Source organism: Anomaloglossus baeobatrachus, chromosome 5 (assembly GCF_048569485.1).
Source record: "Anomaloglossus baeobatrachus isolate aAnoBae1 chromosome 5, aAnoBae1.hap1, whole genome shotgun sequence".
Taxonomy (NCBI): domain Eukaryota; kingdom Metazoa; phylum Chordata; class Amphibia; order Anura; family Aromobatidae; genus Anomaloglossus; species Anomaloglossus baeobatrachus.
In genome coordinates this window covers 597,205,793-597,313,377 of record NC_134357.1, presented here as the reverse complement: position 1 = coordinate 597,313,377, position 107,585 = coordinate 597,205,793, and the positions used below count along the sequence as shown (strand labels likewise).

At 48.3% G+C, this 107,585-nt stretch overlaps 1 protein-coding gene across 5 annotated transcripts; it reads left to right on the top strand.

Moving 5' to 3' along the window:
• Positions 1-32,154: 32,154 nt before the first annotated feature.
• Positions 32,155-104,339, top strand: LOC142310502 (uncharacterized). Of its 5 annotated transcripts, none has more exons than XM_075348032.1 (12): positions 32,155-32,268; positions 39,647-39,724; positions 92,935-92,967; positions 93,115-93,198; positions 93,460-93,557; positions 93,764-93,837; positions 97,026-97,085; positions 97,744-97,896; positions 99,060-99,248; positions 102,402-102,491; positions 103,857-103,916; positions 103,991-104,339. In XM_075348032.1, the coding sequence occupies exons 1-12, from the start codon at positions 32,224-32,226 to the stop codon at positions 104,020-104,022; spliced, it is 996 nt and encodes a 331-aa protein (XP_075204147.1). In that variant the 5' UTR covers positions 32,155-32,223; the 3' UTR covers positions 104,023-104,339. The 5 variants fall into 5 exon arrangements, with proteins under 5 accessions (XP_075204147.1, XP_075204145.1, XP_075204144.1 ...); XM_075348030.1 differs by lacking the exon at positions 32,155-32,268 and adding an exon at positions 34,942-35,074 and having other exon boundaries at positions 99,063-99,248; XM_075348029.1 differs by lacking the exon at positions 32,155-32,268 and adding an exon at positions 34,942-35,074.
• Positions 104,340-107,585: the final 3,246 nt, after the last annotated feature.

Below are 107,585 nucleotides of genomic sequence, written 5' to 3'. Positions count from 1 at the left end.
AACTTCCCAACAGTCATGAATAGCAACATCAACACAGAGTCCGGTCTTATAGTGCAGGTGCAAATAAATCGGGTAGATCTCATTTCCCGGTCAATTTTCATATTTTATCCAAAAGTGCACCATGGTATCTTCATTCGTGACTCCGAAATAGTAGTCATATTGTGGAGGTCGCCTGAGCTATAGCTTGTTTGTTCAAATGTAATAAGAATATCTGTGTATATATATATATATATATATATATATATATAATATATATTGTCAAGGGAGGAATTTTGGGTCAAGACTGCTAATGGAGTCTTCATTTAGGATCCAGAGACGGTGCCCCATTAATGCTGTATACCAGTGCCGATATATATCAATGTATATAAGACAAAGAACACAGACATGCTCTCTTTTCAGCCAGCATCACCAACTGGCTCGTATATTACGATAGATCCAATTATACAGTAAGTAAGCATAAATAACCTTGAAACTAACGAAGGAGTGTGTTCACTCCCCAATTTCTCTCATCCCTCCTGCCCTCCCGTACATTCCTTTTGTGTGAACATTACTGATAAGAGTTTATAGCTTCACATTCTGGTTTCATCATCTTTAGTTAACTCCTTCATGATTATACAACTTTGAATTATACTACGGGTCTGTGCAATTGCTACACAGACAGACAGATAATTTTGCATCTACATCTACATTTTGATTTAGTTATATACACAGATATTCTTATTACGTTTGAACAAACAAGCTATAGCTCAGTGCCACCTCCACAGTCCCCCCTTTAATAAAATATCTGTGAATATTATTAACCTTAAATTTAAAAATTTTCCCCATTTAGATATATTGTATTATTTGGGACTTATTTGTGACCTACCGCCCTTGGGACTTTAATTATATCTATATCTATATATGCGGGCTTTCTATGGGATTGTTGTTTAATTTAACACTACAGGCTTTAGCTCCCCCCTTTAATACTTATTTTTATTTATTAAACATAACTCTATGATTTATAGGGGCTATTAGAATTGGCGTTATTACTCTCATTAGGGCACATTATCCTGATGAAGAAAAATTGAATCTAAACCTTATTTAAAAATTAACACATAATTAAAAAAAAAACACAAAAGGAAATTTGGAAATTGTCCATGGTTCTTCTTTCCGGATATGAAACAAAAAAAGGATGCTTAGTCAGTGCTAGTCCACTTAGGGCCACTTTGTGAACCTGGATAATCTGCTCTTGATAATACAAAAATAACAAAACATGATGAGGCTTCATGTATACAGTTTGTGGTGCAGACTTGGAAAAACCTTCTGGGATAATGGGTTGAATAGCGGCCGCTTTCTGCTTCGGTTATGTCGCGTCCATTGGTTTTTGAGATATGATATCAACTCGCGTGTCACTGCCAGTGCTCAGCAGACTAGGCCGGAAAGACATCAGCCTGATAGGATAGGCTCCTCTAAAACTTTTCCTGAAATGAAAAAATCCATATCTAGCATTTTATATTAAGGAAAATCACTGAAATTAGTAGGAAACAAAAACATTTGTAAATGGTTAGATTACATTAACCAAACCACATTTTTGGGTCTATGAAATGGCTGAATTAAGTATTTTCGACTACTCAATTCGTACCTTCAACAGTCCCCCCTTTACTTATTTCTGCCATTTCCAAATACTAAGGGTACTGTGTTCCCTTAGGAAAAGAGGAAGAAAGATCTGTTGGGAAATCCTGCCTGACTGAACGTTGAGGCATGGGTGGGGAGGGGAATGGGATTTCTTCACCGGTTTGAGACCAAGGACCCCTAGACGAGTCCTCACCCTTTGTAGTTGGACTTTCCCATGTCTCAAGGTTCTCTAAGTCCTCTCTTCTAACTATTTCGGCAATGATGGTTTGGGACTGTACAGGTTTTTTGTAAAGGATAAATATAAACAGGACGCTCAGTGCAGCTTCGGTGGATCGACCCTTCTGCAATGCGGGGCGTGAATCTATGTTGTCCTGCCGTTGAGCTTTATCGAAATTTCTGTGTCCTTTTAGGATTAATCAGTCTCCTGACCGAAAACCATATACTACTAACTCTGATTTAGGATCTGGAATTAGAAAATACACTTGTTTATTTCTCTAATTAGTCAATCATATGAAAATTATACGTGGTTTGCGCTAGACCAAAGAAAAACATTTTACATTGGAACCTATTTATTACAAAAGAGAAACACAACACACACTAAAGAGAAACAAAACACGCATTGATTTACAACTTATCAGTTTGGGTTTTTTTTTTTTTTTACATACCACTTGCATTATGTGGATTTTCAGCAATAACGTCGTTTTCTGCACTGGAAAGCTTCTGACCAGACCTGGAAAGAAATCTACACAACACGCACAGACTTGCATACAACGTGCTCATGATAAACATCTATAATTAGTTTGCAGTCTCTAAGAATGGGTAGAGCAGGTGCAGGGTGTTTCTACGGACTCTTTACAGTTTTTCCTCATTGTTTTAAGAACATGTTTCACAAGACCGGGTGAGTTTGTCTACCTGGGTACTGAACCCTGGCGTCACCAAAGCGCACACTGATATCCAACTTTCACAGATGTTAGTCCATGTTACTTGGGCCATCATTAAGAAGAGATTTCATGGCAGAGAAAACTTACCGCCCTTCATCCACAGACCTTCCTCAGTCAGCCGGCTCCCTGCGTCTCGCACTCCACTTCTTATTGGTTCACTTTTTCCTGTAGGGATTTAAGAACACAAGGAGTGACAGAAATCACTGACGTGACCGGTGTCACCGAGGCATGGTCTTTATGCATGGTAAAGGACTCCTCAACTCTAGGCCCGTTCACTGCTTCTTGGTCAGCTTCACCTGTGCGGGGATCTCCATCCGATTCCATCAGCTCAGATCTAGACTTTCTTTTCGGCGTACCTAGCTTATTTGACAACAGGAAAGATCTACATCCTACATACACATTTTGACTATCTTACCTGCCTCTGCTCCACCCATCTAGAGAGGCACTTACGTCACTTCCTTCCGTACCGATAGGAGGGGAGGGAGTGGCCTAAATTTAGACTACCTCATGTTGTGTAAACTGTAACATATCCAGTGCAGAATCGACCACCATCTGATTTCATCTATAAAAACAAAAACTAAAAGAAATATAGATTAGATCATTCCTATAACAGACATATATTCTTATATTCATAATAATCCAATAAACATGACATAACTGTTGCAAAAAAAAGACCAACTTTAAAGCCTGCTTTAAAGCCTATCCAATATATCTGCTGCTGGAAAAATGCAATAGATATCTACTTCCTCCCTTTTTATATACTACTGTGGCAAAATATATAGGTCTATAACAGTAAACAATATGATTAACTAATAAATAAATATAACTTATACTCTACTGAGAAATTTTGAAACCTTACAACAGGGTTCATAGATATTCTGTATCTACAAAAAAAAAGGAAAATAATCAATATTGGCATTTTGTATGCAAAAATAATAGAAAACAAAAACATAACCATAAAAACAAAAAAAAAACTAATTTGTATATTTTAAAAAATATACTTTTCCCTGCAAAATTAATTCAATTATTTAAATAGCAGCAGAATACTATTGATAATCTCCTATGAAATTTTGAACTTTAAGGATTAAACAAAATCCACTCCACCAGCCGGAAAAAGCACTTGTTAGTACATAAGACAGAAACTGCTTTGTAAATCTGCTAAAACTACTTTTTTTTTTTTTTTTACAACTTGTTCTACTTCCTTATTTTTTTTTTTTTTTTTTTCCTCTGCTCTCTAGAACTTGTGATTAACAGCAGCTTACTGATAATACTCCCACACATCCCTGCGCTGACTTATGTCCCCCTGTCTCCTTCAGGATGCGCGATATTAGAACAGCTGGTGGACAAAACAGATACAAGAAAAAAAAAAAAAAAAACATGGGCAGAACTTTCACTATAAAAATATATAAAATATATTTCTGTACCGTATCAGCCAGCAAAAACAAAAATACTACAGAAACATATATTATAGAAACCTTAAAATTGATGGAGTGGAATGGAGAACATCATTAAAGCGGGTAGCTTGGGATTGGAAATCACTGCAACAAAAACAAGCAGTCCGGGGCTCCCCCCTGTGTCATTAGGGAAGGTTGGGGCAGACTCCTGGGTGCAGCCGGACTGTGGGCAGTATCTTGGGAAATCTCCTGGGACTGATTTAAAGGGATACTATGATACTCTGGGAAAAGGCACACCAGGCTTCAGGTAGATCATTACTGAATCTACAGGGAACACCTGTATTGTAAATTTATGTGTTGCAAGTTTTGGTTACGGTTTTGAGGGTACCTGGCCAAACACTGAGATTTGTGGGTGTGACACTTTCTTTGATAGTGACCGGGCTGACCCCAACGCCAACAATTCTGTTGCTGGCTCTGCTAGTTTTGTTGATTGGGAGCTACGTATATGGGGTTTGGGCCCTGTCGGGGCATGGGCTGTGGTGGGGGCTGCACCGGCGCGGTTGTATACACAAGGGCCAAAAACTGTCTCCTGCTTTTACTTTGGTGAGATTAACAAGGTCCTTCCGGGCAGCTGAGTATAACTGATGGACCTGTAGCATCTTCCTATAAAATCGCATAGGGTTAGTGCTGGGATCTGGCAGGCAGGAGATTAATGCCGCTGACTGGGTGGGGTTGAAAGGGACATATTTAAATGAGGGCTGTTCCTCGTCAGATTCGGGGTAAGGCTCACTATGTGTCCTAAGGGAAAAAGAGGGATCCAAGGGGAGGGGATTGGTAATTGGGGAGTGTGACGGCAGACTGGCCGGTGAGGGGAGAGACGGCATTGCAGGTATGGGAGGGAAAAGGGGTATGGGTGTGGAAAGGGTTAAGGGATGCTGTCTAGTGACTGCAGCATCTGTGAATATCTCCGGGACGGGGAATAGAATGGGGATCGGGTTGTGGGGCAGCAACAAAACAACCTGCCGGAGGACCCTCAGATCTGTCCTCAGACTCGGGTAACATATAGTAAAACACAACATCCCCTTGCTCATCTTCATCTTCAACCTTAATATATCTTTCTGATAGCAATGCCTGCGATATTCTGCCAAACAATTCTGCATCATTCAACAATCTCCTATCTTTTAACTTGCCCTTTTTTGCTTTCAATGCTGTTGCCCATAGTGACGGTTGTAACCGACCTCCTTTTGGTAATTCTAACATTTTAAACATCTCCAAGGCACGACATACAGCTTTCTTCCCTTCTCTCTCTGCAACCAGCTCTAACACATTCTGTGAACCTTCAGGCCTCTCAGCTTTCTGTCTCCTCTGTCTGAACAGTTTTGCTATCTTGGTGGTGTCTGGATTACACTAATATAACTATGCGGTGAACGTTAGAGTCCGGCCGGCACCTAAGGCTACACCTCTATACTAGCTGGCAACTCCTCAGCTATATAGTAATAAGGGTATCCCGTGATATGGAGGAGGGGTACAAAATGTATTCCTTCCGGACTTGATCAGCTGCACCAAAATTAATGTCCTAATCCCTATCTTCAGCCACGGGAACCCCCTAATAAGGGTATCTCGTGATATGGAGGAGGGGTACAAAAGGTATTCCCTCCGGACTTGGTCAACTGTATCAAAATTAATGTCCTAATCCCTATCTTCAGCCACGGGAACCCCCCCGCGTCTTTAATTACAGACCGGGTCAGTCTAACTAGCTATATCCAGCCACCACCATCTTTCCTGCCCTAACAACCGTCCTCTGGATCCCTTGTGACACTCGATCCACACCTCAGGGCTGGGATCGTGCTCTGAGCTCCAGCGGGCAACACCCCTGAGTCACAATCAGGTACCTTTTAACACCGATATGGACACACAGCCCGTCACTCCCTCCTCTCCAAAACCAACCACAACGGTAGTGAATACACAGTATGTAACACTTACCCGTGGGGTCGGAGGTGATCAGCCTGTTTGGAGGAGAGGGAGATCTCAGTCCGCGACGTCCAAACCATCGGTATCTCCAGGTCGGTATGCGTCCTTGAAGGAGCCCCACGTTGGGCGCCAAACTGTCAAGGGAGGAATTTTGGGTCAAGACTGCTAATGGAGTCTTCATTTAGGATCCAGAGACGGTGCCCCATTAATGCTGTATACCAGTGCCGATATATATCAATGTATATAAGACAAAGAACACAGACATGCTCTCTTTTCAGCCAGCATCACCAACTGGCTCGTATATTACGATAGATCCAATTATACAGTAAGTAAGCGTAAATAACCTTGAAACTAACGAAGGAGTGTGTTCACTCCCCAATTTCTCTCATCCCTCCTGCCCTCCCATACATTCCTTTTGTGTGAACATTACTGATAAGAGTTTATAGCTTCACATTCTGGCTTTATCATCTTTAGTTAACTCCTTCATGATTATACAACTTTGAATTATACTACGGGTCTGTGCAATTGCTACACAGACAGACAGATAATTTTGCATCTACATCTACATTTTGATTTAGTTATATACACAGATATTCTTATTACGTTTGAACAAACAAGCTATAGCTCAGTGCCACCTCCACAATATTATAATCAAAATGTAGATGTAGTTGCATAATTATCTGTCTGTCTATGTAGCCATCGCATAGACCCATGGTATAATTCAAAGCTGTATAAGTCATGAAGGAGTTAACCAAAGATAATGAAGCCAGAATGTGAAACTGCAAAAGTGTTATCAGTAATGTTCACACAGAAAGAATGTACAAGAAACAAACTGCGCTGTGAGAAATTAAAGAGTAAAAGTACTCCCTGTTCAGCTTCAAGGTTAGAAACGCAAACTGTATAATTGGGTGTCTTCCAATACACGAGTTCAGTTCATGATGCTGGCTCAATGAGAACATGTCTCATGTATTCATTGTCTGATACATTGATATATCGGCACTGATATACAGCTAATACGGCACCGTCTCTGCTATCACAAACGAAGACTCCATTAGCAGTCTTCACCCAAATTCCTCCCTTGACAATATCATAAGGGGGGGGAAGATCAACCCAACGAATCCTCAGATGGAATATTGTTACTAGAATATATATAGACAACATGCAATTAAAAAGCAGCATAATTACAGGTGAATATTAAAACAAAGTCATCCACAGGATGATGCACAGGAAACCAGGGCTGTGGAGTCGGAGTCGGAGTCGTGGAGTCGGAGTCGGAGTCGGAGCTCATTTTGGTGGAGTCGGAGTCGGAGTTGGAGTCGGTATAAAATGCACCGACTCCGACTCCTAAAATATATAATAAATTGGGGACAGGAGTGCAATCCAGAATGTGCTGAATATTTTACTAAATAATAACATTTAGTATAATGCTTATATTTAAGTGAAAAATTTATTGTAGTATAATGTGAACATCAGACATTTAATTGTTTTTATGATACAATAATCAAGATATTTGGATAGAACATAAAATATTTATTGGATACAACTTTAGAACACAAAAAACTAATAAATTGTAAATATGTAATATTATATATATATACACAGTGTATATACACACACAAGATATATATGTAATCTACTGTATATTACATAGTGTATTACATATTTACAATTTATTACAGTTTTTTGTGTTCTAAAGTTGTATCCAATAAATATATTTTATGTTCTATCCAAATATCTTGATTATTGTATCATAAAAATTATTAAATGTCTAATGTTCACATACACATATTCATGTACTACAATAAATTTTTCACCTAACTATAAGCAATATATGTAGGAGTCGGAGTCGGAGCCGGAGTCGGAGTCGGAGCCGGAGTCGGTGCAAGAGAATTTGAGGAGTCAGAGTCGGAGTCGAAGGTTTGGCTTACCGACTCCACAGCCCTGCAGGAAACCCTGTTGTCAAGCTGAAACTATCATGTATTGAGAAATGGAGCGAAGCTCAATTGCTCATTTAGGACTGCAGGGGTATGATGGTGCACATGCCGCTCCCATGGCGGTGCCACGCCTCTGCATGAAAAAACGGTCCTTAAATGTGAATGCGTTGTGATGGAGGATGAAGTCCAACAGATCTAAGATAAATTCACATAGAGATCTATCCCAGACACTGCCCAATAGAAAGTGCCTCGAGGCCTCAAAACCCTGCTCATGCGAGAGACAGGTATACAGGGACTCGACGTCCGCTGTAACCAGCCACATATCTGCCTCCACATGAATACCATCCAGTTTCCTCAATAGATCGTTTGTATCCCGTAAATACGATGGTAGATTCTGCACCAGTGGTTTTAAGTAAAAATCCACAAAGGTGTAGATCAGCTCACAAAGGCCACCAATCCCTGAGACGATGGAACGTCCCGGGGGATTGGTGGCATCTTTGTGAACCTTCGGTAAAAGAAGGTAGGTAGTTTGGGACTTTTCACCAGGAGTCCATCCCTGACTTTAGGAGTAATAATCCCCTCAAGTAGTTTCCTCCAGTAGGGACATTAATTCCAATCTGTAACCCAAAATGGGATTGGCGGTGAGCCTTATGTATGTCTCCTTATTATTCAGCTGTGTGAACGCTTCGCGTTCATATTTACAGACAGGCCATAGTACAACGTTTTCTTCGGCGCTCCATTGGGAGACCCAGACGATTGGGTGTATAGCTACTGCCTCCGGAGGCCACACAAAGCATTACACTAAAAAGTGTAAGGCCCCTCCCCCTCTGGCTATACACCCCCCGTGGGATCACGGGCTGATCAGTTTTCAAGCTTTGTGCGAAGGAGGTCAGACATCCACGCATAGCTCCACTGTTTTTAGTCAGCAGCAGCTGCTGACTATGTCGGTTGGAAGAAAAGTGGGCCCATATAGGGCCCCCAGCATGCTCCCTTCTCATCCCACTTTTGTCGGGTGTTTGTTAAGGTTGAGGTACCCATTGCGGGTACGGAGGCTGGAGCCCACATGCTGTTTTCCTTCCCCATCCCCCCTCAGGGCTCTGGGCGAAGTGGGATCTTACAGGTCTCCAGGCACTGAGACCGGGCTCCATCCACAGACCCAGAGAACCTGCTGGATATGGAGCTGAGTATCGTCAGGGACAGGCCCTGCTACATTAAGGTACTCTGTGTCCCCGGGCAAGCGCGCACACACACACCAGCATTGCTGGGAGTGTTAGTGCGCCGGGGGCAACAGCGCAGAGCGCTCGTGCTATTATTCACTACAGCTTTGCTGAGTGAATTTATGTATTGGGAACTGCCGCGCCGGGCCGCTGCTGGGTGTTTTTTACATTGTGGCGCGGCTGGGACTTGTGGTGCGCCGGGGACTTCCGCGCTGGCCGTGCACATGGACGGCCACGCTTATTACTCGAGTCCCCGGCTTTGCGGCCTAGTTTTCGCTTCGTTCCCGCCCCCAGCCCTGCCAGTCAGGGGAGAGGCGGGACGCTGTACAGACAGTCAGCGCCGAGGGCTGGAGTCTGCTTTGCATTCTCCAGCCCCCTTCACTGGACACAGTGGGACGCCAGTTTCCCGCTCTTGTCTGGGGCACGCCCACGGCCCGCCCCTCTTCACAGGACGCCGGCAGCCATTCCTGCACGCAGTCCGAGCTGGGGAACGGAGACATGCTCTGGGCAACCAACACAGGGCTCTGGCGACCACACACCCGCGTTATAGGCGGGCGGTAAGCAGCACCTGAAGTGCTGACCCCACTAAATACCGAAGTGTTCATTTGTACTTATGCTTGTATGCTATACACTGCACTGTAGGTCGCTATTTTTGGCTATATGCCCTCCTAGATGGCGAAATAACAGCAGCAACAAAGCAAGGGTGCTAAGGCACAGGTTTTCTAGGCTGCTTGTATTGCATGTGCTGAAGTGTTCATTTGTACTTATGCTTGTATGCTATACATTGCACTGTACGGTCGCTACTCTTGGCTATATTCTCCTAGAGGGCTGGGCAACAGCAGCAAAAAAGCAAGGGTGCCAAGGCACAGGCTTTCTATGCTGCTTGTATTGCATGTGCTGAAGTACTCATTTGTACTTATGCTTGTATGCTATACATTGCACTGTACGGTCGCTACTCTTGGCTATACATTGCATAGATGGCTAGAATACAGCAGCAAAAAAGCAACACAGGCTTTCTATGCTGCTTTTACTGCATGTGATACTGTTCCACCGGCAGGTTCCACTGACCCCCATTGTGTGCAATGCTCCCCTGTAGCACTTGGTCAGCCGGGGTCTCTGCTAGAGGTGGCCAAAGGAACCACCTGTGAACCCTGTCCAGGGACAGGGACGGAGTGCAGTTTCGGCTGATAGATTGTCATGGGATAGAGACTTTGCAGTCCAGACAGGCCATGGGCAATCTTGATTAATGCTCCCTGGCCACCCTCATTTGGAACATAATCAGTGCTTCGGGGGGGTCCCAGGCATTCCAGGGTGAAGGCTCTGACACGGACGACAGTCCCAGATAGCCTAAGCTAGCTCGCTGGGTGCGGCACTCGGCTTCATCACTGGTCATGGTCCCAGCAGGAGGACTCTCTGTATGATGAGGCAGACGTAGCTGATCAGGGCTTTGGTCCTGACACCGCTCTCACTCCGGATACACCGGATGGTGACGCCATAGTGAATGATCTTATAGCGTCCATCAATGGCATGTTGGATATTTCTCCCCCAGCTCCCCCAGTGGAGGAGTCAGCTTCCCAGCAGGAGAAATCCCTTTTCAGTATCTCATGCGTAGATTGAGTACTTTCTTCAGCGCTCTATTGGGAGACCCAGACGATTGGGGTATAGCTACTGCCCTCTGGAGGCCACACAAAGCACTACATTAAAAGTGCAAGGCCCCTCCCCCTCTGGCTATACCCCCCCGTGGTATCACGGGTTCTCCAGTTTTAGCTTTGTGTGCGAAGGAGGTCAGACATTCCATGCATAGCTCCACAGATTTTAGTCAGCAGTAGCTGCTGACTATTTCGGATGGAAGAAAAGAGGACACATATAGTGTCCCCAGCATGCTCCCTTCTCACCCCTGGATGGTGTTGTAAGGTTGAGGTACCTATTGCTGGTACAGGGCTGGAGCCTGACATGCTGTTTTCCTTCCACATCCCCTTGTAGGGCTCTGTGGAAGTGGGATCCTGCCGGCCTCTCAGCTCTGATGCCGGGCTCCATCCACAGACCCATTAGAACCTGATGGATTCGGAGCAGGAGTACGATCAGGGACAGGGCCCTGCATCTTACAGGTACTCTGTGTCCCCGGCAGGCACAGACACACTCCGGGCTGGCTGGGTGTTATAGTGCGCCGGGGACCGCAACGTGGAGTTGGTGTCCCTACAGATTACTGGGGGATTGTTTGTGTTTGGGAACGCAGCGCCGACCCCCTCTGGACCGGGCGGCGCTGCTGTGACTTGTGGTGCGCCGGGGATCCGCCGTCCGCGCTTTTACGGCGGCGGCGGTTATAACTTTAGTCCCCGGCTTTTTGGGCCTAGGACGCCGGCAGCTCCGTTTCGTTCCCGCCCCCACCCTGTCATTCAGGGTAGGGGAGAGACGCTGTTCGCAAGCAGCGACGAGGGCTGGAGCCTGATTTACATGCTCCAGCCCTCACACTATGCACAGAGGGAAGCAGGCTTCCCGCTCTTGGCCAGGAACGCCCAGGGCCCGCCCCCCTTCCTCTCTCGAGACGCCGGCAGCCATTACATGCATGCCTGGCTGGAGGAAGGACGCAAGGCTCTGGGAGACCTGGACTAGGGGCTATCTGGCGACCACACACCCGCTTTTTAAGCGGGCGGTAAGCGATTTTTCTGTGCTGGTCCCTCTAGTGCCTCACTGTGTATCAGTGTACTGGATACAGTTATATAGATATTGTATTTCTTGCACTGTGAGGTGCGCTTCTGGCTGCATATCCCAGATCGCTCTGTGGAAGCAGCAACATGTCATCCTCAAAACGCAAGGCGGCCAAGGCAAAAAGGGCTGTGTATACTGCGTGTGCTGCATGTGGGGCTAATCTACCAGCAGGCTCCGATGACCCCCATTGTGTGCAATGCTCCGACCCGGTGCTGCTTCGCCAGCTGGAGTCAGGAGAGGTGGCGACCCAGGCTGAGACGCTTGTAAGTTCTGCCCCGGTGACAGGGACGGACTTTGCAGTTTTTGCAGATAATATGTCTGTATCTATGGCAAAAATCCTTGAGACCTTGCAATCTATGCATGGGGCTCAGTCTCTGGGCACGGCGAGGCCTCTGTCCTCAGGTCCCCCTTACTTGGAATGTATCCAGCCCACAGGGGGGTCCCCGGCTTCACAGGCCGAGGATTATGACTCAGATGATGGCCCCAGCCACCCTAAGCGAGCTCGCTGGGAAAGACCCTCGACGTCTTCACACTGCTCAGGGTCTCAGCGCAATCAGTCTCCCTGTGATGTGTCTGATGAGAGTGATCAGGAATCCATTCCTGGAACCCCTCTCAACCTGGATACCCCGGATGGGGATGCCATGGTAGACGACCTTATCTCAGCCATCAATAGGCTGTTGGATATTTCTCCCCCAGCCCCTTCAGCAGAAGAGGCGGCTGCGGAGCAGGAAAAGTTTCGTTTCCTTTATCCCAAGCGTAAATTGAGTGCTTTGTTAGATCACTCTGACTTCAGAGAATCAATCCAGAAGCACGACGCTCACCCAGAAAGGCGTTTCTCTAAACGATCTAAAGATACGCGTTTCCCTTTCCCCCCTGAGGTGGTCAAGCGCTGGACACAGTGTCCAAAGGTAGACCCCCCGATTTCCAAACTTGCAGCTAGATCCATAGTTGCAGTGGAGGATGGCGCTTCACTTAAAGATGCCAATGACAGACAGATGGACCTTTGGTTAAAATCTGTCTATGAAGCTATAGGCGCGTCGTTTGCTCCGGCATTCGCAGCCGTTTGGGCACTCCAGGCTATTTCAGCTGGCTTAGCAAAAGTGGATGCTATCATGCATCCAGCAGTGCCGCAAGTGGCGCACCTTACCACGCAGATGTCGGCGTTTGCGTCTTACGCTATCAATGCGGTCCTAGAATCTACCAGTCGCACCTCAATGGCGTCCGCCAATTCGGTAGTTTTGCGCAGAGCCTTGTGGTTAAAGGACTGGAAAGCAGATGCTGGTTCCAAAAAATGTTTAACCAGTTTGCCTTTGTCTAGAGAGAGACTGTTTGGCGAGCCATTGGCTGACATCATTAAACAGTCCAAGGGTAAAGACTCCTCTTTACCACAACCCAGAACACCCAAACCTCAGCAGAAAAAGTGGCAGCAGAGGTTTCAGTCCTTTCGAGGTTCGGGCAAGACACCATTTACCTCGTCCAAAGGGACTCAGAGGACGCAAAGAAACTCAGATTCGTGGCGGACTCACACACGCCCCAAGAAAGCAAATGGAGGTACCGCTTCCAAAGCGGCTACCTCATGACTTCCAGCCCCCCCCCTCCGCATCGCCGGTCGGGGGCAGGCTCTCCCGCTTTTCCGGCATTTGGATGTCACAGGTCAAAGACCGGTGGGTGACGGACATTTTGTCTCGCGGGTACAGAATCGAGTTCAATTCTCGTCCTCCAGCTCGGTTCTTCAGAACCTCCCCACGGCCAGACCGAGCAGATGCTCTGCTGCAGGCGGTGGATTCCCTAAAAGCGGAAGGAGTGGTTATCCCAGTCCCTCCTCAGGAACAAGGGCAAGGGTTTTACTCCAATCTCTTTGTGGTTCCAAAAAAGGACGGCTCGTTCCGTCCTGTTCTGGACCTAAAACGGCTCAACAAACATGTGCACGCCAGGAGGTTCCGGATGGAAACCCTCCGCTCTGTCATTGCCTCAATGTCCAGAGGAGACTTCCTTGCCTCAATAGACATCAAGGATGCTTATCTCCACGTGCCAATTGCTACAGAACATCAACGTTTTCTACGTTTTGTGATAGGAGACGACCATTTTCAGTTCGTAGCTCTTCCATTTGGTCTGGCGACAGCCCCACGGGTCTTCACCAAGGTCATGGCGGCGGTGGTAGCAGTCTTGCACTCTCAGGGACACTCGGTGATTCCTTACCTAGACGACTTATTGGTCAAAGCTCCCTCTCAGGAGGCATGCCAACTCAGTCTGAATGCTACGCTGGAGACTCTACAGTCTTTCGGATGGATCATCAACTTTCCAAAGTCGATCCTATCACCGACTCAGTCACTAACGTATCTTGGCATGGAGTTTCATACTCTAGCAGCGATAGTGAAGCTTCCGCTGGACAAGCAGCGGTCACTACAGACAGGGGTGCAATCTCTCCTGCAGGGCCAGTTGCATCCCTTGCGGCGCCTCATGCATTTCCTAGGGAAGATGGTGGCAGCCATGGAAGCAGTTCCCTTTGCGCAGTTTCATCTGCGCCCACTTCAATGGGACATTCTCCGCCAATGGGACGGGAAGTCAACGTCCCTGGACAGGAAAGTCTCGCTTTCCCAGACGGCCAAAGACTCTCTACAATGGTGGCTCCTTCCCACATCATTGTCTCAGGGAAGATCCTTCCTGCCCCCATCCTGGGCAGTAGTCACGACAGATGCGAGTCTGTCAGGGTGGGGAGCAGTATTTCTCCACCACAGGGCTCAGGGGACGTGGACTCCGCAGGAGTCCACCCTTCAGATCAATGTTCTGGAGATCAGAGCAGTGTATCTGGCTCTACTGGCCTTCCAACAGTGGCTGGAAGGAAAGCAGATCCGAATCCAATCGGACAACTCCACAGCGGTGGCATACATCAACCACCAAGGAGGGACGCGCAGTCGGCAAGCCTTCCAAGAAGTCCGGCGCATTCTAATGTGGGTGGAGGACAGAGCATCCACCATATCCGCGGTTCACATCCCAGGCGTAGAAAACTGGGAAGCAGACTTCCTCAGTCGCCAGGGCATGGACGCAGGGGAATGGTCCCTTCACCCGGACGTGTTTCAGGAAATCTGTCGCCGCTGGGGAGTGCCGGACGTCGACCTAATGGCATCCCGGCACAACAACAAGGTCCCGGCATTCATGGCGAGGTCGCGCGATCAAAGAGCTCTGGCGGCAGACGCCTTGGTTCAAGATTGGTCGCAGTTTCAGCTCCCATACGTGTTTCCGCCTCTGGCGCTCTTGCCCAGAGTGCTACGCAAGATCAGATCCGAGTGCAGCCGCGTCATACTCGTCGCTCCAGACTGGCCGAGGAGGTCGTGGTATCCGGATCTGTGGCATCTCACGATCGGTCGACCGTGGTCACTGCCAGACCGACCAGACTTACTGTCCCAAGGGCCGTTTTTCCATCAGAATTCTGCGGCCCTGAACCTGACTGTGTGGCCATTGAGTCCTGGATCCTAGCTTCTGCTGGATTATCTCAGGGAGTCATTGCCACAATGAGACAAGCTAGAAAGTCGAATTCGGCTAAGATCTACCACAGAACGTGGAAGATTTTCTTGTCCTGGTGCTCTGCTCAGGGAGTGTCTCCCTGGCCATTTGCATTGCCCAAGTTTCTTTCCTTCCTGCAATCGGGGTTAGAAAAGGGCTTGTCGCTCAGTTCCCTTAAAGGGCAAGTTTCGGCACTATCCGTGTTTTTTCAGAAGCGTCTAGCACGTCTTCCTAAGGTGCGCACGTTCCTGCAGGGGGTCTGTCATATTGTGCCCCCGTACAAGCGACCGTTAGATCCATGGGATCTGAACAGGGTACTAGTTGCTCTCCAGAAGCCGCCCTTCGAGCCTCTGAAGGAAGTTTCCTTTTCTCGGCTGTCGCAGAAAGTGGCGTTTCTTGTTGCAATCACATCGCTTCGGCGAGTGTCTGAGCTGGCAGCTCTGTCATCTAAGGCTCCCTTCCTGGTGTTTCACCAGGACAAGGTTGTGCTGCGCCCCATTCCGGAGTTTCTCCCTAAGGTCGTATCCTCTTTTCATCTTAATCAGGATATTTCCTTGCCTTCTTTTTGCCCTCATCCGGTTCACCGGTATGAAAAGGCCTTACGTTTGCTAGATCTGGTGAGAGCACTCAGAATCTACATTTCCCGCACGGCGCCCATACGCCGTGCCGATGCACTTTTCGTCCTTGTCGCTGGTCCGCGCAAGGGGTTGCAGGCTTCTAAAGCCACCCTGGCTCGATGGATCAAAGAACCAATTCTAGAGGCCTACCGTTCTGCGGGGCTTCCGGTTCCTTCGGGGCTAAAAGCCCACTCCACCAGAGCCGTGGGTGCGTCCTGGGCATTACGTCACCAGGCTTCGGCTCAACAGGTGTGCCAGGCAGCTACCTGGTCCAGTCTGCACACTTTCACCAAGCATTATCAGGTGCATACCTATGCTTCGGCGGATGCCAGCTTAGGTAGAAGAGTCCTGCAGGCGGCAGTGACACCCCCGTAGGGGAGGGCTGTTTTGCAGCTCTAACATGAGGTATTTATTTACCCACCCAGGGACAGCTTTTGGACGTCCCAATCGTCTGGGTCTCCCAATAGAGCGCTGAAGAAGAAGGGAATTTTGTTACTTACCGTAAATTCCTTTTCTTCTAGCTCTTATTGGGAGACCCAGCACCCGCCCTGTTGTCCTTCGGGATGTTTTTTTGTTGTTTGCGGGTACACATGTTGTTCATGTTGAACGGTTTTTCAGTTCTCCGATGTTATTCGGAGTTAATTTGTTTAAACCAGTTATTGGCTTCCTCCTTCTTGCTTTGGCACTAAAACTGGAGAACCCGTGATACCACGGGGGGGTATAGCCAGAGGGGGAGGGGCCTTGCACTTTTAATGTAGTGCTTTGTGTGGCCTCCAGAGGGCAGTAGCTATACCCCAATCGTCTGGGTCTCCCAATAAGAGCTAGAAGAAAAGGAATTTACGGTAAGTAACAAAATTCCCTTCTTTCTGGCCACGCTGACTTCAGAGAAGCAGTTCAGAAACACCACGCTTACCAGATAAACGTTTTCTCCAAACGTATTAAGGATACACGTTATCCCTTCCCCCTGACGTGGTAAAGCGCTGGACCCAGGGTCCAAAGGTGGATCCCCCAATCTCCAGGCTTGCGACTAGATCCATAGTTGCAGTGGAGATGGGACTTCACTTAAAGATGCCATTGACAGACAGATGGACCTCTGGTTGAAATCTGTCTGTGAAGCTATCAGCGTGTCGGTTGCTCCGGCATTCGCAGCCGTATGGGCACTCTAAGCTATTTCAGCTGGTCTTGCGCAGCTGGTCTTGAGCACATGTACATCTGTGCCGCAGGTGGTGTCCTTAACCTCGCAATGTCTACATTGCGACTTACCCTAGTAATGCTGTCCTGGAGGGACAGTCGAGGTTTCGGTCCTTCCCAGGCTCGGGCAGGTCCCAATTGTCCTCGTCCAAAAGGGCTCAAAAGGCTCAGAGGGGCTCAGATTCCGGCCGGGCTCAATCACGCCCAAGGAAGGCAGCCGGAGGAACCGCTACCAAGGCGGTCTCCTCATGACTTTCAGCTCTCTCTCTCCGCATCCGCGGTTGGTGGCAGACTCTCCCGCTTGGCGACATTTAGCTGCCACAGGTCAAAGACCGGTGAGTGAGAGACATTGTGTCTCACGTGTACAGGATAGAGCTCTGTTCTCGTCCTCCGGCTCGATTCTTCAGAACTTCCCCCCCCCCCACCGAGCCGATGCTCTTCTGCAGGCAGAAGGAGTGGTAATCCCTGTTCCTCTTCAGGAACAAGACACGTTTTTTTCCTCCAATCTGATTGGGGTGCCAAAAAAGGGTGGCTCTTTCCGTTCCGTTCTGGACCTAAAACTGCTCACCAAGCACGTGAAGGCCAGGCGGTTCCGGATGTAACCCTCCGCTCCGTCATTGCCTCAATGTCTCAAGGAGATTTCCTAGCATCAATAGACATCAGGATGCCTATCTCCACGTGCCGATTGCTCCAGAGCACCAGCGTTTGCTGCGTTTCGTTATTGAAGACGAGCATCTTCAGTTCGTAGCCCTGCCCTTCGGTCTGGCGACAGCCCTACGGGTTTTCACCAAGTTCAGGGCAGCAGTGGGAGCAGTCCTGCACTCTCAGGGTCACTCTGTGATCCTTACTGGGACGATCCACTTGTCAAGGCACCCTCTCAAGAGGCATGCCAACACAGCCTGAACGTGGCGCTGGAGACTCTCCAGAGTTTCGGGTGGATCATAAACTTTTCAAGGTTAAATCGGGCACCGACCCAATCGCTGACATATCTGGGCATGGAGTTTCACACTCCCTCAGCGATAGTGAAGCTTCCGCTGGACAAGCAGCGTTTACTACAGACGGGGGTGCAGTCTCTCCTTCAAGGCCAGTCACACCCCTTAAGACGCCTCATGCAGAGGCAGTCACTTTCGCGCAGTTTCATCTGCGTCCACTTCAATGGGACATGCTTTGCCAATGGGTTGGGGAGTCGACGTCCCTAGACAGGAACGTCTCCCTTCTCAGACGGTCAAGGACTCTCTTCAGAGGAGTCCATCCTTCAGATCAATGTTCTGGAAATCTGGGCAGTGTATCTTGCCCTGCAAGCCTTCCAGCAGTGGCTGGAAGGAAAACAGATCCGAATTCAGTCGGACAATTCCACAGCGGTGGCATACATCACCCACCAAGGCGGAACACGCATCGCCAAGCCTACCAGGCAATCCGGCGGATTCTGATGTGGGTGGGAGACAGAGCATCCACCATATCCGCAGTTCACATCCCGGGCGTAGAAAATTGGGAAGCAGACTTCCTCAGTCGCCAGGGCATGGACGCAGGGGAATGGCCTCTGCACCCAGAATGGTGTCAGGAAATCTGTAGCCGCTGGGGGATGCCGGACGTCGACCTAATGGCGTCTCGGCACAACAACAAGGTCCCGATTTTCATGGCGCGGTCTCACGAGCAAAGAGCTCTGGCGGCAGGCGCCCTAGTTCAGGATTGGTCGCAGTTCCAGCTACCCTATGTGTTTCCACCTCTGGCACTGTTGCCCAGAGTGCTACGCAAGCTCAGCTCCGATTGCCGCCGCGCCATCCTCGTCGTCCCAGACTGGCCGAGGAGGTCGTGGTTCCCGGATTTGTGGCATCTCACGGTCGGCCAACCGTGGGCACTCTCAGACCGGCCAGACTTACTGTCCCAAGGGCCGTTTTTTCCACTGAATTCTACGGCCCTGAACCTGACTGTGTGGCCATCGAGTCCGAGATCCTAGCGTCTTCAGGATTATCTCAAGACGTCATTGCCACCATGAGACGGGCTAGGAAGCCGACGTCTGCCAAGATCTACCACAAGACGTGGAAGTTATTCTTATCTTGGTGCTCTGCTTAGGGAGTGTCTCCCTGGCCATTTGCATTGTCTCCTTTTTCCTCCCTTCCTGCATCTGGATTGGGAAAAGGTTTGTCGCTCGGCTCCCTTAAAGGACAAGTCGCAGCGCTGACGGTATTCTTTCAGAAGCGCCTAGTACGACTTCCTCAGGTACGCACGTTCCTGCAGGGGGGTTATCACATTGTCCCTCCGTACAAGAGGCCGTTAGACCCATGGGATCTGAACAGGGTATTAATTGCTCTCCAGGAGCCGCCCTTCGAGCCTCTGAGGGATGTTTCACTTTCTCGACTTTCACAGAGAGTGGCCTTTCTGGTAGCGGTCACGTCTCTTCGGAGAGTGTCCGAACTAGCAGCGCGGTCATCCAAAGCTCCCTTCCTGGTGTTCACCAAGATAAGGTAGTGCTGCGCCCGATCCCAGAGTTTCTCCCTAAGGTGGTATCCCCTTCTTATCACAATCAGGATATCTCCTTACCTTCCTTTTATCCATTTCATCGATATGTAATGGCTTTGCATTATTGGATCTGGTGTAGAGCACCCAGAATCTACATTCCCGCACGGCGCCCCTGCGCCGCTCGGATGCACTCTTTGTCCTTGTCACTGGTCAGCGCAAGGGGTCGCAGGCTGCAAAATCCACCCTGGCTCGATGGATCAAGGAACCAATCCTTGAAGCCTACCGTTCTACTGGGCTTCCGGTTCCATCAGGGCTGAAGGCCCATTCTACCAGAGCCGTGGGTGCGTCCTGGGCATTACGGCACCAGGCTACGGCTCAGCAGGTGTGCCAGGCGGCTACCTGGTCGAGTCTGCACACCTTCACCAAGCATTTTCAGGTGCATGCCTACGCTTAGGCGGATGCCAGCCTAAGTAGATGAGTCCTGCAGGCGGAGGTTGCCTCCATGTAGGGAAGGGCTGTTTTTACAGTCCAAACTTGAGGTATTCATTTACCCACCCAGGGACTGCTTTTGGACGTCCCAATCGTCTGGGTCTCCCAATGGAGCGCCGAAGAAGAAGGGAATTTTGTTACTTACCGTAAATTCCTTTTCTTCTAGCTCCAATTGGGAGACCCAGCACCCGCCCCTGTTTCCTTCGGGATTTTTGGTTTGTTCGGGTACACATGTTGTTCATGTTGAATGGTTTCAGTTCTCCGATGTTCCTTCGGATTGAATTTGTTTAACCAGTTATTGGCTTTCCTCCTTCTTGCTTTTGCACTAAAACTGATCAGCCCGTGATCCCACGGGGGGTGTATAGCCAGAAGGGGAGGGGCCTTACACTTTTTAGTGTAATGCTTTGTGTGGCCTCCGGAGGCAGTAGCTATACACCCAATCGTCTGGGTCTCCCAATTGGAGCTAGAAGAAAAGGAATTTACGGTAAGTAACAAAATTCCCTTCTTCTCCTTTATCCGCATTCTTTATTACAACATTAGTCATGTTACGGAGTTCTTGAATAGCGGTACGTTGCTGTCTAGTCAGGTTGTCACCAGAGCTATATTTAGGAATTTTCTCAAGTTCCTTGGTGACTAACCTGACAAAAATCTCAATTTGCGGACAGATGGACAAAGGAGGAAACGTTGATCTCGGAAGATTTTTTCTTGGGAATACAGTAGACACACCGCCATCACCTGCCCTCTCCAACTCTTCTAGGATAGCAATCGCTTCCTGTTCTCTCTCAGTAAGTGTTTCCTCACGCTTATTAACCTTATGATGTAATTTGTGCAACATCAATTTTCGAGCAAAAAGGTGGAGGTCCTTCACTGTGGTAAATAGATCAAAGGTGCCCGTAGGCTCAAATGATAACCCCAATTGAAGGACCTGCACCTGAGCTTCGGTCAAAGAACGGGTGGACAGGTTGATTACCTCCAGTTGACTCTTTTTATTTCTTTGTTGTTCTTGGGGTATCACGGGTGAGATTCCCTTCCTTTTCCCCTGAGCTGCTCCCTGGGTCTGTCTAGGATCCCCATAAGATTTTTTGTTATTCAGGGAAGTATGGTTCTCATCCTTCTCCTCCACTTCCGTACTTTCCCCCGAGGTACGGGATGACATGGATACAGATCTTGGTCTATTATGATTGGGTTGATTAAAACGACCTTTTCTCCATCTATAGACCTGTTTGTTAGCACGGTCATTCATGTCCCTTTGGAGCCTCTTAGTTTTTATGGTCCTAATTTAATTTTCCCATTTCACAAATTCGCTGTCTACTTCCGTATTAAATTTGGTTAGTTGTTCTTCCGGTAATTCCTTTTTAAGTTTCTCCTGAATAGATTAAATTTCTGTCTCCATTTCCCCTGCATTAACCTCATTCAACTTGATTAATAATTCCATATATTGTTCTGTGTCAGTGACCAAAGTCTGCAAGAATGGCTGATGGCACCAGGAGCAGAGCTATGCAACTGGCCAATGCTAAGGCAAGAGCCGAAGAGGGGGAGAACGGTGTTGTGCGCAGCGATGAGGAGGTTGTCCACGAGTCCTCCAGGAGCCCAACGCCCGATAACAGCTCTGCAGAGGACATCGCACAAATTGGCAATTATGGACAAGATGAGGAGGAGCTCACCCAAGGGTCCTCAGGGAGCCAGATTCCAGTCCTCCACTCTGCAGCGGGTCGCTTATCACCAGGCTCTGCAGAGTGCCGCAGATCACCACTTGCCAATCCACCGAGCCTGACAGGCTCAGATGCCCTTCTACAAATGGCTATGGCCCTACTCTAGGCTGGAGACCGGGAGGGCTACAAGGACCTCATGGCAGAGCGCAAGGCAGAGCGTGAGGCTGCTGAGCGAGAATAATAATAATCTTTATTTATATAGCGCCAACATATTCCACAGCGCTTTACAATTCAGGAGGCTCATATACATATCATATACATAAACATATACAAACAAGTAACAATTATAGAAGATACAATATTTAAAGAGAACGCAAGGCAGAGCGTGACCACAAGCTGCAGCTATTTCAGCTCCAGCCCTCATCATCCACCCGGGATAGTCGAGACACCAAGCTTCCAAAGGTCCAGGTTGAGGACTTCCCAGTGCTGGAGAAGGATGGAGACTTGGACTCTTTTCTGACTGCCTTTGAACGGACTTGCCTGCAGCACCATCTGGACAAGGACCAGTGGGCCAAGTACCTGACCCCCCGTTTAAGGGGTAAGGCCCTGGATATCCTTGGGGACTTGCCTGCTGAGGCAGATCAGGGCTATGACGCCCTCAAGCGGGCCCTGATCCAACAGTACAATTTTACTCCGGAATCCTACCGCAAGAAGTTCCGGAGACTGCAGAAGGGACCAAAGGACACCTGGGCTGACCACCTGCCGACCATCAGACCCAAGGCCTGCAGCTTACCACCGGACCGGAGATCCTGGATTTGTTCATCACGGAGCAACTCTTGTGGAACTGCCCTGAGGATCTCCGCCAGTTCATCCGAGACCAGAAGCCAAAGGGGTCCACTGCTACATCTGCCCTGGCGGATGGCTACACCAACAATCGGGCCCCTGAGGCCAAGGGAGCGGCCGCCAGCAGCACCTGGAGAGGGGGTAAGATGAATACTGCGACTGCCCCACATGCCCCTAGACTGCAGGGGGTGTCCCCCTCGACTCCCCTTGTGGAGGTGGCACTGAGCTATAGCTTGTTTGTTCAAACGTAATAAGAATATCTGTGTATATAACTAAATCAAAATGTAGATGTAGATGCAAAATTATCTGTCTGTGTAGCAATTGCACAGACCTATAGTATAATTCAAAGTTGTATAATCATGAAGGAGTTAACTAAAGATGATGAAACCAGAATGTGAAGCTATAAACTCTTATCAGTAATGTTCACACAAAAGGAATGTACGGGAGGGCAGGAGGGATGAGAGAAATTGGGGAGTGAACGCACTCATTCGTTAGTTTCAAGGTTATTTATGCTTACTTACTGTATAATTGGATCTATTGTAATATACGAGTCAGTTGGTGATGCTGGCTGAAAAGAGAGCATGTCTGTGTTCTTTGTCTTATATACATTGATATATATCGGCACTGGTATACAGCATTAATGGGGCACCGTCTCTGGATCCTAAATGAAGACTCCATTAGCAGTCTTGACCCAAAATTCCTCCCTTGACAGTTTGGCGCACCAACGTGGAGCTCCTTCAAGGACACATTACCGACCTGGAGATACCGATGGTTTGGACGTCGCGGACTGAGATCTCCCTCTCCTCCAAACAGGCTGATCACCTCCGACCCCACGGGTAAGTGTTACATACTGTGTATTCACTACCGTTGTGGTTGGTTTTGGAGAGGAGGGAGTGACGGGCTGTGTGTCCATATCGGTGTTAAAAGGTACCTGATTGTGACTCAGGGGTAGTGCCCGCTGGAGCTCAGAGCATGATCCCAGCCCTGAGGTGTGGATCGAGTGTCACATGGGATCCAGAGGACGGTTGTTAGGGCAGGAAAGATGGTGGTGTCTGGATATAGCTAGTTAGACTGACCCGGTCTGTAATTAAAGACGTGGGGGGGTTCCCGAGACCGAAGATAGTGAGTTAGGACGTTTAAATATTGATACAGCTGACCAAGTCCGGAGGCCAGGACTTGTTTGTATGTGCATATGCATTCTTGTACGACCTCCTCCGTGACACGGAAGATTTTCACGTGACCGAAGATAGTGAGTTAGGACAATAAAAAATATTGGTGCAGCTGATCAAGTCCGGAGGGAATACATTTTGTACCCCTCCTCCGTGACGCGGGATACCCTTATTACTATATAGCTGAGGAGTTGCCAGCTAGTATAGAGGTGTAGCCTTAGGTGCCGGCCGGACTCTAACGTACACCGCATAGTCATATTAGTGTAATCCAGACACCACCAACATAGCAAAAATGTTCAGACAGAGGAGACCGAAAGTTGAGAGGCCTGAAGGTTCACAGAATGTGTTAGAGCTGGTTGCAGAGAGAGAAGGGAAGAAAGCTGTACGCCGTGCCTTGGAGATGTTTAAAATGTTAGAATTACCAAAAGGAGGTCGGCTACAACCGTCACTATGGGCAACAGCATTGAAAGCAAAAAAGGGCAAGTTAAAAGACAGGAGATTGTTGAATGATGCAGAATTGTTTGGCAGAATATCGCAGGCATTGCTATCAGAAAGATATATTGAGGTCAAAGAAGAGGATGAGCGAGGAGATGTTGTGTTTTACTATATGTTACCCGAGTCTGAGGACAGATCTGAGGGTCCTCCGATAGGTTGTTTTGTTGCTGCCCCACAACCTGATCCCCATTCTATTCCCCGTTTCGGAGATATTCACAGATGCTGCAGTCACTAGACAGCATCCCTTAACCCTTTCCATACCCATACCCATTTTCCCTCCCATACCTACAATGCCATCTCTCCCCTCACCGGCCAGTCTGCAGTCACACTCCCCAATTACCAATCCCCTCCCCTTGGATCCCCCTTTTTCCCTTAGGACACATAGTGAGCCTTACCCCGAACCTGACGAGGAACAGCCCTCATTTAAATATGTCCCTTTCAACCCCACCCAGTCAGCGGCATTAATCCCCTGCTTGCCAGATCCCAGCATTAACCCTATGCGATTTTATAGGAAGATGCTACAGGTCCATCAGTTATACTCAGCTGCGCGGAAGGACCTAGATAATCTCACCAAAGTAAAAGCAGGAGACAGTTTTTGGCCCTTAATGGAGCCCCATCTCACAATGCCCCCAGGCACTGATGACACCATTTTCCAAAGTGGACAACAGTATTGTGTTGCTTTAAAAAGATGGGCTCAAGATCAATTGGTATATACAAATGTGCCGGTGCAGCCCCCGCCACAGCCCATGCCCCAACAAAGTCCAAACCCCGTATACGTAGCTCCCAATCAACAAAGCCAGCAACAGAATTGTTGGCAATGTGGTCAGCCCGGTCACTATCAAAGAAAGTGTCACACCCCCAAATCTCAGTGTTTGGCCAGGTACCCTCAAAACCGTAACCAAAACTTGCAACACATAAATTTACAATAAAGGTGTTCCCTGTAGATTCAGTAATGATCTACCTGAAGCCAGGTGTGCCTTTTCCCAGAATATCACAGTATCCCTTTAAATCAGTCCCAGGAGATTTCCCAAGATACTGCCCACAGTCCGGCTGCACCCAGGAGTCTGCCCCAACCTTCCCTAATGACACAGGGGGAGCCCCGGACTGCTTGCTTTTGTTGCAGTGATTTCCAGTCCCAAGCTATCAATTTTAATGATGCTCTCGCACTTCTGCAGGGATGTGTGGGAGGGTATACAGTACGCTGCTAGTTATTATAAGTTGTTAAAAAAAAAAAAAAGTAGTTTCAGCAGATTTACAAAGCGGTTTCTGTCTTATGTACTAACAAGTGCTTTTTCCGGCTGGTGGAGTGGATTTTGTTTAATCCTTAGAGTTCAAAATTTCATAGGAGATTATCAATAGTATTCTGCTGCTATTTAAATAATTAAATTAATTTTGCAGGGAAAAGTATATTTTTTTTAAAATATACAAATTAGGTTTTTTTGTTTTTATGGTTATGTTTTTGTTTTCTATTATTTTTGCATACAGACTGCCAATATTGATTATTTTCCTTTTTCTTTTGTAGATACAGAATATCTATGAACCCTGTTGTAAGGTTCCAAAATTTCCCAGTAGAGTATAAGTTATATTTATTTGTTGGTTAATCATATTGTTTACTGTTATAGATCTATATATTGTCAAAGTAGTATATATAAAAAGGGAGGAAGTAGATATCTATTATATTTTTCTAGCAGGAGACATATTGGATAGGCTTTAAAGCAGGCTTTAAAGCTGGCCTTTCTTTTGCAACAGTTATGTCATGTTTATTGGATTATTATGAATGTAGGAATATATGTCTGTTATAGGAATGATCTAATCTATATTTCTTTTAGTTTTTGTTTTTATAGATGAAACCAGATGATGGTCGATTCTGCACTGGATATGCTACAATTTGCACAACATGAGGTAGTCTAAATTTAGGCCACTCTCTCCCCTCCTATCGGTACAGGAGGAAGTGACGTAAGTGCCTCTTTAGATGGGTGGAGCAGAGGTAGGTAAGATAGTCAAAATGTGTATGTAGGATGTAGATCTTTCCTGTTGTCAAATAAGCTAGGTACGCCAAAAAGAAAGTCTAGATCTGAGCTGATGGAATCGGATGGAGATCCCCGTACAGGTGCAGCGGACCAAGAAGCAGTGAACGGGCCTAGAGTTGAGGAGTCCTTTACCATGCATAAAGACCATGCCTCGGTGACACCGGTCACGTCAGTGACTTCTGTCACTCCTTGTGTTCTTAAATCCCTACAGGATCAAGTGAACCAATAAGGAGTGGAGTGCGAGACGCAGGGAGCCGGCTGACTGAGGAAGGTCTGTGGATAAAGGGCGGTAAGCTTTCTCTGCCATGAGATCTGTTCTTAATGATGGCCCAAGTAACATGGACTAATATCTGTGAAAGTTGGATATCAGTGTGCGCTTTGGTGACGCCAGGGTTCAGTACCCAGGTAGGCAAACTCACCCGGTCTTGTGGAGCACGTTTTTAAAACAATGAGGGAAAACTGTAAAGAGTCCGTAGAAACACCCTGCACCTGCTCTACCCATTCTTAGAGACTGCAAACTGATTATAGATGTTTATCATGAGCACGTTGTATGCAAGTCTGTGCGTGTTGTGTAGATTTCTCTCCAGGTCTGGTCAGAGGCTTTCCAGTGCAGAACACGACGTCATTGCTGAAAAGCACATGATGGTGGTATGTAAAAAACAAACTGATAAGTTGTAAATCAATGCGTGTTGTATTTCTCTTTAGTGTGTGTTGTGTTTCTCTTTAGTAATAAACAGGTTCCAATGAAAAATGTTTTTCTTTGGTCTAGCGCAAATTATGTATAATTTTCATTTGATTGACTAATTAGAGAAATAAATAAGTCTATTTTCTAATTCCAGATCTTAAATCAGAGTTAGTAGTATATGGTTTTCGGTCAGGAGACTGATTAAGAAATTTCGATAAAGCTCAACGGCAGGACAACATAGATTCACGCCCCACATTGCAGAAGGGTCGATCCACCGAAGCTGCACTGAGCGTCCTGCTTATATTTATCCTTTACAATAAACCTGTACAGTCCCAAACCATCATTGCCGAAACAGTTAGAAGAGAGGACTTAGAGAACCTTGAGACATGGGAAAGTCCAACTACAAAGGGTGAGGACTCGCCTAGGGGTCCTTGGTCTCAAACCGGTGAAGAAATCCCATTTCCCTCTCCACCCATGCCTCAAAGTTCAGTCAGGCAGGATTTCCCAACAGATATTTCTTCCTCTTTTCCTAAGGGAACACAGTACCCTTAGTATTTGGAAATGGCAGAAGTAAGTCAAGGGGGGGACTGTTGAAGGTACGAATTGAGTAGTCGAAAATACTTAATTCAGCCATTTCATAGACCCAAAAAATGTGGTTTGGTTAATGTAATCTAACCATTTACAAATGTTTTTGTTTCCTACTAATTTCAGTGATTTTCCTTAATACAAAATGCTAGATATGGATTCTCTCATCTCAGGAAAAGTTTTAGAAGAGCCTATCCCATCAGGCTGATGTCTCCCCGGCCTAGTCTGCTGAGCACTGGCAGTGACACGCGAGTTGACGTCACATCTCAAAAACCAATGGACGCGACACAACCGAAGCAGAAAGCGGCCGCTATTCTACCCATTATCCTAGAAGGTTTTTCCAAGTCTGCACCACAAACTGTTCACATGAAGTCTCATCATGTTTTGTTGTTTTTTTTATCAAGAGCAGATTATCCAGGTTCACAAAGTGGCCCTAAGTGGACTAGCACTGACTAAGCATCCTCCTTTTTGTTTCATGTCCGGAAAGAAGAACCATGGACAATTTCCAAATGTTCTTGTGTTTTTTTGTTTTTTTTTTAATTATGTGCTAGTTTTTAAATAAGGTCTAAATTAAATTTTTCTTAATCAGGATAATGTGCCCTAATGAGAGTAATAACGCCAATTCTAATAGCCCCTATAAATCATAGAGTTATGTTTAATAAATAAAAATAAGTATTTAAGGGGGGAGCTAAAGCCTGTAGTGTTAAATTAAACAACAATCCCATAGAAAGCCCGCATATATAGATATAGATATAATTAAAGTCCCAAGGGCAGTAGGTCACAAATAAGTCCCAAATAATAAAATATATCTAAATGGGGAAAATTTTTAAATTTAAGGTTAATAATATTCACAGATATTTTATTAAAGGGGGGACTGTGGAGGTGGCACTGAGCTATAGCTTGTTTGTTCAAACGTAATAAGAATATCTGTGTATATAACTAAATCAAAATGTAGATGTAGATGCATAATTATCTGTCTGTCTGTGTAGCAATTGCACAGACCTATAGTATAATTCAAAGTTGTATAATCATGAAGGAGTTAACTAAAGATGATGAAACCAGAATGTGAAGCTATAAACTCTTATCAGTAATGTTCACACAAAAGGAATGTACGGGAGGGCAGGAGGGATGAGAGAAATTGGGGAGTGAACGCACTCATTCGTTAGTTTCAAGGTTATTTATGCTTACTTACTGTATAATTGGATCTATTGTAATATACGAGTCAGTTGGTGATGCTGGCTGAAAAGAGAGCATGTCTGTGTTCTTTGTCTTATATACATTGATATATATCGGCACTGGTATACAGCATTAATGGGGCACCGTCTCTGGATCCTAAATGAAGACTCCATTAGCAGTCTTGACCCAAAATTCCTCCCTTGACACCCTCTCCAGGCCAGTGGCAGAACCAAGACGGTGCCACCAGTGCAACCAAACTGGACACTTCAAGGCCATATGCCCTCAGCGCCCAAAGGCCCTGGCCCTGTCCCCATCCCAAAAACCGCCCACGGTGATGTGGGTGGGGGTGGTGGTAGGTCCCTGGACAACTTACAACCCGTCACAGTCGGCCGGTCTATAACCATGGAACTGCGAGACACCTCCGCTGAGATGACTCTGGTACGGCCTGAGATGGTGTCCACCCAAGACATGGTACCCGGAGAAACCCTTGCTGTCTCCGGGATTGGAGGCATTGAAACGGCGCTGCCCATCGCCAAGGTTTATTTGGATTGGGGCGCAGGACGAGGGGTGAGGGAGGTGGGAATAACTGATAGGATTCCCGCCAAAGTGTTACTTGGGACAGATTTGGGGCGGATAACCTCCCAGTTTGAGGCCCCCGAATCCCCAAGGGCTGATCTTTCAGCCAGTACTGACGTACCCCCTGGCGATGTGGATGTGTTATCTGTACCTGTTGTAAGGGAGGAGGGAGTGAGCTCTGGGTCTTCTGCTTACACTGACACCATAGACAGACGCAGCTGCAGCTGTGACAGGGGAGGGGCTTGGAGAAAGGTGTGACCATGCCTTTACAGGTGATCAGCCAGTGAGCTGGGATCTGTTGCCCTCTGCAGGGATAAGCAGAGAGCAGTATACTGCAGGGAGAGAACCAGTGTGTGAGGTGGGGGCTACCACAGCAAATGTGGGGCCCCCGGAGATTTCACAGCGGGGTTCTGTTGCTGCAGGGGGGGAATAGGCAGGTGAGATTGGGGGTGGCCAAGGAGCGGAAGTGCTCTCAGGTAAGATCTCGGTGCAGGGTTCCCCCACACCCGGGGTGTCAGGAAGCCAGGTAGGTCTGCCTGAACCGGCGACTTGGTCAGGAACGGAGGAGAAGCAGGCACGCCCCACGGTCGCAGCGGCTGTGGCCGCTGTCACCCGCAGTGGGAGTGCTGGAACCCAAGGGGCCTCCCGGAGGTCCGATAGCACTTCCCCTACTGACCGAGTGTCATCCGAGTCAGGCGGAGGCCAGGACCCGGGGTACTGACCGAAGATGTGACAGTCTCGTCGATTCTGGCCACATCAGGGGTTTCAGGCAGCGTTAGAAGCTGACGACAGCCTGAAAGCTCTTAAGGAGCAGGCGGCACAGCCTCCCTCGGACCCGGAGCGAGTGGTCTGGGACCAAGGACGGCTGTACTGGGTCACGGTCCAGCAGGGTTCACCAGAGGCGTGGCCCAGGGACCGACAGTTGGTGGTGCCCTATCCGTTCCGGATGGAGTTGTTGCGGATCGCACATGAGATTCCGATGGCCGGACACCTAGGCATCGCTAAGACCAAGGCCAGGTTAACCCAGCATTTCTACTGGCCAAAAATGGGGTCCAATGTTGCTTTCTACTGCCGTTCATGTGACACCTGTCAGAGAGTGGGGAAGACGGGGCCACGCCCCAAAGCCCCACTGGTATCTTTGCCCATCATCGATGAGCCTTCCAGGAGGGTGGCTGTGGATCTGGTCGGCCCGCTGGCCATCCCCAGCAGCTCCGGGAAACGCTTCATACTGACGGTAGTAGATTATGCCACCCGGTACCCAGAAGCAGTGGCCTTGTCGTCCATTCGGGCTGACAAGGTGGCCACCGCATTGCTGGAGATTTTCTCCCGAGTGGGTTTTCCCCAGGAAATGCTCACTGACCGGGGGACCCAATTCATGTCCCAGCTGATGGAGGCCCTCTGTAAGCAAGTCCAGGTGCAACATCTGGTGGCCAGCCCGTACCATCCACAGACTAATGGCCTGTGCGAGCGGTTCAATGGCACCTTAAAGCAGATGCTTAAGATGTTGGTTGACTCCCACGAGCATAACTCGGAGCGGTATCTCCCAGACCTGTTATTTGCTTATCAGGAGGTTCCACAGGCCTCAATGGGGTTCTAACCTTTTGAGTTTCTGTACGGGCGACGTGTGCGGGGCCCCCTGGCTCTGGTGTAAGAGGTTTGGGAAGGGGACTTAGCCACCCCCTAGAATGTCAGTCATTGAGTATATCTTGTGCTTCTGGGACAAAATGCAGCTGGTGCATGACAATATGGCGCAAGCCCAGATCGACCTGAAGCGTTGGTACGACCAGAATGCTTGTGAGAGGACCTTCCACTTGGGTCAAAAGGTGTGGGTACTGGTCCCCGTACCACAGGACAAGCTTCAGGCAGCCTGGTAAGGCCCATACCTCATGTACCAGCAGCTCAACCCTGTAACGTACCTGGTCACCCTGGACCCTGCCCGTGGAACGCGGAAGGCTTTCCATGTGAACATGATCAAGGCACATCATGAGCGGGAGGCATGTGCACTCCCCGTGTGCAACCTGCCCGAAGAGGGAGAGGTGGAAACCCTCTTGGATATGCTCGCCCAGGTTAGGGCAGGTGGATCCACCGAGGATGTGGAGGTTGGCACCCAGCTCCTGGAGGACCAACAGTTCCAGCTGTGGGCCACCCTACACCCCTTACGGGAGTTGTTCATCAAGCCGAAGTCAGCTGTCCATCATATGGACACTGGGGATCGCCCCCCGATCCGGTGTTCAGCATATCGGGTCTCCCTGGAGGTGCAGCAGCACATGCGCTAGGAGAATGAAGCTGGGGGTGATCTAGGCATCCAACAGCGCTTGGGCTTCGCCCATAGTCCTCATGCCAAAGAAGGACTGAACCATTCCGTTCTGCGTGGACTACAGGGGGCTCAACGCTGTTATGGTCGCTGATGCGTACCAAATGCCACACATCGATGACCTGCTTGATCAGTTGGCCTTAGCTAAATACCTGACCTTCATGGATGTGAGCCGGAGATATTGGCAGATCCTCCTGACCTGCAAGGCACTGGAGCGCTGTGACTCTACCACCCCGTTTAGGCTGTACGAGTCCACAGAGCCTTTCAGAATGAAGAATGCCCCTGCCACATTTCAGCGGATGATCAACATCCTGAAGGGTACGCGGCCGCGTACCTGGATGACATTGCCATCTTTAGTCCCAGCTGGGAGGATCACCTGGAGAATCTGGCACAGGTGCTCAGGCGGATCCACCAGGCAGGCATGACCATTAAGCCAGAAAAGTATCAGTTGGGCATGAGCGAGGTCCAGTACCTGGGACACCGGGAAGCCAGAGCCTGGGAAAGTGGATGCCACCCCTAGGACCTAGAAGCAGGTGATGTTCTTCTTGGGGACCGCTGGGAACTATAGGCGAATACTCGTTACACACTGCGGTAGCCTGGCGAAGCCTCTGACAGACCTCACCAAGAAGAAGCTGTCCTTCCACAGTCGACCGGACAATGGACTGTGAGGCAGCTTCCAGGCTGCATCACTGGCTGCAGAAGGTGAGGGGTTAATCAAGTAGAGGATCGTCCCTGTCTATGGAGGATGAGGGGTTAATTAGGTAGGGGATCGTCCCTGGCTGCAGAAGGTGAGGGGTTAATCAGGTAGGTGATTGTCCCTGGCTATGGAGGATGAGGGGTTAATTAGGTAGGGGATCGTCCCTGGCTGCAGAAGGCGAGGGGTTAATCAGGTAGGTGATTGTCCCTGGCTATGGAGGATGAGGGGTTAATTAGGTAGGGGATCGTCCCTGGCTGCAGAAGGCGAGGGGTTAATCAGGTAGGGGATTGTCCCTGGCTGCAGAAGGCGAGGGGTTAATCAGGTAGGGGATCGTCCCTGGCTATGGAGGATGAGGGGTTAATTAGGTAGGGGATCGTCCCTGGCTGCAGAAGGCGAGGGGTTAATCAGGTAGGGGATTGTCTCTGGCTGCAGAAGGCGAGGGGTTAATCAGGTAGGGGATCGTCCCTGGCTATGGAGGATGAGGGGTTAATCAGGTAGGGGATCGTCCCTGGCTGCAGAAGGTGAGGGGTTAATCAGGCAGAGGATCGTCCCTGGCTATGGAGGATAAGGGGTTAATCAGGTAGGGGATCGTCCCTGGCTGCAGAAGGCGAGGGGTTAATCAGGTAGGAAATCGTCCCTGGCTGCAGAAGGTGAGGGGTTAATCAGGTAGGGGATCGTTCCTGGCTGCAGAACGTGAGGGGTTAATGAGGTAGGGGATCGTCCCTGGCTGCAGAAGGCGAGGGGTTAATCAGGTAGGGGATCGTCCCTGGCTGCAGAAGGTGAGGGGTTAATCAGGTAGGAAATCGTCCCTGGCTGCAGAAGGCGAGGGGTAAATCAGGTAGGGGATCGTCCCTGGCTGCAGAAGATGAAGGGTTAATGAGGTAGGTGATTGTCCCTGGCTATGGAGGATGAGGGGTTAATCAGGTAGAGGATCGTCCCTGGCTATAGAGGATGAGGGGTTAATCAGGTAGGGTATTGTGCCTGGCTGCAGAAGATGAAGGGTTAATCAGGTGGGGGATTGTCCCTGACTATGGAGGATGAGGGGTTAATCAGGTAGGGTATCATCCCTGGCTGCCAGAGGTGAGGGGTTAATCAGGTAGGGGATCGTCCCTTGCTGTGGAGGACAAGGGGTTAATTAGGTAGGGGATCGCCCCTGGCTATGGAGGATGAGGGGTTAATCAGGTAGGGGATGGTCCCTGGCTGCAGAAGACGAGGGGTTAATTAGGTAGGGGATCGTCCCTGGCTGCAGAAGGCGAGAGGTTAATCAGGTAGGGGATCGTCCCTGGCTGCAGAAGGTGAGGGGTTAATCAGGTAGAGGATCGTCCCTGGCTATGGAGGATGAGGGGTTAATCAGGTAGGGGATCGTCCCTGGCTGCAGAAGGCGAGGGGTTAATCAGGTAGGAAATCGTCCTTGGCTGCAGAAGGTGAGGGGTTAATCAGGTAGGGGATCGTCCCTGGCTGCAGAAGGTGAGGGGTTAATCAGGTAGGGGATCGTCCCTGGCTATGGAGGATGAGGGGTTAATCAGGTAGGGGATCGTCCCTGGCTGCAGAAGGCGAGGGGTTAATCAGGTAGGGGATCGTCCCTGGCTGCAGAAGGTGAGGGGTTAATCAGGTAGGAAATCGTCCCTGGCTGCAGAAGGCGAGGGGTTAATCAGGTAGGAGATCGTCCCTGGCTGCAGAAGGTGAGGGGTTAATCAGGTAGGAAATCGTCCCTGGCTGCAGAAGGCGAGGGGTTAATCAGGTAGGGAATCGTCCCTGGCTGCAGAAGATGAAGGGTTAATGAGGTAGGTGATTGTCCCTGGCTATGGAGGATGAGGGGTTAATCAGGTAGGTGATTAACCCCTCATCCTCCATAGCCAGGGACAATCAGGTAGGGGATCGTCCGTGGCTATGGAGGATGAGGGGTTAATCAGGTAGGGGATTGTCCCTGGCTATGGAGGATGAGGGGTTAATCAGGTAGGTGATCGTCCCTGGCTATAGAGGATGAGGGGTTAATCAGGTAGGGGATTGTCCCTGGCTATGGAGGATGGAGGGTTAATCAGGTAGGGGATGGTCCCTGGCTGCAGAAGGCGAGGGGTTAATCAGGTAGGGGATGGTCCTGGCTGCAGAAGGCGAGGGGTTAATCAGGTAGGGGATGGTCCCTGGCTGCAGAAGGCGAGGGGTTAATCAGGTAGGGGATGGTCCCTGTCTGCCGGAGGATGAGGGGTTAATCAGGTAGGGGATGGTCCCTGGCTGCAGAAGGTGAGGGGTTAATCAGGTAGGGGATGGTCCCTGTCTGCAGAAGGCGAGGGGTTAATCAGGTAGGGGATGGTCCCTGTCTGCCGGAGGATGAGGGGTTAATCAGGTAGGGGATGGTCCCTGGCTGCAGAAGGCGAGGGGTTAATCAGGTAGGGGATGGTCCCTGTCTGCAGAAGGCGAGGGGTTAATCAGGTAGGGGATGGTCCCTGGCTGCAGAAGGCGAGGGGTTAATCAGGTAGAGGATCGTCCCTGGCTATGGAGGATGAGGGGTTAATCAGGTAGGGGATCGTCCCTGGCTGCAGAAGGCGAGGGGTTAATCAGGTAGGGGATGGTCCCTGGCTGCAGAAGGCGAGGGGTTAATCAGGTAGGGGATCGTCCCTGTCTGCCGGAGGATCAGGGGTTAATCAGGTAGGGATCAGGTGTGTCGGTGACAGGGAAGTGGAGGAGGAAGTGCGGGGAGTTCCAGCCATGGCTCTCCTTCCTCCGCACTCCGCAGAAGACGCTCACTCCATGGAGCTCGTTCACAAGAATTTGATTTTTGAGGGATTTTTGAAGAAAAGGAAAGACACCATGGTGAGAGTCCGAAGGTCTGCCCTGTATCTGCTGTCCACCTGCCCTGTATCTGCTGTACACCTGCCGTGTATCTGCTGTCCACCGTCCCTGTATCTGCTGTGCACCTGCCCTGTATCTGCTGTCCACCTGCCCTGTATCTGCTGTGCACCTGCCCTGTATCTGCTGTCCACCTGTCCTGTATCTGCTGTCCACCTGCCCTGTATCTGCTGTCCACCTGCCGTGTATCTGCTGTCCACCTGCCCTGTATCTGCTGTCCACCTGCCGTGTATCTGCTGTCCACCTGCCCTGTATCTGCTGTCCACCTGCCCTGTATCTGCTGTCCACCTGCCCTGTATCTGCTGTGCACCTGCCCTGTACCTGCTGTCCACCTGCCCTGTATCTGCTGTCCACCTGCCGTGTATCTGCTGTCCACCTGCCCTGTATCTGCTGTCCACCTGCCCTGTATCTGCTGTGCACCTGCCCTGTATCTGCTGTCCACCTGTCCTGTATCTGCTGTCCACCTGCCGTGTATCTGCTGTCCACCTGCCCTGTATCTGCTGTCCACCTGCCGTGTATCTGCTGTCCACCTGCCCTGTATCTGCTGTCCACCTGCCCTGTATCTGCTGTCCACCTGCCCTGTATCTGCTGTGCACCTGGCCTGTACCTGCTGTCCACCTGCCCTGTATCTGCTGTCCACCTGCCCTGTATCTGCTGTCCACCTGCCGTGTATCTGCTGTCCACCTGCCCTGTATCTGCTGTCCACCTGCCGTGTATCTGCTGTCCACCTGCCCTGTATCTGCTGTCCACCTGCCGTGTATCTGCTGTCCACCTGCCCTGTACCTGCTGTCCACCTGCCCTGTACCTGCTGTCCACCTGCCGTGTATCTGCTGTCCACCTGCCGTGTATCTGCTGTCCACCTGCCGTGTATCTGCTGTGCACCTGCCGTGTATCTGCTGTCCACCTGCCATGTATCTGCTGTCCACCTGCCGTGTATCTGCTGTCCACCTGCCGTGTATCTGCTGTCCACCTGCCCTGTACCTGCTTTGCACCTGCCCTGTATCTGCTGTCCACCTGCCATGTATCTGCTGTCCACCTGCCCTGTATCTGCTGTCTACCTGCCGTGTATCTGCTGTCCACCTGCCCTGTATCTGCTGTCCACCTGCCCTGTATCTGCTGTCCACCTGCCGTGTATCTGCTGTCCACCGTCCCTGTATCTGCTGTCCACCGTCCCTGTATCTGCTGTCCACCTGCCGTGTATCTGCTGTCCACCTGCCCTGTACCTGCTGTGCACCTGCCGTGTATCTGCTGTCCACCTGCCCTGTATCTGCTGGGCACCTGCCGTGTATCTGCTGTCCACCTGCCCTGTATCTGCTGTCCACCTGCCCTGTACCTGCTGTGCACCTGCCGTGTATCTGCTGTCCACCTGCCCTGTACCTGCTGTGCACCTGCTGTGTATCTGCTGTCCACCTGCCCTGTATCTGCTGTCCACCTGCCCTGTATCTGCTGTCCACCTGCCCTGTATCTGCTGTGCACTTGCCCTGTATCTGCTGTGCACTTGCCCTGTATCTACTGTGCACCTGCCCTGTATCTGCTGTGCACCTGCCCTGTATCTGCTGTGCACCTGCCCTGTATCTGCTGTGCACCTGCCCTGTATCTGCTGTGCACCTGCCCTGTATCTGCTGTGCACCTTCCCTGTGTCTGCTGTCCACCTGCCCTGTACCTGCTGTCCACCTGCCCTGTACCTGCTGTCCACCTGCCCTGTACCTGCTGTCCACCTGCCCTGTATGTGCTGTGCACCTGCCCTGTATCTGCTGTCCACCTGCCCTGTATCTGCTGTCCACCTGCCCTGTATCTGCTGTCCACCTGCCCTGTATCTGCTGTCCACCTGCCCTGTATCTGCTGTCCACCTGCCCTGTATCTGCTGTCCACCTGCCCTGTATCTGCTGCATACCTGCCCTGTATCTGCTGTCCACCTGCCCTGTATCTGCTGTCCACCTGCCCTGTATCTGCGGTACGCCTGCCCTGTATCTGCTGTACGCCTGCCCTGTATCTGCTGTCCACCTGCCCTGTATCTGCTGTACGCCTGCCCTGTATCTGCTGTACGCCTGCCCTGTATTTGCTGTATGCCTGCCCCGTATCTGCGGTATACCTGCCCTATATTACCTTTACACCTGCCCTGTGGTGACGGAGGGGGGAGGTCTATGGTGACAGAGGCAGGGCCGTGGTGACGGAGTTAGAGCTGTGGTGACGGAGTTAGAGCTGTGATGACGGAGGCAGATCTGTGGTGACGGAGGCAGATCTGTGGTGACGGTGACAGAGCTGTGGTGACGGAGGCAGAGCTGTGGTGACGGAGGCAGAGCTGTGGTGACGGAGGCAGAGCTGTGGTGACGGAGGCAGAGCTGTGCTGACGGAGTTAGAGCTCTGGTGACAGAGTTAGAGCTGTGGTGACGGAGTTAGAGCTGTGGTGACGGAGGCAGGACTGTGGTGACAGAGTTAGAGCTGTGGTGACGGAGGCAGAGCTGTGGTGACGGAGGCAGAGCTGTGGTGACGGAAGCAGAGCTGTGGTGACGGAGGCAGAGCTGTGGTGATGGAGTTAGAGCTGTGGTGACGGAGGCAGGACCGTGGTGATGGAGTTAGAGCTGTGGTGACTGAGTTAGAGCTGTGGTGACGGAGGCAGAGCTGTGGTGACGGAGGCAGAGCTGTGGTGACGGAGGCAGAGCTGTGGTGATAAAGTTAGAGCTGTGGTGACGGAGTTAGAGCTGTGGTGACGGAGGCAGAGCTGTGGTGACGGAGGCAGAGCTGTGGTGATAAAGTTAGAGCTGTGGTGACGGAGTTAGAGCTGTGGTGACGGAGGCAGAGCTGTGATGACGGAGGCAGAGCTGTGGTGACGGAGGCAGGGCTGTGGTGACGGAGGCAGGGCTGTGGTGACGGAGGCAGGGCTGTGGTGACGGAGGCAGGGCTGTGGTGACGGAGGCAGAGCTGTGGTTGGTGACGGAGGCAGAGCTGTAGTGACGGAGGTAGAGCTGTGGTGATGGAGTTAGAGCTGTGGTGACGGAGGCAGAGCTGTGGTTGGTGACGGAGGCAGAGCTGTGGTGACGGAGGCAGAGCTGTGGTTGGTGACGGAGGCAGAGCTGTGGTGACGGAGGCAGAGCTGTGGTTGGTGACGGAGGCAGAGCTGTAGTGACGGAGGTAGAGCTGTGGTGATGGAGTTAGAGCTGTGGTGACGGAGGCAGAGCTGTGGTTGGTGACGGAGGCAGAGCTGTGGTGACGGAGGCAGAGCTGTGGTGACGGAGGCAGAGCTGTGGTTGGTGACGGAGGCAGAGCTGTGGTGACGGAGGCAGAGCTGTGGTGACGGAAGCAGAGCTGTGGTGACGGAGGCAGAGCTGTGGTGACGGAGTTAGAGCTGTGGTGACAGAGGCAGAGCTGTGGTGACGGAGGTAGAGTTGTGGTGACGGAGTTAGAGCTGTGGTGACGGAGGCAGAGCTGTGGTGACTGAGGCAGAGCTGTGGTGACGGAGGCAGAGTTGTGGTGACGGAGTTAGAGCTGTGGTGACGGAGGCAGAGCTGTGGTGAAGGAGGCAGAGCTTTGGTGACGGAGGCAGGGCTTTGGTGACGGAGTTAGAGCTGTGGTGATGGAGGCAGAGCTGTGGTGACGGAGGCAGAGCTGTGGTGACGGAAGCAGAGCTGTGGTGATGGAGTTAGAGCTGTGGTAACGGAGTTAGAGCTGTGGTGACGAAGGCAGAGCTGTGGTGAAGGAGGCAGAGCTGTAGTGAAGGAGGCAGAGCTGTAGTGATGGAGGCAGGGCTGTGGTGACGGAGGCAGAGCTGTGGTGACGGAGGCAGAGCTGTGGTGACGGAGGCAGGGCTGTGGTGACGGAGGCAGGGCTGTGGTGACGGAGGTAGAGCTGTGGTGACGGAGTTAGAGCTGTGGTGACGGAGTTAGAGCTGTGGTGACGGAGGCAGAGCTGTGGTGACGGAGGCAGAGCTGTGGTGACGGAGGCAGAGCTGTGGTGACGGAGGCAGAGCTGTAGTGACGGAGGCAGGGCTGTGGTGACGGAGGCAGAGCTGTGGTGACGGAGGCAGAGCTGTGGTGACGGAGGCAGAGCTGTGGTGACGGAGGCAGGGCTGTGGTGACGGAGGCAGGGCTGTGGTGACGGAGGCAGGGCTGTGGTGACGGAGGTAGAGCTGTGGTGACGGAGTTAGAGCTGTGGTGACGGAGTTAGAGCTGTGGTGACGGAGGCAGAGCTGTGGTGACGGAGGCAGAGCTGTGGTGACGGAGGCAGAGCTGTGGTGACGGAGTTAGAGCTGTGGTGACGGAGTTAGAGCTGTGGTGACGGAGGCAGAGCTGTGGTGACGGAGTTAGAGCTGTGGTGACGGAGGCAGAGCTGTGGTGACGGAGGCAGAGCTGTGGTGACGGAGGCAGAGCTGTGGTGACGGAGGCAGAGCTGCGGTGACGGAGGCAGAGCTGTGGTGACGGAGGCAGAGCTGCGGTGACAGAGGCAGAGCTGTGGTGACGGAGGGTGGTGGCCGGTGTGGGTTGATGTTTTATACCATCACTTTCTCAGTCTTGTATAAATCCTGCTTTTTATCAACAGAAATTTAATTGGGCAAAATACTGGTTCAAACTTCAGAACACGACGCTGTATTTCTACACGAGGAGAGACCCCCAACCCGTGAGTACCCCCCCAACAAAATATCACACGTGTAATACAGACACTCCCCCCCCCCCCCCGAGAAAATATCACACGTGTAATACAGACACTCCCCCCCCCCCGAGAAAATATCACACGTGTAATACAGACACTCCCCCCCGAGAAAATATCACACGTGTAATACAGACACTCCCCCCCCCCGAGAAAATATAACACGTGTAATACAGACACTCCCCCCGAGAAAATATCACACGTGTAATACAGACATTCCCCCGTGTAATATCACACGTGTAATACAGACACCCCCCCCGACAAAATATCACACGTGTAATACAGACACCCCCCCGAGAAAATATCACACGTGTAATACAGACATTCCCCCCGAGAAAATATCACACGTGTAATACAGACATTCCCCCGTGTAATATCACACGTGTAATACAGACACCCCCCCCGACAAAATATCACACGTGTAATACAGACACCCCCCCGAGAAAATATCACACGTGTAATACAGACATTCCCCCGTGTAATATCACACGTGTAATACAGACACCCCCCCGACAAAATATCACACGTTTAATACAGACACCCCCCCAAGAAAATATCACACGTGTAATACAGACACTCCCCCCCGAGAAAATATCACACGTGTAATACAGACACTCCCCCCCGACAAAATATCACACGTGTAATACAGACACCCCCCCGAGAAAATATCACACGTGTAATACAGACAACCCCCCCAAGAAAATATCACACGTGTAATACAGACACTCCCCCGTGTACTATCACACGTGTAATACAGACACTCCCCCGAGAAAATATCACACGTGTAATACAGACAACCCCCCCAAGAAAATATCACACGTGTAATACAGACACTCCCCCGTGTAATATCACACGTGTAATACAGACACTCCCCCGTGTAATATCACACGTGTAATACAGACACTCCCCCGTGTAATATCACACGTGTAATAGACACTCCCCCGTGTAATATCACACGTGTAATACAGACACTCCCCCGTGTAATATCACACGTGTAATACAGACACTCCCCCGTGTAATATCACACGTGTAATACAGACACTCCCCTCGTGTAATATCACACGTGTAATACAGACACTCCCCCGTGTAATATCACACGTGTAATACAGACACTCCCCCGTGTACTATCACACGTGTAATACAGACACTCCCCCGTGTACTATCACACGTGTAATACAGACACTCCCCCGTGTACTATCACACGTGTAATACAGGCACTCCCCCGTGTAATATCACACGTGTAATACAGACACTCCCCCGTGTAATATCACACGTGTAATACAGACACTCCCCCGTGTAATATCACACGTGTAATACAGACACTCCCCCGTGTAATATCACACGTGTAATACAGACACTCCCCCGTGTAATATTACACGTGTAATGAAGACACTCCCCCGTGTAATATCACACGTGTAATACAGACACTCCCCCGTGTAATATCACCCGTGTAATACAGTAACTCCCCTGTGTAATATCACACATGTAATACAGACACTCCCCGTGTAATATCACACGTGTAATACAGACACTCCCCCCGTGTAATATCACACGTGTACTACAGACACTCCCCCGTGTAATATCACACGTGTAATACAGACACTCCCCCGTGTAATATCCTACGTGTAATACAGACACTCCCCCCGTGTAATATCACACGTGTAATACAGACACCCCCCCGAGTAATATCCCACGTGTAATACAGACACTCCCCCCGTGTAACTTCACACGTGTAATACAGACACTCCCCCCGTGTAACTTCACACGTGTAATACAGACACTCCCCCGTGTAATATCACACGTGTAATACAGACACTCCCCCGTGTAATATCACACGTGTAATACAGACACTCCCCCCGTGTAATATCACACGTGTAATACAGACACTCCCCCGTGTAATATCACACGTGTAACACAGACACTCCCCGTGTAATATCACACGTGTAATACAGACTCTCCCCCGTGTAATATCACACGTGTAATACAGACACTCCCCCCGTGTAATATCACACGTGTAATACAGACACTCCCCCCGTGTAATATCACACGTGTAATACAGACACTCCCCCCCGTGTAATATCACACGTGTAATACAGACACTCCCCCCGTGTAATATCACACGTGTAATACAGACACTCCCCCCGTGTAATATCACACGTGTAATACAGACACTCCCCCGTGGAATATCACACGTGTAATACAGACACTCCCCCCGTGTAATATCACACGTGTAATACAGACACTCCCCCCCGAGAAAATATAACACGTGTAATACAGACACTCCCCCCGAGAAAATATCACACGTGTAATACAGACACCCCCCCGACAAAATATCACACGTGTAATACAGACACTCCCCCCAAGAAAATATCACACGTTTAATACAGACACCCCCCCAAGAAAATATCACACGTGTAATACAGACACTCCCCCCCCGAGAAAATATCACACGTGTAATACAGACACTCCCCCCCGACAAAATATCACACGTGTAATACAGACACCCCCCCGAGAAAATATCACACGTGTAATACAGACAACCCCCCCAAGAAAATATCACACGTGTAATACAGACACTCCCCCGTGTACTATCACACGTGTAATACAGACACTCCCCCGTGTAATATCACACGTGTAATACAGACACTCCCCCGTGTAATATCACACGTGTAATACAGACACTCCCCCGTGTAATATCACACGTGTAATAGACACTCCCCCGTGTACTATCACACGTGTAATACAGACACTCCCCCGTGTAATATCACACGTGTAATACAGACACTCCCCCGTGTACTATCACACGTGTAATACAGACACTCCCCCGTGTACTATCACACGTGTAATACAGACACTCCCCCGTGTACTATCACATGTGTAATACAGACACTCCCCCGTGTAATATCACACGTGTAATACAGACACTCCCCCGTGTAATATCACACGTGTAATACAGACACTCCCCCGTGTAATATCACACGTGTAATACAGACACTCCCCCGTGTAATATCACCCGTGTAATACAGTAACTCCCCTGTGTAATATCACACATGTAATACAGACACTCCCCGTGTAATATCACACGTGTAATACAGACACTCCCCCCGTGTAATATCACACGTGTACTACAGACACTCCCCCGTGTAATATCACACGTGTAATACAGACACTCCCCCGTGTAATATCCTACGTGTAATACAGACACTCCCCCCGTGTAATATCACACGTGTAATACAGACACCCCCCCGAGTAATATCCCACGTGTAATACAGACACTCCCCCCGTGTAACTTCACACGTGTAATACAGACACTCCCCCCGTGTAACTTCACACGTGTAATACAGACACTCCCCCGTGTAATATCACACGTGTAATACAGACACTCCCCCGTGTAATATCACACGTGTAATACAGACACTCCCCCCGTGTAATATCACACGTGTAATACAGACACTCCCCCGTGTAATATCACACGTGTAACACAGACACTCCCCGTGTAATATCACACGTGTAATACAGACACTCCCCCCGTGTAATATCACACGTGTAATACAGACACTCCCCCCGTGTAATATCACACGTGTAATACAGACACTCCCCCCGTGTAATATCACACGTGTAATACAGACACTCCCCCCGTGTAATATCACACGTGTAATACAGACACTCCCCCCGTGTAATATCACACGTGTAATACAGACACTCCCCCGTGGAATATCACACGTGTAATACAGACACTCCCCCCGTGTAATATCACACATGTAATACAGACACTCCCCCGTGTAATATCACACGTGTAATACAGACACTCCCCCCGTGTAATATCACACGTGTAATACAGACACTCCCCCCGTGTAATATCACACGTGTAATACAGACACTCCCCCGTGTAATATCTCACTTGTGATACAGACGCTCCCCCGTGTAATATCACACGTGTAATACAGACACTCCCCCGTGTAATATCACATGTGTAATACAGACACTGCCCCGTGTAATATCACCCGTGTAATACAGACACTCCCCCATGTAATATCACCCGTGTAATAAAGACACTCCCCCGTGTAATATCACACGTGTAATACAGACACTCCCCCGTGTAATATCTCACTTGTAATACAGACGCTCCCCCGTGTAATATCACACGTGTAATACAGACACTCCCCCGTGTAATATCACACGTGTAATACAGACACTCCCCCGTGTAATATCACCCGTGTAATAAAGACACTCCCCCGTGTAATATCACACGTGTAATAAAGACACTCCCCGTGTAATATCACACGTGTAATACAGACGCTCCCCCGTGTAATATCACAAGTGTAATATGGATGCTCCCCCGTGTAATATCACACGTGTAATACAGACACTCCCCCGTGTAATATCACACGTGTAACACACACTTCCCCGTGTAATATCACACGTGTAATACAGACACTCCCCCGTGTAATATCACACGTGTAATACAGACATTCCCCCGTGTAACATCACACGTGAAATACAGACATTCCCCCGTGTAATATCACACGTTTAATACAGACACTCCCCCCGTGTAATATCACGCGTGTAATACAGACACTCCCCCCGTGTAATATCACACGTGTAATACAGACACTCCCCCCATGTAATATCACACGTGTAATACAGACACTCCCCCCGTGTAATATCACACATGTAATACAGACACTCCCCCCGTGTAATATCACACGTGTAATACAGACACTCCCCCCGTGTAATATCACACGTGTAATACAGACACTTCCCCCGTGTAATATCACACGTGTAATACAGACACTCCCCCGTGTAATATCACACGTGTAATACAGACACTCCCCGTGTAATGTGACATGTGTAATACAGACACTCCCCTGTGTAATATCACACGTGTAATACAGACACTCCCCCCCCGTGTAATATCACACGTGTAATACAGACACTCCCCTGTGTAATATCACACGTGTAATACAGACACTCCCCCGTGTAATATCACACGTGTAATACAGACGTTTCCCCGTGTAATATCACACGTGTAATACAGACACTCCCCCGTGTAATACCACACGTGTAATACAGACACTCCCCTGTGTAATATCACACTTGTAATACAGACACTTCCCCCCGTGTAATATCACATGTGTAATACAGACACTTCCCCCGTGTAATATCACACGTGTAATACAGACGCTCCCCTGTGTAATATCCCCCGTGTAATACAGACACTTCCCCCCGTGTAATATCACACGTGTAATACAGACACTCCCCCGTGTAATATCACACGTGTAATACAGACACTCCCCCGTGTAATATCACACGTGTAATACAGATACTCCCCCGTGTAATATCACATGTGTAATACAGACACTTCCCCCGTGTAATATCACACGTGTAATACAGACACTCCCCCGTGTATTATCACACGTGTAAAATAGAGACTTCCCCCGTGTAATATCACACATGTAATACAGACACTCCCCCGTGTAATATCACACGTGTAATACAGACACTCCCCCGTGTAATATCACAGTGTAATACAGACACTCCCCCGTGTAACATTACACATGTAATACAGACACTCTCCCCGTGTAATATCACACGTGTAATACAGACACTCCCCCGTGTAATATCACACGTGTAATACAGACACTCCCCCCGTGTAATATCACACGTGTAATACAGACGCTCCCCTGTGTAATATCCCCGTGTAATACAGACGCTCCCCCGTGTAATATCACACGTGTAATACAGACACTCCCCCGTGTAATATCGCATGTGTAATACAGTCACTCCCCCATGTAATATCACACGTGTAATAGACACTCTCCCCGTGTAATACCACACGTGTAATACAGACAGTCCCCTGTGTAATATCACACGTGTAATACAGACACTCCCCCGTGTAATATCACACGTGTAATACAGACACTCCCCCGTGTAATATCACACGTGTAATACAGACACTCCCCCGTGTAATATCACACGTGTAATACAGACACTCCCCCGTGAAATATCACACGTGTAATACAGACACTCCCCCCGTGTAATATCACACGTGTAATACAGACAGTCCCCCCGTGTAATATCAAACATGTAATACAGACACTCCCCCGTGTAATATCACACGTGTCATATAGACACTCCCCCGTGTAATATCACCCGTGTAATACAGACACTCCCCCGTGTAACATTACACGTGTAATACAGACACTCTTCCCGTGTAATATCACACGTGTAATAGACACTCCCCCGTGTAATATCACACGTGTAATACAGACACTCCCCCGTGTAATATCACACGTGTAATATAGACACTCCCCCGTGCAATATCACACGTGTAATACAGACATTCCCCCGTGCAATATCACACGTGTAATACAGACACTCCCCCGTGTATTATCACACGTGTAATACAGACACTCCCTCGTGTAATATCACACGTGTAATACAGACACTCCCCCCGTGTAATATCACATGTATAATACAGACACTCCACCGTGTAATATCACACGTGTAATACAGACACTCCCCCGTGTAATATCACACGTGTAATACAGACGCTCCCGTGTGTAATATCCCCCGTGTAATACAGACACTCCCCCCGTGTAATATCACATGTATAATACAGACACTCCACCGTGTAATATCACACGTGTAATGCAGACACTCCCCCGTGTAATATCACACGGGTAATACAGACACTCCCCGTTTAATATCACACGTGTAATACAGACACTCCCCCGTGTAATATTACACGTGTAATATAGACACTCCCCCGTGTAATATCACACGTGTAATACAGACACTCCCCCGTGTAATATCACACGTGTAATACAGACACTCCCCCGTGTAATATCACACGTGTAATATAGACACTCCCCCCGTGTAATATCACACGTGTAATACAGACACTCCCCCGTGTAATATCACACGGGTAATACAGACACTCCCCGGTGTAATATCACACGTGTAATATAGACACTCCCCGGTGTAATATCACACGTGTAATACAGACACTCCCCCGTGTAATATCACATGTGTAATACAGACACTCCCCGTGTAATATCACACGTGTAATACAGACACTCCCCCCGTGTAATATCACACGTGTAATACAGACACTCCCCCCGTGTAATATCACACGTGTAATACAGACACTCCTCCCGTGCAATATCACACGTGTAATACAGACACTCCCCCCGTGTAATATCACACGTGTAATACAGACACTCCCCCCGTGTAATATCACACGTGTAATACAGACACTCCCCCCGTGTAATATCACACGTGTAATACAGACACTCCCCCCGTGTAATATCACACGTGTAATACAGACACTCCCCCCGTGTAATATCACACGTGTAATACAGACACTCCCCCCGTGTAATATCACACGTGTAATACAGACACTCCCCCCGTGTAATATCACACTTATAATACAGACACTCCCCCGTGTAATATCACACGTGTAATACAGACACTCCCCCCGTGTAATATCACACGTGTAATACAGACACTCCCCCCGTGTAATATCACACGTGTAATACAGACACTCCCCCCGTGTAATATCACACGTGTAATACAGACACTCCCCCAGGGTAATATCACACGTGTAATACAGACACTCCCCCCGTGTAATATCACACGTGTAATACAGACACTCCCCGTGTAATGTCACACGTGTAATACAGACACTCTCCCCGTGTAATACCACACGTGTAATACAGACACTCCCCTGTGTAATATCACACGTGTAATACAGACACTCCCCCCCGTGTAATATAACACGTGTAATACAGATGCTCTCCTGTGTAATATCCCCCGTGTAATACAGACGCTGCCCCGTGTAATATCACACGTATAATACAGACACTCCCCCGTGAAATATCACATGTGTAATACAGACACTCCCCCCGTGTAATATCACACATGTAATACAGACACTCCCCCGTGTAATATCACACGTGTAATACAGACACTCCCCCCGTGTAATATCACACGTGTAATACAGACACTCCCCCCGTGTAATATCACACGTGTAATACAGACACGCCCCCGTGTAATATCTCACTTGTGATACAGACGCTCCCCCGTGTAATATCACACGTGTAATACAGACACTCCCCCGTGTAATATCACATGTGTAATACAGACACTGCCCCGTGTAATATCACCCGTGTAATACAGACACTCCCCCATGTAATATCACCCGTGTAATAAAGACACTCCCCCGTGTAATATCACACGTGTAATACAGACACTCCCCCGTGTAATATCTCACTTGTAATACAGACGCTCCCCCGTGTAATATCACACGTGTAATACAGACACTCCCCCGTGTAATATCACACGTGTAATACAGACACTCCCCCGTGTAATATCACCCGTGTAATAAAGACACTCCCCCGTGTAATATCACACGTGTAATAAAGACACTCCCCGTGTAATATCACACGTGTAATACAGACGCTCCCCCGTGTAATATCACACGTGTAATATGGATGCTCCCCCGTGTAATATCACACGTGTAATACAGACACTCCCCCGTGTAATATCACACGTGTAACACACACTTCCCCGTGTAATATCACACGTGTAATACAGACACTCCCCCGTGTAATATCACACGTGTAATACAGACATTCCCCCGTGTAATATCACACGTGAAATACAGACATTCCCCCGTGTAATATCACACGTTTAATACAGACACTCCCCCCGTGTAATATCACGCGTGTAATACAGACACTCCCCCCGTGTAATATCACACGTGTAATACAGACACTCCCCCCGTGTAATATCACACGTGTAATACAGACACTCCCCCGGTGTAATATCACACGTGTAATACAGACACCCCCCCCCGTGTAATATCACACGTGTAATACAGACACTCCCCGTGTAATATCACACGTGTAACACAGACACTCCTCTGTGTAATATCACACGTGTAATACAGACACTCCCCTGTGTAATATCACACGTGTAATACAGACATTCCCCCGTGTAATATCACACGTATAATACAGACTCTCCCCCGTGTAATATCACACGTGTAATACAGACATTCTCCCCGTGTAATATCACACGTTTAATACAGACACTCCCCCCGTGTAATATCACACATGTAATACAGACACTCCCCCGTGTATATCACATGTCTAATACAGACACTCCCCCCGTGTAATATCACACGTGTAATACAGACACTCCCCGTGTAATATCACACGTGTAATACAGACACTCCCCTGTGTAATATCACACGTGTAATACAGACACTCCCCGTGTAATATCACACGTGTAATACAGACACTCCCCCCGTGTAATATCACACGTTTAATACAGACACTCCCCCCGTGTAATATCACACGTGTAATACAGACACTCCCCCCGTGTAATATCACACGTGTAATACAGACACTCCCCCCGTGTAATATCACACGTGTAATACAGACACTCCCCCCGTGTAATATCACACGTGTAATACAGACACTCCCCCCGTGTAATATCACACGTGTAATACAGACACTCCCCCCGTGTAATATCACACGTGTAATACAGACACTCCCCCCGTGTAATATCACACGTGTAATACAGACACTCCCCGTGTAATATCACACGTGTAATACAGACACTCCCCCGTGTAATATCACACATGTAATACAGACACTCCCCGTGTAATGTCACACGTGTAATACAGACACTTCCCTGTGTAATATCACACGTGTAATACAGACACTCCCCTGTGTAATATCACACGTGTAATACAGACACTCCCCCCCGTGTAATATAACACGTGTAATACAGACGCTCCCCTGTGTAATATCCCCCGTGTAATACAGACGCTGCCCCGTGTAATATCACACGTATAATACAGACACTCCCCGTGTAATATCACACGTGTAATACAGACGCTCCCCCCGTGTAATATCACACGTGTAATACAGTCACTCCCCGTGTAATATCACACGTGTAATACAGACACTGCCCCCGTGTAATATCACACGTGTAATACAGACACTCCCCGTGTAATATCACACGTGTAATACAGACACTCCCCCCGTGTAATATCACATGTTTAATACAGACACTCCCCTCGTGTAATATCACACGTGTAATACAGACACTCCCCCGTGTAATATCACACGTGTAATACAGACGCTCCCCCGTGTAATATCACCCGTGTAATACAGACACTCCCCCCGTGTAATATCACACGTGTAATACAGACACTCCCCCCATGTAATATCACACGTGTAATAAAGACACTCCCCCGTGTAATGTCACACGCGTAATACAGACACTCCCCCGTGTAATATCACACATGTAATACAGACACTCCCCGTGTAATGTCACACGTGTAATACAGACACTTCCCTGTGTAATATCACACGTGTAATACAGACACTCTCCCCGTGTAATACCACACGTGTAATACAGACACTCCCCTGTGTAATATCACACGTGTAATACAGACACTCCCCCCCGTGTAATATAACACGTGTAATACAGACGCTCCCCTGTGTAATATCCCCCGTGTAATACAGACGCTGCCCCGTGTAATATCACACGTATAATACAGACACTCCCCGTTTAATATCACACGTGTAATACAGACGCTCCCCCCGTGTAATATCACACGTGTAATACAGTCACTCCCCGTGTAATATCACACGTGTAATACAGACACTGCCCCGTGTAATATCACACGTGTAATCCAGACACTCCCCCGTGTAATATCAGCCGTGAAATACAGACACTCCCCCGTGTAATATCACACGTGTAATACAGACACTCCCCCGTGTAATATCACATGTGTAATACAGACACTCCCCCGTGTAATATCACACGTGTAATACAGACACTCCCCCGTGTAATATCACACGTGTAATACAGACACTCCCCCGTGTAATATCACACGTGTAATACAGACACTCCCCCGTGTAATATCACACGTGTAATACAGACACTCCCCCGTGTAATATCACACGTGTAATACAGACACCCCCCCCGTGTAATATCACACGTGTAATACAGACACTCCCCCGTGTAATATCACCCGTGTAATACAGACACTCCCCCCGTGTAATATCATAGGTTTAATACAGAAAGTCCCCTTGTGTAATATCACACGTGTAATACAGACACTTCCCCCGTGTAATATCACACGTGTAATACAGACACTCCCCCGTGTAATATCACACGTGTAATACAGACACTCCCCGTGTAATGTCACATGTGTAATACAGACACTCCCCTGTGTAATATCACACGTGTAATACAGACACTCCCCCCCCCGTGTAATATCACACGTGTAATACAGACACTCCCCTGTGTAATATCACACGTGTAATACAGACACTCCCCCGTGTAATATCACACGTGTAATACAGACGTTTCCCCGTGTAATATCACACGTGTAATACAGACACTCCCCTGTGTAATATCACACTTGTAATACAGACACTTCCCCCCGTGTAATATCAAACGTGTAATACAGACGCTCCCCTGTGTAATATCCCCCGTGTAATACAGACACTTCCCCCGTGTAATATCACACGTGTAATACAGACACTCCCCCGTGTAATATCACACGTGTAATACAGACACTCCCCCGTGTAATATCACACGTGTAATACAGATACTCCCCCGTGTAATATCACATGTGTAATACAGACACTTCCCCCGTGTAATATCACACGTGTAATACAGACACTCCCCCGTGTATTATCACACGTGTAAAATAGAGACTTCCCCCGTGTAATTTCACACATGTAATACAGACACTCCCCCGTGTAATATCACACGTGTAATACAGACACTCCCTCGTGTAATATCACAGTGTAATACAGACACTCCCCCGTGTAACATTACACGTGTAATACAGACACTCTCCCCGTGTAATATCACACGTGTAATACAGACACTCCCCCGTGTAATATCACACGTGTAATACAGACACTCCCCCCGTGTAATATCACACGTGTAATACAGACACTCCCCTGTGTAATATCCCCGTGTAATACAGACGCTCCCCCGTGTAATATCACACGTGTAATACAGACACTCCCCCGTGTAATATCGCATGTGTAATACAGTCACTCCCCCGTGTAATATCACACGTGTAATAGACACTCTCCCCGTGTAATACCACACGTGTAATACAGACAGTCCCCTGTGTAATATCACACGTGTAATACAGACACTCCCCTGTGTAATATCACACGTGTAATACAGACGCTCCCCTGTGTAATATCCCCCGTGTAATACAGACGCTCCCCCCGTGTAATATCACATGTATAATACAGACACTCCCCCGTGTAATATCACACGTGTAATACAGACACTCCCCCCGTGTAATATCACACGTGTAATACAGACACTCCCCCCGTGTAATATCACACATGTAATACAGACACTCCCCCGTGTAATATCACACGTGTAATAAAGACACTCCCCCGTGTAATGTCACACGTGTAATACAGACACTCCCCCGTGTAATATCACACATGTAATACAGACACTCCCCGTGTAATGTCACACGTGTAATACAGACACTTCCCTGTGTAATATCACACGTGTAATACAGACACTCTCCCCGTGTAATACCACACGTGTAATACAGACACTCCCCTGTGTAATATCACACGTGTAATACAGACACTCCCCCCCGTGTAATATAACACGTGTAATACAGACGCTCCCCTGTGTAATATCCCCCGTGTAATACAGACGCTGCCCCGTGTAATATCACACGTATAATACAGACACTCCCCGTGTAATATCACACGTGTAATACAGACGCTCCCCCCGTGTAATATCACACGTGTAATACAGTCACTCCCCGTGTAATATCACACGTGTAATACAGACACTGCCCCGTGTAATATCACACGTGTAATCCAGACACTCCCCCGTGTAATATCAGCCGTGAAATACAGACACTCCCCCGTGTAATATCACACGTGTAATACAGACACTCCCCCGTGTAATATCACACGTGTAATACAGACACTCCCCCGTGTAATATCACACGTGTAATACAGACACTCCCCCGTGTAATATCACACGTGTAATACAGACACTCCCCCGTGTAATATCACACGTGTAATACAGACACTCCCCCGTGTAATATCACACGTGTAATACAGACACTCCCCCGTGTAATATCACACGTGTAATACAGACACTCCCCCGTGTAATATCACACGTGTAATACAGACACTTCCCCCGTGTAATATCACACGTGTAATACAGACACTCCCCCGTGTAATATCACACGTGTAATACAGACACTCCCCGTGTAATGTCACATGTGTAATACAGACACTCCCCTGTGTAATATCACACGTGTAATACAGACACTCCCCCCCCCCCGTGTAATATCACACGTGTAATACAGACACTCCCCTGTGTAATATCACACGTGTAATACAGACACTCCCCCGTGTAATATCACACGTGTAATACAGACGTTTCCCCTTGTAATATCACACGTGTAATACAGACACTCCCCCGTGTAATACCACACGTGTAATACAGACACTCCCCTGTGTAATATCACACTTGTAATACAGACACTTCCCCCCGTGTAATATCAAACGTGTAATACAGACGCTCCCCTGTGTAATATCCCCCGTGTAATACAGACACTTCCCCCGTGTAATATCACACGTGTAATACAGACACTCCCCCGTGTAATATCACACGTGTAATACAGACACTCCCCCGTGTAATATCACACGTGTAATACAGATACTCCCCCGTGTAATATCACATGTGTAATACAGACACTTCCCCCGTGTAATATCACACATGTAATACAGACACTCCCCCGTGTAATATCACACGTGTAATACAGACACTCCCCCGTGTAATATCACAGTGTAATACAGACACTCCCCCGTGTAATATCACACGTGTAATACAGACACTCCCCCGTGTAACATTACACGTGTAATACAGACACTCTCCCCGTGTAATATCACACGTGTAATACAGACACTCCCCCGTGTAATATCACACGTGTAATACAGACACTCCCCCCGTGTAATATCACACGTGTAATACAGACGCTCCCCTGTGTAATATCCCCGTGTAATACAGACGCTCCCCCGTGTAATATCACACGTGTAATACAGACACTCCCCCGTGTAATATCGCATGTGTAATACAGTCACTCCCCCGTGTAATATCACACGTGTAATAGACACTCTCCCCGTGTAATACCACACGTGTAATACAGACGCTCCCCTGTGTAATATCCCCCGTGTAATACAGACGCTCCCCCCGTGTAATATCACATGTTTAATACAGACACTCCCCCGTGTAATATCACACGTGTAATACAGACACTCCCCCGTGTAATATCACACGTGTAATACAGACACTCCCCCGTGTAATATCACACATGTAATACAGACACTCCCCCGTGTAATATCACACGTGTAATACAGACACTCCCCCGTGTAATATCACACGTGTAATACAGACACTCCCCCGTGAAATATCACACGTGTAATACAGACACTCCCCCGTGTAATATCACACGTGTAATACAGACACTCCCCCCGTGTAATATCAAACATGTAATACAGACACTCCCCCGTGTAATATCACACGTGTCATATAGACACTCCCCCGTGTAATATCACCCGTGAAATACAGACACTGCCCCGTGTAACATTACACGTGTAATACAGACACTCTTCCCGTGTAATATCACACGTGTAATAGACACTCCCCCGTGTAATATCACACGTGTAATACAGACACTCCCCCGTGTAATATCACACGTGTAATATAGACACTCCCCCGTGCAATATCACACGTGTAATACAGACATTCCCCCGTGCAATATCACACGTGTAATACAGACACTCCCCCGTGTATTATCACACGTGTAATACAGACACTCCCTCGTGTAATATCAAACGTGTAATACAGACAATCCCCCCGTGTAATATCACATGTATAATACAGACACTCCACCGTGTAATATCACACGTGTAATACAGACACTCCCCCGTGTAATATCACACGTGTAATACAGACGCTCCCGTGTGTAATATCCCCCGTGTAATACAGACACTCCCCCCGTGTAATATCACATGTATAATACAGACACTCCACCGTGTAATATCACACGTGTAATGCAGACACTCCCCCGTGTAATATCACACGGGTAATACAGACACTCCCCGTTTAATATCACACGTGTAATACAGACACTCCCCCGTGTAATATTACACGTGTAATATAGACACTCCCCCGTGTAATATCACACGTGTAATACAGACACTCCCCCGTGTAATATCACACGTGTAATACAGACACTCCCCCGTGTAATATCACACGTGTAATATAGACACTCCCCCCGTGTAATATCACACGGGTAATACAGACACTCCCCGGTGTAATATCACACGTGTAATATAGACACTCCCCGGTGTAATATCACACGTGTAATACAGACACTCCCCCGTGTAATATCACATGTGTAATACAGACACACACCGTGTAATATCACACGTGTAATACAGACACTCCCCCCGTGTAATATCACACGTGTAATACAGACACTCCCCCCGTGTAATATCACACGTGTAATACAGACACTCCCCGTGTAATGTCACACGTGTAATACAGACACTCCCCCGTGTAATATCACACGTGTAATACAGACACTCTCCCCGTGTAATACCACACGTGTAATACAGACACTTCCCTGTGTAATATCACACGTGTAATACAGACACTCCCCCCCGTGTAATATCACACGTGTAATACAGACACTCCCCGTGTAATATCACACGTGTAATACAGACACTTCCCCCGTGTAATATCACACGTGTAATACAGACACTCCCCCGTGTAATATCACACGTGTAATACAGACACTCCCCCCCCGTGTAATATCACACGTGTAATACAGACACTCCCCCGTGTAATATCACACGTGTAATACAGACACTCCCCCGTGTAATATCACACGTGTAATACAGACACTCCCCCGTGTAATATCACACGTGTAATACAGACACTCCCCCGTGTAATATCAAACGTGTAATACAGACACTCCCCTCATGTAATATCACACGTGTAATACAGACACTCCCCCGTGTAATATCACACGGGTAATACAGACACTCCCCGGTGTAGTATCACACGTGTAATATAGACACTCCCCGGTGTAATATCACACGTGTAATATAGACACTCCCTGGTGTAATATCACATGTGTAATACAGACACTCCCCCGTGTAATATCACACGTGTAATACAGACACTCCCCGTGTAATGTCACACGTGTAATACAGACACTTCCCTGTGTAATATCACACGTGTAATACAGACACTCTCCCCGTGTAATACCACACGTGTAATACAGACACTCCCCTGTGTAATATCACACGTGTAATACAGACACTCCCCTCCCGTGTAATATAACACGTGTAATACAGACACTTCCCCCGTGTAATATCACACGTGTAATACAGACACTCCCCCGTGTAATATCACACGTGTAATACAGAAACTCCCCGTGTAATGTCACATGTGTAATACAGACACTCCCCTGTGTAATATCACACGTGTAATACAGACACTCCCCCCCCGTGTAATATCACACGTGTAATCCAGACACTCCCCCGTGTAATATCAGCCGTGAAATACAGACGCTCCCCCCGTGTAATATCACACGTGTAATACAGACACTCCCCCGTGTAATATCACACGTGTAATACAGACACTCCCCCGTGTAATATCACACGTGTAATACAGACACTCCCCCGTGTAATATCACATGTGTAATACAGACACTCCCCGTGTAATATCACACGTGTAATACAGACACTCCCCCCGTGTAATATCACACGTGTAATACAGACACTCCCCCCGTGTAATATCACACGTGTAATACAGACACTCCCCCCGTGTAATATCACACGTGTAATACAGACACTCCCCCCGTGTAATATCACACGTGTAATACAGACACTCCCCGTGTAATGTCACACGTGTAATACAGACACTTCCCTGTGTAATATCACACGTGTAATACAGACACTCCCCCGTGTAATATCACACGTGTAATACAGACACTCCCCCCGTGTATTATCACACGTGTAATACAGACACTCCCCTGTGTAATACCACACGTGTAATACAGACACTCCCCCGTGTAATATCACACGTGTAATACAGACACTCCCCCGTGTAATATCTCACGTATAATACAGACACTCCCCCGTGTAATATCTCACGTGTAATACAGACATCCCCCCGTGTAATATCACACGTGTAATCCAGACACTCCCCCGTGTAATATCAGCCGTGAAATACAGACACTCCCCCGTGTAATATCACACGTGTAATACAGACACTCCCCCGTGTAATATCACACGTGTAATACAGACACTCCCCCGTGTAATATCACACGTGTAATACAGACACTCCCCCGTGTAATATCACACGTGTAATACAGACACTCCCCCGTGTAATATCACACGTGTAATACAGACACTCCCCTCGTGTAATATCACACGTGTAATACAGACACTCCCCCGTGTAATATCACAGGGGTAATATAGACACTCCCCGGTGTAATATCACACGTGTAATATAGACACTCCCCGGTGTAATATCACATGTGTAATACAGACACTCCCCCGTGTAATATCACACGTGTAATACAGACACTCCCCGTGTAATGTCACACGTGTAATACAGACACTTCCCTGTGTAATATCACACGTGTAATACAGACACTCTCCCCGTGTAATACCACACGTGTAATACAGACACTCCCCTGTGTAATATCACACGTGTAATACAGACACTCCCCTCCCGTGTAATATAACACGTGTAATACAGACGCTCCCGTGTAATATCCCCCGTGTAATACAGACGCTGCCCCGTGTAATATCACACGTATAATACAGACACTCCCCGTGTAATATCACACGTGTAATACAGACGCTCCCCCCGTGTAATATCACACGTGTAATACAGTCACTCCCCGTGTAATATCACACGTGTAATACAGACACTGCCCCGTGTAATATCACACGTGTAATCCAGACACTCCCCCGTGTAATATCAGCCGTGAAATACAGACACTCCCCCGTGTAATATCACACGTGTAATACAGACACTCCCCCGTGTAATATCACACGTGTAATACAGACTCTCCCCCGTGTAATATCACACGTGTAATACAGACACTCCCCCGTGTAATATCACACGTGTAATACAGACACTCCCCCGTGTAATATCACACGTGTAATACAGACACTCCCCCGTGTAATATCACACGTGTAATACAGACACTCCCCCGTGTAATATCACACGTGTAATACAGACACTCCCCGTGTAATATCACCCGTGTAATACAGACACTCCCCTTGTGTAATATCACGCGTGTAATACAGACACTTCCCCCGTGTAATATCACACGTGTAATACAGACACTCCCCCGTGTAATATCACACGTGTAATACAGACACTCCCCCGTGTAATATCACCCGTGTAATACAGACACTCCCCCCGTGTAATATCATACGTTTAATACAGAAAGTCCCCTTGTGTAATATCACACGTGTAATACAGACACTTCCCCCGTGTAATATCACACGTGTAATACAGACACTCCCCCGTGTAATATCACACGTGTAATACAGACACTCCCCGTGTAATGTCACATGTGTAATACAGACACTCCCCTGTGTAATATCACACGTGTAATACAGACACTCCCCCCCGTGTAATATCACACGTGTAATACAGACACTCCCCCGTGTAATATCACACATGTAATACAGACACTCCCCTGTGTAATATCACACGTGTAATACAGACACTCCCCCGTGTAATATCACACGTGTAATACAGACGTTTCCCCGTGTAATATCACACGTGTAATACAGACACTCCCCCGTGTAATACCACACGTGTAATACAGACACTCCCCTGTGTAATATCACACTTGTAATACAGACACTTCCCCCCGTGTAATATCAAACGTGTAATACAGACGCTCCCCTGTGTAATATCACACTTGTAATACAGACACTTCCCCCCGTGTAATATCAAACGTGTAATACAGACGCTCCCCTGTGTAATATCCCCCGTGTAATACAGACACTCCCCCGTGTAATATCACACGTGTAATACAGACACTTCCCCCGTGTAATATCACACGTGTAATACAGACACTCCCCCGTGTATTATCACACGTGTAATACAGACACTTCCCCCGTGTAATATCACACGTGTAATACAGACACTCCCCCGTGTATTATCACACGTGTAATACAGACACTTCCCCCGTGTAATATCACACGTGTAATACAGACACTCCCCCGTGTATTATCACACGTGTAATACAGACACTTCCCCCGTGTAATATCACACGTGTAATACAGACACTCCCCCCTGTATTATCACACGTGTAATACAGACACTCCCCCGTGTATTATCACACGTGTAATACAGACAGTCCCCCCGTGTAATATCACACATGTAATATAGACACTCCCCCGTGTAATATCACACGTGTCATATAGACACTCCCCCGTGTAATATCACAGTGTAATATAGACACTCCCCCGTGTAATATCACACGTGTCATATAGACACTCCCCCGTGTAATACCACACGTGTAATACAGACACTCCCCTGTGTAATATCACACGTGTAATACAGACACTTCCCCCGTGTAATATCACACGTGTAATACAGACACTCCCCCGTGTATTATCACACGTGTAATACAGACACTCCCCCCGTGTAATATCACACATGTAATATAGACACTCCCCCGTGTAATATCACACGTGTCATATAGACACTCCCCCGTGTAATATCACAGTGTAATACAGACACTCACCCCGTGTAATATCACACGTGTAATACAGACACTCCCCCGTGTAACATTACACGTGTAATACAGACACTCTCCCCGTGTAATATCACACGTGTAATACAGACACTCCCCCGTGTAATATCACACGTGTAATACAGACACTCCCCCCGTGTAATATCACACGTGTAATACAGACACTCCCCCCGTGTAATATGACACGTGTAATACAGACACTCCCCCGTGTAATATCACACGGGTAATACAGACACTCCCCGGTGTAATATCACACGTGTAATATAGACACTCCCCGGTGTAATATCACACGTGTAATACAGACACTCCCCCGTGTAATATCACATGTATAATACAGACATTCCCCCGTGTAATATCACACGTTTAATACAGACACTCCCCGTGTAATGTCACACGTGTAATACAGACACTCTCCCCGTGTAATACCACACGTGTAATACAGACACTCCCCTGTGTAATATCACACGTGTAATACAGACACTCACCCCCGTGTAATATAACACGTGTAATACAGACGCTCCCCTGTGTAATATCCCCCGTGTAATACAGACGCTGCCCCGTGTAATATCACACGAATAATACAGACACTCCCCGTGTAATATCACACGTGTAATACAGACGCTCCCCCCGTGTAATATCACACGTGTAATACAGTCACTCCCCGTGTAATATCACACGTGTAATACAGACACTGCCCCGTGTAATATCACACGTGTAATCCAGACACTCCCCCGTGTAATATCAGCCGTGAAATACAGACACTCCCCCGTGTAATATCACACGTGTAATACAGACACTCCCCTGTGTAATATCACACGTGTAATACAGACACTCCCCCGTGTAATATCACACGTGTAATACAGACACTCCCCCGTGTAATATCACACGTGTAATACAGACACTCCCCCGTGTAATATCACACGTGTAATACAGACACTCCCCTCGTGTAATATCACACGTGTAATACAGACACTCCCCCGTGTAATATCACACGGGTAATACAGACACTCCCCGGTGAAATATCACATGTGTAATATAGACACTCCCCGGTGTAATATCACACGTGTAATACAGACACTCCCCCGTGTAATATCACACGTGTAATACAGACACTCCCCCGTGTAATATCACATGTGTAATACAGACACTCCCCGTGTAATGTCACACGTGTAATACAGACACTTCCCTGTGTAATATCACACGGGTAATACAGACACTCCCCGGTGTAATATCACACGTGTAATATAGACACTCCCCGGTGTAATATCACACGTGTAATACAGACACTCCCCCCCCGTGTAATATAACACGTGTAATACAGACGCTCCCCTGTGTAATATCCCCCGTGTAATACAGACGCTGCCCCGTGTAATATCACACGTATAATACAGACACTCTCAGTGTAATATCACACGTGTAATACAGACGCTCCCCCCGTGTAATATCACACGTGTAATACAGTCACTCCCCATGTAATATCACACGTGTAATACAGACACTGCCCCGTGTAATATCACACATATAATACAGACACTCCCCCGTGTAATATCACACGTGTAATACAGACGCTCCCGTGTGGAATATCCCCCGTGTAATACAGACACTTCCCCCGTGTAATATCACATGTATAATACAGACACTCCACCGTGTAATATCACACGTGTAATGCAGACACTCCCCCGTGTAATATCACACGGGTAATACAGACACTCCCCGTTTAATATCACACGTGTAATACAGACACTCCCCCGTGTAATATTACACGTGTAATATAGACACTCCCCCGTGTAATATCACACGTGTAATACAGACACTCCCCCGTGTAATATCACACGTGTAATACAGACACTCCCCCGTGTAATATCACACGTGTAATATAGACACTCCCCCCGTGTAATATCACACGTGTAATACAGACACTCCCCCGTGTAATATCACACGGGTAATACAGACACTCCCCGGTGTAATATCACACGTGTAATATAGACACTCCCCGGTGTAATATCACACGTGTAATACAGACACTCCCCCGTGTAATATCACATGTGTAATACAGACACTCCCCGTGTAATATCACACGTGTAATACAGACACTCCCCCCGTGTAATATCACACGTGTAATACAGACACTCCCCCCGTGTAATATCACACGTGTAATACAGACACTCCCCGTGTAATGTCACACGTGTAATACAGACACTTCCCTGTGTAATATCACACATGTAATACAGACACTCTCCCCGTGTAATACCACACGTGTAATACAGACACTCCCCTGTGTAATATCACACGTGTAATACAGACACTCCCCCCCCCCGTGTAATATAACACGTGTAATACAGACGCTCCCCTGTGTAATATCCCCCCTGTAATACAGACGCTGCCCCGTGTAATATCACACGAATAATACAGACACTCCCCGTGTAATATCACACGTGTAATACAGATGCTCCCCCCGTGTAATATCACACGTGTAATACAGTCACTCCCCGTGTAATATCACACGTGTAATACAGACACTGCCCCGTGTAATATCACACGTGTAATCCAGACACTCCCCCGTGTAATATCAGCCGTGAAATACAGACACTCCCCCGTGTAATATCACACGTGTAATACAGACACTCCCCCGTGTAATATCACACGTGTAATACAGACACTCCCCCGTGTAATATCACATGTGTAATACAGTCACTCCCCGTGTAATATCACACGTGTAATACAGACACTGCCCCGTGTAATATCACAAGTGTAATCCAGACACTCCCCCGTGTAATATCAGCCGTGAAATACAGACACTCCCCCGTGTAATATCACACGTGTAATACAGACACTCCCCCGTGTAATATCACACGTGTAATACAGACACTCCCCTCATGTAATATCACACGTGTAATACAGACACTCCCCCGTGTAATATCACACGTGTAATACAGACACTCCCCCGTGTAATATCACACGGGTAATACAGACACTCCCCGGTGTAGTATCACACGTGTAATATAGACACTCCCCGGTGTAATATCACACGTGTAATATAGACACTCCCCGGTGTAATATCACATGTGTAATACAGACACTCCCCCATGTAATATCACACGTGTAATACAGACACTCCCCGTGTAATGTCACACGTGTAATACAGACACTTCCCTGTGTAATATCACACGTGTAATACAGACACTCTCCCCGTGTAATACCACACGTGTAATACAGACACTCCCCTGTGTAATATCACACGTGTAATACAGACACTCCCCTCCCGTGTAATATAACACGTGTAATACAGACGCTCCCCTGTGTAATATCCCCCGTGTAATACAGACGCTGCCCCGTGTAATATCACACGTATAATACAGACACTCCCCGTGTAATATCACACGTGTAATACAGACGCTCCCCCCGTGTAATATCACACGTGTAATACAGTCACTCCCCGTGTAATATCACACGTGTAATACAGACACTGCCCCGTGTAATATCACACGTGTAATCCAGACACTCCCCCGTGTAATATCAGCCGTGAAATACAGACACTCCCCCGTGTAATATCACACGTGTAATACAGACACTCCCCCGTGTAATATCACACGTGTAATACAGACACTCCCCCGTGTAATATCACACGTGTAATACAGACACTCCCCCCGTGTAATATCACACGTGTAATACAGACACTCCCCCGTGTAATATCACACGTGTAATACAGACACTCCCCCGTGTAATATCACACGTGTAATACAGACACTCCCCCCGTGTAATATCACACGTGTAATACAGACACTCCCCCGTGTAATATCACACGTGTAATACAGACACTCCCCCGTGTAATATCACACGTGTAATACAGACACTCCCCGTGTAATATCACACGTGTAATACAGACACTCCCCCGTGTAATATCACACGTGTAATACAGACACTCCCCCCGTGTAATATCACACGTGTAATACAGACACTCCCCCGTGTAATATCACACATGTAATACAGACACTCCCCCGTGTAATATCACACGTGTAATACAGACACTCCCCCGTGTAATATCACACGTGTAATACAGACACTCCCCCGTGTAATATCACACGTGTAATACAGACACTCCCCCGTGTAATATCACACGTGTAATACAGACACTCCCCGTGTAATATCACCCGTGTAATACAGACACTCCCCCCCTGTAATATCATACGTTTAATACAGAAAGTCCCCTTGTGTAATATCACACGTGTAATACAGACACTTCCCCCGTGTAATATCACACGTGTAATACAGACACTCCCCCGTGTAATATCACACGTGTAATACAGACACTCCCCGTGTAATGTCACATGTGTAATACAGACACTCCCCTGTGTAATATCACACGTGTAATACAGACACTCCCCCCCCGTGTAATATCACACGTGTAATACAGACACTCCCCCCCCGTGTAATATCACACGTGTAATACAGACACTGCCCCGTGTAATATCACACGTGTAATCCAGACACTCCCCCGTGTAATATCAGCCGTGAAATACAGACGCTCCCCCCGTGTAATATCACACGTGTAATACAGACACTCCTCCGTGTAATATCACACGTGTAATACAGACACTCCCCCGTGTAATATCACACGTGTAATACAGACACTCCCCCGTGTAATATCACATGTGTAATACAGACACTCCCCGTGTAATATCACACGTGTAATACAGACACTCCCCCCGTGTAATATCACACGTGTAATACAGACACTCCCCCCGTGTAATATCACACGTGTAATACAGACACTCCCCCCGTGTAATATCACACGTGTAATACAGACACTCCCCCCGTGTAATATTACACGTGTAATACAGACACTCCCCGTGTAATGTCACACGTGTAAAACAGACACTTCCCTGTGTAATATCACACGTGTAATACAGACACTCTCCCCGTGTAATACCACACGTGTAATACAGACACTCCCCTGTGTAATATCACACGTGTAATACAGACACTCCCCCCCCGTGTAATATAACACGTGTAATACAGACGCTCCCGTGTAATATCCCCCGTGTAATACAGACGCTGCCCCGTGTAATATCACACGTATAATACAGACACTCCCCGTGTAATATCACACGTGTAATACAGACGCTCCCCCCGTGTAATATCACACGTGTAATACAGTCACTCCCCGTGTAATATCACACGTGTAATACAGACACTGCCCCGTGTAATATCACACGTGTAATCCAGACACTCCCCCGTGTAATATCAGCCGTGAAATACAGACACTCCCCCATGTAATATCACACGTGTAATACAGACACTCCCCCGTGTAATATCACACGTGTAATACAGACACTACCCCGAGTAATATCACACGTGTAATACAGACACTCCCCCGTGTAATATCACACGTGTAATACAGACACTCCCCCGTGTAATATCACACGTGTAATACAGACACTCCCCCGTGTAATATCACACGTGTAATACAGACACTCCCCCGTGTAATATCACACGTGTAATACAGACACTCCCCGTGTAATATCACCCGTGTAATACAGACACTCCCCTTGTGTAATATCACACGTGTAATACAGACACTTCCCCCGTGTAATATCACACGTGTAATACAGACACTCCCCCGTGTAATATCACACGTGTAATACAGACACTCCCCCGTGTAATATCACCCGTGTAATACAGACACTCCCTCCGTGTAATATCATACGTTTAATACAGAAAGTCCCCTTGTGTAATATCACACGTGTAATACAGACACTTCCCCCGTGTAATATCACACGTGTAATACAGACACTCCCCCGTGTAATATCACACGTGTAATACAGACACTCCCCGTGTAATGTCACATGTGTAATACAGACACTCCCCTGTGTAATATCACACGTGTAATACAGACACTCCCCCCCCGTGTAATATCACACGTGTAATACAGACACTCCCCCGTGTAATATCACACGTGTAATACAGACACTCCCCTGTGTAATATCACACGTGTAATACAGACACTCCCCCGTGTAATATCACACGTGTAATACAGACGTTTCCCCGTGTAATATCACACGTGTAATACAGACACTCCCCCGTGTAATACCACACGTGTAATACAGACACTCCCCTGTGTAATATCACACTTGTAATACAGACACTTCCCCCCGTGTAATATCAAACGTGTAATACAGACGCTCCCCTGTGTAATATCCCCCGTGTAATACAGACACTCCCCCGTGTAATATCACACGTGTAATACAGACACTTCCCCTGTGTAATATCACACGTGTAATACAGACACTCCCCCGTGTATTATCACACGTGTAATACAGACACTTCCCCCGTGTAATATCACACGTGTAATACAGACACTCCCCCGTGTATTATCACACGTGTAATACAGACACTTCCCCCGTGTAATATCACACGTGTAATACAGACACTCCCCCGTGTATTATCACACGTGTAATACAGACAGTCCCCCCGTGTAATATCATACATGTAATATAGACACTCCCCCGTGTAATATCACACGTGTCATATAGACACTCCCCCGTGTAATATCACACGTGTCATATAGACACTCCCCCGTGTAATATCACAGTGTAATACAGACTTTCCCCCGTGTAACATTACACGTGTAATACAGACACTCTCCCCGTGTAATATCACACGTGTAATACAGACACTCCCCCGTGTAATATCACACATGTAATATAGACACTCCCCCCGTGTAATATCACACGTGTAATACAGACGCTCCCCTGTGTAATATCCCCGTGTAATACAGACGCTCCCCCGTGTAATATCACACGTGTAATACAGACACTCCCCCGTGTATTATCACACGTGTAATACAGACACTCCCCCCGTGTAATATCACACATGTAATATAGACACTCCCCCGTGTAATATCACACGTGTCATATAGACACTCCCCCGTGTAATATCACAGTGTAATACAGACTTTCCCCCGTGTAACATTACACGTGTAATACAGACACTCTCCCCGTGTAATATCACACGTGTAATACAGACACTCCCCCGTGTAATATCACACGTGTAATATAGACACTCCCCCAGTGTAATATCACACGTGTAATACAGACGCTCCCCTGTGTAATATCCCCGTGTAATACAGACACTTCCCCCGTGTAATATCACACGTGTAATACAGACACTCCCCCGTGTAATATCACACGTGTAATACAGACACTCCCCCGTGTAATATCACACGTGTAATACAGATACTCCCCCGTGTAATATCACATGTGTAATACAGACACTTCCCCCGTGTAATATCACACGTGTAATACAGACACTCCCCCGTGTATTATCACACGTGTAAAATAGAGACTTCCCCCGTGTAATTTCACACATGTAATACAGACACTCCCCCGTGTAATATCACACGTGTAATACAGACACTCCCTCGTGTAATATCACAGTGTAATACAGACACTCCCCCGTGTAACATTACACGTGTAATACAGACACTCTCCCCGTGTAATATCACACGTGTAATACAGACACTCCCCCGTGTAATATCACACGTGTAATACAGACACTCCCCCCGTGTAATATCACACGTGTAATACAGACACTCCCCTGTGTAATATCCCCGTGTAATACAGACGCTCCCCCGTGTAATATCACACGTGTAATACAGACACTCCCCCGTGTAATATCGCATGTGTAATACAGTCACTCCCCCGTGTAATATCACACGTGTAATAGACACTCTCCCCGTGTAATACCACACGTGTAATACAGACAGTCCCCTGTGTAATATCACACGTGTAATACAGACACTCCCCTGTGTAATATCACACGTGTAATACAGACGCTCCCCTGTGTAATATCCCCCGTGTAATACAGACGCTCCCCCCGTGTAATATCACATGTATAATACAGACACTCCCCCGTGTAATATCACACGTGTAATACAGACACTCCCCCCGTGTAATATCACACGTGTAATACAGACACTCCCCCCGTGTAATATCACACATGTAATACAGACACTCCCCCGTGTAATATCACACGTGTAATAAAGACACTCCCCCGTGTAATGTCACACGTGTAATACAGACACTCCCCCGTGTAATATCACACATGTAATACAGACACTCCCCGTGTAATGTCACACGTGTAATACAGACACTTCCCTGTGTAATATCACACGTGTAATACAGACACTCTCCCCGTGTAATACCACACGTGTAATACAGACACTCCCCTGTGTAATATCACACGTGTAATACAGACACTCCCCCCCGTGTAATATAACACGTGTAATACAGACGCTCCCCTGTGTAATATCCCCCGTGTAATACAGACGCTGCCCCGTGTAATATCACACGTATAATACAGACACTCCCCGTGTAATATCACACGTGTAATACAGACGCTCCCCCCGTGTAATATCACACGTGTAATACAGTCACTCCCCGTGTAATATCACACGTGTAATACAGACACTGCCCCGTGTAATATCACACGTGTAATCCAGACACTCCCCCGTGTAATATCAGCCGTGAAATACAGACACTCCCCCGTGTAATATCACACGTGTAATACAGACACTCCCCCGTGTAATATCACACGTGTAATACAGACACTCCCCCGTGTAATATCACACGTGTAATACAGACACTCCCCCGTGTAATATCACACGTGTAATACAGACACTCCCCCGTGTAATATCACACGTGTAATACAGACACTCCCCCGTGTAATATCACACGTGTAATACAGACACTCCCCCGTGTAATATCACACGTGTAATACAGACACTCCCCCGTGTAATATCACACGTGTAATACAGACACTTCCCCCGTGTAATATCACACGTGTAATACAGACACTCCCCCGTGTAATATCACACGTGTAATACAGACACTCCCCGTGTAATGTCACATGTGTAATACAGACACTCCCCTGTGTAATATCACACGTGTAATACAGACACTCCCCCCCCCCGTGTAATATCACACGTGTAATACAGACACTCCCCTGTGTAATATCACACGTGTAATACAGACACTCCCCCGTGTAATATCACACGTGTAATACAGACGTTTCCCCGTGTAATATCACACGTGTAATACAGACACTCCCCCGTGTAATACCACACGTGTAATACAGACACTCCCCTGTGTAATATCACACTTGTAATACAGACACTTCCCCCCGTGTAATATCAAACGTGTAATACAGACGCTCCCCTGTGTAATATCCCCCGTGTAATACAGACACTTCCCCCGTGTAATATCACACGTGTAATACAGACACTCCCCCGTGTAATATCACACGTGTAATACAGACACTCCCCCGTGTAATATCACACGTGTAATACAGATACTCCCCCGTGTAATATCACATGTGTAATACAGACACTTCCCCCGTGTAATATCACACATGTAATACAGACACTCCCCCGTGTAATATCACACGTGTAATACAGACACTCCCCCGTGTAATATCACAGTGTAATACAGACACTCCCCCGTGTAATATCACACGTGTAATACAGACACTCCCCCGTGTAACATTACACGTGTAATACAGACACTCTCCCCGTGTAATATCACACGTGTAATACAGACACTCCCCCGTGTAATATCACACGTGTAATACAGACACTCCCCCCGTGTAATATCACACGTGTAATACAGACGCTCCCCTGTGTAATATCCCCGTGTAATACAGACGCTCCCCCGTGTAATATCACACGTGTAATACAGACACTCCCCCGTGTAATATCGCATGTGTAATACAGTCACTCCCCCGTGTAATATCACACGTGTAATAGACACTCTCCCCGTGTAATACCACACGTGTAATACAGACAGTCCCCTGTGTAATATCACACGTGTAATACAGACACTCCCCCCCCTGTGTAATATCACACGTGTAATACAGACGCTCCCCTGTGTAATATCCCCCGTGTAATACAGACGCTCCCCCCGTGTAATATCACATGTTTAATACAGACACTCCCCCGTGTAATATCACACGTGTAATACAGACACTCCCCCGTGTAATATCACACGTGTAATACAGACACTCCCCCGTGTAATATCACACATGTAATACAGACACTCCCCCGTGTAATATCACACGTGTAATACAGACACTCCCCCGTGTAATATCACACGTGTAATACAGACACTCCCCCGTGAAATATCACACGTGTAATACAGACACTCCCCCGTGTAATATCACACGTGTAATACAGACACTCCCCCCGTGTAATATCAAACATGTAATACAGACACTCCCCCGTGTAATATCACACGTGTCATATAGACACTCCCCCGTGTAATATCACCCGTGAAATACAGACACTGCCCCGTGTAACATTACACGTGTAATACAGACACTCTTCCCGTGTAATATCACACGTGTAATAGACACTCCCCCGTGTAATATCACACGTGTAATACAGACACTCCCCCGTGTAATATCACACGTGTAATATAGACACTCCCCCGTGCAATATCACACGTGTAATACAGACATTCCCCCGTGCAATATCACACGTGTAATACAGACACTCCCCCGTGTATTATCACACGTGTAATACAGACACTCCCTCGTGTAATATCAAACGTGTAATACAGACAATCCCCCCGTGTAATATCACATGTATAATACAGACACTCCACCGTGTAATATCACACGTGTAATACAGACACTCCCCCGTGTAATATCACACGTGTAATACAGACGCTCCCGTGTGTAATATCCCCCGTGTAATACAGACACTCCCCCCGTGTAATATCACATGTATAATACAGACACTCCACCGTGTAATATCACACGTGTAATGCAGACACTCCCCCGTGTAATATCACACGGGTAATACAGACACTCCCCGTTTAATATCACACGTGTAATACAGACACTCCCCCGTGTAATATTACACGTGTAATATAGACACTCCCCCGTGTAATATCACACGTGTAATACAGACACTCCCCCGTGTAATATCACACGTGTAATACAGACACTCCCCCGTGTAATATCACACGTGTAATATAGACACTCCCCCCGTGTAATATCACACGGGTAATACAGACACTCCCCGGTGTAATATCACACGTGTAATATAGACACTCCCCGGTGTAATATCACACGTGTAATACAGACACTCCCCCGTGTAATATCACATGTGTAATACAGACACACACCGTGTAATATCACACGTGTAATACAGACACTCCCCCCGTGTAATATCACACGTGTAATACAGACACTCCCCCCGTGTAATATCACACGTGTAATACAGACACTCCCCGTGTAATGTCACACGTGTAATACAGACACTCCCCCGTGTAATATCACACGTGTAATACAGACACTCTCCCCGTGTAATACCACACGTGTAATACAGACACTTCCCTGTGTAATATCACACGTGTAATACAGACACTCCCCCCCGTGTAATATCACACGTGTAATACAGACACTCCCCGTGTAATATCACACGTGTAATACAGACACTTCCCCCGTGTAATATCACACGTGTAATACAGACACTCCCCCGTGTAATATCACACGTGTAATACAGACACTCCCCCCCCGTGTAATATCACACGTGTAATACAGACACTCCCCCGTGTAATATCACACGTGTAATACAGACACTCCCCCGTGTAATATCACACGTGTAATACAGACACTCCCCCGTGTAATATCACACGTGTAATACAGACACTCCCCCGTGTAATATCAAACGTGTAATACAGACACTCCCCTCATGTAATATCACACGTGTAATACAGACACTCCCCCGTGTAATATCACACGGGTAATACAGACACTCCCCGGTGTAGTATCACACGTGTAATATAGACACTCCCCGGTGTAATATCACACGTGTAATATAGACACTCCCTGGTGTAATATCACATGTGTAATACAGACACTCCCCCGTGTAATATCACACGTGTAATACAGACACTCCCCGTGTAATGTCACACGTGTAATACAGACACTTCCCTGTGTAATATCACACGTGTAATACAGACACTCTCCCCGTGTAATACCACACGTGTAATACAGACACTCCCCTGTGTAATATCACACGTGTAATACAGACACTCCCCTCCCGTGTAATATAACACGTGTAATACAGACACTTCCCCCGTGTAATATCACACGTGTAATACAGACACTCCCCCGTGTAATATCACACGTGTAATACAGAAACTCCCCGTGTAATCTCACATGTGTAATACAGACACTCCCCTGTGTAATATCACACGTGTAATACAGACACTCCCCCCCCGTGTAATATCACACGTGTAATCCAGACACTCCCCCGTGTAATATCAGCCGTGAAATACAGACGCTCCCCCCGTGTAATATCACACGTGTAATACAGACACTCCCCCGTGTAATATCACACGTGTAATACAGACACTCCCCCGTGTAATATCACACGTGTAATACAGACACTCCCCCGTGTAATATCACATGTGTAATACAGACACTCCCCGTGTAATATCACACGTGTAATACAGACACTCCCCCCGTGTAATATCACACGTGTAATACAGACACTCCCCCCGTGTAATATCACACGTGTAATACAGACACTCCCCCCGTGTAATATCACACGTGTAATACAGACACTCCCCCCGTGTAATATCACACGTGTAATACAGACACTCCCCGTGTAATGTCACACGTGTAATACAGACACTTCCCTGTGTAATATCACACGTGTAATACAGACACTCCCCCGTGTAATATCACACGTGTAATACAGACACTCCCCCCGTGTATTATCACACGTGTAATACAGACACTCCCCCGTGTAATACCACACGTGTAATACAGACACTCCCCCGTGTAATATCACACGTGTAATACAGACACTCCCCCGTGTAATATCTCACGTATAATACAGACACTCCCCCGTGTAATATCTCACGTGTAATACAGACATCCCCCCGTGTAATATCACACGTGTAATCCAGACACTCCCCCGTGTAATATCAGCCGTGAAATACAGACACTCCCCCGTGTAATATCACACGTGTAATACAGACACTCCCCCGTGTAATATCACACGTGTAATACAGACACTCCCCCGTGTAATATCACACGTGTAATACAGACACTCCCCCGTGTAATATCACACGTGTAATACAGACACTCCCCCGTGTAATATCACACGTGTAATACAGACACTCCCCTCGTGTAATATCACACGTGTAATACAGACACTCCCCCGTGTAATATCACAGGGGTAATATAGACACTCCCCGGTGTAATATCACACGTGTAATATAGACACTCCCCGGTGTAATATCACATGTGTAATACAGACACTCCCCCGTGTAATATCACACGTGTAATACAGACACTCCCCGTGTAATGTCACACGTGTAATACAGACACTTCCCTGTGTAATATCACACGTGTAATACAGACACTCTCCCCGTGTAATACCACACGTGTAATACAGACACTCCCCTGTGTAATATCACACGTGTAATACAGACACTCCCCTCCCGTGTAATATAACACGTGTAATACAGACGCTCCCGTGTAATATCCCCCGTGTAATACAGACGCTGCCCCGTGTAATATCACACGTATAATACAGACACTCCCCGTGTAATATCACACGTGTAATACAGACGCTCCCCCCGTGTAATATCACACGTGTAATACAGTCACTCCCCGTGTAATATCACACGTGTAATACAGACACTGCCCCGTGTAATATCACACGTGTAATCCAGACACTCCCCCGTGTAATATCAGCCGTGAAATACAGACACTCCCCCGTGTAATATCACACGTGTAATACAGACACTCCCCCGTGTAATATCACACGTGTAATACAGACTCTCCCCCGTGTAATATCACACGTGTAATACAGACACTCCCCCGTGTAATATCACACGTGTAATACAGACACTCCCCCGTGTAATATCACACGTGTAATACAGACACTCCCCCGTGTAATATCACACGTGTAATACAGACACTCCCCCGTGTAATATCACACGTGTAATACAGACACTCCCCGTGTAATATCACCCGTGTAATACAGACACTCCCCTTGTGTAATATCACGCGTGTAATACAGACACTTCCCCCGTGTAATATCACACGTGTAATACAGACACTCCCCCGTGTAATATCACACGTGTAATACAGACACTCCCCCGTGTAATATCACCCGTGTAATACAGACACTCCCCCCGTGTAATATCATACGTTTAATACAGAAAGTCCCCTTGTGTAATATCACACGTGTAATACAGACACTTCCCCCGTGTAATATCACACGTGTAATACAGACACTCCCCCGTGTAATATCACACGTGTAATACAGACACTCCCCGTGTAATGTCACATGTGTAATACAGACACTCCCCTGTGTAATATCACACGTGTAATACAGACACTCCCCCCCGTGTAATATCACACGTGTAATACAGACACTCCCCCGTGTAATATCACACATGTAATACAGACACTCCCCTGTGTAATATCACACGTGTAATACAGACACTCCCCCGTGTAATATCACACGTGTAATACAGACGTTTCCCCGTGTAATATCACACGTGTAATACAGACACTCCCCCGTGTAATACCACACGTGTAATACAGACACTCCCCTGTGTAATATCACACTTGTAATACAGACACTTCCCCCCGTGTAATATCAAACGTGTAATACAGACGCTCCCCTGTGTAATATCACACTTGTAATACAGACACTTCCCCCCGTGTAATATCAAACGTGTAATACAGACGCTCCCCTGTGTAATATCCCCCGTGTAATACAGACACTCCCCCGTGTAATATCACACGTGTAATACAGACACTTCCCCCGTGTAATATCACACGTGTAATACAGACACTCCCCCGTGTATTATCACACGTGTAATACAGACACTTCCCCCGTGTAATATCACACGTGTAATACAGACACTCCCCCGTGTATTATCACACGTGTAATACAGACACTTCCCCCGTGTAATATCACACGTGTAATACAGACACTCCCCCGTGTATTATCACACGTGTAATACAGACACTTCCCCCGTGTAATATCACACGTGTAATACAGACACTCCCCCCTGTATTATCACACGTGTAATACAGACACTCCCCCGTGTATTATCACACGTGTAATACAGACAGTCCCCCCGTGTAATATCACACATGTAATATAGACACTCCCCCGTGTAATATCACACGTGTCATATAGACACTCCCCCGTGTAATATCACAGTGTAATATAGACACTCCCCCGTGTAATATCACACGTGTCATATAGACACTCCCCCGTGTAATACCACACGTGTAATACAGACACTCCCCTGTGTAATATCACACGTGTAATACAGACACTTCCCCCGTGTAATATCACACGTGTAATACAGACACTCCCCCGTGTATTATCACACGTGTAATACAGACACTCCCCCCGTGTAATATCACACATGTAATATAGACACTCCCCCGTGTAATATCACACGTGTCATATAGACACTCCCCCGTGTAATATCACAGTGTAATACAGACACTCACCCCGTGTAATATCACACGTGTAATACAGACACTCCCCCGTGTAACATTACACGTGTAATACAGACACTCTCCCCGTGTAATATCACACGTGTAATACAGACACTCCCCCGTGTAATATCACACGTGTAATACAGACACTCCCCCCGTGTAATATCACACGTGTAATACAGACACTCCCCCCGTGTAATATGACACGTGTAATACAGACACTCCCCCGTGTAATATCACACGGGTAATACAGACACTCCCCGGTGTAATATCACACGTGTAATATAGACACTCCCCGGTGTAATATCACACGTGTAATACAGACACTCCCCCGTGTAATATCACATGTATAATACAGACATTCCCCCGTGTAATATCACACGTTTAATACAGACACTCCCCGTGTAATGTCACACGTGTAATACAGACACTTCCCTGTGTAATATCACACGTGTAATACAGACACTCTCCCCGTGTAATACCACACGTGTAATACAGACACTCCCCTGTGTAATATCACACGTGTAATACAGACACTCACCCCCGTGTAATATAACACGTGTAATACAGACGCTCCCCTGTGTAATATCCCCCGTGTAATACAGACGCTGCCCCGTGTAATATCACACGAATAATACAGACACTCCCCGTGTAATATCACACGTGTAATACAGACGCTCCCCCCGTGTAATATCACACGTGTAATACAGTCACTCCCCGTGTAATATCACACGTGTAATACAGACACTGCCCCGTGTAATATCACACGTGTAATCCAGACACTCCCCCGTGTAATATCAGCCGTGAAATACAGACACTCCCCCGTGTAATATCACACGTGTAATACAGACACTCCCCTGTGTAATATCACACGTGTAATACAGACACTCCCCCGTGTAATATCACACGTGTAATACAGACACTCCCCCGTGTAATATCACACGTGTAATACAGACACTCCCCCGTGTAATATCACACGTGTAATACAGACACTCCCCTCGTGTAATATCACACGTGTAATACAGACACTCCCCCGTGTAATATCACACGGGTAATACAGACACTCCCCGGTGAAATATCACATGTGTAATATAGACACTCCCCGGTGTAATATCACACGTGTAATACAGACACTCCCCCGTGTAATATCACACGTGTAATACAGACACTCCCCCGTGTAATATCACATGTGTAATACAGACACTCCCCGTGTAATGTCACACGTGTAATACAGACACTTCCCTGTGTAATATCACACGGGTAATACAGACACTCCCCGGTGTAATATCACACGTGTAATATAGACACTCCCCGGTGTAATATCACACGTGTAATACAGACACTCCCCCCCCGTGTAATATAACACGTGTAATACAGACGCTCCCCTGTGTAATATCCCCCGTGTAATACAGACGCTGCCCCGTGTAATATCACACGTATAATACAGACACTCTCAGTGTAATATCACACGTGTAATACAGACGCTCCCCCCGTGTAATATCACACGTGTAATACAGTCACTCCCCATGTAATATCACACGTGTAATACAGACACTGCCCCGTGTAATATCACACATATAATACAGACACTCCCCCGTGTAATATCACACGTGTAATACAGACGCTCCCGTGTGGAATATCCCCCGTGTAATACAGACACTTCCCCCGTGTAATATCACATGTATAATACAGACACTCCACCGTGTAATATCACACGTGTAATGCAGACACTCCCCCATGTAATATCACACGGGTAATACAGACACTCCCCGTTTAATATCACACGTGTAATACAGACACTCCCCCGTGTAATATTACACGTGTAATATAGACACTCCCCCGTGTAATATCACACGTGTAATACAGACACTCCCCCGTGTAATATCACACGTGTAATACAGACACTCCCCCGTGTAATATCACACGTGTAATATAGACACTCCCCCCGTGTAATATCACACGTGTAATACAGACACTCCCCCGTGTAATATCACACGGGTAATACAGACACTCCCCGGTGTAATATCACACGTGTAATATAGACACTCCCCGGTGTAATATCACACGTGTAATACAGACACTCCCCCGTGTAATATCACATGTGTAATACAGACACTCCCCGTGTAATATCACACGTGTAATACAGACACTCCCCCCGTGTAATATCACACGTGTAATACAGACACTCCCCCCGTGTAATATCACACGTGTAATACAGACACTCCCCGTGTAATGTCACACGTGTAATACAGACACTTCCCTGTGTAATATCACACATGTAATACAGACACTCTCCCCGTGTAATACCACACGTGTAATACAGACACTCCCCTGTGTAATATCACACGTGTAATACAGACACTCCCCCCCCCCGTGTAATATAACACGTGTAATACAGACGCTCCCCTGTGTAATATCCCCCCTGTAATACAGACGCTGCCCCGTGTAATATCACACGAATAATACAGACACTCCCCGTGTAATATCACACGTGTAATACAGATGCTCCCCCCGTGTAATATCACACGTGTAATACAGTCACTCCCCGTGTAATATCACACGTGTAATACAGACACTGCCCCGTGTAATATCACACGTGTAATCCAGACACTCCCCCGTGTAATATCAGCCGTGAAATACAGACACTCCCCCGTGTAATATCACACGTGTAATACAGACACTCCCCCGTGTAATATCACACGTGTAATACAGACACTCCCCCGTGTAATATCACATGTGTAATACAGTCACTCCCCGTGTAATATCACACGTGTAATACAGACACTGCCCCGTGTAATATCACAAGTGTAATCCAGACACTCCCCCGTGTAATATCAGCCGTGAAATACAGACACTCCCCCGTGTAATATCACACGTGTAATACAGACACTCCCCCGTGTAATATCACACGTGTAATACAGACACTCCCCTCATGTAATATCACACGTGTAATACAGACACTCCCCCGTGTAATATCACACGTGTAATACAGACACTCCCCCGTGTAATATCACACGGGTAATACAGACACTCCCCGGTGTAGTATCACACGTGTAATATAGACACTCCCCGGTGTAATATCACACGTGTAATATAGACACTCCCCGGTGTAATATCACATGTGTAATACAGACACTCCCCCATGTAATATCACACGTGTAATACAGACACTCCCCGTGTAATGTCACACGTGTAATACAGACACTTCCCTGTGTAATATCACACGTGTAATACAGACACTCTCCCCGTGTAATACCACACGTGTAATACAGACACTCCCCTGTGTAATATCACACGTGTAATACAGACACTCCCCTCCCGTGTAATATAACACGTGTAATACAGACGCTCCCCTGTGTAATATCCCCCGTGTAATACAGACGCTGCCCCGTGTAATATCACACGTATAATACAGACACTCCCCGTGTAATATCACACGTGTAATACAGACGCTCCCCCCGTGTAATATCACACGTGTAATACAGTCACTCCCCGTGTAATATCACACGTGTAATACAGACACTGCCCCGTGTAATATCACACGTGTAATCCAGACACTCCCCCGTGTAATATCAGCCGTGAAATACAGACACTCCCCCGTGTAATATCACACGTGTAATACAGACACTCCCCCGTGTAATATCACACGTGTAATACAGACACTCCCCCGTGTAATATCACACGTGTAATACAGACACTCCCCCCGTGTAATATCACACGTGTAATACAGACACTCCCCCGTGTAATATCACACGTGTAATACAGACACTCCCCCGTGTAATATCACACGTGTAATACAGACACTCCCCCCGTGTAATATCACACGTGTAATACAGACACTCCCCCGTGTAATATCACACGTGTAATACAGACACTCCCCCGTGTAATATCACACGTGTAATACAGACACTCCCCGTGTAATATCACACGTGTAATACAGACACTCCCCCGTGTAATATCACACGTGTAATACAGACACTCCCCCCGTGTAATATCACACGTGTAATACAGACACTCCCCCGTGTAATATCACACATGTAATACAGACACTCCCCCGTGTAATATCACACGTGTAATACAGACACTCCCCCGTGTAATATCACACGTGTAATACAGACACTCCCCCGTGTAATATCACACGTGTAATACAGACACTCCCCCGTGTAATATCACACGTGTAATACAGACACTCCCCGTGTAATATCACCCGTGTAATACAGACACTCCCCCCCTGTAATATCATACGTTTAATACAGAAAGTCCCCTTGTGTAATATCACACGTGTAATACAGACACTTCCCCCGTGTAATATCACACGTGTAATACAGACACTCCCCCGTGTAATATCACACGTGTAATACAGACACTCCCCGTGTAATGTCACATGTGTAATACAGACACTCCCCTGTGTAATATCACACGTGTAATACAGACACTCCCCCCCCGTGTAATATCACACGTGTAATACAGACACTCCCCCCCCGTGTAATATCACACGTGTAATACAGACACTGCCCCGTGTAATATCACACGTGTAATCCAGACACTCCCCCGTGTAATATCAGCCGTGAAATACAGACGCTCCCCCCGTGTAATATCACACGTGTAATACAGACACTCCTCCGTGTAATATCACACGTGTAATACAGACACTCCCCCGTGTAATATCACACGTGTAATACAGACACTCCCCCGTGTAATATCACATGTGTAATACAGACACTCCCCGTGTAATATCACACGTGTAATACAGACACTCCCCCCGTGTAATATCACACGTGTAATACAGACACTCCCCCCGTGTAATATCACACGTGTAATACAGACACTCCCCCCGTGTAATATCACACGTGTAATACAGACACTCCCCCCGTGTAATATCACACGTGTAATACAGACACTCCCCGTGTAATGTCACACGTGTAAAACAGACACTTCCCTGTGTAATATCACACGTGTAATACAGACACTCTCCCCGTGTAATACCACACGTGTAATACAGACACTCCCCTGTGTAATATCACACGTGTAATACAGACACTCCCCCCCCGTGTAATATAACACGTGTAATACAGACGCTCCCGTGTAATATCCCCCGTGTAATACAGACGCTGCCCCGTGTAATATCACACGTATAATACAGACACTCCCCGTGTAATATCACACGTGTAATACAGACGCTCCCCCCGTGTAATATCACACGTGTAATACAGTCACTCCCCGTGTAATATCACACGTGTAATACAGACACTGCCCCGTGTAATATCACACGTGTAATCCAGACACTCCCCCGTGTAATATCAGCCGTGAAATACAGACACTCCCCCATGTAATATCACACGTGTAATACAGACACTCCCCCGTGTAATATCACACGTGTAATACAGACACTACCCCGAGTAATATCACACGTGTAATACAGACACTCCCCCGTGTAATATCACACGTGTAATACAGACACTCCCCCGTGTAATATCACACGTGTAATACAGACACTCCCCCGTGTAATATCACACGTGTAATACAGACACTCCCCCGTGTAATATCACACGTGTAATACAGACACTCCCCGTGTAATATCACCCGTGTAATACAGACACTCCCCTTGTGTAATATCACACGTGTAATACAGACACTTCCCCCGTGTAATATCACACGTGTAATACAGACACTCCCCCGTGTAATATCACACGTGTAATACAGACACTCCCCCGTGTAATATCACCCGTGTAATACAGACACTCCCTCCGTGTAATATCATACGTTTAATACAGAAAGTCCCCTTGTGTAATATCACACGTGTAATACAGACACTTCCCCCGTGTAATATCACACGTGTAATACAGACACTCCCCCGTGTAATATCACACGTGTAATACAGACACTCCCCGTGTAATGTCACATGTGTAATACAGACACTCCCCTGTGTAATATCACACGTGTAATACAGACACTCCCCCCCCGTGTAATATCACACGTGTAATACAGACACTCCCCCGTGTAATATCACACGTGTAATACAGACACTCCCCTGTGTAATATCACACGTGTAATACAGACACTCCCCCGTGTAATATCACACGTGTAATACAGACGTTTCCCCGTGTAATATCACACGTGTAATACAGACACTCCCCCGTGTAATACCACACGTGTAATACAGACACTCCCCTGTGTAATATCACACTTGTAATACAGACACTTCCCCCCGTGTAATATCAAACGTGTAATACAGACGCTCCCCTGTGTAATATCCCCCGTGTAATACAGACACTCCCCCGTGTAATATCACACGTGTAATACAGACACTTCCCCTGTGTAATATCACACGTGTAATACAGACACTCCCCCGTGTATTATCACACGTGTAATACAGACACTTCCCCCGTGTAATATCACACGTGTAATACAGACACTCCCCCGTGTATTATCACACGTGTAATACAGACACTTCCCCCGTGTAATATCACACGTGTAATACAGACACTCCCCCGTGTATTATCACACGTGTAATACAGACAGTCCCCCCGTGTAATATCATACATGTAATATAGACACTCCCCCGTGTAATATCACACGTGTCATATAGACACTCCCCCGTGTAATATCACACGTGTCATATAGACACTCCCCCGTGTAATATCACAGTGTAATACAGACTTTCCCCCGTGTAACATTACACGTGTAATACAGACACTCTCCCCGTGTAATATCACACGTGTAATACAGACACTCCCCCGTGTAATATCACACATGTAATATAGACACTCCCCCCGTGTAATATCACACGTGTAATACAGACGCTCCCCTGTGTAATATCCCCGTGTAATACAGACGCTCCCCCGTGTAATATCACACGTGTAATACAGACACTCCCCCGTGTATTATCACACGTGTAATACAGACACTCCCCCCGTGTAATATCACACATGTAATATAGACACTCCCCCGTGTAATATCACACGTGTCATATAGACACTCCCCCGTGTAATATCACAGTGTAATACAGACTTTCCCCCGTGTAACATTACACGTGTAATACAGACACTCTCCCCGTGTAATATCACACGTGTAATACAGACACTCCCCCGTGTAATATCACACGTGTAATATAGACACTCCCCCAGTGTAATATCACACGTGTAATACAGACGCTCCCCTGTGTAATATCCCCGTGTAATACAGACGCTCCCCCGTGTAATATCACACGTGTAATACAGACACTCCCCCCGTGAAATATCACATGTATAATACAGACACTCCCCCGTGTAATATCACACGTGTCATATAGACACTCCCCTGTTTAATATCACACGTGTAATACAGACACTCCCCCATGTAATATCGCATGTGTAATACAGACACTCCCCCGTGTAATATCACACGTGTAATACAGACACTCCCCCGTGTAATATCACACGTGTAATACAGACACTCCCCCCGTGTAATATGACACGTGTAATACAGACACTCCGCCGTGTAATATCACACGGGTAATACAGACACTCCCCGGTGTAATATCACACGTGTAATATAGACACTCCCCGGTGTAATATCACACGTGTAATACAGACACTCCCCCGTGTAATATCACATGTATAATACAGACATTCCCCCGTGTAATATCACACGTGTAATACAGACACTCCCCGTGTAATATCACACGTGTAATACAGACACTTCCCTGTGTAATATCACACGTGTAATACAGACACTCTCCCCGTGTAATACCACACGTGTAATACAGACACTCCCCTGTGTAATATCACACGTGTAATACAGACACTCCCCCGTGTAATATCACACGTGTAATACAGACACTTCCCTGTGTAATATCACACGTGTAATACAGACACTCCCCGGTGTAATATCACACGTGTAATATAGACACTCCCCGGTGTAATATCACACGTGTAATACAGACACTCCCCCGTGTAATATCACATGTATAATACAGACATTCCCCCGTGTAATATCACACGTGTAATACAGACACTCCCCGGTGTAATATCACACGTGTAATACAGACACTCCCCCGTGTAATATCACATGTATAATACAGACATTCCCCCGTGTAATATCACACGTGTAATACAGACACTCCCCGTGTAATATCACACGTGTAATACAGACACTTCCCTGTGTAATATCACACGTGTAATACAGACACTCTCCCCGTGTAATACCACACGTGTAATACAGACACTCCCCTGTGTAATATCACACGTGTAATACAGACACTCTCCCCGTGTAATACCACACGTGTAATACAGACACTCCCCCGTGTATTATCACACGGGTAATACAGACACTCCCCGGTGTAATATCACACGTGTAATATAGACACTCCCCGGTGTAATATCACACGTGTAATACAGACACTCCCCCGTGTAATATCACATGTATAATACAGACATTCCCCCGTGTAATATCACACGTGTAATACAGACACTCCCCGTGTAATATCACACGTGTAATACAGACACTTCCCTGTGTAATATCACACGTGTAATACAGACACTCTCCCCGTGTAATACCACACGTGTAATACAGACACTCCCCTGTGTAATATCACACGTGTAATACAGACACTCCCCCCCCGTGTAATATAACACGTGTAATACAGACGCTCCCCTGTGTAATATCCCCCGTGTAATACAGACGCTGCCCCGTGTAATATCACACGAATAATACAGACACTCCCCGTGTAATATCACACGTGTAATACAGACGCTCCCCCCGTGTAATATCACACGTGTAATACAGTCACTCCCCGTGTAATATCACACGTGTAATACAGACACTGCCCCGTGTAATATCACACGTGTAATCCAGACACTCCCCCGTGTAATATCAGCCGTGAAATACAGACACTCCCCCGTGTAATATCACACATGTAATACAGACACTCCCCTGTGTAATATCACACGTGTAATACAGACACTCCCCCGTGTAATATCACACGTGTAATACAGACACTCCCCCGTGTAATATCAAACGTGTAATACAGACACTCCCCCGTGTAATATCACACGTGTAATACAGACACTCCCCTCGTGTAATATCACACGTGTAATACAGACACTCCCCCGTGTAATATCACACGGGTAATACAGACACTCCCCGGTGTAATATCACATGTGTAATATAGACACTCCCCGGTGTAATATCACACGTGTAATATAGACACTCCCCGATGTAATATCACATGTGTAATACAGACACTCCCCCGTGTAATATCACACGTGTAATACAGACACTCCCCGTGTAATGTCACACGTGTAATACAGACACTTCCCTGTGGAATATCACACGGGTAATACAGACACTCCCCGGTGTAATATCACACGTGTAATATAGACACTCCCCGGTGTAATATCACACGTGTAATACAGACACTCCCCCCCCGTGTAATATAACACGTGTAATACAGACGCTCCCCTGTGTAATATCCCCCGTGTAATACAGACGCTGCCCCGTGTAATATCACACGTATAATACAGACACTCTCAGTGTAATATCACACGTGTAATACAGACGCTCCCCCCGTGTAATATCACACGTGTAATACAGTCACTCCCCATGTAATATCACACGTGTAATACAGACACTGCCCCGTGTAATATCACACATATAATACAGACACTCCCCTGTGTAATATCACACGTATCATACAGACACTCCCCTGTGTAATATCACACGTGTCATACAGACACTCCCCCCGTGTAATATCAGCCGTGAAATACAGACACTCCCCCGTGTAATATCACACGTGTAATACAGACACTCCCCCGTGTAATATCACACGTGTAATACAGACACTCCCCCGTGTAATATCACACGTGTAATACAGACACTCCCCCGTGTAATATCACACGTGTAATACAGTCACTCCCCATGTAATATCACACGTGTAATACAGACACTGCCCCGTGTAATATCACACATATAATACAGACACTCCCCTGTGTAATATCACACGTATCATACAGACACTCCCCTGTGTAATATCACATGTGTAATCCAGACACTCCCCCGTGTAATATCAGCCGTGAAATACAGACACTCCCCCGTGTAATATCACACGTGTAATACAGACACTCCCCCGTGTAATATCACACGTGTAATACAGACACTCCCCCGTGTAACATCACACGTGTAATACAGACACTCCCCCGTGTAATATCACACGTGTAATACAGACACTCCCCCGTGTAATATCACACGTGTAATACAGACACTCCCCCGTGTAATATCACACGTGTAATACAGACACTCCCCCGTGTAATATCACCCGTGTAATGCAGACACTCCCCCCGTGTAATATCACACGTTTAATACAGAAAGTCCCCTTGTGTAATATCACACGTGTAATACAGACACTTCCCCCGTGTAATATCACACGTGTAATACAGACTCTCCCCCGTGTAATATCACACGTGTAATACAGACACTCCCCCGTGTAATATCACACGTGTAATACAGACACTCCCCCGTGAAATATCACACGTGTAATACAGACGCTCCCCCGTGTAATATCACACGTGTAATACAGACACTCCCCCGTGTAATATCACACGTGTAATACAGACACTCCCCGTGTAATATCACATGTGTAATACAGACACTCCCCTGTGTAATATCACACGTGTAATACAGACACTCCCCCCGTGTAATATCACACGTGTAATACAGACACTCCCCCCGTGTAATATCACACGTGTAATACAGACACTCCCCTGTGTAATATCACACGTGTAATACAGACACTCCCCCGTGTAATATCACACGTGTAATACAGACGTTTCCCCGTGTAATATCACACGTGTAATACAGACACTCCCCCGTGTAATACCACACGTGTAATACAGACACTCCCCTGTGTAATATCAAACGTGTAATACAGACACTTCCCCCTGTGTAATATCAAACGTGTAATACAGACGCTCCCCTGTGTAATATCCCCCGTGTAATACAGACACTTCCCCCGTGTAATATCACACGTGTAATACAGACACTCCCCCGTGTATTATCACACGTGTAATACAGACACTCCCCCCGTGTAATATCACACATGTAATATAGACACTCCCCCGTGTAATATCACACGTGTCATATAGACACTCCCCCGTGTAATATCACAGTGTAATACAGACACTCCCCCGTGTAACATTACACATGTAATACAGACACTCTCCCCGTGTAATATCACACGTGTAATACAGACACCCCCCTGTGTAATATCACACGTGTAATACAGACACTCCCCCCGTGTAATATCACACGTGTAATACAGACGATCCCCTGTGTAATATCCCCGTGTAATACAGACGCTCCCCCGTGTAATATCACACGTGTAATACAGACACTCCCCCCGTGTAATATCACACATGTAATACAGACACTCCCCCGTGTAATATCACACGTGTAATACAGACACTCTCCTCGTGTAATATCACACGTGTAATACAGACACTCCCCCGTGTAATATCACACGTGTAATACAGACACTCCCCCCGTGTAATATCACATGTATAATACAGACACTCCCCCGTGTAATATCACACGTGTAATACAGACACTCTCCTCGTGTAATATCACACGTGTAATACAGACACTCCCCCGTGTAATATCACATGTGTAATACAGTCACTCCCCCGTGTAATATCACACGTGTAATAGACACTCTCTCCGTGTAATACCACACGTGTAATACAGACAGTCCCCTGTGTAATATCAAACGTGTAATACAGACACTTCCCCCCGTGTAATATCAAACGTGTAATACAGACGTTCCCCTGTGTAATATCCCCCGTGTAATACAGACACTTCCCCCGTGTAATATCACACGTGTAATACAGACACTCCCCCGTCTATTATCACACGTGTAATACAGACACTCCCCCCGTGTAATATCACACATGTAATATAGACACTCCCCCGTGTAATATCACACGTGTCATATAGACACTCCCCCGTGTAATATCACAGTGTAATACAGACACTCCCCCGTGTAACATTACACATGTAATACAGACACTCTCCCCGTGTAATATCACACGTGTAATACAGACACTCCCCCGTGTAATATCACACGTGTAATACAGACACTCCCCCCGTGTAATATCACATGTGTAATACAGACGCTCCCCTGTGTAATATCCCCGTGTAATACAGACGCTCCCCCGTGTAATATCACACGTGTAATACAGACAATCCCCCCGTGTAATATCACATGTGTAATACAGACACTCCCCCGTGTAATATCACATGTGTAATACAGTCACTCCCCCGTGTAATATCACACGTGTAATAGACACTCTCTCCGTGTAATACCACACGTGTAATACAGACAGTCCCCTGTGTAATATCACACGTGTAATACAGACACTCCCCCCCTGTGTAATATCACACGTGTAATACAGACGCTCCCCTGTGTAATATCCCCCGTGTAATACAGACGCTCCCCCCGTGTAATGTCATATGTATAATACAGACACTCCCCCGTGTAATATCACACGTGTAATAAAGACACTCCCCCGTGTAATATCACACATGTAATACAGACACTCCCCCGTGTAATATCACACGTGTAATACAGACACTCCCCTAGTGTAATATCAAACATGTAATACAAACACTCCCCCGTGTAATATCACACGTGTCATATAGACACTCCCCTGTGTAATATCACACATGTAATACAGACACTCCCCCGTGTAACATTACACGTGTAATACAGACACTCTCCCCGTGTAATATCACACGTGTAATAGACACTCCCCCGTGTAATATCACACGTGTAATACAGACACTCCCCCGTGTAATATCACACGTGTAATACAGACACTCCCCCGTGTAATATCACACGTGTAATACAGACACTCCCCCGTGTAATATCACACGTGTAATACAGACACTCCCCCGTGCAATATCACAGGTGTAATACAGACACTCCCCCGTGTATTATCACACGTGTAATACAGACACTCCCCCGTGTAATATCACACGTGTAATACAGACACTCCCCCCGTGTAATATCACATGTATAATACAGACACTCCACCGTGTAATATCACACGTGTAATACAGACACTCCCCCGTGTAATATCACACGTGTAATACAGACGCTCCCGTGTGTAATATCCCCCGTGTAATACAGACGCTCCCCCCGTGTAATATCACATGTATAATACAGACACTCCACCGTGTAATATCACACATGTAATACAGACACTCCCCTGTGTAATATCACACGTGTAATACAGACACTCCCCCGTGTAATATCACACGTGTAATACAGACACTCCCCCCGTGTAATATCACACATGTAATACAGACACTCCCCCGTGTAATATCACACGTGTCATATAGACACTCCCCCCGTGTAACATTACACGTGTAATACAGACACTCTCCCCGTGTAATACCACACACGTGTAATACAGACACTCCTCTGTGTAATATCACACGTTTAATACAGACACTCCCCCCGTGTAATATCACACTTGTAATACAGACACTTCCCTGTGTAATATCACACGCGTAATACAGACACTCCCCTGTGTAATATCACACGTGTAATACAGACACTCCCCCCATGTAATATCACACGTGTAATACAGACATTCCCCCCATGTAATATCACACGTGTAATGCAGACACTCCCCCGTGTAATATCACACGGGTAATACAGACACTCCCCGTTTAATATCATACGTGTAACACAGACACTCCCCGTGTAATATTACACGTGTAATATAGACACTCCCCCGTGTAATATCACACGTGTAATACAGACACTCCCCCGTGTAATATCACACGTGTAATACAGACACTCCCCCGTGTAATATCACACGTGTAATACAGACACTCCTCTGTGTAATATCACACGTGTAATACAGACACTCCCCCCGTGTAATATCACACGTGTAATACAGACACTCCCCCGTGTAATATCACACGTGTAATACAGACACTCCCCCGTGTAATATCACACGTGTAATACAGACACTCCCCCCGTGTAATATCACACGTGTAATACAGACACTCCCCCCGTGTAATATCACACGTGTAATACAGACACTCCCCCGTGTAATATCACACGTGTAATACAGACACTCCCCCGTGTAATATCACACGTGTAATACAGACACTCCCCCGTGTAATATCACACGTGTAATACAGACACTCCCCCCGTGTAATATCACACGTGTAATACAGACACTCCCCCCGTGTAATATCACACGTGTAATACAGACACTCCCCCGTGTAATATCACACGTGTAATACAGACACTCCCCCGTGTAATATCACACGTGTAATACAGACACTCCCCCGTGTAATATCACACGTGTAATACAGACACTCCCCCCGTGTAATATCACACGTGTAATACAGACACTCCCCCGTGTAATATCTCACGTATAATACAGACACTCCCCGGTGTAATATCACACGTGTAATATAGACACTCCCCGGTGTAATATCACACGTGTAATATAGACACTCCCCGGTGTAATATCACACGTGTAATATAGACACTCCCCGGTGTAATATCAAACGTGTAATACAGACACTCCCCCGTGTATTATCACACGTGTAATACAGACACTCCCCCGTGTATTATCACACGTGTAATACAGACACTCCCCCGTGTAATATCACATGTGTAATACAGACACTCCCCCGTGTAATATCACATGTATAATACAGACACTCCACCGTGTAATATCACACGTGTAATACAGACACTCCCCGTGTAATATCACACGTGTAATACAGACACTCCCCCGTGTAATATCACACGTGTAATACAGACACTCCCCCCTGTAATATCACACGTGTAATACAGACACTCCCCCCTGTAATATCACACGTGTAATACAGACACTCCTCCCGTGTAATATCACATGTATAATATAGACACTCCCCCGTGTAATATCACCCGTGTAATATAGACACTCCCCTGTGTAGTATCACACGTGTAATACAGACACTCCCCCATGTAATATCTCACGTGTAATACAGACACTCCCCCGTGTAATATCACACGTGTAATACAGACACTCCCCCGTGTAATATCACACGTGTAATACAGACACTCTCCCGTGTAATATCACACGTGTAATACAGACACTCCCCCCGTGTAATATCACACGTGTAATACAGACACTCCCCCGTGTAATATCACACGTGTAATACAGACACTCCCCGTGTAATATCACACGTGTAATACAGACACTCCCCCGTGTAATATCACACGTGTAATACAGACACTCCCCCGTGTAATATCACACGTGTAATACAGACAGTCCCCCGTGTAATATCACACGTGTAATACAGACACTCCCCCGTGTAATATCACACGTGTAATACAGACACTCCGCCGTGTAATATCACACGTGTAATACAGACACTCCCCCGTGTAATATCACACGTGTAATACAGACACTCCCCCATGTAATATCACACGTGTAATACAGACACTCCCCCATGTAATATCACACGTGTAATACAGACACTCCTCCGTGTAATATCACACGTGTAATACAGACACTCCTCCGTGTAATATCACACGTGTAATACAGACACTCCTCCGTGTAATATCACACGTGTAATACAGACACTCCTCCGTGTAATATCACACGTGTAATACAGACACTCCCCCGTGTAATATCACACGTGTAATACAGACACTCCCCCGTGTAATATCACACGTGTAATACAGACACTCCTCCGTGTAATATCACACGTGTAATACAGACACTCCTCCGTGTAATATCACACGTGTAATACAGACACTCCTCCGTGTAATATCACACGTGTAATACAGACACTCCCCCCGTGTAATATCACACGTGTAATACAGACACTCCCCCCGTGTAATATCACACGTGTAATACAGACACTCCTCCCCGTGTAATATCACACGTGTAATACAGACACTCCCCCGTGTAATATCACACGTGTAATACAGACACTCCTCCGTGTAATATCACACGTGTAATACAGACACTCCCCCCGTGTAATATCACACGTGTAATACAGACACTCCCCCCCGTGTAATATCACACGTGTAATACAGACACTCCTCCCCGTGTAATATCACACGTGTAATACAGACACTCCTTCGTGTAATATCACACGTGTAATACAGACACTCCTCCGTGCAATATCACACATGTAATACAGACACTTCCCCCGTGTAATATCACACGTGCAATACAGACACTCCCCCCCGTGTAATATCACACGTGTAATACAGACACTCCTCCCCGTGTAATATCACACGTGTAATACAGACACTCCTCCGTGTAATATCACACGTGTAATACAGACACTCCTCCGTGTAATATCACACATGTAATACAGACACTCCCCCGTGTAATATCACACGTGTAATACAGACACTCCCCCGTGTAATATCACACATGTAATACAGACACTCCCCCGTGTAATATCACACGTGTAATGCAGACGCTCCCCTGTGTAATATCACACGTGTAATACAGACACTCCTCCGTGTAATATCACACGTGTAATACAGACACTCCTCCGTGTAATATCACACGTGTAATACAGATACTCCCCGTGTAATATCACACGTGTAATACAGACACTCCCCCGTGTAATATCACACATGTAATACAGACACTCCCCCGTGTAATATCACACGTGTAATACAGACACTCCCCCGTGTAATATCACACATGTAATACAGACACTCCCCCGTGTAATATCACACGTGTAATACAGACACTCCTCCGTGTAATATCACACATGTAATACAGACACTCCACCGTGTAATATCACACGTGTAATACAGACGCTCCCCCCGTGTAATATCACACGTGTAATACAGACACTCCACCGTGTAATATCACACGTGTAATACAGACACTCCTCCGTGTAATATCACACATGTAATACAGACACTCCCCCGTGTAATATCACACGTGTAATACAGACACTCCCCCGTGTAATATCACACATGTAATACAGACACTCCCCCGTGTAATATCACATGTGTAATACAGACACCCCTCCGTGTAATATCACACATGTAATACAGACACTCCCCCGTGTAATATCACACATGTAATACAGACACTCCCCCGTGTAATATCACACATGTAATACAGACACTCCCCCCGTGTAATATCACACGTGTAATACAGACACTCCCCCGTGTAATATCACACGTGTAATACAGACACTCCCCCGTGTAATATCACATGTGTAATACAGACACTCCCCCGTGTAATATCACACGTGTAATACAGACACTCCTCCGTGTAATATCACACGTGTAATACAGACACTCCCCCGTGTAATATCACACGTGTAATACAGACACTTCCCCCGTGTAATATCACACGTGTAATACAGACACTCCTCCGTGTAATATCACACATGTAATACAGACACTCCCCCGTGTAATATGGTGGGGGTCCGCCTGTCAGTGCTCAGACCATACGCCACACACTGTAGCACATTGCTCTGCATGGTGTCATCCCAGAAGGAAGCCTTTTGTAATGATGATGCACCAGAAAGCTGCAGTTTGCTTCAGACGATCAGAACATACGGGCGGCCACACACAATATTCACATTAAGGGGCAATGTGGCCATTTTCCCTTAGGGGTGTAGTAACGTGTGAGATCATATACTGTATATGTACATACATATGTGGGTGGGGGAGGGGTCCTCACGCTTCCAGGCCTCTGATTATTGGTTTATTTTGCAGGAGTACCTGCGGGGTCAATACTACATGTATTCAGTGAGTATGCCGTGTCCGCTGTGTGTGGTTCCCCTCCTCCGCCATCCTCCATTGTTCATGTACCGCAGCGGTGTGTGGTACCGCTATATGACTGTCGGGGCCCAGTGTAACTCACCGCCTGGAGGTGACCTGTGACTGTTCCTGCAGGTGCAGTCGGTGCGGAGCCTCAACAGCCCAGACGGAGACTTCCCTTTTGAGATCGTCATGAAGAATGGGAAGAGGAAGTTACTGGTGAGCTGCTCGGGGGCGGGACTACAGGACAGGAAGTGGAATACTGGCCTAAAGCAACCAATCAGAGCCCAAGGCAGGGGAGAGAGAGCTGGGGTTGGTGGATGTGGGCTCCTCCCCCACTTCCTGCCTTCATAGTGTGCCCTATGGAAGGTGCAATGGACTAGTTGTCATGAACCCTTGTCTACCGGGGGAAGGGGGGGATAGTGGAGGAGGGGGTGTTCCCCGGACCCCGGGTGTCTGACCCCTGTGTGTCACATGCAGAGCGCGGAATCGGAGGCTCTACGGGACGTGTGGCTCAAGCTCCTCTGGAAATCCATGCAGCTCCCTGGCCCCGGACACGCCACCTCCTCCTGCATCTGGTAAGTGAAGGGTTAATCATCCACCATCATTACAACGGGATGGACGAGAGGAACCGTGAGTATAAGGAGGCAGGAGGGAGTGTGCTACTGCTCTCAGGTTTCAGCCTTCTAGCAGGTAAGCCTCATATCCGGGCTGACACATTCCCGGGGGCGGGCGTCGTTACCGGGGGTCATCAGTGGTATAAAGTGACCCTGCTGTGTTTCAGGTATGACATCCCGAAGATCATCTCTGCCTCTGATAGGACCTCGCGAGAAAGCGTCCCGGAATCTGCACCTCAAGGTGGTAATGTCCGGACCCCCGTGTTACATTACATCCCAACCCCCCGTGTTACATCACATCCCAACCCCCCGTGTTACATCACGTCCAGACCCCCCCGTGTTACATCACATCCTGACCCCCCCTCGTGTTACATCACATCCCGACCCCCATGTTACATCACATCCAGACCCCCCCGTGTTACATCACATCCAGACCCCCCGTGTTATATCACATCCCAACTCCCCATGTTACATCACATCCAGACCCCCCCGTGTTACATCACATCCAGACCCCCTGTGTTACATCACATCCCAACTCCCCATGCTACATCATGTCCCAACCCCCCCGTGTCACATCACATCCAGACCCCCCCGTGTCACATCACATCCAGACCCCCCCGTGTCACATCACATCCAGACCCCCCCGTGTTACATCACATCCAGACCCCCCCGTGTTACATCATATCCAGACCCCCCTGTGTTACATCACATCCCAACTCCTCATGTTACATCATGTCCCAACCCCCTGTGTTACATCACATCCCAACCCCCCGTGTTACATCACATCCCAACCCCCCGTGTTACATCACGTCCCGACCACCCCGTGTTACATCACATCCAGACCCCCCCGTGTTACATCACATCCCGACCCCCATGTTACATCACATCCAGACCCCCCCGTGTTACATCACATCCAGACCCCCCGTGTTACATCACATCCCAACCCCCCGTGTTACATCACATCCCAACCCCCCGTGTTACATCACATCCCAACCCCCCGTGTTACATCACGTCCAGACCCCCCCGTGTTACATCACATCCCGACCCCCATGTTACATCACATCCAGACCCCCCCGTGTTACATCACATCCAGACCCCCCGTGTTACATCACATCCCAACACCCCGTGTTACATCACATCCCAACCCCCCGTGTTACATCACGTCCAGACCCCCCCGTGTTACATCACATCCTGACCCCCCCTCGTGTTACATCACATCCCGACCCCCATGTTACATCACATCCAGACCCCCAGTGTTAAATCACATCCCAACTCCCCATGTTACATCATGTCCCAACCCCCCCGTGTTACATCACATCCAGACCCCCCCCGTGTTACATCACATCCAGACCCCCCCGTGTTACATCACATCCAGACCCCCCGTGTTACATCACATCCAGACCCCCCCGTGTTACATCATATCCAGACCCCCCTGTGTTACAGCACATCCCAACTCCCCATGTTACATCATGTCCCAACCCCCCGTGTTACATCACATCCCAACCCCCCGTGTTTCATCACGTCCAGACCCCTCTGTGTTACATCACATCCAGACCCCCCGTGTTACATCACGTCCAGACCCCCCGTGTTACATCACATCCTGACCCCCCCTCGTGTTACATCACATCCCGACCCCCATGTTACATCACATCCTGCCCCCCCCCTCGTGTTACATCACATCCCGACCCCCATGTTACATCACATCCAGACCCCCCCGTGTTACATCACATCCAGACCCCCCGTGTTACATCACATCCCAACTCCCCATGTTACATCATGTCCCAACCCCCCCGTGTTACATCACATCCAGACCCCCCCGTGTTACATCACATCCAGACCCCCCCGTGTCACATCACATCCAGACCCCCCCGTGTTACATCACATCCAGACCCCCCCGTGTTACATCACATCCCAACCCCCCCGTGTTACATCCTATCCAGACCCCCCGTGTTACATCCTATCCAGACCGCCCGTGTTACATCACATCCCAAGCCCCCGTGTTACATCACATCCCAACCCCCCGTGTTACATCATGTCCAGACCCCCCCGTGTTACATCACATCCTGACCCCCCGTGTTACATCACATCCTGACCCCCCGTGTTACATCACATCCTGACCCCCCGTGTTACATCACATCCAAGCATTGTTGACCTTAGGGAGATCAACATATCCACTGCGGAGACACCATCACGTGTTTCTCAACGCAGTGATTCTAGAGCATTGCCCCCTGGGAAGTATGCAAATAAGAAAGCCGCGGAGACACCATCACGTGTTTCTCAACGCTGGCAGGAAACTAGCCAGGTCTTTCACCGGGAAGGAACAACCACGGGAAGGGCAGTCTCCAGTCAAGGAGACCACCTATACCAAACATGGTATCCATCCACAGACAGCCGTTTCGGGGTATTTGCCCCTCATCAGTGTGGAGTAGATTCCTACTCCACACTGATGAGGGGCAAATACCCCGAAACGGCTGTCTGTGGATGGATACCATGTTTGGTATAGGTGGTCTCCTTGACTGGAGACTGCCCTTCCCGTGGTTGTTCCTTCCCGGTGAAAGACCTGGCTAGTTTCCTGCCAGCGTTGAGAAACACGTGATGGTGTCTCCGCGGCTTTCTTATTTACATCACATCCAGACCCCCCGGTGTTACATCACGTCCCGACCCCCCTCGTGTTACATCACATCCCGACCCCCTCATGTTACATCACATCCCGATCCCCTCATGTTACATCACATCCCGATCCCCCGGTGTTACATCAAATCCAGACCCCCCAGTGTTACATCACATCCAGACACCCCGTGTTACATCACATCCAGACCCCCCGTGTTACATCACATCCCAACTCCCCATGTTACATCACATCCCGATCCCCTCATGTTACATCACATCCTGACCCCCCGTGTTACATCATATCCTGACCTCCCGTGTTACATCATATCCTGACCCCCCGTGTTACATCATATCCTGACCCCCCGTGTTACATCACATCCAGACCCCCTGTGTTACATCACATCCCAACTCCCCGTGTTACATCACGTCCAGACCACCCGTGTTACATCACATCCCAACCCCTCCCTTGTTACATCACGTCCCGACCCCCCCGTGTTAGATCACGTCCCGACCCCCCCTTGTTAGATCACGTCCTGACCCCCCTTGTTACATCATTTCCTGACCTCCTGTGTTAGATGACATCCCGACCCCCCCCCCCCCCCGTGTTACATCATGTCCTGACCTCCTGTGTTAGATGACATCCCGACCCCCCCCCCCGTGTTACATCATGTTCCGACCCCCTGTGTTACATCACTTTCTGACCCCCGACTCACAGAACCTCCTGATGTTACATCCCGTCTCCGCCACAATCCACCCCCCCATACATCCTGTTTTGAGTCTGTTGGAAGTTGTAGTCAGTGACCGCTGTCCTCTCCATAGGAATCTCCTCTCCTATGCATGACTATCATCTTCTGAAATCCAGCCTTGGTGATCACAGCGGTAAGATGGACAACCCACCTTGGACCTATGTGCGTGAGGCCCCCGTGCGTGAGGCCTATGGGAGGTGACGGCCCTCTCTGGTGAGGCCCCCGTGCGCGAGGCCTATGGGAGGTGACGGCCCTCTCTGGTGAGGCCCCCGTGCGCAAGGCCTATGGGAGGTGACGGCCCTCTCTGGTGAGGCCCCCGTGCGCGAGGCCTATGGGAGGTGACGGCCCTCTCTGGTGAGGCCCCCGTGCGCGAGGCCTATGGGAGGTGACGGCCCTCCCTGGTGAGGCCCCCGTGCGCAAGGCCTATGGGAGGTGACGGCCCTCTCTGGTGAGGCCCCCGTGCGCAAGGCCTATGGGAGGTGACGGCCCTCTCTGGTGAGGCCCCCGTGCGCGAGGCCTATGGGAGGTGACGGCCCTCCCTGGTGAGGCCCCCGTGCGCAAGGCCTATGGGAGGTGACGGCCCTCTCTGGTGAGGCCCCCGTGCGCAAGGCCTATGGGAGGTGACGGCCCTCTCTGGTGAGGCCCCCGTGCGCAAGGCCTATGGGAGGTGACGGCCCTCCCTGGTGAGGCCCCCGTGCGCAAGGCCTATGGGAGGTGACGGCCCTTCCTGGTGAGTCATGTGATCACCAGGCACAATCCCTCATGTGTCCTTAAACATTTTTTCCCCGCAGGAAGTGAAGATGTCAACAATTCGGACGCTTTGTTCACGGACTACAACATCCCCACATCCTGGATCTGCCCGTCCTCACCTGTTGCAGCTCCTGAGGCTTCTCCTCCTGTGTCTCCTGTTCTCTCTTGTGGTTCTGAAAGATCCTCATGTCCTGGTAAACTGTTATTTACAGTACCATCAACCCCTCCTTCACTGGCACCACCTGCAGTTTCCTTTCCTTCTCATGGCACCACCTGCAGCTGTCCCTTCTTCTCATGATGGCACCACCTGCAGCTGCCCCTTCTTCTCATGATGGCACCACCTGCAGCTGCCCCTTCTTCTCATGGAACCACCTGCAGCTGCCCCTTCTTCTCATGGCACCACCTGCAGCTGCCCCTTCTTCTCATGGCACCACCTGCAGCTGCCCCTTCTTATCATGGCACCACCTGCAGCTGCCCCTTCTTCTCATGGCACCACCTGCAGCTGCCCCTTCTTCTCATGGCACCACCTGCAGCTGCCCCTTCTTCTCATGGCACCACCTGCAGCTGCCCCTTCTTCTCATGGCACCACCTGCAGCTGCCCCTTCTTCTCATGGCACCACCTGCAGCTGCCCCTTCTTATCATGGCACCACCTGCAGCTGCCCCTTCTTCTCATGGCACCACCTGCAGCTGCCCCTTCTTCTCATGGCACCACCTGCAGCTGCCCCATTCTTCTCATGGCACCACCTGCAGCTGCCCCTTCTTATCATGGCACCACCTGCAGCTGCCCCTTCTTCTCATGGCACCACCTGCAGCTGCCCCTTCTTCTCATGGCACCACCTGCAGCTGCCCCTTCTTCTCATGGCACCACCTGCAGCTGCCCCTTCTTATCATGGCACCACCTGCAGCTGCCCCTTCTTCTCATGGCACCACCTGCAGCTGCCCCTTCTTCTCATGGCACCACCTGCAGCTGCCCCTTCTTATCATGGCACCACCTGCAGCTGCCCCTTCTTCTCATGGCACCACCTGCAGCTGCCCCTTCTTATCATGGCACCACCTGCAGCTGCCCCTTCTTCTCATGGCACCACCTGCAGCTGCCCCTTCTTCTCATGATGGCACCACCTGCAGCTGACCTTCCTTCTCACTCACCCCCTGCACTGCCCCACCTCCCTGTGGCACCACCTACTCTACAACTCCTCTTTATGGCACTGCCTGCTGCCCCCCCTCACCACGAAGTCATCTGCTGCTGCCCCTCCTATCCAAGGCACCACCTGCAGCTGCCCCTCCTCACGGTGCCACCTCTTGCAGCCTCTGCCTCCTCGCTGACCACCTTGTCACCCTCTTCCTTTCTGTATCCAGCAGATGCTACTCTTTGTCTACCTAAAACAAAACATCTCTATCCTGGAGGAAATGAAAGTGATGACAACTCTGACAGCATCTACGACGTCCCCACATCCCGGATCTCCCGGTCCTCTCCACCTGCTGCAGCACCTGAGCCTTCTCCTGTGACTCCTGTTCTCCCACATGATGAAAGATCCTCATCTCCTGGTAAACTCCTGTAACCCCCTCCCCTCTACAGTACCACCTCTAGCTGCGCTCCTCCCCCCTTCACCACCTGCTGATGCCCCTCCTCTCTACGCCACCACCTGCTGCTGCCCTACTCCTGCTGCATCACCTGCTACTGCCTCTCCACTCTACGGCACCACCTCCAGCTGCCCTCCTCCCCCCCTTCACCACCTGCTGCTGCCCCTCCACTCTGTGCCACCACCTCCAGCTTCCCTACTCCTGTTGCATCACCTGCTACTGCCCCTCTATCACGCTGCACCACCTGCTGCTGACCCTCCTTTCTGTGGCGCAATCTGTTGCTTCCCCTCCTCCTATACCACCTTCTTGTACTCCTCCTGCAGTGCCACAATCTGCTGCTGCCCTCCTCTTATACCACCTTCAGCTACTCCTGCAGTGCCACAATCTGCTCCTGCCCTCCTCCTATACCACCTTCTTGTACCCCTCCTGCAGTACCACCACCTGCTGCTGCCCTCCTCCTATACCACCTTCTTGTACACCTCCTGCAGTACCACCACCTGCTGCTGCCCTCCTCCTATACCACCTTCTTGTACCCCTCCTGCAGTACCACCACCTGCTGCTGCCCCTCCTCCTATACCACCTTTTTCTACCCCTCCTGCAGTACCACCACCTGCTGCTGCCCTCCTCCTATACCACCTTCTTGTACCCCTCCTGCAGTACCACCACCTGCTGCTGCCCTCCTCCTATACCACCTTCTTGTACCCCTCCTGCAGTGCCACAATCTGCTCCTGCCCTCCTCCTATACCACCTTCTTGTACCCCTCCTGCAGTACCACCACCTGCTGCTGCCCTCCTCCTATACCACCTTCTTGTACACCTCCTGCAGTACCACCACCTGCTGCTGCCCTCCTCCTATACCCCCTTTTTCTACCCCTCCTGCAGTACCACCACCTGCTGCTGCCCCTCCTCCTATACCACCTTTTTCTACCCCTCCTGCAGTACCACCACCTGCTGCTGCCCCTCCTCCTATACCCCCTTTTTCTACCCCTCCTGCAGTACCACCACCTGCTGCCCCTCCTCCTATACCCCCTTTTTCTACCCCTCCTGCAGTACCACCACCTGCTGCTGCCCCTCCTCCTATACCACCTTTTTCTACGCCTCCTGCAGTACCACCACCTGCTGCTGCCCCTCCTCCTATACCACCTTTTTCTACGCCTCCTGCAGTACCACCACCTGCTGCTGCCCTCCTCCTATACCACCTTTTTCTACGCCTCCTGCAGTACCACCACCTGCTGCTGCCCTCCTCCTGTACCACCTTCTTGTACCCCTCCTGCAGTACCACCACCTGCTGCTGCCCTCCTCCTATACCACCTTCTTGTACCCCCTCCTGCAGTACCACCACCTGCTGCTGCCCTCCTCCTGTACCACCTTCTTGTACCCCTCCTGCAGTACCACCACCTGCTGCTGCCCTCCTCCTATACCACCTTCTTGTACTCCTCCTGCAGTGCCACCACCTGCTGCTGCCCTCCTCCTATACCACCTTCTTGTACCTCTCCTGCAGTACCACCACCTGCTGCTGCCCTCCTCCTATACCACCTTCTTGTACCCCTCCTGCAGTACCACCACCTGCTGCTGCCCTCCTCCTGTACCACCTTTTTCTACACCTCCTGCAGTACCACTACCTGCTGCTGCCCCTCCTCCTATACCACCTTCTTGTACCCCCTCCTGCAGTGCCACCACCTGCTGCTGCCCCTCCTCCTATACCACCTTCTTGTACTCCTCCTGCAGTGTCACCACCTGCTGCTGCCCCTCCTCCTGTACTACCTGTTTCTACCGCTCCTGCAGTGTCACCACCTGCTGCTGCCCCTCCTCCTGTACTACCTGTTTCTACCGCTCCTGCAGTGCCACCACCTGCTGCTGCCCCCTCCTGTCACGAACCAGCCAGGGGAGTAACGCAGATGTTCCTCCGCTTGTTCGTTGACCTGTCAGTATGTGACGACACCGCACCTCTCAGCCTTACTCTGACATCCGTAGTACGTTGAAACCACGGTGATGCGACCTCGTCACTTCCGCCAACACGCGACGTTCCGCACCCCCAAGGGGTATGTAAGGTCTGCTTGGTGCAGTGTAACACTGCCACCGCCTGTCCATGTGGGCACAGGGAGACACGGGGAGCGAGACAGAGCTGGCCATGCTCCTCCGGCACGACATCCCGCTCGCTCATGACATGGGACTCGGGGATCGAGATAAAAGAAGCAGCTCAAGATTAAAGTATATATTTAATCACCTTAAGGGCACACTATATATACAAGATGGGATTTACAGAACATATATATCAGAAGTACAGGTATGGATGATTTAGGTTTGCAAGCAGATTCACATAGGAATCCGTTACCCTTGTTCCTTATGATTAGCCTCAAGCTGGCTCAGCACAGGGGGGCGCTGTGGAGCCACGGGTTCCTTGGGGTTTCCCTACATGTTACATGACCTCTTAGAGAAAATGCACCCTCAATATCTCTGCTCTGATTTTATGAACCTATCTACCTCCCATGCACTGAGCTATGACTGGGCTGGACATGGGCTGTGCCTTCAGTTTCCAGAAAGCTATGACTTGTCAGTTTTCCCCCATATCTCCACCTCTGAGTGTCCCACGCAGAAGATATGACCATCATATTTCTAGTTATGATCTGATCTATCCATAGCTATGAAACATGATAGGTCTGATGGCTTCCCTCCGTGAGTTATTAATTTTGGGCTGATACGCACATCCCACTATTATAAAATACAGTATATGTGTGACGTGCATCTCACCATCATGAAGCCAGAAATATGACTGCCCGATCTGTGGGTGCTACACACTCCCCAATACTGTAAGTTTTTACCCAGAGTCAGACTGACTGCAAAACTCCTGTGAAGTTGTCCTGAATCTTGCAGTTGCCCGCCCACTGCCCTGGCTGGATTGCTTTGTCAGCAGGGGGCTTGCTGGGGCTGAGCCACTTCCTTGCTGCAGGGCAGGAGATGTGTAAGTATGGAAAGTGGCAGATGACTTGCTTATATGGATGCCATATTCCTCACAATATTCCTCACAGCCACCTTCTTGTACCCTCCTGCAGTGCTGCCCCCCTTTCTGCCGCACCCCTGTCCCCCACCCTGTGACCCCCTCTCCTGTGTCCGGCAGATGCTGTGCTGGGGCGCGACTACATGACGATGGAGCAGCTCAACCTCTCCGATTCCCTGGCTCTGGAGGAAGATGGAGACTGCAGCTCTGGTACCTGCATAGATCCCTCTGTAATAAACCTCCTCCTGCTGAAGGAAGGACACCCCCAAATCCTGTGCAAACTTTACCCATAAACCCAAAACCCTACGACAGATCCCTCACGTAAAAATGGCAGCTCTGGACAGAACTGTCACATTTTGTAGTAGAATGAGTGCAGATCAAGGTGTGAATGAAGCATGAGACGTGATGCAGAACAGTGAGCGCAGCTCTGGATGTGACCTATGGACTGGACCTGATGCGAATAGTGAGTGCATCCCTGTATGTGACCTCTGAACTAGACCTGATGCAGGACAGTGAGCGCAGCTCTGGATGTGACCTCTGGACTGGACCTGATGCAGGATAGTGAGTGCAGCTCTGGCTGTGACCTCTGGACCTGATGCAGGATAGTGAGTGCAGCGCTGGCTGTGATTTCTGTAATCTGGACCTGATGCAGGATGGTGAGTGCAGCTCTGGCTGTGACCTCTAGACTAGACCTGATGCAGGATAGTGAGTGCAGCTCTGGCTGTGACCTCTGGACCTGATGCAGGATAGTGAGTGCAGCGCTGGCTGTGATTTCTGTAATCTGGACCTGATGCAGGATGGTGAGTTCAGCTCTGGCTGTGATTTCTGTAATCTAGACCTGATGCAGGATGGTGAGTGCAGCTCTGGCTGTGACCTCTGTACTCTGGACCTGATGCAGGATGGTGAGTGCAGCTCTGGCTATGACCTCTGTACTCTGGACCTGATGAAGGATATTGAGTGCAGCTCTGGCTGTGACCTCTGGACCTGATGCAGGATGGTGAGTGCAGCTCTGGCTGTGACCTCTGGACCTGATGCAGGATAGTGAATGCAGCGCTGGCTGTGACCTCTAGACTAGAACCTGATGAAGGATAGTGAGTGCAGCTCTGGCTGTGACCTCTGGACCTGATGCAGGATAGTGAGTGCAGCGCTGGCTGTGATTTCTGTAATCTGGACCTGATGCAGAATAGTGAGTGAAGCTCTGGCTGTGACCTCTGTACTCTGGACCTGATGCAGGATAGTGAGTGCAGCGCTGGCTGTGATTTCTGTAATCTGGACCTGATGCAGGATGGTGAGTGCAGGTCTGGCTGTGACCTCTAGACTAGACCTGATGCAGGATAGTGAGTGCAGCTCTGGCTGTGACCTCTGGACCTGATGCAGGATGGTGAGTGCAGCTCTGGCTGTGACCTCTGTACTCTGGACCTGATGCAGGATAGTGAGTGCAGCTCTGGCTGTGACCTCTGGACCTGATGCAGGATGGTGAGTGCAGCTCTGGCTGTGACCTCTGGACCTGAAGCAGGATAGTGAGTGCAAGCTCTGGATGTGATTGGAGTAGCAGTGTCTCCTCTTGTGTTGCAGGTGTGGAGGCCCAGTACATGCTGATGTCGGATCTGGATGTCTCCTCCCCGGGGCCGGCAGGTAAGGCTGTGCTGGAGCGGTGCAGGTGGGGTGTCATGTAGTGCAGCCTCCTGCAGTAACGTCTTCTTCCTCAGGATCCGTCACCGCTGGAACATTCCATGCCTAAAAGATACTGGATTACTGGAGAAAGGTCCAGAACATGTCTGCTCCACCTGCGCACACTGGACTGGAGCAGTACACCTCCTGACCTGAGCATGCGGGGGTCGGGGGTCTCCCATCATGTGCCAGAAGATATGGATACAGGCGGGAGTCCCTGTATATAGCAGCAGCAGAAACCTCTGTATATCATTCACTGCCGCATACCATGGACTGTATATAGGTGGGGGAGGGGGCTGCAGAATGTGGGGGTCCTACATCAATACCCCCTGGAATAAGGGAGGGTAACATGTAAATATGTATCACCAATAAATGACTGACGTCAGTGTCTCCTGATTATCCTGCACCACACTCTATATCACCTACCACAGTGTCTCCTGATTATCCTGCACCGCACTCTATATCACCTACCACAGTGTCTCCTGATTATTCTGCACCACACTCTATATCACCTACCACAGTGTCTCCTGATTATCCTGCACCGCACTCTATATCACCTACCACAGTGTCTCCTGATTATCCTGCACCGCACTCTATATCACCTACCACAGTATCTCCTGATTATCCTGCACCGCACTCTATATCACCTACCACAGTGTCTCCTGATTATCCTGCACCACACTCTATATCACCTACCACAGTGTCTCCTGATTATCCTGCACCGCACTCTATATCACCTACCACAGTGTCTCCTGATTATCCTGCACCACACTCTATATCACCTACCACAGTGTCTCCTGATTATCCTGCACCGCACTCTATATCACCTACCACAGTGTCTCCTGATTATCCTGCACCGCACTCTATATCACCTACCACAGTGTCTCCTGATTATCCTGCACCGCACTCTATATCACCTACCACAGTGTCTCCTGATTATCCTGCACCGCACTCTATATCACCTACCACAGTGTCTCCTGATTATCCTGCACCACACTCTATATCACCTACCACAGTGTCTCCTGATTATCCTGCACCACACTCTATATCACCTACCACAGTGTCTCCTGATTATCCTGCACCGCACTCTATATCACCTACCACAGTGTCTCCTGATTATCCTGCACCGCACTCTATATCACCTACCACAGTGTCTACTGATTATCCTGCACCGCACTCTATATCACCTACCACAGTGTCTCCTGATTATCCTGCACCGCACTCTATATCACCTACCACAGCGTCTCCTGATTATCCTGCACCGCACTCTATATCACCTACCACAGTGTCTCCTGATTATCCTGCACCGCACTCTATATCACCTACCACAGTGTCTCCTGATTATCCTGCACCGCACTCTATATCACCTACCACAGTGTCTCCTGATTATCCTGCACCGCACTCTATATCACCTACCACAGTGTCTCCTGATTATCCTGCACCGCACTCTATATCACCTACCACAGTGTCTCCTGATTATCCTGCTCCACACTCTATATCACCTACCACAGTGTCTCCTGATTATCCTGCACCGCACTCTATATCACCTACCACAGTGTCTCCTGATTATCCTGCACCGCACTCTATATCACCTACCACAGCGTCTCCTGATTATCCTGCACCGCACTCTATATCACCTACCACAGTGTCTCCTGATTATCCTGCACCGCACTCTATATCACCTACCACAGTGTCTCCTGATTATCCTGCACCGCACTCTATATCACCTACCACAGTGTCTCCTGATTATCCTGCACCGCACTCTATATCACCTACCACAGCGTCTCCTGATTATCCTGCACCGCACTCTATATCACCTACCACAGTGTCTCCTGATTATCCTGCACCGCACTCTATATCACCTACCACAGCGTCTCCTGATTATCCTGCACCGCACTCTATATCACCTACCACAGTGTCTCCTGATTATCCTGCACCGCACTCTATATCACCTACCACAGCGTCTCCTGATTATCCTGCACCGCACTCTATATCACCTACCACAGTGTCTCCTGATTATCCTGCACCGCACTCTATATCACCTACCACAGTGTCTCCTGATTATCCTGCACCGCACTCTATATCACCTACCACAGTGTCTCCTGATTATCCTGCACCGCACTCTATATCACCTACCACAGTGTCTCCTGATTATCCTGCACCGCACTCTATATCACCTACCACAGTGTCTCCTGATTATCCTGCTCCACACTCTATATCACCTACCACAGTGTCTCCTGATTATCCTGCACCGCACTCTATATCACCTACCACAGTGTCTCCTGATTATCCTGCACCACACTCTATATCACCTACCACAGCGTCTCCTGATTATCACTGCACCACACTCTATATCACCTACCACAGTGTCTCCTGATTATCCTGCACCGCACTCTATATCACCTACCACAGTGTCTCCTGATTATCCTGCACCGCACTCTATATCACCTACCACAGTGTCTCCTGATTATCCTGCACCGCACTCTATATCACCTACCACAGTGTCTCCTGATTATCCTGCTCCGCACTCTATATCACCTACCACAGTGTCTCCTGATTATCCTGCACCGCACTCTATATCACCTACCACAGTGTCTCCTGATTATCCTGCTCCGCACTCTATATCACCTACCACAGTGCCCCCTGATTATCCTGCACCGCACTCTATATCACCTACCACAGTGCCCCCTGATTATCCTGCACCGCACTCTATATCACCTACCACAGTGTCTCCTGATTATCCTGCACCGCACTCTATATCACCTACCACAGTGTCTCCTGATTATCCTGCACCGCACTCTATATCACCTACCACAGTGTCTCCTGATTATCCTGCACCGCACTCTATATCACCTACCACAGTGTCTCCTGATTATCCTGCACCACACTCTATATCACCTACCACAGTGTTCTTATTGCGATTTTTTAGTGTTCCTGATTATCCTGCACCACACTCTATATCACCTACCACAGTGTCTCCTGATTATCCTGCACCGACACTCTATATCACCTACCACAGTGTCTCCTGATTATCCTGCACCGCACTCTATATCACGCTACCACAGTGTCTCCTGATTATCCTGCACCGCACTCTATATCACCTACCACAGTGTCTCCTGATTATCCTGCACCGCACTCTATATCACCTACCACAGTGTCTCCTGATTATCCTGCACCGCACTCTATATCACCTACCACAGTGTCTCCTGATTATCCTGCACCGCACTCTATATCACCTACCCACAGTGTCTCCTGATTATCCTGCTCCGCACTCTATATCACCTACCACAGTGTCTCCTGATTATCCTGCACCGCACTCTATATCACCTACCACAGTGTCTCCTGATTATCCTGCACCGCACTCTATATCACCTACCACAGTGTCCCCCTGATTATCCTGCACCGCACTCTATATCACCTACCACAGTGTCTCCCTGATTATCCTGCACCGCACTCTATATCACCTACCACAGTGTCTCCTGATTATCCTGCACCGCACTCTATATCACCTACCACAGTGTCTCCTGATTATCCTGCACCGCACTCTATATCACCTACCACAGTGTCTCCTGATTATCCTGCACCGCACTCTATATCACCTACCACAGTGTCTCCTGATTATCCTGCACCGCA

What these genes read in the sequence shown, in the direction of transcription:
- LOC142310502 (XM_075348029.1), top strand. Translation starts at nt 34,970, where the DNA reads ATGGCTCTCCTTCCTCCGCACTCCGCAGAAGACGCTCACTCCATGGAG. An exon ending in GCCACCTCCTCCTGCATCTG is followed by an intron (nt 93,558 to 93,763) that starts GTAAGTGAAGGG and finishes GCTGTGTTTCAG; the next exon opens with GTATGACATCCCGAAGATCA. An exon ending in CAGCCTTGGTGATCACAGCG is followed by an intron (nt 97,086 to 97,743) that starts GTAAGATGGACA and finishes TTTTCCCCGCAG; the next exon opens with GAAGTGAAGATGTCAACAAT.